Source organism: Prinia subflava, chromosome 5, assembly GCF_021018805.1.
Source record: "Prinia subflava isolate CZ2003 ecotype Zambia chromosome 5, Cam_Psub_1.2, whole genome shotgun sequence".
Classification (NCBI taxonomy): domain Eukaryota; kingdom Metazoa; phylum Chordata; class Aves; order Passeriformes; family Cisticolidae; genus Prinia; species Prinia subflava.
Window position 1 is genome coordinate 40,195,909 of NC_086251.1, and position 140,214 is coordinate 40,336,122.

At 49.7% G+C, this 140,214-nt stretch overlaps 5 protein-coding genes across 12 annotated transcripts; 3 read left to right on the plus strand and 2 right to left on the minus strand.

The window, feature by feature from the left end:
• The first annotated feature begins 14,338 nt into the window (after positions 1-14,338).
• Positions 14,339-37,263, plus strand: VSX2 (visual system homeobox 2). The gene is made up of 5 exons (XM_063397343.1): positions 14,339-14,994; positions 16,156-16,240; positions 19,054-19,177; positions 34,432-34,612; positions 35,599-37,263. The coding sequence occupies exons 1-5, from the start codon at positions 14,556-14,558 to the stop codon at positions 35,928-35,930; spliced, it is 1,161 nt and encodes a 386-aa protein (XP_063253413.1). The 5' UTR covers positions 14,339-14,555; the 3' UTR covers positions 35,931-37,263.
• A 4,375-nt stretch (positions 37,264-41,638) lies between these two features.
• LOC134551393 (acetyl-coenzyme A synthetase 2-like, mitochondrial) lies at positions 41,639-67,377 on the plus strand. 4 transcript variants are annotated; one of them, XM_063398979.1, is made up of 14 exons: positions 41,639-42,155; positions 43,528-43,624; positions 44,807-45,006; positions 45,446-45,621; positions 46,228-46,380; positions 48,526-48,673; positions 49,108-49,245; positions 49,394-49,486; positions 49,883-49,995; positions 50,491-50,617; positions 51,278-51,405; positions 51,644-51,707; positions 52,060-52,181; positions 52,270-52,727. In XM_063398979.1, the coding sequence occupies exons 1-14, from the start codon at positions 41,843-41,845 to the stop codon at positions 52,444-52,446; spliced, it is 2,049 nt and encodes a 682-aa protein (XP_063255049.1). In that variant the 5' UTR covers positions 41,639-41,842; the 3' UTR covers positions 52,447-52,727. The 4 variants fall into 4 exon arrangements, with proteins under 4 accessions (XP_063255049.1, XP_063255051.1, XP_063255050.1 ...); XM_063398982.1 differs by having other exon boundaries at positions 42,016-42,155; positions 43,528-43,607; XM_063398981.1 differs by lacking the exons at positions 52,060-52,181; positions 52,270-52,727 and adding an exon at positions 66,842-67,377.
• Positions 52,871-68,433, minus strand: ABCD4 (ATP binding cassette subfamily D member 4). Of its 5 annotated transcripts, none has more exons than XM_063398985.1 (19): positions 68,302-68,433; positions 67,966-68,090; positions 67,732-67,859; positions 67,397-67,536; positions 64,208-64,324; positions 63,794-63,919; positions 62,894-62,944; positions 60,223-60,317; positions 59,182-59,303; positions 58,268-58,359; positions 57,995-58,084; positions 57,516-57,724; positions 57,131-57,222; positions 56,894-56,930; positions 55,759-55,808; positions 55,422-55,474; positions 54,997-55,073; positions 53,734-53,849; positions 52,871-53,576 (listed from the first exon to the last, which is right to left on the minus strand). In XM_063398985.1, the coding sequence occupies exons 1-19, from the start codon at positions 68,316-68,318 to the stop codon at positions 53,481-53,483; spliced, it is 1,833 nt and encodes a 610-aa protein (XP_063255055.1). In that variant the 5' UTR covers positions 68,319-68,433; the 3' UTR covers positions 52,871-53,480. The 5 variants fall into 5 exon arrangements, with proteins under 5 accessions (XP_063255055.1, XP_063255054.1, XP_063255053.1 ...); XM_063398984.1 differs by having other exon boundaries at positions 57,516-57,721; positions 68,185-68,323; XM_063398983.1 differs by having other exon boundaries at positions 68,185-68,323.
• Positions 68,434-76,505: 8,072 nt separating this feature from the next.
• On the plus strand, positions 76,506-83,019 carry VRTN (vertebrae development associated). Its single transcript, XM_063397344.1, has 2 exons — positions 76,506-76,663; positions 80,106-83,019. Exon 2 carries the CDS (start codon positions 80,107-80,109, stop codon positions 82,129-82,131), a length of 2,025 nt encoding a protein of 674 aa, XP_063253414.1. The 5' UTR covers positions 76,506-76,663; position 80,106; the 3' UTR covers positions 82,132-83,019.
• A 6,711-nt stretch (positions 83,020-89,730) lies between these two features.
• SYNDIG1L (synapse differentiation inducing 1 like) lies at positions 89,731-108,277 on the minus strand. The gene is made up of 4 exons (XM_063397345.1): positions 108,021-108,277; positions 96,225-96,683; positions 94,852-94,989; positions 89,731-93,225 (listed from the first exon to the last, which is right to left on the minus strand). Exons 2-4 carry the CDS (start codon positions 96,651-96,653, stop codon positions 93,067-93,069), a joined length of 726 nt encoding a protein of 241 aa, XP_063253415.1. The 5' UTR covers positions 96,654-96,683; positions 108,021-108,277; the 3' UTR covers positions 89,731-93,066.
• Between the last annotated feature and the right edge of the window lie 31,937 nt (positions 108,278-140,214).

Below are 140,214 nucleotides of genomic sequence, written 5' to 3' on the forward strand. Positions count from 1 at the left end.
ACCTATATCAAGGTAAGATAAACCATGTCCTAGGCTCTGCTGAGCCTGTTCATCACAGTCCTCTGGCTACAATGGGAATATGCCCAAAGTAGACTCCTTACCCTGTAGGTATTCATGCTGGACCTGATGTATCCCACTGCCACACTGTGTTCTCTCTCTGGACAGTATGTGACTCAATTTCTGCATTTGCTCATTCTGACAGTTCCCATATAGATGACAATAAGCCAGAATCTTGGGGCTGTTCTTTCATACTGCTGCTACCACAATGCTTTAGTCCAGTTCCTCTCTGGTATTTGGTTACTGCCTTTGATCATGAAACCCCTCTCTAAAGTCTACCTACATAAGTTTTTTCTGATTCCAAAATTCAGAGTTCGGGACAAACAATGAAAGATTAGACCATGTCTATCCAAGAGTAGGGAGGCATTTTTGAGGAGTAATAAATAGCTTCCAGGGCTCCAGTCAGGCCTGCACAAGATACTAGGCTTGGCAGCTAGCTGGTGTTCCGAGTTGGAGTAGCACCTTCACTGCTGCCTCCACCCTGTGGTCAGGTCAGTGCAGCTCTGGGGTATCACACTGTAAATTATGAAGAGATCTGGGTTAGAAACAACCTCTCCCTGGGAAGCAAAGGGCACCTCCAGGTGCTGATTTGGCCACTGTTTTCAGCCTTCAGAGAAATGATGTTCAATACAGGTTGGTCCCTCAAGTAAAGTGAGACAGGTCCGGCTTGATGGCCTCTTGCATGTGTGTTAATATCCAACACCCAATACTCAAATATTCCTAGCATCCTCCCTCACACCTGAGTCCTCCCAGGGAGCAAGGGCAGCTTTTGGAGAGTCCTCATTAGGTCACCGGCCTCGGGAGCTGAAATCTCCCCTCCCCCACCTTTGTACACAACTGTTCCTCATTTACATAAATTATCTCTATTCAATTATCTGTCCAGATGTCCAAATTGTGCCACCAATGATCTGTGAATGAATTAAAAATGGAATATAATTTAATAATAACTGATTAGAAGGAGATTAGTTGTTATATAAAAAGCAAAAACCAAGAGATAGCTAGTTGCCCTTAATCCGAGCCAATCCACAGTAATTATAGAAATACAGTCTCGCTTGCTCTCCTTCCCATTTCTCTTCTTCTCCCCCCACAATTTCTCTCTTTCTCCTTTTCCCTTTTCCCTCTGTCCTTTCTTTCCTCTCTCTCTCCCCCTCTCTCCTCGCTCTTTCTTTTCTGTCTCTTGGTCTCCATCCCTCCTGTGCCTTCTCTCCACTTTCTCCTCCTGATTATAACTACCTACGTCAACAGAGTCAAAGCCCCTCCGGCTGCTGACACACCCGTGTAGCTGGGGATGTCCTGGCAGATCCAACCAGCAATAGCTTTCAGCTGCATTAATGTCCTGTCTTTCAAGCCATGTTAATGATGGTGTCTTTATACTCTCACTTTTCTGTTAAACATTTCTGGAATCACTGCTTTTTCCCTGGGTTCATAAGGCAGGCTCTTTAAAGGTTTCCCTCTTCTTGTCTTTTGGAGTCATGCAGAGTAATTTCTACCCTATCCTGGATGTTTTAAAATCATAAGTAGCACAGAGGCTTTGCTCCTCCTCTTGCATCAGGAAGAACCAGAAGCAAGTCCCCGATCCCCTGTGGTGTCTCTTCTGAAAAAGAGCACCCAAACTTTTGCAGGAAACTTGCCATGGGTTTTCTCAGTGATATTTTCTCCTCTCCCAAGCATACAGCCAAAATACCCCAGAGCCAGGCTGAGATAGTGCCACATTTAGTATTGGAGGCAGAAAAAATTGGAGAGAAAAATACATCACCTTGTAATCTGAATGCTCCACAGGGATTCCCCACCCTAACAGAGCTCCCTCCCTCCCTCCTAGCTGCCACCCTCCTGTCAGCTAGGACTTCTGGTGCAAACCTCCACCACTCACTGTGATTTGCAATGGCATGAAGCTGAATAGCTAAAAACTATTATTAGGTTATTCCTCTTGTAAATTAGAACAAGAAAAAAATCATTTGCTGATGTTAGTGGACAATTTATTTGAGGTAATTTCATAACATCATTTGGAAACTAACAGCCAGTAACAGCTTAAGTCAAATTTCCCCACTAGTTCAACACGGGGCTTGTCAGACATAGACAGTGATGATTAGGGATACTGCTTACAGATCCACTCTTACAAGAAAAATGAAGCTGAAAACAGGTATATCCACTGTCATAGACTCACCTCCCTGTACTCAGATACCAGATGTTTAATACCTCCAGTGTCTTGGTTTGCTGTGTGAAGGCAGTCTTTCTGAATTGAAAGCTCTGCTCTCCCTTTGTACATCACCCTTAAGAGCAATGCTCACAGCAGCACTTTTTGCCTCTTATAAGCACTAAGCCATCTGCACTTGGTTGGCTCTGCCAAGGTGGAGCAGAAATTAGAGAGACTGAAGGTCTAAGGCCCAGAGAGCAAACCTGCATGATGTAATATTACACAGACCATTTTGATGAGCTCACTGATGACACTGTGATAGTAGTTGGTAGTTATTTTACCCTTTAATGCAAATACCCTTTATTTCTTTAAAATAGAAGGGTATTTGTAGATATAAAGGATGTAGGTAAAGCTACAGCTTCACCAAAAACCAGCAAATGTTTTCCAAAATACATTTTGAGAATGTTAGCATCAAAAAACCCCAACCATTTCAAAAGCAGTAGAAATTAATTACTACAAAATGTAAAGTTTTGAATAGCAATCATTCAACCCCTTTCATTAGCACAAATGAAAACGTGAAGATTTACTTTATCATCCCAGTAATATGCAGTTTCGGTAAATTCTCTTGGTTTTTTCTGTGGAAACACCACCCATATTCAAAAATATTTACGAAGGTTTATTCTGATAAGCTACTTTGTGTAAGTGTGCTAGTTTGTGTAAGTGCTGGAAGCACACAGTATTTATTCCTTGTTTAGTTGGTAACTGCAGAATAGACTGCCAGTTCCAAAGGATGATCAAGAGCTGTTTAGGTAACATGTCTCATTTACAGGTCACTGCAACTAAAATTCTTCATTAACTGTAATTTATGTGTTGTTGCTAAATGTTACAATCCTGTCTTGCATCTCACTATATTTGTGCTTTTCACAAAGACCTCTAACAATTAAGAGAGTACAAGAAAATTTCAGCTTTTATTAAACAGCACTGCTGATGCAAAAGGTTTGACAACACCAACTGGAGCTATTTTAATGCAGAAAAAACTAAAGAAAAGTTTAATACATTATTTAAAGCCTTCTACAATTTTCAACCTAATATATTTCTTTTTTATGGACTTAATTTAAAAAGTTTGGACTCTTGGGCTTTTGCAGTGAGTATTTTTATATTTTGATAATTAAAATGTTATCGCTCTGTGGCTAGAAGATGTGTTCAGTAGACTTTGAAGGATATTATTTACATATGATTTGGCTTTGATTGTCTTATTTTTTTGAGTAACATTTTACTCAAAAGTAGTTCAATTGGCTTCTATGAATATTATTCAATATAATAGCGTGAGGAGAGGTAGAAAATCTATCCTCTATGTTAATGCAAGGTAAGCCACAGTCACTGAAGGTAGAATAATGATTTCCGGTTTGAAAAAAGTGTTTTGTTCTGTTTTACACATCCATCTCTAAAGCCCACAGGAAAACATTTTGCATTTTGATATTTCTGTTGCAGAGACTCAGAGTTAAAGGGATTACTGAAATGTCTCTTTATTGTTAATTTTTCCAAGTTTAGATTTATGTTAGAGGATGTGTCAACTGGAAGCATGATCAAACCCTTAACACGTGTTACCTTTTTATTCTCCCTCTTTTTGCATTGTTTCCATCAGGATTTTTGCATTGATTTTCTAGTGTTTGTTATCCTCTAGAGCAGCCTTAGTTTGAAGTTGGTTTTCTTGATGATTGTTATGGAGATCTTCAGGAGAAGGATGTGCATTTACAACAAATCTAAGAACAAATTGCAATGTTTAGTTTCATTTTTTTAGTCCATATTCTGTTAGGAGTCTGAAAACAAAGGGCAGTGCCATGGCATGAGCAGAGGGACCAGGAGCACTGCATTCCAGTCCTCCCATAACTTCATCAGATGACAGTGGGTTTTGGCACACCAAAGCCAAGTGACTCCTGCAGAGCACCCCATGTGCAGGATCTTCTCCAGGTGATGCTCCTGCACGTCACCCATGAGGAGCAGTGGCACCACCCTGTGCCATTGGCTTTGCCCAAACTCATCCCTGGGCAGCAAACACTGCTTTCTTTCCAGGGCCTGTAAATGCCTTAGTTCAATTCCGAGTGCTTCTTCATCTCCTTAACCTGTTCCCATCTAACAAACTTGCATGGCTCATTTCCCTGGGCTCCACCTCTGCTAAGCAAACCAAACCCCTGGCAAGTGGCTGAGAGCCAGCTTTGCCTGTGCTATACCACACAAAAGCAGCAGCAATGATAGAGGTTTCTCTCTGCCTGGCTCCCTGACTGTCAAAATGCTCTTAAAGGCATCCAAGTTCAACTGTGAAGTGTCTGTGGAGTGAGACTGTGGCATTTTCAGGAATCCATGCAGAAGGTGGGCTGCTCAGCTCCACACAAGGATGGGGGCAGAGATGTGTTGTTAAACAGAGGCTATTTTGCAACAGAACAGGACAAGTATTTCAACAAAATGGGATGCACATCGGAAGATACACAAGGATGCAAGATGAGAAAGAGGCCCAGGAGTGTTCATAAACAATAGACCTATCTGAGCAACCCGATGTTGGGATACACATGAGATACCCCAGCTGCTAATATAGAGTCCAGGGAAACAAAGGGCACCCTGGGCCTCCTCTGTCCTTTGGTTCACCAAGGGGGAAGCAAAGGGATGATGGGACTCCAGTGGTTCAAATCAAGGTGGTGTAAGTGATACCTGCTGGCAGGTGCCTGGGCAGCCAGAGCACAGCCCTGCTCCTTGCTGTGGAGCAAGGGTGGCATGGGGTCACTGAGGGTCACACTGAGCCTCCACACAGCCCCAGCTTCACAGTCACAGAATACCCTGAGCTGGAAGGGACCGACAAGGATCACCATGGTCCAGCTCCTGGCTTGGGAATGTCACCTGTTTAGATCCAACTAGAGTTGTCCAGATAGGGGAACCTTTTGAGTCCATCCCTTCACCCTGATTCTCCTATACTGCACTCAGTGGTGGCTCCATGGGTTTTGTTTTAGACATTTCATGGCTCTATCTGCTCTGCAGGTTATTAATTCATTAGGACACACTGGGAGGCACTAAAAACATTCAGTGCTGAAGACTTGGTGCATCCACTGTAGATGTTTGGGGTGATTTCTTTGGCTTAGCTCTTCTCTGGAGTGAGGATCCACTAGCAGCTGGAGGGTGTTGGAAGTGGGGGCTCAGACCACATCATCTTCCAACCCTGTTTCATCTGCAAGGACACCAGGCTGAGCCTCCTGAGACCCCTGTGCAACACAGAGAGCAGCAACTGAGGAGACTGAAACATTTGCTCCTGGAGAGCAACCTGGGTCCAAAAGCCACACTGAATGTGGACAGACTCATTAGTCACCAAGCCTGACCTGAGCTGAGACTGCAAGGTTTGTCTGTGCTGGAGCATATATTTTAGAAGGTCTAAGTGGGAAAGACCATTCCTCAGGTAAAGAGTTTTAATGCTGGAATATTAGACATGGCTGTAAATCAGGTTCTCTCACACTGTGGAAAATTCTAGCATTTGAAAGTATTTCTCTACATGGAGAATTAATGTTGTAATTTTAAAGTGCTGTTTTTGCAACTGATTCCTTTTTTTTAGCTAGACTTACAGGTCATCAGCAACAACTGACAGCAAACAATGCCTGCAGTATACAGACACTGTGATTGACAATGGAGATAGTGATTCCTGTTTTATATTTTAAAATCATTAAGGTCATTCAAATCTTCATGGCACATGAAATATTTCAGTTTTGGCAGCATGAAGATTCTCTGCTCTGTTATAACAAAAGGATTTCCCATTAATTTAGTATTTACCCAGTACTAGGTAGCAAATATACTTAACAGTTTGAAAATTAAAATGAAAATAGATTTGAATGATTTTTCATTCTGTAATGTGATAGTAGTAGAATAATATAAAATGAAAATGCATAAATTAACATCAGAAAAATACAATTCAAAACAATTTTGTAAAACAAACTGTTTCAAAATTATATTGCTCTAGAGATTTCTGTAAGCAACTACATATTTTTCTGTCAAAAGCCCAAACGCTTTCATCCAAAGAAGTTCTTTTTCAAAAAGAAGCTGTTTCAAAAATGTTTTGCCTACTCTACTAATTGTCCTCACTGTGAAAAATTCAGGCCTTATATTAATCCTTATATTTAATTAAATTAATTATGAATTGGTTAGCTTGACCTTCTAGTGCTAAATCCTGTTATGCCTCTGCTAATAAATTAAAGAACCTTCCCTCCTCTGAAAGTGTCTCTCCTAACTCATGAGTTGTTCATGAAGTTCTTATCTGAATAATTTCCAGTTCTATCTTGTTTTTTATTGAAAATGTAGACAGCAGAAGTGGACACAGTATGACTCTGTTGTGGTCTTGAGATGCCAAGACCACCCTCATCCTGCTAGGTAACATTTTCTTGCTAATAGATCCAGAAAGGGCATAGCTCTGATACAGCAGATTACACCAAAAATCCATGCTTAGTTTTTATTATCTGCCACATCTCCTCCATCCTCCTCAGAGCCACTGCTTCCCATGACAGCAGCCTGTGACCTTCATTTTCTGTTCTGAGATATATAGTCTTGCATTTGGCTATATTAAAATCACATATTGTTCAAATGAGCAGAGCCTGCCAAGTGATCCAGATTGCTCAGTATAACTGACCTACTCCCATCATTATTTATCATTCCACCAATTTTTATGTCAAGTAGAAATCATTACGGGCATTGATTTTGTATTTTCTTCTGAGTCACCACAAAGATATTGCACAGTATGGACCAGGATCCGATCCCTAGACAACACACCTTCAGAATTTCTGTGGCAGTGGATGATTCCCCAGTGAATTTGTCAGAACCGCTAATTAGTCAGCTTTTAATTCATTTAACACGTGTAATTCCAATTCCACCTCAAGCTAATTTTTTACCAAGAAAGTGACGGGGTGTCAAGTGAAGTGCTGGCCCAGCACCCAGACGCCCTGTGACAGCGGCTGCCTCCACACCACTCTATCTTTCCCTCTCCCGCAAACCGAGTCACCCTCCCAATGAGGTTCCCCATGGAGCACCCACCCTCCGGGATTACTGGGGGTGGATTTGGACGCTCCATACCCCGCCGCGCGAGCCTGTCCCCGGGGCTGGTGCGGTCCCCGGGGCTGGTGCGGTCCCCGGGGCTGGTGCGGTCCCCGGGGCTGGTGCTGTCCCCGGGGCTGGTGCTGTCCCCGGGGCTGGTGCGGTCCCCGGGGCTGGTGCGGTCCCCGGGGCTGGTGCGGTCCCCGGGGCTGGTGCTGTCCCCGGGGCTGGTGCGGTCCCCGGGGCTGGTGCGGTCCCCGGGGCTGGTGCGATCCCCGGGGCTGGCGCGGTCCCCGGGGCTGGTGCGGTCCCCGGGGCTGGTGCGATCCCCGGGGCTGGCGCGGTCCCCGGGGCTGGCGCTGCCCGGAGCGGCGGGACCCGGCTGCGCGGGCGGCCCGGGGCACCGGGGGTCCCCGCGCCCGGGAGCGCTCGGCGGTGGCGGCGGAGCTGCCGCCTGTAATTAGCGGCATTAGCGGAAGGAAAGTTGCCTGCTCTGATCTCCTGTCCCGAGGCCACAAGGTCCTCGGGCGTCTCCATCCCTCCTCAGCCCTTCCCTTTCCTTTCCTCACTGCTCTATTGCAGGCCAGGGCGGCCAGCCCCTTCTCCCCTTCCCTCCCCGCCAGCCGGGGGAGGCTCCCGCTTGTATTTACCAGCAAATGATTAATTGTTGCTCGGCGCTGGCTGCTAATGCTGCTAATCCGGGCGGCTGCGTGTTCGGCCGCTCGCCCGGTGCCAGGCCCCGCGGGCGGAGGGCGCAGCGCCGCGGCGGGCGGGGGCCGGGCTGCGCCCCCGCCTGTAATTACTCCCCAGACAAATCTCTGCCAACAGAGGAGCGGGGAAATCTCTGCCCATATTGCAAGGGGCTCCGGCCCCCACCCGCGGAATAATTTTGAGACTCAAATCCCAGCAAAGACCTGCTACAAATTGCTGCAAATTAAGCTGATTTTGCCCCGAATGAGGGATTTTCTGCTGCAGATCAGCCCTTCCCGGAGCTGATGAGGTGGGGATTAGAGAAGGGACTGAAATCAAAGGGACAGGATGGTGCGGGAGGGGGGAGCCTGAGAGGGGAGCCCAGCAGTGAAAGTCCTGGAGCATTAACACTTATTGATTTCTACTTTGCTGACATTTTATTCTATTACCAAGTTTACGATTAGCCTAAACTAGGATCCGTGACAGCCAGGGCAGGTTGTGCAGCCCCGAGGGGTGAGGGGCACTCACCTCTTGTGTTTGCACCCCACCAGCCCCGCAAGCATCTGCGGAGCAAATGCCACCTTCCAGGGGCTGCCTGGCTCCTGGCACCGGAAGGGTCGTGAGGTGAACAGAGTTTGTGACCCTGGGCAGGCTGCACACTCTTTTTGCTCACCAAGAGGATGCCGGTGATTTTGAGGAGAGGGAGCTTTCTCCAAATCCTTATCAACCCCCAAATCTTTCGTATTACATGTGATGAGGAGAGTCAGCTCACCCCCTTTTCAACATCCGTCTGTCCATCTCTCCATCCCTTCTTCTCTCCCTCTCCCTTCCCTCTGGATCCTCATTTCCATCTGTTTAAACAGCAACAGCAATGTGTGTTGCAGGTATTTCAAATTGCACCATTAAAGATTTTATGTTGTGGATGTTAAAATTAAAAAGATATATGTGCAAATAGTCACTATGAATTTAATCAACTTGATTTAATACTAATAGGAAACAGCAAATGGAATTTATGACTCAAAAAGAAGTGAATTTTTTAAATAAATACAAGTACTTTGTGAAAAACAGAAAAAAAAATCCCAATCTGAAGAGTTTATTAGAGTCTAATCCCCCAACAACAACCGAAACCGGGGCTGCCCACCCAATAATCCTGGCTGCCATTAAAATATTAAAGATAAATCTAATCGTCTCTTTATCCAAAATAAGCGACTTTTATGTGGAGAGAAAATGTCTAACCCTTTGGGAAGAGAATTACTCCTAATGCATCAAATGGAATTCAGTCAGGATGGCAAAACTAGGTTTAAAAGCAAATGAGATGGTAATAGAGATAAAGGCCAGTATAACAAATTAAAAATACTCATTTACACGAATTAAAATCACTCCTAAAAGGTTTCTGAGTAAGGAGGCCACTGGATGGTCTTGGCCCTTCTTGGTACGCGTGGGTTTATGCAGCCTCTCAGGACACGGGGGAAGGCAGAATGTGGTGCTGAGTATTTGTGGGGAAGAAGTTCTGCTCCTGACCCCATCTCTCTGAGGTAGTTTTTACCCATATCCTGCAATGGCCCCAAACCCATGCATAGCAGAAGTTACACCAGTCCACAGCCTCCAAACAATCGCTTCTGGCAGCATTCCTTCTCCAGCTGATGCCATGTGCCCAGGATGTCTCTGTGGATTCCCCTGTGCTCCAGGGTTTGTAACACGTTGTGGCAGCTCCCAGTGGCACCAAGTTCATGCTGGGCAGGACAGGGTGCCCAGCCTGGGGCCTGGGTGATGTCTGACCGTGGGAACACTCTGTTGAGGATGAGAGTCCCCAGGGGGCTCACCCAGCTGGGGCAAAATCACCCCTGGGACCTGGAAAATGAGAGTGCCAGGAGGAGCTGCACTCGAGTGGTGTTTGAGCACAGAACCCCTCAAACACCAGAGGTCTGAGAGCTGTGAGCTTCCTCTCCTTTCCTGCTACCTGAGAAGCTTAAAAGGAGTGGGGCAAGGCAGAGAGGAAACCTGTCAGCCCTGCTGCTTTCCCAAGCCCTGTGCCTGGACAGACCCAGCATCCCAGCCACAGTGCCCCTTTCCTTGCCGCAGCTTCACACTCTGCACATGGGAAACAGCTTCCAGGCACAGCCTGTGTTCTGGACCTGCAGGAGGGTCAGGCCCCCATGGCAAGGGCGTGGATGTGGGCAAGGGCAGCACCACAGCAGCTGATGGGTGCTGGGGTGGGGGCTGCTGCAGGATCCCACCTCCTCACACGTCCCCATGGGCGCTAATGCGGTGAAGAAGCTGGTTCCACTACCTTGTTCAATCACTTTGAGATTGTCTGTGTGCCCCACTTTTGGAAACCCAAACCAGTCTGTGGGTGCGTTGGAGGAAAAATCCCACTGGAATGCTTCTTCCAAAATACAGCGCAGGGCACACTCAAAGGCAAGGTGCCATTTGCAATGGGTTATAGGCAAGCATGTTTGCCTAACTGGGAAGACTCTGAGGTCCCTCACAACCAACTTCATGAAAGACATCTGGTAAATCAATAGAACACACCTTTACCTGCTCAGACTTCTCCTTCCGTGCATGAAATGCAAACATGGTTCCAAAGAGAGAAAGTGAAACAATGAAATTGGAAATGTCCTCACTAGAATATGTGGCATGAGTGAGAGCGGTTCTTTACAGTGTCAGAGGTTCAGGCTGCTTAGGTTCCCTAGCACCATTGTAGGTTCACTTCACAGTTTTAAGATTATTGATGCAAATTTATAAGCAAAATAATTTTTTTCTTTAGTTAGTGATTAGGATCTGGAAAGCAAGCTTGCTTCCTTTGGGGAAAAAGCCACTTGTCTTCCCAAATTTGACTGTTAGACTTCTCCTTTAGTAGAAGACTTCTGTCTTCTGAATGGCAGTGGAACCAGTGATGTTCTTGGCATCTTGGCCTCTTATTTGTACAGACAGCAATTTCAGCTCACAAGGACCTTGGCAGGCCCTCTAGGCCTTTCCCCAGCTGTAGGTAGGATCCACCATACACAAACCAATCATGGGAATGTAACCTGTCCTTAGACCTACCCAGCGAAGTTTCTCCAACATAGGCATCCTATCCTAATGTCCGCCCTGAAGAGGATCAGCATCCTGTCCTAACACTTTCCTAACTGTTAAAGAGTTCCTCCTACTGCTTTGTTACAGACATACAGACATACAGACATACAGACATACAGACATACAGACATACAGACATTTGCCATAATGCTTCCGGTCTATCCGTTATGCTCAGTAGACGTGGACAATTTTGGAAGACCAGCACTACATTTTTTTAAGTGTACTGGAAGACTTGTTGACATCTCACTTCAGTCATCTTCTCTGTAGACCAAAGGAATGTATGCTTTCTAGATATCTCATTATTTTTCTGCTGTCCCTCATCAATCAGCCCAGATCCATCTGGAAGCTCAGGATGCAGAACAGGCAGAGCAGAGTGCAACAGTCCATGCCACGGACTGGCTAGACAGCTGCTTAGATACTTTATCTTGTATATATCCCCAGGACAGGTACTCACCTATGGGCAGAAGCTGAATCTAGTAATATTTTCCTATATACTTATTTTCCTTAAAGACTCCATACCTTGTAATAAAACTAGATCTGCCTGGGATTTCCTCCCTAACACAAACACATACTTTTCTTTAAACAAGGCAGTGTATTTTATTATCTGATGATGGAAAGGACATCAGATTGATTCACAATCCTTTTTCTCACAAACTAAGAAAAGGGAACATCTAATATAGTTAAACGAAAATGCACCAAATAAACCCCTTTGATACAATGTGTCATTTACCTGAAGTGCTTATGTGCCAAAGCATTATTTAAAAGTGAGCAGGACATCCTCAGCCAAAAATGATATTATAATTAAATATTACCATTAAAATACTAACAAGGTGGCCAACATTTATGGTGAATCAAGCAAATCTTTATCTACATTTACGGTAGCTTCATTTAGGATGTCAAAGTCAAATATCATTACTTTCCTATGCCACATTTTAGCTGACTTTAAAATTACATCTGCTGAACAGACTTTAGTCCTCATGGTAAAGCCCACATCTTGCTGCTCTGTTACTTTCTAATGAATCAACACTGGAACTCTTGAAACTGGTTGAACAAAAATAAGTTCAGTTGCTCCAGGAGAGTTAAAAGCATATCTAGATATGGGTCTAGCTTTCTATAAAAATGATTTAAAGGAAGCTTCTTTAAAAAGGAGATATAAATATTTATCCATTGAATAATATGCTCTTCTGTTTTAGGAGCTGGAAAAGAGGGGCAATAAACCCCTAGTGTTGCTCCATCCAGCATTGCTCAGAGAGGGGAAGTGAACAGATATGATGGGACACTCACATGCAGCACCCAATCCAGACTGGCCCAAAGGGCTAAATTTTTCTCCTCTGATTTACAGGCAACTGGAAGTTACAGATATATTCAGCTAACAGAAAGCTTTAATATCCAGCCCTTAACTGCTCAGCAGCCCCATGCTGAAAATGTTTTGTTTAACCCCTTGTCCTAAGCAGAGCAGAGCAGCCCAACGCCTCAAGCTGAAAGGTGCCAGAGGAAAGGTGTCCTGAGTTATTCTGGCCTTGCCACAGGAAACTGCAGGACAGAGGAACTGCCTATGGTGCAGCATGGTTGAGTCCTAGCAGCTGGATGTTCCACGTGGCATGAACGGAGGTGCTCAGCCAGAGAGAAAATATGAGAAATATGGATGCATCTGTGTCAGGAGAGAAAGAGAGGTGTAATGGAAAAAAGGAAAAATGTCAGATGTGCTAAGCGAAGTGAAATCCTAGCTCTGTTAAATGTCAGTGACCAAGGTCCTGCTGTATTTAGTAGGATGAAGATTTTACCCAGGGGTTAAGAGGTTCAGCTCAAAACTACGAGGATGATTCAGAGCAGGCAGAAACAGAGAGGTCTGCTCAGGGCTGCAGTAACTCAGCCAGCAGCTGCCAACTGGGAGCATTTGGCCATGGGTATGACAGGTGCCATAATCTCTTGTCATCGTGTACTTTGTATCTTTGATTATTCAGGGATCAATAGACTGACATGTAAAGAAAAATATATGTTCAATAGGACACTTGACATCAGAAGCTTCTTATATGGGAAAGCTTTTATATAGACAGAACATCCCTGTCAGACACTGTGAGCTCCATGGAGTTCAAGATTTTAGGGCCTGAAGAGAATATTATAAGCTTCTAGCCTGAACTTTGAAATAAAATAGGCCACAAAACCAAATAATTTCTGCATCAGGCCAATATCTTCTGGATGAGTTATAGATAATCTCTTAAAAACTTTCAGGCTTGACGACTTTATATGATAGACAGAATCTACAACATCTGCAGGAAGGTAGCTCTGGTCAGTTTTCATGTCTCAGAAGTTTTGATTAATAGAACAAGTGTCTCTTCTTGTCATTAGCATTATCATGTCTTATATCCATCTACAGTGCAACATATGGTGGAAGAAAAATGTAAAAATGTCCAGTGACTGTGACTTCAGTGGATCACCAGTGCTCCCCAAAGTTTAAGAGCACAGCTAAAATAAAAGCATTCTAAGAGAGACTTTTACTCAAAGTATTTTCCATATATAAGTTTTGAAAGGAGACAGGCAGGAGCTGCATGTACTTCCACTGCAGAGGAGACCAAGATAACTGATGCATGGGAAGAACCCAAAAGCCATTGTAGAGGAGATGGAAAAGCACAGCAAGATCATGTCTGACCTGTTTGAATCATCAGAGAATCGTAGAATGTTTTGGGTTGAAAGGGACCTTAAAGATCATTTAGTTCCAATCCCCCTGCCATGACCAGGTGGAACTCTTGCCTCAGGCTGAGTGAATCAGGGGAAGTTTTAGGCTTTCTTTTAGTTTAATGTCTTTGGTTGGGATAATGCTGGCAGGGATGAGTTGTGTGGTATCTTGCCCACAGATTAGAAAAGGCAAGTTATCTAGGAACTGTGTGGTTAGCAGAAACCCTGCTCACAAGCATGGGTGTCTAGAGAGTCCAAGCAACTGTTCCACCCCCTCTGATGGCATGAAGCTGAATGCTTCTCCAATGTGCAAAGCTTCCACCTCTGTATTTGTAAGGAACACTGCTCAGTTTTAATTCTAAGCTTACCTCCGAGGCCCCTAGTTTCTCTTCTGACCTCTTATTTACCTCAGAATATGGGATGAGCAAGAAAGCCAGAGAGCCGGTGGTTTCCCTACACGTAAGCCTTGCGCATCTCTCCTCCAGGGCCGGTGCCCCACGCCGTGCGTGTTTATGAAAGCAGGGATGCCTCCATCCATCCCTCCCTCCCTCCCTTCCTAACCCCACCTCCCCAGCACGGCTGGAGGCGAAGCGGGGCCGGGGCCTGCGGGGCCGGGCCGGCTTCCTTTGCGCAGGGGCGGGCGGCAGCCCCAGCCCGCTGGCGGGCACCGGCCCCAGCCCGCCGAGCAGCGGCCCCGCCGCCGCCGGTGCCGGCTTTTTGGCATCCCTAATCGCGGCTGGCCCCTGTGATTGGCTGCGCGGCTCTGACCCCGCTCGGGCTCCCGGCTGGGCGGATAAAAGGGGCCTGAGCCGGGGGCTCCCAGGCATTCCCGGAGCGGGCACCAGGGACCGCTGGCCGCAGCATGACGGGCAAAGCGGGCGCGGCGCTGGCCCCCAGCCTGCCCGGCAAGCCCAAGCCCGACGGCGCGGCCGCCGCCCCTGCCGCCCCGCCACTGCCTCCGCCGCCCTCCGCGGCTGGGGTCAAGTCCAACTCTGGGCCCACCCCTCCCCGCTGCACCGGCTTCGGCATCCAGGAGATCCTGGGCTTGAACAAGGAGCCGCCGTCGCACCCTCGGGCCGCCCTGGACTCTCTGCCCGCCGGGCACCTGCTGGCGGCCCGCTCCGTACTCAGTCCCGCCGGGGTGGGCGGCGTGGGCATGGGGCTGCTGGGGGCCAGCGGCATCCCCGGCTTTTACACCCAGCCCACCTTCCTAGAGGTGCTCTCCGACCCCCAGAGCGTCCACCTGCAGCCGCTGGCCCGGGCCCCCGGGCAGCTGGACAGCAGCCAGACGGCCAGCTCAGGTAGGCACCGGCCCCGAGGGCCGCCGCGCCCCGCCAGCGCCGCCGCCCGCACCCAGCAGCCGCCCGCGCCCGGCGTTCCGGCGGCAGGCCGCTCGCTCGGCGGCGGAAGGGAGATTTCGTTTCCATCCCGAGAATGAGGAGAAGAGCGGGCGGGACCGTATTTTCCCCCGTCCGGGGCTGCGGCCGCGCTCTGATGGCGTGGCCCCGGGCGCCCGGCCTAGGGATGCGCAGAGCCCCGTCGGAGCGGCCGCCGCGACCCCGGGTCGTTGCCGGAGAATTAGGGCTCTTTCGGCTCCTTTTCCTAGACGGCAGCAGTCTCTCACAACTCTGCCTGCAGGCCCCGTTCCGCGGCCGCTCCGGGTCCCCCCGGAGCGGCAGGCAGCAGCGCCGGACCCTGGCTCCGGGGGCAATCCCCGGCCTCCCTCCGGCAGCGGCGCCCGTCCCGGGCCGTGCCTGTGGCCCCCGCTCAGCACGGCCCGCCGAGCAGCACGGCGCCGGGGCCGGGGCCGGGCCGGTGGCGCGGCACCACGGACAGGAGTGGGACCGGAGCGCGCATCGAAATACGGGGCCCTGATCCGTCCCCCGGTTGCTCCTTCGGGGCAAAGGCGGCGGCGTCCTGCCCTTAACACGCCCGGGCCGTGGCATCCCTGGGGAGCCGGGGGCCGCGGATAGGCACCAGCTCCTCCCGGGGCTTGTTTTTGCTGGTAGCTCTATAAACCTCAATTTCTGCCTCCCCGCTCTGGGGTTTCTGCGGCGCAGTCCGGGATCCCGGGCTGGGGCAGGCGGTCGCGGTTGCCCGGTCGTGGACAGGGGGCCGCAGCTTTCCCGTTTTCCTGCGGTTTGGTTGAACGCCGGGCTCTGCGTTTTAGCTGCGAGGCAACAGCAGCCTCAGCAAACGACTCTGGTGGAGAGAGGCGAGAGCTAGAGCCCGGTCCCGGCCCGGAGCCTTCCCAGGCTGGGGCGTATCGCCCCGAGCTGCCCGTACCGGATCGGGAGCGGCGCTGGGGCCGCGCTGGAGGGAGCGGCCGGCGTCGGGCCCCGTCCGCGGCGCGATCGCAACGAAATCTTCGGCCAGAGCAGGCGGAGGGAGCGGAGCCCTACCCGGGAAGACTCCGGCGGGGAGCGAGCCCCAGCCCACAGCCGCTGCCTGTCTTTCCGCAGATTCCGAGGATGTCTCCTCCAGCGACCGAAAAATGTCCAAATCCTCCCTAAATCAGAGCAAGAAACGAAAGAAGAGGCGGCACAGGTAAGACAGAGGCGGCCACCCCGCCCGCTCCCGTCGCCGCAGTCCCCAGGGAACCGGCCACCGGTGAGCCCTGCCGCCCCGGCGGGGACCACCCGCTCCGGCCCGGAGCAGAATATTCCTCCCGAGCGCCCCGGCGCCCCTGCGGCTTCTCGAACGGGTCCTTCCCTTTATTCTTTCTCCCAGTCCAAAATAAATCGGATATGGGGACGTGCCTATAGGGAGTGGGAGTTTCGATCACAGGTGTCATTTTATTTAATTTTTTGTGGCTGCGGATCCAGGTATCCCGAGTCGCAATCCCGAGCAGCCCACGAGCTGCAGTGGAATGCGGATCATCGGTGTTTGGAAGGGAAAATCATCAACCTGTCAGAAATAATAAAAGCCATTTCCAGCTCCACGTACAGCAATCTTAATTCTGGCTGTCAGCAGGACAGAATTCCTATCAATAATTTAAATATTTTGTTACGTAAAAATAAATATTTTGCCAATAGATTAAATAGTTTGGAATCAGAGACAGCCTGCAAAAAAGCTGAAGAAGGCTGGGAAACTGTTTAAGGAAACGAAGATCCACTTTGGATTTTGTTTCCTACAAGCACGGTCGGGATAATAGACTTTGCCTGACTTCTCCCACAGTTAAAATGGAGTTGATTTGTTTGCGCTTTTAAACAGAAACGAAAAATCCCGTGCTGGGGTCTGGCATTGCTGTGGCCGGAACGCCGGGACAAAGGAAGGCCAAACACCATCCACTGAGGGTGATTTAGGAATAATTAAATCAATCCTGCCACGATGCAGGAAAGGTGGATTAAAAGACGCTCCAGTGAAAGCTTAGCAGGACGCGGGGTGGAAGGAGATCGACTGTCCCGGGAGACATCCTGCTATGTGAGCTACAGGAGGCTCGGTCTTGAGGGCGCCTTCCCAAATCCGGGCCCCTTCCCAGGCAAACGTTCCCGGTTTGGGTGCTCTGGAGTAACAGTTCATTTTCTTTATGCTCAAGACAGGGCTGGGTGATAACGCAGCTGGGACTGGTGTACAGGTCCCGATCTGGGTGAGAGATAGGAAACGAAATTCAGATTTGTTTTGTTTTCAGTTCTAGACAGAAACAGACCTGCAAACATTTGGCTGTAGTTGTGTATTCTGCACTAAACAGTTAAGACCTCTAATTGTACCAAAGAAGGGCTGGAAGATGACTGGCCAATAGCCTGCAAATAGTTGCAGAATAGAAACACCAAACGGGGCAGTGGATTGTGAATTGTAAAAGGGACAAGGACTATTCGGGCATGAGCTAAAAAGGGAAAACTTCAGCTGAATGTTAGCAAAACCCTCCCGCCGGTGAGCCTGGACAGGCTTCTGTGCTGTTATCGGGGGAAGGTGGAGGGGGAATGGTTGAAATTTAAACTGGATCAAAATTGGAATAATTTTTTCTGTGGTCCCAGAGAGAGAAAATACATGATTCAGTGTACCTCTGCTGTCCCTAGAGTTCAAATATTTGTCAGAGTTGAAGAAAAACTGTTTGAAAAGAGAATGGATTTAAAAGTGAATTTAAAGAGGGGTCTGATTGCAGGCAGGTCCCTTGGATTTGCGTGCTGCTTTTGTTAGTAATATTATCGATCTGGTGGAATCCTTTCCATTCTGCATAGCAGAGGATATTTCTGATATTTTGTTTCTGCTCTCTGGAACTGAAAGGCTTTTCTGAAATCTGGGTGTATTTTAGAAAAATACTCTGTTCCCTCTTTCCTTCTGGGAGATACATGTTTCTTAGATTGATGGTAAATTTATATATTTACTTTACACAAGGGCTGCAATTCGTTGTTGGGTTGAGGGTTGTTTTATTTTGGTTTTTTTTTTGTTGAGGTTTTTTGTTTGTTTTGGCTTTTTTGTTGCTTTTTTGTTTTGTTTTTGTTTTGGTTTTTGTTCGGTTGGGATTTTTTGTTTGTTTGTTGTTTGGGGTACTTTTTTGCCATTGCAGTATTGTTAGCTTTTATCAAAAAATTGTGCTTTTTGTACTGGAGGAGTTGAAGGGTGGGAGTTTTAACCCTCAGGGAGTGGAAGTGGTCCAAGACTTCTCACCCATCTGCTGGAGAAGGGCTTTCATCTGTCTCGGCTTTCCAGCTGCTGATTTTTCAATTTGGTTGTCCCAAACCGAGAACTGGCTGGGTGGAGGCGGGCTGGGCTGCTGCCTGCCCAGGGCGGCCCGGAGGATTTCTAAAGGATAATAGGGTAGTGCAAACTGGCAGGGAGCAGTAAACGGGATATTGGAGTGGAAGCAGCCACGGTAAAGGCAGAGGAAGGGAGCTGGTCCTGACTCTTGTGGGGAAGAACTGGTGAAAAGTGGTGGGCTAGGGTGGAGAAAACATTTGGAGATTTGTCCAAAGACTGAGACTCAAGGTGAGGGATTATTTGCCCGTGGAGTTTGAAGAGGCTAAGGACCAGCAGCTGGGAAAGGGCTCAGCACCTTTCCAGACAGGGTGCTGAGGAGTTGCTGCTTCATCTCAGTGTGATGATCCTCACAAGAGGCAGCAGAGCCCAAGATCAGCTGCCATCGCTGCGGGTGCTTGCTGCTGGGGAGACACTGTCTCCAGAGGCAAGTCCCTGAAAGGGAAGGTGATTTGTAACTGTTAAAAATGCTGTCTTCCGGCATTTTCTCGTTCTCCTTTCACCCTGGCACTTGACCTTTTGTGCACAGAAACACAGGAGGTGGGGAAAAGCTATGTATTAGTTGGTTACCCAGGTTTCACTGTCTTCAGTGTCCATTTCTCTGACTCTTCATAATCTTTGCTCCTTCTTGTATTTTGATCAAAGAGTTTTACTCCCCTCAGGACAATCTTCACATCCTATCAACTGGAGGAGCTGGAAAAGGCCTTCAATGAGGCCCACTATCCTGACGTATATGCTAGAGAGATGTTGGCCATGAAAACAGAGTTGCCAGAAGACAGGATACAGGTAATCATATCTCTTGGACCCCCTTATTGTGCTGCTCTCAGCCATGTTCAATCCCCCGTGAAGGAAAGGTAGTGGCATGGGAAGGCTGACATTTTTCTGAATAAACTTCCCCAGGCTGTCCACTCTCCTGCTTTTGATGGGTAGGCAGGCAGATCAGATATTCTCGGTGGATTTGTATTTCGGGTTTGTATGTTGATATGTGCTGTGCATGGTGTGTTGTACCAGTGATTTAGAGTGTGTGTAACACGGGGAATCCTAAATCAGAGAAGGACAACAGGCACGCAGAAAAAGATGACAGCGTTTCAAGGTCCTGGTAAAAGCAAGAAGAGAACCCCTCAGAGACCATGGCATTGCTGGGTGGGCATGGCTGCAGGGGAAGAGCTCATCTCTGCTCCCTTGGCTGCAGGGATGGCGTGGGCACCTAGTACAGCAGTGGGTAGGATGCAGTGTGGAAATGATGGGTGAGTCCCAGTGAGGAGTTTCTACCATGTCTGCACTTTGTATTTGCCTCCTCAAGTGACATTTTCCTGAAAGTTTCTGGGGATAATTTTTTGTGGGTTTTTGGTTGGTTGGTTGGGGTTTTTTTTTGTTGTTGTTAATATGTTAAATTTTATTAAGTTAACAGCTTCTAATATTAAGGTTTTTGCTGCATATCAGTCCTGTGATGCTGCTGTGAGGAGGTAGAACAAGGTGGTGTGGAATACCACTGCTGTGTGGTGAATCCTCCAGCAGGAAGGAGCAGCCTGATCTTCAGGGTTGGGCCAGGACCAGCCTTTGGCATGCATTACAGCCAGATAGCTGGAGAGGACTTAAGAGCTGCTGTCCACAGTGTGCGAGGCACACTGGACAGAGTTAATGTGGTGTGCACAAGGGTGGGCTCCTGCAGGTTCCATTGCCTCACCCCATGGCTTGCCCCCATCAGGTTTCTACACAAGGCACAGGATTGTAATGGCCAAGCCTCGAGCAGGTGGAGTTGTGGTCTGGCTGGGGGTTAACCTGTCCTGGCTCTCCACACAGTGGCAGTGGCTGGCCTCTGTGACTGCTGCACAGTGGTTTCCACAAGAGATGTTGTCCCATGTGCCGTGCAGTGTTGGGAGGGTCCTGGTTTCCCTGGTTTCTCCTTCTGTTCATCCCTCATGCATGCCCAGCACCCCCCAAGCTGTGTCTTGAGCTTCTACTCTTTCTTTGCTGAAGAGATGGCCCAGGAGGCTGCACCCTTGTGGCTTTGGAATGTAGTTCAGAGGGCACTTAGCAGGATAATACTGATGCTGGAAGCTGCTGTGGTATGACCCTGTGCAGGGACAGGAAGATCCTCCAAAACAAAAGTGTAGCCTTTTTTCCCTCTGTCCTGAGCTCCTCGCACCACCCTTATTCTTGTGCTCAATCAAAAAAGACATTTTTATAAAAACAACTTGTGCTTCTTATCCCATTGACCTGTCAGGACTCCTGCTGATCCAACAGCTTGTAGATAACCTGGATGCTAACAAGATTTCCACCAGTCTTCAGAAATAATGGCTACCAAATCCTACCTGATGCATTAGGATTTTGCTCTGAGAAACAAGCCCTGATGCATTCCCTTTAGAAAGAGTGAAATGGATGGATGGTCACTTCTCCACTGCGATCCTACAGGACATCAGGTCAAGAAAGGAGAGGCTGTTGGGGGTTTATTGTCGCCTACAGCCACCATTTGGTGCTGGGCTGGAAGGAAGATCCTTTGATTTCCCATAAAATACCTTTTCAAGGAAGAGGTTCATCTAGCGGCACAGTGTAGGTTGAGTTCCAGAGGCCCCATTTCTCTGGCCAGAGCTGAGAGCATTCACTCTGTGTGAGGAGAGTGAGATGTTGTGGCAGACAGCGTAGAGCTGCCACAGCTTGGACGGCTTCAGCACCTGGAGCAGCGTTCTAGCTCTGAGTGTTTTAACTTGGACTTGGAAATTAAATAGCAGTAAAGTATCTTAGCTGTCACTTACTTGTCTGCCCTGTCATTCTGCAGCTGGCTAATGGACAACTGCCTACTCTTCCTGTATTGCAGCTTTTAAACCTAGGAGGGCACCTTACTGTGACCCCCCTGCTCCTGAGATGAGATTAGGCTTGGACAGCAGAGGCAGCCCAATTTATAGCTGCTCTGAACAGCAGCTGTAACTAATGGTATGTGTATTCCAGAAAGAAGTGATTGTGAATAACAGTTCTGCTGATCATGAAAGGGGAGATAATGAGAAACAACACAATTTCTGTAGCATTTTTTGAGCACCTTGCCAGGGTGAGCATCAGGCTCACACAGGAGTTCTGAGCATCACTGTTCTTTCCAACAGGTCTGCAACTGATTGTCCCTTACCACACATTCTATAAAAGTTCCTTGTCTCTATTTTTTGTGTGTGACAAGCCATGGCAAGGTGATTCCCAGCTTTGATCATACTTCTTGATATTTTACCTCATATTCCTTTTCAACATTGGACCTTTTTGTTACGAGCCTAATTCTTTCCCCCTGGTTATAAAGTTCACACTCTTTAAATAAATCTAAGGTACTTCTTCTCCTGGCTGTCACTTTTGGTTTTCATCATTGTTTAAGCAAGTTGCAAAGATCTTTTCTTACATCATCTTTCATAAATCACATGCTCATCTCCTAATCATACGGTTGTTCTCACAGGAAGCCTATCCTGTCTGTCAGCCTTCCTGGAGATAAGGACCACATGTCTACAGCTGCAGGCTGGGTGTGTTCTCACCAGTTCAGCTGGACTTGTGGTCCCTTGCAGAAATAGCTTAGATTAGCACTGGTCTGCTTGCTTCCTTACTTATTTCTATTTATCTAATTCAGTCACTTCAAACTTCTTTTAGACAGATTTTATTTTATGCTCAGGATTTTCCCTTCAGTGTTCTGGGTTTCACATGGAATTTTGTAAACTGTGGCTAACAAGCTTAATAATAGCCCTACCAGCTCTGACAGTGCAAGAGGTGGATGCTACACAGGGCAGCTATCTAGTGATACTGAGTATTTTGTCAGTCTCCTGGGATTTTGAATACATGTAAATATCTTAATATCCCATGGCAAGAAGTTCTGCAGCAGAACTGCCTGAGTGCAGTAAATCTTGCTTTGAATCTCTTAGCATAATTTAATGCCCCTTGGAAGAGACAGCTTACAATGAATCTTTACTTCCATCTTCATAATATTTATAATTTCACATCATTGCTTTTTTTTTTCCTTGCATGATTTTCCAGCTGCCTGAGGGAGCTCTGTAGTTTTGCATTTTCATTGTAGCTTGCAGTTCTTCTCATCTTTCAGCAATGTGCTCTCCCTCTTGTAGGTCATTAATGAAAGTGTTTTCTAATATTGGTGTGAGCATCGCATGTTGTGGACTTCTACAGCCTTTCATGTAGTTTCCCATTGGATCCTCACCTAAGACTGATATCTACCCCTTATTTTCATTCATGGAATTATTTCTCAGGAGGGATTAGTCAAAGAGAAAGTAAATCACCTATGAAATTTCATGTGAAAGTGAAATTCAAAGAGGGCAATTGAAAGGATGATATATAGGAACAGTTTGCAGGTAAAGCCTTCAGCAGAACAAGACAAATAGCCATCAGAGGCCAAAAAAGTTACTGGTTTAAGAGAACATTGAATCCAGGAAAAAATATTCGAACCCTCCATTTAAAGAGAAGATAGAAGTGTATTTTTTTTCCAAGGCAGACACACACTATGTGTGTCTTACTCCCACAGTGAGCTGGCTGCTCCTGGAAGGAAAATGAGCATCCCCCATTGGGCAGCACAGAAAAATAAATTTTTTTCATAGTGAGATTCTATGCACAAGTCAGATCAGATGTCATTGTGGCCACTTTGCAAGATACTTGAAAAAGTCCACATTAATCAGTGTATTTGAAAGAATATTCATAGGAGTTGAAGTGCCAGTATTGGAATAAACCCAGACTTTTCTGTAAAATCCAAGAGAGGTAAGTAGATTCCTGTGGGGAAGTATATCCATAATAAACATTATGAAGTATTAAAAATATCCTGAGGCTGACAAATACTGCGACATCTGACTTAAATCGCTGTTTCTCAAACCTCTTTAGTGTAATGTGTAGGTTTTAGATAAGTTATCCCTATTGAATTTATTAATACATAACAGTTCCAAACTTTAAACTGAGTAGTCACAATATTAAAGTTCAGTAACAGTTTGATTTGGGGATTATTGAAATGACTGTGTATGTTTGTCCTTAAAGTATGTCTCCTGCTGATCAAACAAATTGATTAATCAGTATTTCAAAAAGTAAGATCCTGACTGCTATTGTAGGAACATTATAGTCACCTCTTAAGGGAAGTAATCAGTTAAAAAAGGTAATAAAACTGCTAAAATTGTCAGTTCTTGTTGTTAAAAGATTGTATGGTAATTATTAGAAGACAAATTTTGGGACAAATGAAATTGCTCACATAAGCAAAAGGAATCCCAAGAAGTGGCTGGTCTGTGTGGGGAGTGGGGATTGTCTGTGCATCCAGCAAGCTTTGTCAGGCAGCTAAAAGGCCAATTTTGGCTAAAAACAAAACAAGGTCAAGTAAATCTCTAACTGAAAAAGTATTGGTTTAGCTATCAGATTAACACATTTCAGTATCATTGTGAAGCCCTTTAGGAGTTGAACAGGGATAGAGGAATCAGGAGGAGTAACCATTTGGAGGGAAGAAATACCAAGAGTATTTTGCAAGGACAGAGGCTTACCTTCCTTCAGTTTTGCAAAATGGTTCTCTGTTTAGAGATGAACATAATTTGACAAGGCCTAAGGAACCTGAACTGCACTGAGTGTAAGCTCAGGAGTGAACCTATGGAATCCCCTCAAGAAACATGACAGAAAGCATGAAGGAAAAATTAGTTTTATGCAGCTTTAGCAGCCCTGGTTTCTTCCTCTCCTGCCAGCTTTTGCTGCTTGCTGCAGAGTGCTGAGGTGTAGTCTGAATCCCGTGGTGTAAGTATGGAATGCTCTGATTACTCCATGCAGTGGTGACCTTTCCTGAATGTGTGCCTGGAATGGCCTCCAAAGCTTTACTCAATGCTGAGAAAGTGGTGATGTTGGTTTTTCTAAGCTTATCACTACTGGTCTAAGAAGTGAGGACCTCTCTCCTCTTGTTGAAATTTTGGGTGACTCTCACACATAGAACAGAGGAAGGCCAGCATAAGGCACACTCCCAGTGGGTTCCACCCGGTATCTCTATACAGCACATTCATGGGGACCACGTGGCTGGAAGGAAATTACCAGGGTGGTTAGGGTTGTTGCAGGTAGATTACCAAGGTGAAGGACAAGCTGAAAGTGTTGCTGTTGTGTGAGCCAACCATTTCAAAAGATATGTGTTTAAACAGTCCTGCAAGCAGTTAATAATGAAATAGGGTTGAGCAGCCAGTGCTGGCTACCTTTGCCAATAATTCATGAGCACTGGGGCAAGCCATGACTGTGTGATACCAGATAAATGCCATAAACTTCCCCTATGCTTCTAGAAATGTAGGAAGTATACAAGTGAGAGTAATAAAACTAATCAAACTTAGTGACTTACTGAGAATATTATTATGAGTTTTTCTCATGGCATATGGTGCATCTCTGCCTCCATGTCTTTAATTGGTATGTTAGGAGTTCATCCACTTTTCTGCCTCTTCAATAACATGCTTATTTAGTTGATCTAAATTCATATTCATTTCCATTTTTCAATTAAGAGTTGTTTAATTTGGCCCTTTCTCTAATGGATTGTTTTCATTACCCTTTATCTATGGCCTGTTTTCAGCCCATGTGCTAGAACTTAGTTTACAAGTTAATTACCAGAGCTGCAAACAGAGGGGCTGGGTGATGGGCAAGAGCAGGGACCCAGGCAAGCCTTTCCAAAGGGATTCCTGTCTGAAAAGTCTTACATTACATGCTTTTGGACAGAGAAAGAAAGTGTGGCAGGAGAAAAGAAGGAAAATGGAGGGCTGGGAATGACACTTCAGTTTACTGAGGTGAGAACTCTCCTGCTGGTTGCTAAACCATGCAGATTGCCTCCTTACCTTGTGGGATTTTTACCCTGCTACAGCTAGGGCTGTTAGGTGCAGTTTTAAAAGGTCTTTTTATAGCAGAGGTATAGAGTTATGAATATTTTCTTTACCCAGGTACTGCTTTATCCCTCTGTGTTCAGTCCCTGAGTTGCTTTAGCCACTGGCCGATTTTCTAAACCCAAACTTGCCTGTTCTTGCCTTCTGCTCTGTTCTTGCAAGATGTTGATGGCTGTCCCAGGATAATGGACTGTGAGTTTGATGTGCTCCTCCACAGTACTGGCAGGGAAACAGGGCTCTTTACAGTAACTCTGTTTGTTCTCCCCATGGTTTGGGGACACCATCAGCAAGGATCTGACACCTTCAAGCATTGGGTCACACGAGTTCCCTGTGAGAGGAAAGACAGGTGGGAAACAAAATATGCTGAAGCCCATTTCTGTGGAGTGTCTTGGCAAAGGCTTCCCCCATCATGTCCAAGAGAATCAGGAATGGCTCTGCAGGCATGATGCCAGCCTGTGACAACTCTTTCCTGCATTCATCCCCTCATTTTCTTGACAACAGTAGTTTAAGGCTAACAATTCTCTGAGTTAGCTTAGGTATTGCAATTCCTCGATTACTTTACCTCTTCTGGAAATACTGTCTCAAATCCCTGTGCTGGGAACACTTGTATTCACTTCTTCACTTAAGGATGAACTTTCTTTTCTCTCTTCTGATACCACTGTAGTTTTTCACAACTGATTTTTACAAAATAATTGATCATCCCAGCAGTTTCAGTAGTTAATACCTCTCCAGCCTTATGACGCCTGGCAGGGGGAACAGCTGATGTTTACATTCATGTTTTCCTTTAATGACCCTTTATTACAAAGTTTTCCTCCTTTCCTGACTTTGAATAGAGATTTTTCTAACAGTTCAATAACAGGCACTTTAGACACTCAGTTAATTTACTCTCTCCTTTATTTCTTAATGGATCTATTTCTCTCTGTAGTGTTTTTCTTTTACCCTGATAGATCTCAACAAGTTCTTCTGATTCTTCTCTGGAAGCAAAAACCTGCTCTCCTTTTCATTGCCCTGCTCTGTGGGTGTTTTGTGAGCAAGGTTTTGCCCAGGCACTGCAGAGCACTCAGCAGACATACCAAGAACCTCAATCTCCATGTGCATGAGGCCAACAGGTCCTTCTGTGGAGCAGAAAAGAGGAACTGAGCTGGCCAACAAACAGTTTTTACAGTATCTTACAACCAAGATTCCTTCCAGAGGGCTCTTCATCGAAGATTGTGAAAAAGCATTAGGTGCTCTTCTCCCTACCCTGAGCGTTACTGTCCTGGGAGCAGCAGTGAGTGAGAGGTGTTCAGTTTAGGACCTGCCTGTGTGAGAAGCACACTTTGCTCCCCGCATTCTCTCTCAGCAGGTATCTGGTAGGCTCCCAAATGTCTGAGCAAAGGCAGAGCTGAAACTACGGCTGCCACATTGTTATTAGAGCTTTCAGCTGCAGCTTTCTCTTCAGAATTGTAGCAGGGGAATGCAAGCCAAGCACAATGCTTGTATCTGGTTGCCTTTCTGTGGGTTATATAAATGCTCAGGCCGTGCATGTTGCACATTCATAAACACAGGGGTTATGTCCCTCCCATGGCCTAGAAGTGACCTAGTGACTGCCCTGTGCCAGGTTGCTGTAGCTGCCCTGCTGCACTGAGGATGAGCAGCAGCACCTCGCCAGGCCGGGTTAGCTCGTAGCTGTGCTGTTCAGGCAGGCCAGCACACACAGGCTGCCCACCCACGCCTCTGGGGAGCTCTGGTTCACCTGCAGCTTTGGGTAAAATACCTTCTCACCGTGCTGCCCTTTCCTTTCTAAAGACACTGCTTGGCTCACCCTCAGGGAGGGCTGAACTGTGAGTGTTGAGAAAAAACTTCTTGGAAGGATCTAGCCATCCCATCCATGTGACTATGCATGATAAATACCTGTGCCAGACACTGATCATAGCCAGATCTGCTGGTGATGTCCATTCCAAGAGAACTTGCTTTATGTCCCTCCCATCTTTCTGATATCCCTGGGTCCCTTCACTGCCAGCCTTCCAACTCAGAGTGCCCCATGGCTGTCACTACAATAACTGCCATTTGTTATTTGTTTGTTATTTGACTGGATCAACTTCTTCTGCTTATATGATGACCATGAATGAGACTAAGGCTCAGTGTCTAGCTGACAGCTAAGGGAGGGTCCTGGCCAAGGGTACCTGGAGCTGTCCTGGTGAAGCAGCACTCCCAGGCAGCCTGCATGTGGCCAGTTCTGCAGGTCACACCATCAGCTGTGCTGTGCCTGAGCTGGTGGTGCTGGTGCAGGCATCAGCGGCACAGCAGCAGCCAGCGCCTGGAACATCACTGTTCTGGAGCTGAAGATGTCGTGAACACCCCTGGAGTTGTGAATGACCCAAAGAAGGTTAAGGGTACGCAGAGCTGAAGAGCAAGTAGAGCCAGGAGCAGACACATGGTAGGAGTAGAGTGCTGAAGGCTCACCCAAGCTGGTGCATGGAAACTGATTACATCCTACAGCATTTTATAAAATTTCATATTTGTATAGGTATCTTCCAGCTAATGCTTCAATGCTTCAAGGGTGCAGTGCACTGGTAAGCATGTGCTGTACCCCCTGGGGACTTTGCAGACTGTCCCCATGCATGTAGGGGTGGGCTTGAGCATTATCTCAGGGAACAGTGGGCACCAGTAGTACTACAGACACCATCTCTTGCTGATGCACAGCCTCTGGTACCTGTATTTTTTTTTCTGGAGAAGGTCAGAGAGTATCTTTGTCCTTTCCTCAGTGTCTACTGATGAAGGGTAGGGCACCATGGAGCTGATGCTGGCATGCAGGGGGCAGTCCCAGAGCACAGGCAGTGCTCCACAGCCTCAGAGGAATGCTCAGGTCTGATTTCAGGGCCCAGTAAAAGGCATCATGAAGGGGATGTGACATTTCTCCTCTGACTGTCCTGACTCACTTTCTCTAGCATGAAAGAGATAATGTGGTGTGTCCCTGCATGATTACAGAGTGCATTACATACAGATGTTTATGAAGATCTATGCTAAGGTTTCCTCTGTGCTAGAGGATCTACAGAGCAGTGTTAGTGGGGGAAAAGAAGGCAAAATTAAATAATTCAGGCAGGTAAGCAGCCTGGTTAATGGAGTCAGGTACTGTGATTGCCTAAAGGATGGATGTGCACTATCACTGTTTTTGACAATGACAGATGTCTCCCTGGGTTTGAGTGGATTAGGATGATGACTGCACTCTCGTGAGCTTTCTTGTGACGATCATGTTTCTATGACCCTGACGTTTTTCTTGTTTTTCACTCAGCATGTTAGGAAAAGAGGAATTTGGGTGCTGATCTGCCAGGTCCCAGCATATGGGAGTCTATACTGTAGTGCCAGCTAAGCTACTGGTCAGTTGGAATTGCAGTGTGGCTGTGGTGAAGTCAATGTCTCAGAGATGCATCTGCTGTGCAGATGTGATGCACAGACTGTGCTGAACCACTGATCTCACAGTACTGACCCTGCACATCATGTGCACACTTGTTTTTCTTTGGGGAAGATGGGATCCCTGCAGCAAATGAAGCTCTTTGCTTTTGGAAGGTTACAAGAAGTGCAAAAACATTACCACATGAGGCCAGGTGAAAACCTCAGATTTACCAAGGGAATGCAGTTTAAGACATATTTCCAGGTCAAGTGGGATTTTATAGCTTTAGTTGCGTAAGTCAGATAAATTGCAACAAACAGTTATTCTTGGCCCATGTAGTGCTTTTAAGAGCAGGGTTCAGAGACAGGCCTAGCCTGCAGGACTATGTACATTTTTGCTAGGTGCCGATTAAACCTGTATTCAGTGAATGCCCTGTTACTCTTTTAGCTTAGAGGAGACCCAAACCTGGATGTACCATCATGTCTTCTCTCAAGAGGGATGAGTGCTGTTTCACAGCTCATCTTGGATTTCTGGTTGGACCTGTTATCCAGCTGGGTTGGACACAACTCCAGCTATTACCAGGAAGGGCTCTTGCTATGTTGTGTACATGAACTGCTCTTTCAAAAGTGAGTTCAGCAAGCTCTTTCCCACTGTTTAGCAAGAAGAGGGATGATGAGTCCTGCAATCAGCCATGCAGCCCATGTGCAACCTTTACTGCTCTCATTTAACTTCATAACCACTTTACACCAGCCATAGAAAGTGATGTCACCATAAACAGTACCAATAACTTTGATGTTACATTTGAAAAGACAGCAATAAACTGTTCCCAGGCTTACACCAGTGGTGCAGTCTCCACCAGCAGCCAGGAAGTTTTTCTGTAGTGATTGCTAAAAGGGAGGGATACAGTCAGACCTCACGCTCTCATGGCAGTCCTTTATACAGCCCCAGTACTGATGGGTATGGGTGGGGACATGCTCCAAAGGCCATTCTTTACAGTGTTCATATCTTCAGATTGAAACCAGCCAGGGTCACAGGTCCTGTCTGATATGAAGATGAGGACATCACTGTTTTTTCAGAGGAGGTTTTTGTTTTGACCACTGTCACTGTTAAGTCTTGAGTTGGAGAGGGAGGAGGTAGAAAAGGGAGAGGTGTAGTTGTCAGGAGAAACTGGGTACTGACATGGCAACAGGGCCCCAGACGTGGAGGGCAGCTGGGGGTATTGGGCAGCTGGGTCTGCAGCTCGACCCCCTGAAGTGCTTCAAGTGAGGAAGTGACAGACCAAGAACATATCCCTGCCTGTCTGTGTGCCAGGGAGGTGGTCTCAGCCTCACTCTAGGGGCATTGGCATTTTGCCCTTGGCTTTAGGTGCTGTTTTGCCAACAGCTGTGTGCAGCTGCTCCCTGCAGCCTGGCAAACGCATGCGCTGGAGTGTCCATGTGTCCGTGTGTCGGTGTGTCCGTGTCCATGTGTCCGTGTGTCCATGTCCGTGTGGCCGCAGGTGGGACGTGCATGTGCCCGTGGCCATCTAGTGGACACAGCTCGTGCTGCTCTGGGCTGGGAGCGGCTTGTGCTCCATAAACCTCGCTCCTTGAAATGCCCCTGTTGGAATGCTACATCAAAAGCAGAATGAGGGATTTGTTGAAGGAAAATATCACCATTAAAAAGCCTAGAATTTTCCTTTAATAGCTGAGGAATGCTTGGGCAGGGTTTGTTTTTTTTTTTTTTTTTTTAATATTAATAAGAAAAAAAAAATCCAATATCAATTCTCCTGTGTTTGTACCCTAGTTTGGAAAGTAGCTGCCAAGAAAATGAGTGTTACCAGTGGAAAATTTTAGGTTGAAATAAAACAGAAACAATACACAGGAACACCACAGATGTTTTAAAATATCCCCTTGCTAATTCAGATTTCTGAATTATGGCCAACCTCAGGGAGCTTTCCCTCTTTAGCAGACAATGTTTCAGGCACTGATTAGGTAAACAAACGAATATGATGAATGTGGATAACAAGGATTTGTCAAGTCTAACATCTCCTTGCAAAATGAGAGATTTCTCCTCCTACAATTTGCTCTTCTGCATCATCAATAATCTGAAGAAGTATCAGTTGTCATTTGTGATTCAGATGAGGAAACTGTCGAGATTACCCTTGCCAGTCTCGACTCCAAAACTCTTGCAACCCTGTAGTCAGATACAGAGTGCCTGAACTTTCATTGCTTTGGGCAGTGGGCACTAGAGGTGAGAATTAGGTGATGATTAAAGTTAGAAACATTCCCATTTATAAGGCTTTGCAATACTGCAGGGCAAACCTGTCCACTTTTTTCCGTTGTCCGTTTAGGACAGGCTTCCTGGAACAAGCTTCCCATGTCTCACAAAGGGTGTTTTTGTGAAAATAAAGAGGTGTGAAACTTCTTGGGGTGTAACACATTGGTCCAAAAGACACCACTGCACATCACATCGTGACAGCTTTGCACAAACCTGTGACATGCTTCGGTCTAAAATGAATCAGAAGGTTTCACCACTGCCCATGAGATGTGGAAGCAGAAACACTGTCTTTTCACTATACCCTGGGCTGTGCAACAGAGAAACAGACAAAAACAAGTGAGAAGGAAGGTGCATGGTACAGAGCAACGTCAGTAAAGCATTTCACAAAGCTGAGTCAATCCACGGGGTGGGAAGGGGCAAGAGGAAATGTGGACAAACCTAGACATTGTTTGAAGCAGACCAAATCCTACAGAGTCAGAGAAAGCTGTAGAGTAAATATCTCCAAGCAAGGACAATAAGCAGCCAAAGAATGCCAAACCCCAAGAGATGTGTAAGGTGAGTAAAGTGTGAGGGTGAAATCCTCTTCTGGAAAAGTGACATGCCAATAATAAATAACTGCATCATTGGATGTTGTGACTGATGTACCAACACAGCTGAAAATACCTCTGAATTACTAAAACCACCATGTAATTCAGCTCAGAATTAAGACGTGAAAATTTTGGTAACACGTAGATAAATTTGAAGAAATCACTGAGATCTTGTAAATGAAAGCCCCTTGGATGGAGCCATCTGAATGAGGACAAAGTCATGGAAACAAAGACATAGGGGACAATCCTGCTGATCCAAAATGGCATAAGGGCTGCCAGTGCCATGCTGGAGCTTGTCACTCAATGTTCCTCAGAACAAGCTTGTGACAGCAGTGCTTGACTGGGATCTGATCCCAGCAATACTCAGTACTGAGCACCATTCGTTTCACTTAATTTCATGCCTCAGATGAAGATATGGTTCCTGGTATCAAAGTAAGATGGACACTCTTCACGATTTCTATTCTGCTAAACATTCTGGGATTTCAAACTTTCATTTTTCCTAATAAAAACCAAGAGGAAATTCCCATCAAATGACAAAAATTGGTTTTGGAAATCTCAGAATGATTGTACTGAGATGTTGATGCAATTTTGATTTTCTCATTTGGCTTTAAAGCATAGATTTTGCATGTCTTAGGCAGCTGAGATTAAAATACAGCATTCAGAAGAAAGCTATAGATAATTTTGATTACACTTCCACTGGCTGGACACAGTTTTTCCTGTGTGATTGAATCAGCATTTTTTGATTGAAGATTTTCTACCAGCTCTAGTCAAAATTGGGCTGCCAGCTGGCAAAGCTTCTGCTGCCTCCAGTATTTGCATAACGCTGCCATGGAAAAGGAGATGCTCCAGGGTGGCAGGTTCAGTAGCAGTGGGCAGTGCTGGGGCAGGCTGAGGTCTGGACAGGGAAAAGGAAGAGGAGCATGAGGCATGTGGGAATGTGACAGAGGCATCAAGGCAAGAGGGAACAGAAAGGGCAAGGGGTAAAAGCCCTTGGTAAAGAGGCACCTGCAGCTCTGCACCCTGTGCTCTGGGAACGGGGGGATTGCATGACCTGGAGTGAGACCCTCTGCCAGCATCCTGCTGACTGCACAGCCACACAAACCATGTTTAACACAGGCATGGAGGGGAGGGTGAAGAGAGGAAGCTCTGCATTCCTGAGGGTCTTTGCTTTGGCCCTGGAGGATTTGCAACCACCCACAGTCTAGAGGTTACAGATTGGCAGTATGAAAGTGTAAATCAGACTGTTTATCATGCAGAGGAGGTGACATGTGGTGAAGCAGTCTCTTTCCTTTGGCTGGTAAAATCCTCTCTGACATGCACAGAGTGTCTTCTGCTGGGAGAAGCTGGGATCACAGCCAGTGGGACCACCACCCCACCCATTCCACAGAACAGTCTGGAGGAGCAGGCTGGCTGGGCTCCTGGGAATGGCACACGGTGGCTGTCATCAGTGCTAGCAAGCCACCCACCTGCCTACCCTGCAGCTCTGTTCCTACCACAGGGTTTTGGTGCTGGGCAGTTCTCTGCACAGGTAGAAGAGGTGACATTGCCTTGCCACCTGAGACCAGGACATCACTCTGTGGCATCACTCTTATTGTCCCCATGGCAGAGCTGGGGGACTGGCACAGACCCCCGGTGCTCCCCACTGCAGCTTGAGCTCCCCCACAGCTACGAGTAGTGGGGACAAGAGAGGGTTAAGCTGTCAGCTCTGTAATGTTAAACAGGTGTCAAAGGCACCTCCATATATCTGCAGATTGAAATCAAATTCTTTGCAGTATAAAAAGATAAATTACCCAGGCGATTCCCGCCTCATCCCACTCATCAGGCCAGCGCCAGACGGCAAGCAATTTTTTTTTTTAATGTGCTAACGACCTAATCAAGCAATCAAGTCGGAGAAGATTGCAGAGTGACCCCGAGCATCCATCTGCCAGCGAGACCCCGACATTCATTTCCATTCTGCCGTGTACTTTCCGGGAAAGGGAGGGGAAAAAAATAGAAAAGAAAAAAAAATCCTAAACAAATTAACACCCAATTTTCTGTGAGTCTAATTAGTTAAATGAGGAGGTGTTTGGGGTGTCCACGGGGAGGGAGGGACTGCCTCTCGGAGAGGGGCCTGGTAACTCCACGGCATTAATTAGCGCAGGTCAATGGCGTGGTTCCCTGGGGACCAGCTGCTTTAATTTCCCGTGATATTTCAGTGCCTGAGGCCTATCGATTCAAACTGAAATTAACTTATTTTTCAATCAGGCCTGGGCTGCCCCTGGGGCTGACTCTTCCTTTGCCTCCTTCTGAATAGACCTCAAGCAATTTTTCATCTAAAGCTGATGCCTCTGCTTGGGGGGGAAAGGGAGGGGAGCTGGGGAGGGAGGAGGGTGAGGGAGACAAGAGGAATGGAAATCAGAGAGAGAGCACTAATAGATTTCTGCGAGTATCACCCCCTCCCTGCCATTGCTGCCCGCCTCTCTGCTCACTGCCCCCCAGGTCACAGCTCAGAGATTATTCTGCCAATTTTCTGAGAAGATGAGGGGTTTTTCAAACTGGGAATTCAGGGCAAAGCGCACAGAGCAGCTTCCCCCTTCTTTCAAGCTTCCACCCCCATCCCAGCCCTCCCTGCAGGCACTGCTGCCTGCAGCCCTGTACTGCTGCTCAGACACACAGCAAATAATAAAAGAAAATCCCAGGCATGAGAGCCAAAAGCCACTAGAAAAAAGATGTTGCAATGGTAAATTAATTACATCCTGTGGAGAGGGATGGGACCTGCTTTCACACTTGGCCCTCGCCACTCCTTAAAAGGAGGGAGGGAGAGATACTCAGTGTCTGTTGCATGGGGGAAGAGGTTGCATTGTCTTTGGGATAAACATCCACCCATCTGCTTTCATCGTGCTGCAGAAGTACATGCATGTTTCCATATGGGAAGGGGCCTGGCTTGCCTTCTCCATGCACAAAACCCACGTTCCTCCTTGTCTCCTGCTCCAGGTTTGGTTCCAGAACCGCCGGGCCAAATGGCGGAAGAGGGAGAAGTGCTGGGGCAGGAGCAGTGTGATGGCTGAGTACGGGCTCTACGGTGCCATGGTGCGTCACTCCATCCCGCTACCTGAATCCATCCTCAAGTCTGCCAAGGATGGCATCATGGAGTCCTGTGCCCCTTGGCTCCTGGGTAAGAGAGCAGCCACCTCTATGGGGAATGGCAAATGGGTAGAGACAGGGGCATGCAAGGAAGAAATCAGTCATGTTGAAAATAGGTGAAGGGCAATAGGGCAAGGTCCCCCCATCCTGCCACCCTTGATGCCTCCATCTGTCAACCCATATCAATAGGGTTTTACCACTCATCCCAAATTCCTGCTGGACCTTGGATCATGACCTGCAGAATCTGTCTGGGACACAGATTTGCCCACATGCTCAGGCTGGTGCTAACCTTCACTTCCCATGGCTTGAGCATCCTTCATGCCCAGCTCTGGAGCAGGGGCTCCAATCCTTGCCCAAGGCAGGCGGTCATCCCAGTCTCACTCCTCCAGCTCTGGGATGCTGGATAGAGTGCTAGGACTCCCAAATGTCTTTGCCCAAGTTTCACTTGGTTCTCTGTGCAGACATGGAGGTAGCAGCTACCCTGTCACACTCCTGCTCTTTGCTTCCCTCTTTCTGATCTTCCAGGCTGGTTCTGCCCCAAAATTAGTGTCTGGCATCTTGACGATGGGCTGTCCCATCCCTCTATCTGTGTGAAACAGTGAGAGGCAGAAGGGTGGTTGCGGTTTGATACAGACATAGAAATATCCCTCCCAATGAGGGAACTCCCTCCCCAGCCTCAGTGGAGCTCAGGCAACTATGCTGCTGTCTGAGACCCTCATCTCCATGCAGGAACAAGTTAGCTTCAGGTTTGCAGAGAGAAATGAAGGGGAGAGTACTTATAGACCTTTGGGACCAGCCACAGTCCACAGATGCTGGGCTGCCCCAGCAGGCAGCTGCCTTGCCTGGCTGCCCTCGCGTGCGGGCCAGAGTGAGTGGCTCGCCGTGACTGCTGTGTGAAGCGAGGGTTTCTGCTTTTCCTTAATTCTGGCCTCTCTTTATCTTTGCTGTTTTCAGTTCAAGATGGCTTTCCCATGCCCAGGCGCTTTTCTAAACCCGAATACCAACAATTCTTTTTAGGGATGCACAAAAAGTCTCTGGAGGCAGCGGCTGAGGCGGGGAGGAAGACAGAGGTGGAGCGCCAGGCCCTGCCCAAGCTTGACAAAGGTGACAAAGAAGAAAGGGGTCCTGATCCCAAAACCACCATTTCCCAGGAGGAACTGAGAGAAAACAGCATTGCTGCCCTCAGGGCCAAAGCTCAGGAGCACAGCACCAAAGTCCTGGGGACCATTGCTGGGGACACTCCAGCCCCGGGCAGGAAGCCGGAGACAGGGGAGGAGGCAGCAGTGGCAGAGGATGAGAGACAGACGGAGAAGTTGAACTCATCGCAGAAGGAGGAGAAGTTGATCTAGGGGGAAGAGAGGTGGCAGAAGCCAGCCCCAACAGACACTGTGTCCTCTGGGGGCCACGTTGCCCCTTGGACTGCCAGGTGTCCCTGGCCACCCCTGCCAGGGAGAGGAGCCTTGGTCTTTGTGTTTGGGGCTGCCTGGCAGGGGTGCCCACTGCCTGCTACCCTTGAGCATAGCCCTGCCCCTCGCTCCTCCACCCCACCAGGCCTTCCTCGCCCCCTCACCCCTTCCTTTTGGGGGACAGGGAAGTGTCACATCGTCACTGCCACCAATGACACTAAGGTTCTGGTCCCTGTAGCCTTTCTCCTTCTGCTGCAGCCCCAAACCCCATTTGCCATACTGAAGCAAGACTGTTCCCTGCTGCCATGCCTCTCCTTGCTGCACATCTCTGCCCAGGGTCCTTCCCCTTGCACCCTGTCCCACTGTGCCCCAGGCAGACATGCCACCTTCTGCTGGCCATCACCTCTGCCTTTGGCCCAGGCTGCAGCAGAACAAGCCCATGGCAGTGCTTGCATGAAATGACGACCATCCGTGTTGGGTGGTTTGCACCTTCCACCCATCTCTCCCTGGCCAGCACTGAGTTCTGCTGGGAAAGAACTGCAGCCTAAGAGAAGTTATGCTTTGCCTCTCTTTGGCAGGGACAGGCAGGTTTAGCCTAGAGGCATGACACCCTAGTCCCACCTGGCACCCTGAGCTGACCCCAGCCCATTTCACTGACTCTTGCAGGGCTGGGCAGTTGGGTCTGACTCTGCCCTAAACACCAAAACCCTACACCCCTGCAGAGGGGATGAATGGTGAATTTATTTACTGAATACATTATTCCAGGTGAGACAACAACGTCCATCTAATGTATTTATTGAATGAAATTTGTCCAGCTCACCCTCTGAGTGTTAAAGGGAATGACAGCCATGCACACCCACCCTGATACACCCTGTAACGTACATACATCCCACAGGAGCACATGCAGACCCACACAGCCAAACTCACTCCATGGTACCATCACCTTCCCATCCCAGTAAAGCACTATTCCCCCTCCAAAAGCCGTAGGACAGTGACTTCCAGGTGACCCTTTCTGTCCTGCTTTCAGCTGTGAGCACCCTTTTCCCAGACCTACTGTTTTTCTTCCATCAAAGGGTTAAGCCCAGTCATCCAACCCGTTTGTCTTTGTTCCCCGATCGTTTGACGTGTTAGATGATAGCCCATGGAGTGTAAATAATGTATATACAGTGAGAAAATAATTCCGTATTGAGGTGTTTGAGATATGGAGCTGTAACAACTTCTAGTCATCCAGCATCTGTGATTTATGTGCCATTTTCTGTAAAGATATGAAGAAGAATAAAACTAAACAGGAATACTGTGTACGAGTCCAGTCACCAATGTTCAGAAGGATGAGTTCAGCCAAAGCTGACAGGGAGTGGGATGTCATGCTGCAGCCAGAGAGAGGTAACAGATCCAAAGCAGCCCAGAGGTCTGTACTTTCCTCCCCACCAAGGCATGGAGGAGATGGGGCTTGGGTCTCTCTCTGCAGTGAAATACAAAACTGAAAGGAGTGTGCTTGTACTTGGAGAGGAAGTTACAGCACACAGCTGGTGAGAGAACAAGTCACTTCAGCATCCAGAGCAGCTTTGGTGCTTTGGCTCATACGATATTGCATGTGCCCTGGTGTTAGAGAGTCGGACAGACCTCCAGGCAGGCTCAGCCTCTGCCAGGAACAGGTTGTAGGGCCCTGCTGGCCTGAGGAGCTGAGGCAGCAGCCAGACATGGCAAGTGCAGGGGATCTGGTTGAGAGGAAAAGGCACCCCTTGGATTTCCAGCAAGGTGAGCTCCAATTCGAGAGCAACGGAAGCCTATTCTGGGTTACCAGGTGTAGAGTGGGTTTAGTGCTGGCCAAATGCCAATGCACCCACTAGAATTATTTACTCATTTCTTGCTGAGAGATATGGATCCAGAAGAGGCCAAAAGAGGCTCAAAACTCTAAAGGGTTTAAAGAAAACCTTATTAACAGAATTAAAAGTAATAAGAAAATCAGAATAAACCTTCAGAACACTTCTCCTCCCCCTACACCCTCTTCTCTTTCCCACTGACAACAAAGAAACAAATTCTGGGACTTTCAGTCAGTTTACCACCTCGAAAATAGTCTTTCTTCAGTTCTCTTAGGGAGAGGAGTCTCTCTTGCCATGCCATGGAGATGTCTCCACAAGAAACAGTTCTCTCATGGTTTTTAATTTCCATGAATAGCAGCCGCCTGGAAATCTGCAATTGTGAAGTCCCTCCCATCACTTGCAGCCTTCCCACAGCTGCGTTCATGGGCCATGCCAACTTATGGGGTACTATTTTAAAGATGAGCTGTTCTAGCATAAAAGCAAAAGTTCTTTTCATCCATCTCTGGGAACAGAGGCTTTCTTCTTTCTATTCCTGGGGCAAGGTTTCTCATCTCTCTCTGTTCAAGATTCTCATAGGATCACAGCTGAGCAACATCTGCCAACTTAACACTGGTGCCTCTGCTCATGGCTGTGGTTACAATGCTACATCCCCCCAATGCATTCCATGAGTTACAGGGAAAAAAAAAAGTCTGATATATCAAACATATCTTCAACATAGACTTACAAAAGAATTTCAGCCCAAGACTAAGGCATCTCCTCAATTCCCTCCCATCTAGATTTTGACTCCTTCATTGACCTCAGTGTCCCATGTTGTTTTCTCTGCATTCCACCACTCTTTCCTTTTCCTGATTTGGGAGAGAATTGGTGATTATAAGTTCATTTGTTTTCAAGCTTTATCAATTGGAACAGTTTTTATAGAGTTCTGCAGTGCTGAAAGGCTGATCCCATCAGGCTCTACATCAGTGAGATCACTCGCTGTGCCTCTCACTGCTGACACCATACAAGCCGTGCTGGACGCTGGCTCTACTGAGCACTTTTCTTCATGTGGAGTGCCAAAACCAAGAAAAGCTGCTGCTGCCATTTTTGTCCTTCTGTCAGCAGTATGGCTGGCTAGAAGTGACTAAACAAACACAGTTCATGAGGCAGCCACGACCGCACGTTGCTGTACCAGTTGTGCCGATTTCAGCCACACAGTCCCAGCCACGTGGCCACTCCTGGCTCTGGTCACTCCCGGCCTTGGGGCCACTCCTGGCACAGGTCCTGGCCACACTGCTGCTCCCAGCGCTGGGATGGCCCCGCAGCATGGGCCGACGGCACCACTGGCAAAAAGGGACCGTCAGGCTCTGCTGGGAAGGGGCCCCAGCCGCCCTGCTGGGACAAGGTCTGGCAGGCGTCCCGGGAAGGGGCCAGTGCTGCAGCAGAGCCTGGCAAGGCCTAGCCCTGCCAGCTACCTGTTCAAAGGCCAGAAGCCAAGAGGCCATTTCGCTTTTAAAGGAGCTTCGCCACAGAGGCGTGTTCGACTCTCTTTAAGTGGTTAAACAGGGTGTCAATCTGCAAAAGGAGCCAGCTGATTGGCTCTTCAAACGAGCCAGCTGATTGGCTCTTCAAACACGCCAGCTGATTGGCTGCACCAGGCCCCCACAGGGACCCAGCCCTGCAGCCAGTGGAGCCTCCCCCATCTGAAATCCAGACTTTGTTAAACTGCGGCACAGGTAAGGAGTTACCTGCCCTGCTAAGAGAATCTGGGAGTGTCTGCTGCAAAAACCTAATGTGTTCCAGGGACAGGAAAAATGCTGAGGCAGAGCAGGCGTGCATAGGAAATCAGAGACTTGTGGAACAGTGGGGCTGCTGGGGCTGCCTTTGTGCAGGGGCTGTAAGCCCAAAGGACTGTGTTTCCCCAGGGGGACAGCACCCTTGGAGGTCTCTCGGGGTTGATGTTCCCCGAGATTCTCCTCGGGGCGGCCATTCCCCGAGGAGGTGAAATCTTCCCCCAGGGTTGCTGTTCTCTGGGTATTTTCTTGGGGTTGCTGTTCCCCAAGATAATAAGGTTTTCTGTCTTCTCTTTGCACTGAGCGTTTCACACTAAAGGCAGAGACGACACTGTGAGTCTAGCAGCTCAAGTCATCAAGGTTGTTTATTTCATATTATCTAACAGTTCTTGTTCTGCTTTGCAAGGCGTCCCCAGCAAAGCAAGACACACCGTTGGACTGGCGCTGGGCTGCCGCTGGACTGGGGCGGATCAGAGAGCCCCGTACCTTATGTACCGCACTCCCGACCCAACTACAGTCCAAAACGTATTTATTGTTTACAGAACATTACCAATACTAACTTGCTACGCTAACATGTCAGTTCTATTCTAAACTAATCTCTAAAGTCCAAATCAGCAAAAGATGGGGGATGAGAACAAGAACAAAGAAACTAGGGGTCACTCCCCAATTCTTCTATCTTGTCCTCTCAGCCCCGTATACTATGAATCCTAATCTCTATATTTATACTCTATAACAAGCTACTATCTACTTCAAAATTCTTAGGATCTGTGATTCTTTCTTCATGTGAACATTCACTTCCATAGATAGAAGCCAGAATCAGAGTCCTTCTGGGCTCTGTAGGATGCTAGCTGACCCCCTTGTACAGATCTCAGACCCCCCTGTACAGCCCCCTTACTCTCCAGGGCTGTCAGAGGGATCTTCTAGACTCCAACAGAGGTCCCCACCACGCTTGGGATGGCTTTGACTCAAAATAGGTGTGTGGTCTGGGATGAGTGTACCTGATGGGAAATAGTGTCTGTCTCCCACACTGATGTCCAGCCTGTTCACCAAACATAGCAGTTCCATAGATTGTGAGTGGTGTTGCACTTTGAAGAGCAAAAGAGATCTACTAACCCTGTCATCTCTACTGTTGATTCCTTAGGTGTGCCTGGCTGAGAACAACCCTACTTGCAGGGAGAGCCTTTTTCTGCTCTTCTCTTGTGCCCCCTAGGAAGAGAAGGGAATTTGGTCAATGTCATTAAGGAATCCTCCAAATTCTACCTAAAGAAACTACCTATTTAGGGCCTGAAGGAAAGGAAGGCAGGAAAAAAATCCCTGTTTGAAGGCAGGGAGGCAGCTGAGCTCCCCTACAGTGGGTAGTGGGAGGTCTCTGCATGAGAAAATGGGCTGCAGTGCTTCATGCCAAACCACCCCCAGCTGCTCCACCACGGCCTCATTGAGTGCTCCCTGCCCAGGGGAAGGTACAGCCAGTCTGTAGTGCTTGGGAAGAGGCAGAGAGCCCAGCCCAACCTGCTAAAGGGGACAGCTCTGACAGCTACCCAACAGTAGGGTGGGATGGGATGCAATATTCCCCTCCTGCAGCTGACAGCCATGTGAGAAAAACCTTCCCTGGCCCACCACAGCCTAGTGCTCTGCCAGAAATGGGCATTAATTCTGGGAAGGGGATAGTCCTGTCTCTCATGACTAGCATGGGGATGGCCCTAAATTTACAGTGACCTTCCCCAAGGTGCCTTTGTGGCCAGCAGAAGACTGGAGGGTGCTGCAGCAGGGGAAGGAATGGTGAAAAGTAGAGGTGTGAGGAAGATGAGTGGGATAAAACAGAGAGGTCTGGGGATGCAGTGCAGCCCCAGGAGAGAAGGAGCAGGCTGTTGGAGCCTGGCCCAGGCACCTTGGCCCTAAGGAGAGCCCAGGCACACATTGAACCTGGCTCCTGTTCAAGAACTGCTGTCAGGACTCAGATTAGCACGAAGGTTATTTTCAGTCAAATATTTCTACAACCCACCCCTTTCCCCTCCCTTACAGTGATTGAATTTCTTTTTTCCCATAGTGCTCTGGAAGAGAGGAGGAGAGAAACAAGGCAGGGCAGAAAGGGTGCCTGGGCTCCCTGTGTGAGAGAGCTGCTTTGCATCCAGTCAGCCCCGGACAACGTAGCCCCACGCTCCACAGGAGCCTGAGTCTTGCCTGGGCAAGGTGTCCCAAGCAGCTGTGAGGGCTGCTTGGGACTGCATCCATTTCCTCAGTGAGAGGCAGGTACCCTGCAGTGATGGCCAGGCTGCTGGCCAGGACCTGCTTCTTCAAAGCTCTTTCTCAGCCTCCCAGATGCCCCTCTGGGCTGGTGGCTGCCAGACCCTGGAGCCACGGGCCGCTCACTGCCTACATGCCTGAAGCCATCGCCTTCCCCAGATCCAAGGACCACCAAGATTTGTACAGGGTGTCAGTGGAGCAGAGCGACATCTTCTGGGGAGCACTAGGAAGGAGCCGGCTCACCTGGATCACCCCCTTCCACTCTGTCCAGGACTGCGACTTGTGCCTGGGCAGAGTCTCCTGGTTCTTGGGTGGGCAGCTGAATGTGACAGGTAAGGAAGGAAATGGATGTGGGATTGTACCAAGTGCCTGCAGGTGCTTCCATGTGTGTGACTTCAGCTCTAGAAAGTACTGGAAGAGCACAGAGTTAAAGGTCTGGAGAGGGGGGGGATCCCCAAAAGGACCCATTGGTCCTGCAGTGGCTGTAGTGTAAGGTTGTGGGTGGCCTTAAGGAAGCAACTGGGTTTCATCAGAAGGTTGCAGCTGGATTGGCGTGTGCTGAGAGCTGGGTTGCTCTCCCTCAGCCCCCATGGATCCCACAGCATTGCAGTAGCTCTGTCCTGCAGGACCATAGGCAGGAACACCGAACCCTGTGCATTCAGCAGGCAGGGTTGCTCTCGGTCATTCCTGCTCAGTGAAGGCAAGATGTATCTGTAAAAAGCGAAATACAGAAGCAATGAGCCATATTGTCACCACTGTAGTGGAAGGCTCTTCTGTGACTGGGGCTATTGCCTTGGGGGGGCTGTCAGGGGAAGACACAGGGCTGGTGACGCTGTGTTCTGCTCACAGTGCTGTTGGCCCCCATGTTCAAAATACGAGTTAGACCTCTGAGAAAACCAGATCTTATGTAATCTATTTGGGAGAGAGAGCAAGAGTTATTTGCCTTTGGGATTTGACATCTTACTCTTTCTCCTTTTATATACATTTCTTTCTCTCCTGGAAAACTACAAATGGTCAGGAGAAGAAAGTTGGTATGCAAGCTGTGGCTGCATCATCCCATGACTTCAGCAGATTTAAGGAAAACAGAGAGTGAAACAAGGCTTCCAAGGAAACTGCAGCTGTCAGCAATGGGGGAAACTTTACATGGAAGAACTGCAGCCAAAGCCTCAGCTTATGATGTCCCTGGAAAGCCAGGGGCTGTGTACTCTGTATTTACCCTGGCTCTTTTCCATCTTGGACAAATGCACTCTGCAGCGTTCCAGTGCAGAGCTTCACTTTGTCCTACATTTGTTATTTAGGAGCACCGCCACTAAAAAACTACCCTAGTTCACCCCGGAGGCAGCTGCAAGGCAGTGCTGGGTGGAGTAACGACTTAGTTAATGTTTGCCAGAGCTCTGAGGATCCTGGGGATGTCACCTCCAAAGGGACTTTAGGCGTTCTCTGCTCTGGACTGCATGAGGTCGCAGTTAAGGAGGAAGCTGATAGTGGGGACTGGCAGGTGTTGGAGTGGTGAGGAGCATAACAGGCTTGGGATGGCGCCTGTGGTCTCCTGCCAGGTATCCACAAAGGTTGCCCAAGGCTAATGCTAAGAACTCACACACAGCCCTGACTTTGACCTGAGAATAGGACTGCTAGTCCTGGCTTTATGAGAGGTAGGAGACACTGAGGGTTGCTCTGTCAATGATACTGGGTTTTCCTTTCCAGTGAATTGTCTGGACCGTCATGTCCATGTAGCCCCAGACAAAGTGGCCTTAATCTGGGAGAAGGATGAACCTGGAGAGGAGGTACGGGTGACATACAGGTCAGTAATTACCTCTCAGCATATGAGAGGAATATTGTAGCACGCATGAACACTGCACAGGGCTGATCTGCTGATGTCTGTCGTGTGAGGGAATGCAGCATCCCTTCACACAGATCCAGAGTATGGTAGCTGTTGGCTTGCTTGTGGTGATCTGAAACTTCAGCCTACCCCTTGATTAAATCTTCTGGGTCCTGAGGAGTCCCTGCCTAGCTGGCAGACATCAGCCCCCTGGGACAGCCCTGCAGTGCTTGTAGGTAAGAGACACAGGGAAGTCATACATGTGCCTTCCCACGAAGGTTCCTGTTATCTAAACTTCTGGGTAGGTGTCTGCAAGAAAGGCAAATTCACAGCTCCGAATGTGTTGAGAAATCCAACACAAATCCTCTTGTCAGCAGTGCTGCTGGAGTTGGCTCTCTGGGGGGCTGACTGTCCAGCCCTGCTAGGTTGGTCTGGGCCCTCCCACCTTCCAGCTCAAATTGCCTGCTCTCTGAGTCACTGCCACAGAATTCACCTAAATCCCCCTGCACATCAAACAAGTCCCTCTGTCCTCTATGACTTCAGGCCTCACACGACAAATATGACCAGCCACCCCTGCCAATCCCCATGCATGGAGAGCCTTCCATAAAATGATTCACTGATGGCCAAGTTGTGGTTTCTGGGAGGCAGACTTCTTGGGAGAGGCATCTTGCTGCTCACTGCCTTCCTACAGCTGTTGTTCCTGCTTGACCTCAGCTTTAGCAAAGCACAGGACTCTGCTTTGGGGAAAGATACCTAACTTCTCCCATGTAGCCTCCAGCTGTGCAGGGTTGTGTGTCACACTGGTTGTACAGGTTGGTAAGAAATGTGCAGGCTGTCATTGAGAAAGTCAGCTGAGGTGTTGTGGGTTTGCTGAGCCAGAGGAATTGCCAGTGGCTGCTGTTGTACAGAAATCATTCTAATTTATGTCTTTTCCATAAATAGCAGTCTATGTTAGAGACTGTCTTCTTTCTTTCCCACTGATTTTTACAGCTCTCCCGTGGTCTTCCAGAGTGAGGAGGGTTAGGGTATGTAGAGATATAAGCTGTGTCCTTGTGACTCTGAGGTCCCCCATCTTTATGCACACAGAAGATGTGCATAAGAAACCCTTTAACCAGGTAAGATCTGTAAGAAAGTCTTTAACTGTGTCATTGCTTCTTTGGGCAGGGAACTGCTGGAGCTGACGTGCCGCCTGGGAAATACCTTGAGACGGCAAGGGGTGAAGCAGGGTGACAGGGTGACAATCTACATGCCCCCGTGCCCACTGGCGGTGGCCAGCATGCTGGCCTGTGCCCGCATTGGGGCTGTGCACGCTGTGGTGTTTGCTGGCTTCAGCGCAGAGTCTCTCGCTGACAGGATCCAGGATGGTAAGAGGCAGTGGGTAACAGTGACATATTTCCCTTGGGGGACAGTGCGGAGCTCAGGGTTGTGTGGATGGCAAAGGTTTTCTAAGTGAGACTCCCTGGGCTCTCTGAGGGTATCCTGACATAATGTACAGTCATGGAGCAGGTACTAGCAACCCAGTAAATGGGATGAGCTCACTAAATATCTTCCAGCCCATGGGATGAACAGGTTTTCTCTTTTGTCTATGGGAATGGAGGATTGGGGTACGACTCCTGTAAGGGGATGCAACACAGACAGAAATGAATGGGAAACCAAGATGCAAAGCTGCTGTCCTAAATGAAGGACATGAGTACTAAGGGTTGAGAGACAGAGAAAGAAATGAAAGGTTAAGGTAGAGCCAAACTGCTCTGTGACTGGTAGAGAGGGGCAGAGTTGCTTATGTGGCTCTTCTATCTTCTGCAGCCCAGTCGGAGACGGTGATTACAGTGAACCAGGGGCTAAGAGGTGGCAAGATTATTGAGCTAAAGAAGACAGTGGACCAGGCTCTGAAACATTGCCCTGGAGTGAAACGGGTTCTGGTTTCCATGAGGACCAACAGCAAGGTTCCCATGACAGCTCTAGATGTGCCCCTGGAGGAGGTGAGAGGCTGCCCAGTGATTTTGCCACTTCTCCTGGGCAAAGTGCTTGCTCCTGATGCAGAGACACTGGGTGGAGAGAGGATCTCACCTGGCCATGGCAGTTTTCCTGGCATTGACAGAATTTGGGGACATTGTCCCACAGCAGCAGTGGCAGTCAGAGCTGCACACAAGTTCAAGACAGTCCCAGTAGCCATTAGGATGGGAACTGGTGTGTCTTCCCACACTACCAGCCCTGTACTGTCAGGGGCAGGCAGTGCAAGCCAGAGCACATAGCAGGGTGGACAGGGGCCTAGAAACACAGGAGGCATGGGCTGTTACTTTGTGAATCCAGCCTTGGACTGTCACTGCACTGTCACACATGGGTCTGCTGGTGGACCTGGCATGTGCCTGTTACCCACAGCACACAGGGTGGCTAGGCTGCCAGCATGGAGCACAACTTCTGAAGAGGTGAGCTCCTGCTATGCATTTCTTCTGCAGGATGTTTGTGGGAAGCAGGGTGACACAGGTGCTCAGAGGGGAGACTAGGGAAAGAGGTGCACAAGCAGGTGTGGGGACAACCTGGCAGGCTGTGAGACCCTGGGAGAACTGCTGTGCTCTTTCCTGCAGGAGATGATGAAGGAGGATGCATACTGTGAGCCTGCTGTCATGGACAGTGAAGACATGTTGTTTCTTCTCTACACATCAGGCAGTACTGGCAAGCCCAAGGGCTTGGTTCATTCCCAAGCTGGTTACTTGCTGTTTGCTGCTCTCACACACAAGGTAATGAATCCCAGCCACAAACTGCTCATGAGCCAGCAGCTCATAGGCAGTGCAGGAAGACACATGCTCCTTCTTGCATTATGAGCTCATCTTTATCCAGTGCAAAGCCTCTGGGAAGCCCTCCAAGCCCCAGCAGACCACATGTGGCTACAGGTAGTGCTCCACAGCAGGGTCTCCCAAATACATACTGCTCTGAGCTACTTTCTTGGCTTTTATCTTTCATTGTCCTACACTACAGAACCATTGGATAGGATGCTCAGCCTTGCAAGAGTAATTTTATATTACTGGGTTAGGAGGAGAAAGCCAATTGGTTCCTCGAAGCTGTGGTTTTCCTAAATGTGTCCACCACAGCTCAGGTGAGAGATCCAAGGCAGTGCTTCTGGGAGGAGCATATCTGACAACACCTGTAAAATTGGTGAGTGACCTCATGACAAAGGATCTATATCTGAAGAGTGTGGGTCATCTTTGGCAAGAGGAGCCCTTTAACCACAACACATGCCCAAAGCAAACTTAGAACTGGGTAAAAGGGCAATTAGCAATTGCTGAGCCCAGCACAGAGATGCCTTTGGCTGGAGGAGTAGTTGGAAGGAGCATTCCTATGACATAATATGAGGTTCCATGCAAGAGGGAGTTCTTACCTGAACAGTCCCTTAGCTTTGGATCTGGGTCTTCCTGAGTGTCACTGCAGTTCCAGTAGTGCCTCAGACCACACATCCTGTGACAAAGCAAGCTCAGGGCTGGCTGGGTGTTCTCTGCTAGCTGTGAGTGCTGAAGGCCATACCTCCTGGGGCATGTGCTAGAGGTGTGGAAACCCTTGGCTTTCCTGTGAACTAAGCTGTGCCCAGTGTGATGGGTGACCCTTCCAAGACCATCAGAGTAGGTTTGCAAGAGCCAAGGCTGTCATTCCAGAATGGCAATGCAGGGGAGGAGCAGCATGTGGCTATCTTAGCTTCCAAGAGCACTGAAAACCTGGACACAGGGCTGACACACTCAGATCCCTCAGTTGGATAGGGCAGACTGCTGCTACCATAATTCACTGCTCCACTAAAAAGAGACAGAAGAACCAGAAGAAACTTCCATTATGGCACCTCAGAACACCTAAGGCCCTAGAGTCCCCAGATGAAAGTCAGCAGGGAGCTGCAGGAAGAAATGAGCAGGTCTGAAACCACAGAAATCAGAGGAGACAGGAAGAAGTGGTAGGCTAGTGAGAGAGTGGCCCCTAGGAAGCTTTCCTGGCACTGAGTAAATGAAATGAAGAAGAGTGCTTTAGGAAGCTGGTTGTGTTGCTGCCAATATGACAGCACTCAGCTCTGCACTGCACATCGTTCCTTCATGTTCCAGCCTTGCAGCCAAGGGTCTTATGAGGAGTAAATGGGGCAATGGGAAGAAGAACTTGTTTTGCTTTCTGCCTGCAGGCACAGCACTGCACTCACCCAGCTGAGATGGAGAGATTCCAACTCTTGTGGGCAGGCTGGGGTTGCTCTGGGCCAAGGCATCACATGGTCCCTCTGCTTGCTGCCTCACTGCTCCTGTGCTGGGCTCCTTGCTGAGCTCAGTGGGTTTTGAGTGTTTACTGTCCATCTGGAGTCCAGCAGTGCCTACAGGAGGCTCATGGAGTCCTCTACCACTTGGACCTTGCCTACAACTCCTCTCCTTCCACATGGTCACATAAGTACAGAGGCACCCTTCCTGCCCAGAAGGTTCTGTTTTCATGCTACAGGATCAAAATGTTGGATCAGCCTTGTCTAGATAGCAGCAAAAGGAAAGAAAGGTTGTACTTCTCTCTATTGGAAAAGAACAAATTTGGCTGTGGGGTTTGTTTGTTTGTTTGTTTTGGGGTTTTTTTAGTTTTGTTTTTTTTTTGTTTTTTGTTTTTTTTTTTTTTGTTTTTTGTTTTTTTTTTTTTAATGTGTCTGTCTCCTGCATCTTCACAGCTTTGAGGTTTTTTAACTTCAATTTTATTTAATTAATTTTTTTCTGATTTTTTTTAAACACTTTGCAGGAAGGTGTCCCTGCAGGGATGGTAGGAAGACAAAAGAACACAGTAACATTAGGGCTGACAGAGAGTACACTGTTCCCTGTTGTGGCCCTTGCCAGGAATGCAGGCCCAGGTGAAACTCTCACTGCCTCTCTTTTCCTGTTCAGTACGTGTTCAGCTACCAGGACAGAGACATCTTTGGCTGTGTGGCAGACATCGGCTGGATCACAGGACACACCTATGTGGTCTACGGCCCCCTCTGCAATGGTGGTACCACTGTCCTTTTTGAGAGCACTCCTGTCTATCCTAACCCTGGTGAGTGAGGTGGCTCATGGGAGCTGGGACATTCCACAGCACCCTGAGATCCACAGCAGGCAGGGAGCTGGTGGCTTGATGCCAGGACATGAGCAGCAAGGGCTCTGGCCTCAGCAGCAGCCCGTGGGCTGTGCACACTAGAGAGCTGCAAGGGAAAGAGTCTTTTCCTCTGCTTAGAAAGCCACTGCTGTTTCTCCAGGGGTGCAGCTGTTAATCCCCCTCCCTCCCTGCAGAAGGAGCGCTAGCAGGGATAGGTGATGTGAAGAAAAAGGGCTGCTGCTCCTGAACTGCTTCCATACATCCCACCATGCGATTAACTTGGCTGAGGGTCGTGGCACTGCTGGAGAGTCTTTGCTCTCACCTCTTCTTTCTCTGCCTTGATGTTGGGCTGGGAGGACTGGTGCAGATACTTACTGGCCCTGTTTCCATTCCAGGCCGCTACTGGGAAACAGTAGAGAGGTTAAGAATTAACCAGTTCTATGGGGCGCCCACTGCCATCCGCCTGCTCCTGAGATACGGCGATGAATGGGTGAAGAAGTATGACCGCTCTTCCCTTAAAGTGCTTGGCTCAGGTAGGTGCAGCAACATGGGCTGGGGCAGCCAATACTTGGACATCACATTGTGCCTCTTCCCACAAATGCCAAGAGTAGCAGCACATGAGACCCCAGAGTCAGCAGACTGCACTAATTCAGCTCTGCCCCCTTGTCTTTCCCCTTGCAGTGGGAGAACCCATCAACAAGGAGGCATGGGAATGGTACTTCTCCGTAGTTGGCGAGACACGATGCCCAGTAGTGGACACTTGGTGGCAAACAGGTGAGATGCATATGATTCCTTGTTCCAGCTTCTGCTCTCCCAGGCTCAAGGAGTGACCTGCTGCTTTGCTGGCCAAGTGATAGTGGTTGTTGCTGACAGTCATGTATGAGCAAGGCTGTAAGGGCCCATGAGCACCCAAACATAAAAGAGGAAAATGGCCTTTAAAGCTAACCAAGACAAACATGGCAATTTGAGGGCATAACTCAACAGATCCCTGTGGAACTAAGAAAGCACAATCATCCTCCTGCAAAAACCCCTTCCCCAGCTCTCTGGCAAAGCCAGCCCCAGCCTGTGCAGTGTGTAGTAAGGAACAGGGCAAAGGCTGTTGGCAAAGCAGTGCTACTTGGCATTCCTCGTCCCTGACTTTGATGAGCATTACAGCTTCTTTTCCTTCAGAAACAGGAGGCATCTGTATCTCACCCCGTCCTTCTAATCCTGGAGCTGAAATCCTTCCAGGCATGGCTATGAGACCCTTTTTTGGGATCAGTCCCTCCCTCTTGGATAACCAGGTACATTTAAGCCCTGCAGTCCAGGCTCTGGCTCAGCCCCATTTCCCCCAGGTACTTGCAGTGTGTACTTGCGGATGGAAGTGGAAATGTGTAAGCATGTCTTTTCTGCTCATCTCTGCTAGACAGCAGCTTTCCCTTTCTGGAGAGGGACAAACAGGAAAGCTGTTCTTCCAGCTAGTGCAGAAATTGAGTTGTTGTCTAGCTTGCACTGTCCTGACAAAAGATGCTGTGTTTGGGCTCCCTGGCACATCTTTCCAGGAAGACAGGGCTGGGCAGGGACAGCCAGTCTCCCTGGAGAGCCCTTGCATCCCACCATGGGAGGCAGTTGGATGCAGACTTATGCTGGGAGAGACTAAGCCTGTCCTGTTGAAGTGAGGCACACAGGACCCTCCTCACTGCCCTCCCTGACAATTCCTTCACAGGGTTTTAAGAAGGAAGTAGCTAAACATCCCAAGTACCTTCAGCCATGGACACTAAAAGGTAACTATTTTACAGGGAAATGTCCTTCTGGAAAATGATGTCTCTGGAGCTCTTTGCATCTCACAAGCCTGGCCTGGTATGGCACGAACCATTTACAATGACCACAAGAGATTTCTGGAAACTTACCTGACTCGTTATCCAGGTAAGGAGAAGATGTGGCAGGACACTTGCACACGTTTGGTTGGGTATGGTTGGGTCTGCTTGCTGGCCTTCTGTATGGAAGCAGGATTGAGGAGAGCTGGTACTGCTCCTTTGTTCTTCCAGAGGCCCTCCACAGTCCTGAGCCTTTCATCTCCCCAGGTCTATCACAGGACTGCCCCTCACCAACTTCCCCAGCTGAATTACACATTGTTTTAAGTGGATCTGTCCTTCTGCCCCTAGTACCCTTGAGCACAGACCTCTTGCTGCATCTCTTGGAAACCCTGTCAGCCTCTGTGACTCACCCAGAGGCACTGAGCAAGCCCAAGACTGTGTCTTGAGGTAATGCGAAGAGGAGAAGCAGCAAGACCACAGGCACCTACACTGGAGCAAAGCGCTCCCAGCACTTGGTGATGAGACAGGCACAGCATTAGCCAGTACACTGCAGAATGAGGGCAGGAGCCTGATGACAGAGCAGGTACCAACAGAGGCAGAAGACTAACAAGGAAGGTAGGCGCATTTACCCTTAGCAGTTGAGGAAGAAGCAGAATACATGGGCTCTGAAGCCAACAGAGAGGAGGAGGGGAAATGTGAGAGTATGGCTGCTGAGCAGCTCATGTGCTCCCTCCAACCAGTGACTTTGGTACGGTTCTGGCTACTGCAGGATTTTTCTTCACTGGAGACGGTGTGTATCGTACCAGTGAGGGCTACTACCAGCTAACAGGACGGCTGGATGACATCATTAACATCAGCGGACACCGGCTGGGCACTGCAGAGGTGGAGGATGTTGTGGTAAGAGACTGGGTGGGAGGTAAAACCATCCAAACTAAAGCAGTCACAGGCAGGAGGAAAAGACCAGTGCTTGCAGACCTACTGAGGCAGGAAGGAAAAAGGGCAGAGGCCATTTGAGACCCTTCCTTATGTCCCTGCATTACTGTGGGCTGCAGCAGCCAAGTCAAGTCAGCTCCAGGTGGCAGCCAGCCTGCCAAAAGTGAAAATTGAGTGAAACCCCTGCCCTGTTCTCTTCCAGAATCACCATGCAGCAGTGGCAGAGTCTGCTGTCATTGGCTACCCACATGAGATCAAGGGAGAAGGTAAGATGCTTTCTTCCCTGCCCTGAAACATCTCTTGGGGCTGTGGCACCGCAGTGGAAAGTGGCACTGGTAGCAATGCTGTGTCCACACCATACAGCATGTTAGTGCGGATCTCAGCACAGCCATCACAACCTGCACCTGTACCACAGACCAGCTAGGCTTTGCATAAGGTGGGAGCAGCATAAGGTGGCAACAGCAGTGCTTCTGTTCTGGCCAAAAGCATGCACAGTTCTGGCTACAGAGCACCCCCTGAGGCTACCAGCAGAGAAGGACTCTCCTGGCACTAGGTCCAGGCAGGATCTCAGGGGCATAGTATGCACTGAGCTCAGTAACCTGACGGTCCTCCTGCCAGGAGCCTACGTGTTTGTTGTGCTGAAGAAGGACAGTGGCTACACACAGGAGATTCTTGCTGCCGAGCTACAGGAGCTCATCTCAAAGAAGATTGCTAAGTATGCAGCTCCAGATTATGTTCAGGTAACACAAGCAAGTTGGTCCAACAGCCACACGGGCAGATTGGCTGAGCCCCTTCCCTCAGCCTTGACTCTGCTCCTGCCCATCACAGGTCACAAACCGGCTGCCCAAGACACGCTCGGGAAAGATTATGCGTCGGGTGCTACGGAAAATTGTGGAGGACAAGGCCAGTGAGCTTGGGGACCTAACCACCCTGGATGACCACGAGGCTGTGCAGCAGATCATAGACGGACACAAGCACCTTGTGGAGCAGCAGAAGGGCCACTAGCTTGGCTCTGCCAGCAGCCACCTCCTCTTCCTTCACTGCAAAACCAGGGAACCATCCAGAAAAGCCACTAAGCAAGTGGTGGCAGTAAGTTCTCAGATCATACCTCCACTGCAGTCTTGGAGTGACCTCTCCACAACACAAGAGACCCTCAAAACCTGTCTCCATACACCCGTGTAGACAAAGGCAGAAGAGTAAGGGGAGACAAGCTGTTTGGTTCCATGAAAGCAGAGGGCAGAAAGCCCTCCTTGAGGTTCCTTGTGCCTTGCAGTAACTGCAGAGGTAGCAGCAGGCAGGATGTCCAGCCCTGGATAGGGATACTACTCCTAGTTCTGCTCTGCTCTTTAGTAATAGTCTTTTCCAGGACCATTGCCAATATACAAACATCTTTCACAAAGCAAACCCCAGAAAGAAAACATGCAACAGTCCGGTTAACAAATATTGACTCTTCTCCATAAAAGCATTTTGAAAACTGACCCCAGGTTTTAATACAAAAATGTTCCTTTCACCTGTAGCTGTGTGTTATAAGGAGAGCAGAGACATGCCCCTTCTCTGTGCTAGCTTTCTCCTTCCCTTGTCTCCTGCTAGAAAACACAATTCTCAATAGAGCCACAAGGTACAGAAATCTTCTGCAGAGCTGTGTATCAAAGACAGAGCTCCTAGCAAGGCACAGACGGCAGAAAAGGAGGCTGCATTCTAGCCTCACACCAATGTATCCCAGACAAAGTGGAGGTTTCTCTGGCTGTTGTTTCTACAAGACCCATGAGGCAGCATCTTCTCTCAGGGAGGCCGAGCAGCTCAGCTTCTTTCTCCCATGAGAGCTAGGGAGGCAGAAGGAGGCTGGGAGAAGGATGGCATAGTTGTATCTGCTCTTACTCCACACCATGAGTTCAGACATACTCTGTGTCTGTCAGCAAAATCCAGAACTGGTCTTGCACTGTTCGACACAGCTGCTAGCTTGGCAGCTCCATGTCTGCTATTGAGAGCTCTTCCACAAGTGTGCAGGTTCTGTGGCTGGGCAGACGAGGGCATGTTTTTCAGTGTCCTTCCTCAGAGTGGAGTCGCTTCACCTTCTCACATCGAGTAAGCTCCCATCTTCCCTCCCCATGAAGTTTCAAAATCCAGCTGTGGAACTGCAATTCAATAGCACAACATTGAGGTGTGTCTCTGCAAGGGCATGGTCCACCCACAGTGAGGTCCTCCAGCCTTAGTCACTCCCCTCTGCCTGCCAGAGACTTGCTCTACCTCACCACCAGGAGGAAGGCGTGGAGCACTGCCTCCCCGTCTCACCTTTTCCAGGCTGGGTCTGTGTCCCACACTGATCAGTGTCATGCCCAGCTGAAGGCACATACGGTACAGTTCATGCTCCACCTCTTCTGTCAAGGCGCTGGTGGCTTCATCTAACACTGAAAGAGAAATCGTAAGCCCCACAAATTCCTTCCCAACCAGACATCTCCTGTAGGCAAGAGCAGCAATTCCCAAGAACATTTCACATATTAACTCACCAAGAGCGTCTGCAGAAGGCAAGTGAGGAGAAACCTAAGGACTCTGGTATTCCTCTGGCACAGCTGGTGTCAGGCAACGAGGAAAGGTGTCCTTCCCCTCAAGTACTTGAATTCATCCAAACCACAGCGTTCACCTCACTCCTCTTCCTCAACAGCTGCCAGCCACTGCCTCATCTCAATCATTGCAAAAGCTAAGACATGACCTTTTCCATGCAGACCATGTTCCAGAGTGCCAGGCTGAACAACAGTCAGTGTATTCTTCCAACAGACCCTACATGGAGCATGTAGGATGGCCTATGGCACCTTCCTGACTATTAAGCGTAAATACTAAAGACCTGGAGCAAATAAATTCAAATAATCTCTACAGCTTTTAGTCTGCAATCCACAGGTTCCTTCTGCCCAGACATCACTGAGCTGTGCCACATGCTTCAGGGGAAAGAGAGGTACTTACATGTAGCTACCTGCTACCAAAACTGGCTCTGTTCACCCACATCCAATCTGGCCCTCATGGCAAGTCCTCCAACGGCTCAAGCCCCCAGCAGAGCCTCAGGAATTGGCCCCATTAGCTAATCACAGATGCTTCTGTGGCCCCTCAGGACTGTTTCTCCCACTGCTCCTTGTCTTCTTTTGTTACATCAGAGCTAAACCTTCCATATTGCCCCACAACCATACATATGTTCATGAGCTTCAGATATGACAGCTGCTGCCACACTCCAACACATGCACTTCTTTACATGGCAACTGGTGAGCAGGCTGACAGAGTTCTTCTTCTGGTGCCACTGGACATGGACCATGAACATTAATCACCAGTTCCCCAAGAAGAAAACGTCTTATGTACAGCCTCTTGATTTACCACCCTCCACACAAATAATGAAATGTTTTCACATTTCACAAATGAATCCTCTGTGTGCTATGCTGCTAAAATAATGGCCAAGACAAAGCATGTTCCTGGCACAAAAGGGATTTCATGAGCTGTCTCTGTACCAGCTTCTTTATACACCCGAGGCCTTGTCTTTTTTTCTCCCCTCTTTTGTAGTAAGTCACTCACCTGCATATTTTGGCTGGAGGTAGAAGAGTCGTGCAAATGAGAGCCTCTGCATCTCCCCTGGGGACAGGATGTCATACCTGCAGCAGGGTTGAGATTGAACACTTTTCTCAAGAAACAGAGCTCGTTTGCTGAAAATTTTATGGCTTCTGATATTGGAGACCAGCAAACAACTGTCCCCGTGTGTCCCTTGTGCCCCCTCCATGCTGGGACTGGCTCTGCACCCCTGTACACAGTCAGCTGCCTGCAGAACACCACAGCTGGTGCCTGTTGGCATACACGCTTGGGGCATGAAGGCTTTGCTCCTGTACAGTGTCCACGTCTCACAGAACACGGACACAGATAAATCCAGCAGCAATGTGCATCTGCTTAGAAGTGTTCCCCACTCAGAAATCACCCAAATACACACAAACAGTGAGCTCCCTTACCAGTTCCAGTCCACCTGTTCATCCAGTCCTCCAGCCCTTGCCAGCAAATCAGTCTACAGAGAGCACAGCAGACTTGTGAACACAGTCCCCAACCCTGTCAGCCTATGGCCCTGAGCATAACCACCTGCTTCTTTCCAGTCTCCCTTTCCCCACTTGAGCTGAAGTTGTACCATATCTCTCCTCCTCTTTCTGTCCCATAGACAGTTGTGTCCCAGGTACAGACAATGCTCCCACATAAGTTCAGCACACAATCATGCTGTGATGCCACAAAAAATCATCCCTTCTTCCCGCACTGGTGGCACCAGAAAAGAAGGCAGCAAAGCTACCTGTGACTCACCAGCCCAGCCAGCTCCAGGAATCGCACAATCCTCTCATCATCTGCAGATCCTAGGGAAAAAGCCACACAGGATAAACAGAGGCAGTGTGTGGTGAGGCCACTGCTGAATGAAGGAGTTGGTGGGGCAGGAGGGAAGAACTGGAGTATCTCCTTAGGTTCAGTGTAGCTGACCTGACCACTTAGTTATACTAGATTCTGAGCTTAGGCAGAGATAGCCGCAAAGACTGACCTTCCTTAAAAATGTTAACCATGCCTGCGAGCAGCATACCAGGAGGTGGCTGGGCTCCACAGATACACCTGAGATTTGCCTCAGTCCATGGCCACAGCCAGAACACAAGAATCCAGGCTTCAACTGCCAAGGCCGTGCTCAAGAGTTGCTCTCTTAGAGCTGAGACTGCACACTACAAGTGGTGGAGTCATGGGAACGGGGTTCAGGTAAGAGCCAGCAAAAGGACCCCGTGTGGGGAGAGAAATACCCCAGGGTGGGTCAGCTGTGGAGCAGAACATTGAGCTGGTACAGTCAGTATCTATGGAAGTTGAGCAGAAGGGTTGTGCATCTGCCATAGACCTCTGTGAAGCTGCCAGGGAGTCACAACAGTAGCTGATGGCTGTAGTTACTCTCAGCAAGATTGTGACTCCCAAGTGTTTGAAAGCAGCAGGTAACACTGCTGGGCATCTCCCAGCTACAGCAGACCATATGTGGTCTGGCTTTGGAAGAGGGCAGGGGAATGAAAGGATCCATATATTCAGACCTGGGACATAATTTTGAAAAAGTGGAACAGTAAAAGATGGAGGTGGATGGAAAATGAGATGAAGGCAAACATGACTTGCTGAAAGTCACGCTATACCAAACAAATCAGATGTATCCCAACGGCAACATATGTCTAGCACAGCAGGAAGAGCATGGCCAGCTTGTCCTTATTGTACTATAACAGCAAGTTCTAATCAAGTGAGTGCTGCCTCACAAAAGGAGGGGGACACAGAATTGACCTTAACACACACTAATCTGCTAAGGAACACCAGAGCAACAAAAGCAAAATGGATGAGTGTTCCTGATGGGTTACAGCAGGGGAGAAACTGCACAGTGAGGCAATACCACAGCATTGGTAAATTGCTCTAATAGATTTCCACAAACCTGAGAGTGGATAGATCTCCTTCAGAGGATAGATCACCTGTTCAACAGAAGAAACCATGTCAGAGGGAGCTGGACACTGTCCATCAGAGATGCAACAGCATGAACTCAGGCATGAGGGAAGAAGCAGCCACAGGCATCCTGCCTCTTGCAGGCCTGTCTGCACCCCAAGGGTTTGGAGGGCATGACCACACTCTGGAGCAGAGCTGAGGCCAGAGCAAAGACAGACCCTGGGCTCACCTGCTCACGCAGGCTTCCATCAGTGAAGAAGGGCCGCTGCGGTAGGAACACCACTCCTCGGGGGCCAAAGCAGGTCAGCATCCTGATGCTCCCTACACAAAGACACTCATCACACCTGCAGGGCCAGGCAGAAACTCCCCACTGCTCCGTGTAGTCCTGTCCCATGAAGTAGCCAACAAGCCCCCACGAAAGTGTGTTTGCAATGCAGAACAAAGCAGTGAGAGCCAAAGACTGTGACAGAGATGGGTGGCTCAAATCAGTGTATCAGTGACACATTCACCATCACATGGTGGCACTGGCCTCACAGACTGCCACACTGTCGCCTTTCAGACTCAGGGTAGCTTTGGTTGAGAAAGAGAAGGCTGAGTCAAGTAGCACTCCTTACCCCGCGTGCTCTCCCAGAGTCCTCCGAGGACCCTCAGGAGAGACGTCTTCCCTGTACCAGTGTTTCCCACAATCATCACACTGTTTCCCTGTGAGATCCTGAGGCTCAAGTCCTTGATGAGCAGCTTGCCAGAGGATGGTACTGAGAGTGTCACTCGCTCCAGAAGGAAAGCTGTGTCCCTTGGCACTGGGTCCTCCTCAGAATGGCTTCTGGGCCACCGCCAAGACAAAGAACGAGAGATCCAGGGGTAAGTGACCATGCTGAGACTAGCAAAGATCAGACACCTTACACCTCCTGTGCATCTGTGACAGTAGCCCTGCCCACACACCCTGGGAATGACAACTGACAGTAAGCACTGCCTGCTCCAACCAAATGCATGCAACAGACTGTGACACCAAGGGCCACCTCTATCCCATGGCAACCCTTGGCAACGCTGGGACATAAGCTGCAAGCCAGCCAGTTGCTGAGAGGAGACTCACCCATCCAAATCCCAACTGGCTTTGGCTTCTGAGTAGTTACCATTCTTTTTTCTGCCAAGGCTCAGCAAGGTCTCCTGCAGTTCACCAATCCTACAAACACAGGAGGTTGCATGAATGCTAGAGACAATTCCAGCAGCCTCCTCACAATATCCAAACTTGCCCATGCTTGCACACAAGCAACTGTTTCTTTTCTTTTTTTTTTAGCACAGACCTGGGCAGAGTCTTGTCCTGCACTGCCCTTTCCTCCAGAGATGTGCCCACAGATAAGCTCACCTGTGTGTGTAGCCAGCTACATCAGTCACAGTGCTGGAGAGGTCTATGAGCTGGCTGAAGCAGCCAATGAGGTAGATGGAAACAAAGGCATTCTGGGGAGAAATCACATGCCAGAGTAAGGGTCAGCGCTGAGCTGGGGCCCTCATCCTTATTCCATGACTGCAAGGAGGCAGCCTAGGAGTCCACACATTTGGCCACATCAGCTGTCTCAGCAAGATGAATGAGGGGTAGTGAAGTCACCCAGGGTGATGGGAGTGAAGATGACCACATTTGAAAGAAGCAGGGTTTCCCTGCTCAGTACAGCAGGTAGACACATGTCCTGTCACCCAGGGATGGTGTCTGCAGAGTCCCTGATGGCCTGCCTAGGGCCCAGCATGCTTGCCCAAGTCACACAGACCCATGCCACCAACCCTGCCTCACCACCTTATATGGCTCGGAGCAGGGTGTCTCAGCCTGCAGTGCCCACTTAGCTATTTTTAGCTCTGCATTCTTTACCACAAGCCAGTTTTGAATATCTGGTAACGAGTCAGGTCAGGAAGGTGAATGCAAGCCAGCGCAGCCTCACTGGTGGCCAGGCTCACTACAGGCAGTAGCCCAAGGGCATAACCGTGACCCACAGCACTGCTGAAAACCAGAGACTTTCTGACCTCCTGGTTTTATTTAGACACAGAGGTCTGAGCTAGGAAACGCTTATGTAAATGTGTCCTTGACAGTTCTCACGCCCAAGTTAATCACATACCAGCTGACTACAAGCTCCCATTTCCATGATATCATGAGTAGGGACAGTTTAACCTGAAGATCAAGTGCTGCAGGTTATCTAGCCCCAGGGCCACCAACCCCATGTGAAACCTCTATCCTCAGTGCTTGCTCACCCTCCACAATGAGGTCACAGAGATTAATTACCCTTAGCTCACCTTGCTGACAAGAGCACTGAGCTCTGTTGGACTCAGGTCACCGTAGACCCCAGAAAAGATGGGAATGGCAATGACCACGTAGCTCAGGATGCTGCCCAGATAATCAAAGGTGTTGATCCCAACTGGGCACAAGCACATTGAAAGAAGACAGTGAGTTAAAGCAGAAACCTCTGTCCCAGCCAGGCCCAAGTGCCTGGCCCTGAGCCCAGTCAGAGGAAGAGCCATGTTCTTGCCTCAGGCCTTTATGATGAACCAGAGCAGAAAACCCCATTTTGCAGGATAGCACAAGTATCAGGGTGAAAATCCATTTGCTAAGCAAAGAGCACTTTGGGGCAGGCCCCTGAGCAGAGAATCATCGCCCAGACACACAGCTCAGGACTACTATGGGGCAAAAGCCACTTTGCCTGCTTGTTGCTGTGCTTCAGGAGCCTGACTAATTCACAATAAACAGGAGGGAAGGGCAAAAAGGAAGCTCTGGGGTGAGATGGTTTGCCATGAAGCATGTCTTGGGAGATAAGATCCCAAATTCCCACAGACACTTCTGTTCAGGGTTCTCCTTCAATTACACTGCTCAGAAGCCCACTGTGCTGCTGAGATCAGGAAGAGCTGTCTTTATAGGGGTCATTTAAAGAAAAAACTTGGGCTCAGTGAAAAAGGGAAAAGGAATATTTTCAGGGGACAACTATGCTTAAGGGTCAGGCTCTACAGGAAAGAAGTTTCCACAGCTCCCAACCACATATACAGTCCCCAAAGCTCAAGCCCTTCCCTCTTTTCTTGGCATGTGAACACCTGCCCCACAAAAAGCCAGATTCTTGGTCCTCTACAATTTCACCTCTTTATGAGGCTTTTACACAAAAGGATTCCCATTTAGCACTGCAGGAGGCATCCTCTGTTCACCCTCAGGGCTTTCACAGACCAGCAAGAGGCAGAAGAAGAAAACACAGCACCCACCCAACTGCTCTACCAGTAGAGTTTCCCAGCCTGTGGGCCACCACAATGGAGTTACCACACTTTTTTTTCAGCCCCAGTCTGCCCACTCACTGTATAGCCACAGCTCCTTGCCTATCAGCTCCCTCTGGGTCTTCAGCAGGCTCTGCAGCCTCCGGTCTGTGCGCATGTGCTCCACTCGCCCAGCCCTGTAAAAATAAGATTGCAACACGCCATGGACATCCTAGAACCACGGGCTTTAAAACTGAAGCTTCGAACAGGCCTGGCACCTTTGCTTCCAACTAAAAAGCTCTTTATTGACCAGGAACTGAATAGACAGGACTGCCTTCCTGAATGGTATCATCAAGAAACTGACTGAAGCAAGCAGTCCTACAAATCTCCCCCAGAGCCCATGGCTGCTGCTGTTGCAGCAGGAGAAGGTAAAGCCAGGCCAGACACTGTTAGCAAGGCTCTAGCCTGAAGCACTGCACACCCAAGGTCAAGCACAGTTCTCAACTACAGTCTGGCTGGAAAAGAGGGATGGCACTGCTACACAGCTGGACTCAGAAAGGAGAGAGCAGAGGAGAGTCCAGGGGGTGATAATCAGCCCACATGGCCTGCATGGCCAGCAGCCTCAGCCCACCTCTTCCCATTTCCCACTCCACAGGAATGGGACAAAGCCAAATCCTGAGCAGTGCAACCCCCAGTATGGTTACCCCATCTCCACATCTCCCCCCTCCCCGGGCTATGTCCATCAGGTCAGCCCCCACACAGGTTAGTGGTGATGCTCCAGGGGCCAGGCTGAGCCAGGAGCAAGGCAATATCTCCTAAACCACCACCTTCAAGCAAGCGTGACAGCTCCTTCTGCTGCTTTGCAAGGCCTGGGCTGCCCTCAGGTGGCAAATGCAGAGAGAGCGCCACATGTCACTTCAGACTCCCACCTGCCATGGCACCTATTGCCTCTGACATCAACAGAGGCTTCTGCCCACTACACAAACCATGCTCCCATCATGGTCTATGCAACAGGGGAGTCACTAGGGCCCAGGAAGATAAGGCCAGAAGCAGCACAAAAACACAAATAAGATTTTTGAGGTCTCATTTCTAAAGATTCTCAGTTCATAGAAAAATACATTTTCTCTCTCAAAAATGTGCGTAGTTAGAATTCAGTTTGGCTGTACTGCCTTAAAACACACCTTAGGTAACTACTGAGCTGCAATCTTTGCTTTCCATGTATTAGGAAAGGACAAAGGCTTGGACACAAGGAGTTAAAGGTGAGTAAGGAACCAGGGACATTTGTTCTAGAGCTATTATTCTGTTGCAGATGAGGAGAGATTGCTGTATTCATTTCCTCTTTTCCTCCCATTCACTTCACTTTTAAAGCAAGTTTGCCAAAGGCTTAGTAACAAAAGTAAAAAGGTGGCAGTGCTCTGCTTGTGTTTCTTCCTTTACTGAAACAATGTTTAGGCAGTCTTAAGAAGACAAGGTCACAAGCTAGAGAAGTTGAGCAATCCAAACCAGTCACTCACCACATGCTCCTCCTCTTGCAGGATTCTAGGAATACAGCCTATTAAAAAAATCCTTTTTTTTAAAATTATGATACATACCATGAAAATACCTGGTTGTGTGCAACTCAGCTAAATTCTAGTTTCACACAAAATGAAGCTTTTCTATTAAAACACTGTACTGAACCAAAACATTCTGTTTTCTGGTATAATAATGCACTTTCCATTTTCTACTTAGAAAAAAAAAATTCTAAATTGTGAGGGAAAATACTGCTTTCCCCAAAAGTACTTAAATAAGGCCATGTAATTACAGTATCTTTTCCATTCCAAAAAATTATCATTAGCCAGTAGGAATCAATTAGAGTACAAAGAAAAAACTTAGACTTGCCAGTGCAAACCAAGATTGATTTTGGTTACTTAAATCAGTTTCATGCCTATCAATATAAGTTGTTATGAAATCAGTGACTGTGAATCAAAGCTGTGGGGACAGCACCACAACACTTGAAATGCCTGCTCAATACAGCATGAAGGAGCCAAATACAGATCAGGGGCAGGGAAGACCGGACAGGACACGTGCTACAATTCCTGGAAGAAGTGCAATTTCGCAACATATAGGGCAAAGGCAGACTCGTGACAAGAGAGAAACAACAACCTCCTTCCGCCCCAACACAAGCTACACCAAATTCATACCTCTTTTCCTGGTGAACCAAGCAGCAGCTCAACAGGTTTCAGGGCATCACTAAATGGGGGAGGTGCTGCTGGGCTCCGACTGTGTGCTCAGCTCAGGGATAAGTGTCATTGAGCAAATTCAGAGCACCAGTACAGCATATGGAGAGTCAGGGCACAGACTGACCAAGAGGAGCAAAGCAGAGGTAAGGTGGCCAGGCAGCAGCTGGCACACCCACAGAAGACATGCAGGCAAGGGGCCAGAAGCAACATGCAACAAGTCCTCAGCGGAACCAGATGCAATAAGACTTTGAGCAATCTTCCAGGCAAGGACCTGACAAAACATCAGTAATGGTCTCTAAGCCAGCACCAAATCTGTCTGCCTCTGAGGATGTTAGAAGGGAGGCAAAGGAAAGACAGATGTCTCCAGTTGCCATGGATTATTTCTGCAAATGATGCACAGAATGCAAAGAACAGTGTCAGGGCTGTGTGATGCTGCAGTGGAAGGGATAGAAAACTGCAGCAACAGAACTTGGGCTCCTTTGGGATAGGTTAACACAACAAGGATGCTCTGAATTAGGACAATCCTTTTGAAGATACAAAGAAACACTACTAACCTGTAGAAAGCAGCTGGTTCTGCATTGACACGAATCTGCATGTGCTTGAACCTGTACAGCCAAAAAACATAATTGTGCACAAATGCTTAGTGAATTATGTAGCCAAAACCGTTCCTAGAGGAAACTTATCTTGCATGTTAGAGCAATGATCTGTGGCATCTCTTGACAGAAATACTCAACAGGCTCAGAAAGGCACCAGAGACCAAGGCTTAACATAAGCTGCCATCATTCAGGGCCATCTCAGTGGTGCATTTGTTTGATATCCTGCTCTCTGTGCGCATCTTCTTAGCTCTTGGGCTTACTGTTTGCTGCCAGTCCAGCATCTCCACCACACAAAATCACCGCAGCCAACTGCCCTGGGCTGGGCTCTACAACAGCTTATGGTGCTGTCCCTGGATGTCTTGAGCCTCAGGGAAAGCTAAAAGCCCGTGCTACACACCCAGCCAACCCTGCAAGCAAGGAGGAGGAGGTGAGTTACAGAGCATATGGAAAGACTGGGCTAGTTTAGGAACCCAATGAAGGCAGTGGTGAAGCAGAAACCTCATTTCTGTCAGTAGATGCAGTTCACTGAATGTGCATCTGCACCCAAGGAAGCTCCATGTGCAGTTTTCTGCAACACATCCCTAGCAGAAGCACCAGCAATGAACAGTCAAACTGCTTGAAGACTGAGCTGTGAGACTGAACCAAAGGCATTGTCTGCCATGGCACAAGACTGTGAATGGTTAGCAAGGGCTCCACACACTGACTTTGAGGTACCATTGCACAAGTAGCCTTCTCTGAGTGTGGGGACAGTCACAGACAAGAGATGTAGCTACATACACAGCCCTGAATAGGGACAAAAAAGAAGCTTTCACAGGAGATGCCAAGGGGCAGTGAAAACACAGCTCTGCTGGGACTCACCTGAAATCTCCCTCCAGTTTTTCCTGCTGCACAAGTTTAGACACAATTGGGCTCATCAACACTTTGTTAACCATCGTCCCAATGACAAAATACCCAAAGATGCTCACCGGGCCTAGCCAGCCTGTGCTACAGAGGAGAAAGAGAAGTCAGCTAATAATCCAAGCAAAAGGACACTCTTGCATCATTAGGCTCAAGCAGTCAGAGCCCTCTGCTGTCACCTCTCTTGGCTTTCACAGAAGTTTGGGGGCCAACACTGCACATCCCAGCATCCCCAAGGCAGAGTTCCCTTTGGAGTGTAGAGATCACTCACCCATGTGTACAAATATCCATCTGGGGAGTTGTAATATGGGTGGCAGGCTCCAAAAAAAGAACACATAAAAGAGGTGTGCAAGCAGGGCCAGGATACATCCTTACCTGTGAAAGCACTGGTATGTGTAGTAGGCCAGTGTGAAGGGTGAGATGACGAGCTTGCTGGCCATGGAGCTGAGCTGCCTGCAGAACCTCTCCACATCCTGACTGATGCGCTGGTCCCTGCTCAACACAAAGAGCCATTGACACCATTATAGCCCAGAAGCAAGAGCCACTACTAAAGCCCTAACAGGGCGCAAACCAGGCTGTTTCATTGCATGAACACAGAACAGTCTGCAGGTGAACAACCTTGCCTGGGAAGGACCTGCAGCTCCCCTACAGGAGGCCATTTTCATGGCCCAGCAAGACCCACCCAAGGGCCTTCATGGCACCCAGGAAGAACTCCTGCCATTGCTTTCACCCTGTTCTTGTATTTATCCCTTGTTCCACTTTTAACAATATTGTTCAACACTTGTGCTGAAGGTCTCTGCATCACTGTCCTTTACTCCTCTCCTGGAACAACTCCCACACTATGAAAAAATACTGACTGTCCTCCTAACCTTCAGTATGGGGCTGAGATGCCATCAGACCCGAGCCAATCCCCCGGCTCTGCATGGAGTGCCTCTGCATGGAGTCCCTTTGCTGCAAAGAAGTGCTTCCACCCCAGCTCCCAAGAGCAGGAAGCAGCACACACTTCTCACCTCACTTGCAGTAGGCACATGGGTGACAGACCCTCAAGTCCCATCTATCCCGCTGCTAAGCAGGAGTTGCACTTGGGATAACTAGGAAGAATTTCAATATATTTACTCCTAAGCACCTCATCTGCCCAGAGCACATGGATGAGGACTTCAGCCTCTGTGCTAAGCTCCAGTGGAAAGGCCACAACTTAATGCTGGAGTTCAGAATGAAGAGCAAGGATGGACTCCTGCTTAGTCTCAGTGCAGATACAACCAAAAGGACATTCATGTTTTAACACTTCTGCAGTTCTGGAACAGCAATGGATTTAATTCTGGGGCAGCTTTCACTCTGACTGACCTTATGGCCATAATTTTTCCTTTTCCTCAGACTGTAATATTCAAAAAAAAATGTAACCTATATTGTGCTATAGTCTCATAGAAGGATATTGTTTTTTCCAATCTATTAACTGACATGAAAACACATGAAACACATGAAAGCATCAACTCAAATGCCCTGCTAGGTGCTGCAAATGTTTGTATGCCCCTCAGAATCCATTCTTCATTCCTCTGAAATGGATGACTCCATGCATTTAACACTCAGTTTGGTTTGCATTGCATAATGGGAGGTCTGTGTTGCTCTAGTTTGTTCTCTAAGTACCTGGTGCAGGGAAGAAAAACTCTCATCAAGGAATTGCAAGATGAGGAGAATTTTTGCAGTGGTACCAAAACTGCACTACAGAGTAAGATTGAATGTTGGAGCAGAAGCAAGGTATAATGAGACATGCTCCACATTTGGTCTGCAAAGGTCAGGAGAGCTGTCTCTTTTGCTGCAGGGCAGACTGACCCAGTTGTCTTCTACATTTCACTGCACAATATGAACACTTTCCCCAGTTAAAAATAAACCTGAGCAGAATAATCATGTGATGAGGGGCCTCTGTCCTCTTCTCCCCCTCGCACCCCCAAAGACAGGCCTGCAGGAGCTTCTGGCTTCAGTGTGCTGCACTGCCTGGCAAGTGCTGCATGCCCTGGTGACAGACATGGTTTTTTAACCTCTCCTAGCAACTCCATGCCACTGCAAAACACTATCAGAAATGAACATTTAATGATAGTGGGAGTAAACCCAACAGTAACCTGGAAGTGCATCAGCTTGATAATGATGACCTACTGCCAAACGTGTAGAGTTGTTTGACCCAAGCTGAGACCTCTCCCCTTGCTTGCTGCTCCCCCTTAGATACCCAGCATGTTTTCTTGCAGCAGCCACACAAACCACCCTCCTCTGCAATAAAGGAGCAAGGACAGGCAGCCAGTAGCAACAGGCAGCAGAAGTGCAGAAGCTGCTTCAGTTTCTTGAAGTTTCCACTATTAGCAAGTTATGAGTCCCAGCAAGGCAGCATTTTTTCCCCAGGACCATGGGCATGGTCCCCTCTCGTCACCAACATGGGAAATGCCACCAACGCAGTGATTAGATCAGAGATGCCCACTTGAGCAGAGGAGAACTTGGAGTCTCAAAACAACAGCATAACAACACATTATTTGGAAAACATTCCCCCTTTATTTCTAGTTTTTCTTTAATAATTACTTTAAATTCTGGAAGGGGAAGAATTGGGGAGATTCTACACTGAGACTAGCTCAGCTGGTTAAAACATGGTGCTAATAATGCCATGGGTTCAGTCCCTGTGTGGGCTATTCACTTAAAGAGTTGGACTCAATGATCCATGTGGGTCCACTCCAACTAAGAATATTTTGTGATTCTGTGACCTCTCACATGATGTCTAACATAGGATTTTTTTAGCTCTTCACAGTGCACAACTATGACAGCAGTGCCCTGTGTGCGAGGACAGGCCGGAAGGCCAAGGTCCACACACAGCTGTGAGGAAGGGCATTCGACCTCTGCTGCACAGCCCAGGTAGATCAACAGCTCTGCAGTAAGCAGGACAGTGCACAAAGCAAACTGGAGCGGGACCTCTTGGGGGTGGCAGCTGGGATCCACAAGGAGAGACTGAATGCTCCTCTTGTATTTCAGGTCACCACTGACACTTCCTTGCAAGGGAACAGGAAAGGGAAATGCAACCCTCATACAGTGTGAAACAAAGCCCTTCCTGGATGTGGCTCCCAAGGGTTATTAAACCAATAAAATATAACTAAACTGTGCTCAGCTCAGCAGATTCTGGTGTTTGAAGTTCAACCAGAATGGGAACTTCCTAATGCACCAGCTGTGTGAAGAAGAGGAGAGGCACTGCTGTCTCCAGCCAGGCCCTTTGCAACATCACAGTGTCAAGAACTGAGTTTGCAGACAGCACATTTTATAGCAGCACTAGATCCCTGTTCCCATGGGATCCACTTTTCTTGCAGCTGAAACATCGTGTCCCTAAAACCATCACGACCAGCAGTCACAGGAGCTCCCAGCAATAGGTATCACCTCCCACCGAGGTAGAAGAGGGTGCCTAGATTTGTGCCTAGACAGTAAAAGCTTCTAGGGCTCAAGCCCCTGCCCAGAGACATAGAGAAGCCAGGAAAAGGCGTGCAGCAGCCCAGGAGAAGCCAAGCAAGATACTGAAAGAAGCTGCTGGCAGCCTACGGGTTATCGATGTCCTCACGCAGCACGTGCAGGTTGTAGTAGACCTGGCCTTGGAAGTAGCAGCTGTGGAGGTATTCAGTGAGGGATTTCCTCCAGTTCACATACATCATGTTGCAGATAAACTGGTCGAAACTTTTTAGCTGGAACAAGGGTAAAGAGATGGATGGGGAGAGATAAGTGAGAACAACCATTTTTTCAAAATGAATTAAAAACTAGCAGTTTGTACTAGTGATCCAGGGCATGGGCAGACTTGAATCCTCTGTCACCAGGATCATGCCAGGATCCATGAGTAGCTTTCCCTTCCTTTCCCAAGACACATAAGCCTCTGGTCTTACCGTGGAGTTCACAATGATCAGAGTCACGGCAACGGCAGTCAATGTTTTGAATCCGGAGAAGTCCTTGTTCCCTAGGACCTCATAGTACTGGCTGGGGATGACGCCAACCTGGTAAATAACCAGCTGCTCTGGAGGAGAAAGGCAAGCAGGGGAAGGAATTGATGGACTGCGGTGACAAGGCAAAGTGAGAGACCACTTTGGGTGCAGCCCCCCATCCCCACCACCCTGGCTCACCCAGCAAGGCGACACCGAGCAGAGTCAGGAACATGAGGGCGCTCGGGGAGGGCCACCCAGGAAAGAGCACGGCCAGGAGCCGTACGAACCGCCGCAGGAACAGCCCGTCCAGCCGAGAACCAGCCCTGCAGCGGAGGGAGACGGGGTCCGGCAGTGAGCTCGGGGGTCCCACTCCACCTCCCCTCCGCCCCGCCCCGGCCCAGCCCGGTCCGTCCTCACCGCCCGCCGGCCCCGGCGCGCCCCACGCTGCCGCTGCCCCCCGCCATGGGCGCCCGCCGGACCGAACCAGGCAGGCCAGACCGGGCTCCGTGGGCGCTTCACATGAATATTCATCACCTTTCCTCGCCCTGCATCGGGCCCGCCCGGGGGCGGCCGCCGCTGCCGCTGCCGCGCGTGGCGTCACCACAGCGACCCCGCCCGCCAGCCCCGCCCCTGCGGCGGGGGCGCCCCCTGGCGACACACCGCGCCGACCGCGGCCACAGCGCCCCCTGGCGGCGCCGTGCGCGTGTGCGCCGTCAGCGCCCGCCCCGCCCGCGCGGTCCCCACACGGCGGAGCCGGGCCGGCCTTCCCCGGCGGGCGGGCCTTCCCCGGCGGGCGGGCCGGCCTTCCCCGGCGGGCCGGCCTTCCCCGGCGGGCGGGCCATCCCCGGCGGGCGGGCCGGCCTTCCCCGGCGGGCGGACCGGCCATCCCGGCGGGCGGGCCATCCCCGGCGGGCGGGCCGGCCATCCCGGCGGGCGGGCGGGCCATCCCCGGCAGGCGGGCCTTCCCCGGCGGGCGGGCCGGCCATCCCGGCGGGAGGGCCATCCGGGCGTAGTGGATGTGCTCGACTCCCTCGCCTCCTCCCCGCTAGCTCACAGAGACGAACCGTGGTGCCGGGCAGGGTCCAGGGCCGAGCCACAGGCCGCAGGGCCGGAGAAGCCGGGCACTAACGCCTCTCTTGAGGAAGGAGCTGGACAGACACGAAGTGATCCCTCTGGAGCTCCCAGAGGCTAAGGGACAGTCGCCGTGGGCAGCGGGTACTGTCCCCCTCTTTCAGGGAAGACAAGAAGTATCAGTTCTAATTCTACACATTCGTCTTACTTTGGGGTCGGCAGTGAAGTTTCAGGTTGTTTCCAAAGGACACACAACTTGCAGAGCCATTGCAGGAGATTTCTCGGGCTGGGCCATTGGGATTAGGCAGCGATCCCCAGAGTGATGGTGAAGGGCAGTGTGTGCTCCTCACCCTGCTGCCGGAAAGGGAACGGAGCGGTGCGAAGCCGCAGACAGAGGGAGGGGATTCAAGAAAGCGGCAATGAGCTGTGTCAGTCAATGGATCCCCTCTGGCTTCTCAGTGACCCCAGTTTTAATACAGAAACCAACAATTTTTTTTTTCCAGGTTTGGGCTGGAATCTGGTTTCATAACCCGAAACTCTGAGTTATGAAATATTTCAGAACAAGTAAATTTCTGGACAAGCCTCGTGATTAGAGATGAGAGATCCTATGAGCTGTCATGCCTTCCTTACTCATGTGTCTCTCACCTACCATCCTGTTGATGCCATTTCTTCTGCAGAGCCCTTGGGCTTCTGCACGTACCCTGTGGGTCCCTCTTCTCATATGCCTAGTAGCTTTGTTCTTCCGCACATACCCTGCCTCCCAGCCCTCCTTCTCTTCCTTCATTCTCATCTCATTCATCTTTGCTCTGCTGCTACCTGTTCAGTGGTCCAGATAATTCATACTTCACACTTCACAAAATCAGTGTATATGCTCTCAGGGATGAAAAAAGACACATCAGTGTGTTTCCTCAGCAAATAGCCTTGTCTTTAAGCAGTGCCCCTTTCTCCTTACCCTCTTCTCTCATCTCTTTTGGAATTCACAATGCTATCAGTCATACCTAAAGGTTAAGCTCCAGAGGGCAGAGATCAGCCCTGTGAAAACCTGACCTCAGTGATGACTAACTTTTATGTTAAAAGAATCATCGGGGTTTTTTCTCAGCTGTTGCATCAGACCTGGGTGATGGTTGCTCCTAAGCAGCCACATCCTCTCGTGGGGCAGTACTGCAGTTGTGGCAATTGTGTGTTTCACCTTGTCAGTGGACACCAGGATTGAACTGACCCCTTTGCTCTGTTGTCCACTTTATGACGGGAGGATATTCCTTCCCTTCCCTCCTCGACCGATGAAATGGCTTTCCAGCACCAGGGGAATCAGAGGATCTAACACAGAGATGAGATGGCCACAACTGTCTATCCCAAGCCCGCCCTCCTACTTCTTCCTTCTCCCTGCCCTTTGTTCTGTCACTGGCACCCCACGACCTCCACCTGATAAAGCACACGCTTGTGAGCTCCCTTTGGCGTATCAGATTTTTCCTGGGAACCCTCCCAAGGCAGCCAAGATCAAGAACAAAAGAGAAGTGCTTTCTTGGTGCCTCTCCATCCCCCCTCCGAGGCTGTGCCCTAGACACTCAGCTGCTGTCAGCACAGAAACATTTACATCTTTTACAGCACTCCAGCTCTACTTCTCACGTTTCTCCCCCAGCAAACACCACGGCCATTTCAGTGTGTGCCTGGGGGCAGGGCTTGGGAAAGGATTGGAGAATCACAACTTGAGTAGAGTTTTATGGGTCTGTTTGCACTGAAGGGCCATATCGCAGCTCCCTGACTAGCTACAGACCCAAGAGAAACCCCCTCTGCATGGCTAACCTGTCACCAAAGTGTATGCCATGAACCCAGCGAAGCGAGAGCTGGCTCTGGCTTGCTAGGTCCTGGGCTCCTTGAGGCGGTGCAAGTGAATTCCTTGTGGTGTTTAACCGCGGCCGCATCTGCTTGCTAGGTGTGAAACCTCCCATCCCCCATCCTCCCCGGCCTGTTCTATGCATTTTTGCCCTGCCCTGGACCAGGGAAGGAAGCCAGATCCTCCTGTATCCCTGGCTTCCAGCCCCTGGCTCACATTGTTCCCCACTGCCCGTCTGTGTTTCCATTTCCCTGTGGTCCCTCTGTGCCTGCTGGCCTGTAGCTGAGATGCAGGGAGAAGCCTGACAAACCCATCTTTCACTGCCTTTGTGTGATAAGTGGTCCTGGGCATTCTCTGAAGTAAGAAGCAGCTTCTGTCATCATAGACATACAAAACTGCAGCCTTGAATCTGCAGCTTCCTTTCCCTCTTTCCCAGGTCTTTCTTAATGCTGCTGGCTTTGTGTGATGTTGCGTAATGAAGCAGTGTCAGAAGATTATCCCCTTCCTGGGCTTTCCAAAACTGAATCCACCATTTCCTGTCCATGTTTCCAATTTCTACTCTCCTCATAGGTACCTGTCCTCACCAGAGCTTGCATCTTCTTCAGTGTGAGATCACCTACAAGCTTTAGCTCTCTGCCACATCATATGTAAGGAAGGGGTAATGAAAACTCCCATCCTGAGTTTCAGCTCTGTCTTTTATTAGGGTGTGAACTAAACCAGCTAATTTTCAGTTGAATCAGCAAGCTGAACTGACAGAGTCTCTCACACTCCTGTGCCACCCAAAGCAGAGGGTGGGAATGGCAAACCTAGGGGGAGCAAACAGCATGGGCCAGGCTCAGCATGGCTTAAACCTCCATGGAGCCACACCGCGGGCTCCTGCTGTGATATCTTAATGATTCTGCCTTTTCCTTCTCCACACTCTGTGTCTTAATTAGCCTGTGCCCCTCCTGTGGGCCAAACTGCTCTGCTTTCTTTTCAATCCTCTTTCCTTGCGCTTTGCCTCTAACAGTGTCTTTCTACTGTACACTTCAAAGGCTTTGCTTGCTGCATGTCCCCCATGCTGGCATTGGCTGGTAACACCCCCAAAGCAGGCCAGATCTGCCATGAACTCATAGTCATCGAAACATCGAAGTTTTGGGCCCTTTGGATCTGGGTATGAAGCAGGCATGGGGGAGGAGAGGTCAAGGATTTGCAGCATTTTACCTATGAAAAAATTATTAGTAACATAGAACAAAAAAAAGGGGGAAAAGGGACCCCTCCTCCACCCACCCTCCCCAGAGGAGAGCCCGCTGAGGGCAAAGTGCTTTTATGTGCAAGTGGGAGGGAAGGAGAGTGTTAGGGCTTCAGAGGGAAATGCTTTGATCTTGACTTTGAATCTCCTTCAGTTCCCAGCTCTCCCCCACTCTCCCACCCATGGCCAGGACCACAGGATGTGGCCAGGACTCCTAGTCCTTGCTCAGTGCTACGGTACTTCACTTGCTATTTTCACGTTTAATTTCCTCCTGTGCACTTGGGAGCCTCACAGAGGCCTCACGGAGCAAGAGCACAGTGCCAACACCAAGTTCAAACTTTCCCTCCCATCTCATAGAATGGAAAGAAAAAGAGAGCCCAGTCAGACAGAAGCCAGAAGGGAAAAGAGCCCTGAGATGAGCAGAGGTGAATTAGAGATGGGACCTACTGTCAAGGCTCTGGTACCCCAGGGTGGTGGGTAGGCAGACCTGGCTCTCCTGAGCGTTCTGGTGCATTAGACTGGTCAGTGCTGAACATGACCCAGAAGATGAACTGGGAAGCAGTAACCATTAGGAGAGGGACAGGGAGTGGCTCTCAGGAGACAGCACTGATGTCCCCAGGTCCCACAAAGAGTTATTTTAAGTTGGAGAGAGGAGAACAGCAATGAGAGCCCTTGGTGTTTTCTGCAGGAGGGGAAGGAAGTAGCACTTATGGTGCTGGATGATGGGGAACGACCCTGAGTTCTAATTCACTTCAAAGGAAGAGGACTACAGGGTGTGGGAGAGACTTAGGGGTCTCCAGTCTCTTGTCCAAGGTGGGATTTAATGTGTAGGCAAGTTCCCCACTTCCCTTGGGAGATGAAACTCCTGACTGGGCCTTGCCCTTAAGCTGTCTTAAAGTTCAGGCCAAATACTTCTGCCATCTGTGTTGCCCCTTTTTTTTCCTCAACTGAAGTCAATCCTGTTAACTGCTGTCCCTTGCTGAGGTTCTTGCACTTCAGTATCCCTGCCTGCCACTTCTCACTTCAGCACCACTAAATAGATTTTATCCTCACATCATCTCTTATTTATAATTCAATCACTCCAGCTCTGCTACTCTTGGCTGAAAACTTCCTATTGTTTGTTACTTTCCCTTTCAGTATGATGTGAGCAGACCTGTCTGCCGGTGTCCAGCACTGTCCCGGGCATGCACAGACCACAGGGTGCCTCTCAGGACTTCTCTGCAGAGCCCAACCATTGCTCTCTCTGAGCATCGCTTTAAGGGCTTTAGCATAGACATGAGGCAGTGGGTTCAAAGCTAGTTTCAGGTCAAGGAATGAGAAGTACCAAATAATGTGAATGCCAAAAAAGGACTTCTGTCATTCACAGGAAACAAGTTACTACAAAAATTGTGGTGGACTCCATGTTTTCCAGGTCCTTCTTGGGCAATATCGCACCAGAACCCCTTGAACTTCCTTCTCCCTAAGACTGGTGGGCATATTTCAGCTGTGGCAACCTGATTTCTGTTGCCAGTTCAGGCTGCAAGCTCTGCTCATTGATCTTTCCTTATGGAGCAATGCCAGGCACAGGAAAGAAAGAAGCCAAGACAGTAGACACTTAGGACCCTGCTAGAAGCTCCCATGCTCTCATTTCCATCAGCCCCTCTACAGTTCCTGGCTCCCCTGACTTCCCAGAGAGATTCAAATTCTGTAGTGCTCTGGAGGGAAAAAGGTGGGGAAAACAGATGCTAGGGCACCAGCAATGGCTTTAAGAGGATGGACGTGTCAATGTAGCCCATGTATAGATCATAAATAGGCCATAAAGTAGTGTGGGTCAATCTTTTCCAGCTCCAGAAGTGGTTTTGGCAACTGGTCCACAGTCTGACCTGCCCCAAATGGCATTTGGCTGCCCAGGGGTTTCAGTTATATCCCATCCTATCTGAACAGTCTCATCTGGTCCACCCATGGACAGCCCTGCAGTAGATAGGGTGCTCTGACTCCCTCCACTCCTGGAGGTTCCCTAGGTGGGCCTGGGGAACTTCCCTGATGGGGTGGATAGCTGAGTGTTTAAATGTTGTCCCCATAAGTGACACTGTCAAGATTGTCACATTCCAGTGACAGAACCAGAGCAAGCCCTGCCTTATTATACATGAACTCGGCACCAAGTCCTTGAGACATCCTTCCTGATGAGATTCAAGCCAAGAAGAATTCTATCTGCTGAACAAAGAGGTTGCCCTTGACCTGGGAGAAAACTCCATGCCCAAACTTAGGCCAGTAAAACCTGCCTTACAGCACGGTTGGTAACATGGTGCCTGGAGACCCCCCACAGCTGGACATCTCTGCATCTTTTCTCTGAGCCTTGTCTTGGAGAGAATGGACTGCAAGCAGGCAGCTTAAAACACAACAGACAGAAAAGCTTCTGGTAGCCATAGCTAAATTGCAAAGGTCTCCATGGTTATAATGCTGAAGCATCCTGCACCAAAGCAGGAAGCACTCCAGTCCCCCACTGAACTCCTCCAAGGAACAGAAAAATGCTAACTACTTGTTTTTAAGCTGGAAGCGGGTGTGTGCAGTCATCTGCATAACAGAACTGCCCAAGCTGTCTCTTTGTGTGTTTTCCAGCTCCTATGTTAATCACTGACCCTGCTGACTCCGGCATTTACCAGAGTCTCACTGCCCTGTGAGCACTGCTTTGCATTTGCAACCGAAGAACTTAAAAGGACGAAGGATGAGAAGGGAAACTCAGCAGCTGTGGATATGAACACCAGCCTGGCAGAGGGGAAAAGAGCCAGGACTGGACAGGTTGATAGAGAGAGTGGAGCTGGCTTTGAAAGATTGACTGAAGAGGATAAAGCTCACAAGGGAATGGTTTAGGTCTCTCCTCCTTGCACTATAACTTCTCTGTGTCCAGTGAGAGTGACCTCTTTGAGTCCCAAAGGCCAGGATCCAGTGTCATCTGGAGTCATGACTCCTAACTGAGGCTGGGAAGACTCTCAAGCAGCCAGTCCACAGCTTACAGGGAGCCCTTTCCTTCTGTCAAACCCTCCTTGCCTGGCCTCCCCCTGCATTCCTGGGATCAAATGTGAGACAAGAGAAGTGGGGAAAAAGTGCTCTGGGATATGTGCTTCTGGGCAGTGAAGGTATGCCTTGATTTGTGCGGCTATGCTCGCCCCTGGACAACAGTGGAAGGGAAGGCAGCAGGAGAGGGAGCTGAGCACATTTACCCTTTGAAATATCTGTGTTCAGTTGCTTCCTGAATTGCACAGGAATCCTACACATGGTGTCTCTGTGAGCCCTCCTGCCCTCTCATTGCCAAATGCTGAAGCAGAAATGAGTGCCACAGTGAGGTTCCCCAAGGACAGAAGCATGTGGGGCAGGAAGCCCTTGCTGTCTCTGGCTAACTCTGGCTAACTCTGGAGTTACGTTGTGCCCCTCACTGGATTGGGGCAATTGTGGCAGGTTTCAGGCTGGTCTCCAGGGATAGGCTGGGGAGAGGGAGAGGAAACTAGATACTGCCTACAACCAGAGCTACACACACACAGGGGCATGAGGCACTGACACAGCAAAGATCCCACCTCTTCCCTCTTCACCAAACTATGACCCCTGTCATTAAAATGCACCCAGGCCTCACACCCAAGACCGGATGGGCTCCTTGGGCTCCTGTTTGGGGGTGGTATAGGTTGGGGTAAGACAGGTTCTGGAGGCAGCTCTAGAGTTCTGGACATGTGAAGAGGCCATAGGGTGGAGGTGGTGTTGACAACTGAGCAACGCTGGAGCGATGCTGGAGCGAGGTGCCTGATGTGCTGGCTGTTTGCACAGCCTCACGTGATGCCCAAGAGACGGGAGGAAGCCATTGTGAGAGCGGGAATTAAGGAGGGGGACCTCGGCCCCGAGATTAGGCTGAGGAGGCAGCAGGGCAGAGATAATGGGGAGAAAGGCAGCTCCACTGAGGGCCCCGGCACCAGCAGGCAGATGTAAGACTGTCCAGGAGGCTGCCCGGAGCTGAGGACAGGGAAAAGGTTTCTGTCGTTTGGGTGGCTCCCACAAACAAACAAGACGGTTTTGACGGGCAGCTTTGTCTACCTTAGGAGTCCAGGGGTCCCACCAGCCTGGCCTTGCTGGTGGAAGGGCACCACTTGGGAAGGAGAGAAGAAAGGAGATCCCCTAGCTAGGAGGATAGAAGGACCGTGGCCTCGTCAGGGGCGAGCCGGGAGAAGGGAGCAGCTGTGCCAGCCCTTGGGCTGCAGTGACACTCACCTGGGACCTGCCTGCTCCCCGTGGGACACGGTGGGTACCCCGCGCAGGCGCCCAGCTCCCACGCCGTGGCCCCAGTGGGCTCTGCCACTCGCCATGGGGCTGCAAGCCCGGGCGGGGTGTGGGGCAGGAGGATGCTTTGGGGCACAGTGTGCCTGGGCGCTCCGAGGCGCAGCGGGACAGGGCGGCCCGAGGCGGCGGGCCCTTTAAGTAGGCGGCGGCGGCACAATGGCCATTATCACTTTAGCTTTGGAAGTGACCCCCGGCCCGCTCCGCTTTCATCTGGGCCGGGGCCGCGGGGATGGCCCGCTTCCTGGCGGGGGAGGGGAGGGCGGGGGCCGGCGGGGAGGGGAGGGGCGGCCCGGCCCGGGTCGGCCCGGCCCGGCGCCGCACGCGGCCGCCCGCTCCCGGGGGTCACTGCGGGGCTGGCACCGGGGCGGCCGCGGCTCCGCGCCGCTTCCTGCCGCCGCCCTTAAAGGTGCGGGGCGGCCCAGGGTGCGGGCTGGGCGTGACTTGACCCGCGGAGTCAGGTGAGTGCGGAGCTGTGCTGGGCGCCGTCGGGGCTGCCGCTCCTCGCCATCCCTTCTAAAGCCGCGGGCTGTCCCGCTGTGGCGGCACCATCCCCGGGCGGGCGGCCAGTCCCGGTCTGCCCTCGGTCTCCGCTCGGCAGCTGTCCGGACACCGGCGGCGTCTCCCCCGGCCCGGGGCTGTGTGTCCCTTTGTCTCCTGGCGAAGGGAGCAGCCGCCTGTGCTCCCACCCGGGGTGCGGAGCCGGCCCCGTCGCGGGGCGCCGCTCAGAGCCGCCTCCGCCGCCTTCGGGAGAGGCGTGAGCAGCCGCGGGTGCCTGGGCCGGGGGTGTGTGTCAGGAGCCGCCCGCACCCCAGCGCTCCGTGCCCCCGCCCGGGGGGCGGACGAAGCCGGGCTTGGCTGTGGCGCTTCGGCCTAGGTTAACCTGGGTCTGAGGCTGTTCCCACTCCCGGTGAGCCCTATTTGTGAGTTTCGGTGGATGCGTAGACATTGGCAGATGGAGCAGGCATCCTGCTGCCTTTGCTGCTCACCCCTGGAGCTCCTCCGGTCTATTTCTAGCCTAGACAGCTCCTGGAGAATACCACTTCTGTTCTCATGCTGTACGGTCCCGGTAGTTGAAATATCCTTCTCTCAAATGAGAGCCTTTACCACTGGGGTGGCCTGAACCCGCAGCTGTGGCTGGGAAGTGAGCCACTTAACCCAGGTGGGCTGGGTTCATGGACACCCCTGCTCCTGTGAGGTACCAGGGTCCTGGGCAGTGGGGGCTGAAGTCTCCCGGATTCCTGCTGGTGGGAGCATTTTTAGGACTGGCTGGGGGAACTTGCACTACTGGATGCCACCAGCCCATCAGTTTAGGTGAGGGAACGTGACCTGCAGCTGTTTCCTTATCTGTTACAATGCAAAAGTGGCCAGGTTAGGTAAAACCTTTATCAGCAGCGAAAAGCTCCCTTGGTTACTTCTTGGTGCTGAGGTGGTTTAGTGAACATTTGTCTGTTGTGTTCAGCATGCTTCCCTGGGGATGTGCAGGGAGAAGTGCTCCCTTTGAATCAGGTCCTCTGTGCTGAGGGCTGCTGGGTTTGATTTGGCCATGAACCAAGCCCCCCCAGCTTGTCTGACTTCTGCTTCTGATTTACCCAAGCCCCTCTCCACCTGCCTCAGGAGCTTCTTGCTGCTGATTCAGCTGTGGGTTTTGCCTTATGATTGCTCTGGGCAGCAGGAGCTGACAGTGACATTGAAGCTGTGGATTTATTGAAGAAAAGGATTAATGACCATTAAGCTATGTCTCTAGCTCTCCCTCTCTCTATCTCCCCCAGTCTATAAGGAGGTGGGAAATGGCCACTAGGACAGAAATACCAGGGTTGTTGCTGATGTTCTCTTGCCTATGTCAGCTATGTCCTTACTCTCTCCAGGGAGAAAAAAGTTTGTCTTAACCTTTCTTGGCTCTTCTGGTGGGACAGTGCTCAGCAGACCTTGGCTGCTGCAAAGGGAGGTGTTGGGCCCCTAAAGCGTTTGACAGACCACAGAGAGGGAGGACTTGGGCTCTGTCAGCCCTATAAGTTGCTCTGCATTGTGCCTTTGTTTCAGCTCCTCAAGCACATGTCACTCAACATAAGCTTTGTTAAAATTTCTATTAACTGCTGTAAGTGTCTACAAACTTTTAGGAAAATAGCAATGCAGACCTGACCTGAAGTGACAATTCCATACCTTATCAGATCAGGATTTTAGGACTAGTTTATCTTCCCTGCTTCACAGCTGTGTGCATTCTCCTGTGTTTGTCTCTAGTAACTGATGCTCTACAGCTGGGGGAGCAGCTGTAAGAACTTTCTGGCTTCTGACATGCTGGAGATTGTGGAGGAGTTTGGAGCAGGGGAAGGGATGCAATTGGTGACTACCTGTGATCTGATTAAATGCAAGGGGCAGTGGAGGCAGCAGCAGCAGAATGGAGGCTCCTTATGATGAAGAGCTTGTATGTGTCTTGGCATGTATGTGTAATTCTGTGGCACCTCATGTGGTTTGGTCATGGCCAGGGGCCATAGATGTTACAGCACTAATAACCATATCTGCAGCAGGGCTGAAAATTGGCAGAGTTCAGGCAGGACATCTGCTTTACTGTAGAGCTGCTGCTTTTCCTGCCTCTGCTGTTCCTCATGTACCCACAGAGCTGTGAGTGCATAGTGATACCTGTGAAGTGTTGAGAGAAGGTGAGCTCTGGCTGGGCTGTGAACTGAGCAGGCTCAAAGTCATGCCGTGCATATTAGGCACGACATGAGAATGAAGCTTAAGAGAAAAGGGAGGAGGTTTGGCTTTGTGAGTGAGGTGTTGTGGTCCCTGGGAGAAAACTGGCCCAAGAGGGAGAGAGTAGGCTGGCTGGGGAGAGGCCTGAGCTGGCTGACAGTGAAAGGATGCTGAGGAGGGCTGCACTGATGAAGCTGGAGCGAAGAGCCATGCAGCCATCATGAAAGCCCCTGGAGTGGTGGGGACAGAACCACACAGGAATCCAAACACTGGGCAAAGAGGGCAGTGCAGGTTTGATCCTTTGTATTTCATAGGTGGGAATTGGCATGCAGAGGGGGTGGTAGGACAGGACTGGGACCAGCTCAGGCAGGGAGGAGCAGTCCATAAAGACTCTGAAATACCCTCTCAGTGCTTGCACTCTGTCTGTACTTCTGAGTTGCCTCCTGCCTGGTAGCTTGTCTAGAAGAAGTCCTCCTTTTGTGCCTTCTCCTTAGCTGGTGGTGTGTGTCGGCTGAGCAGCAAGTGACATCTAGTGTCGGCTCAGGCAGCAGTAGCCGTGGCTTGGGCTGGCTTTGTCACTTCATCCCAGGTTCTGAGACAGTTTTTGGTGCATGCAAAGGGTGCAGCTGCAGTGCACTGCTTGGAGGGAGAGGGCAAGCTCCTTGCCCCTTCCTCTGTTGTGCTTGAACAGCTTGAGCCGTGTGCGTCCATGGCCCCACCCAGGGTGGTTCTGTCACAGGTTCTTTCCTGCAGAGATGATGAATATTTTCCCTTTGAGGGAAACTCTTCTCTCTGGGTGCTGGTAGGGGAGTAGTAAAATGGAAATAATGGAACTATTAGTGTGAGAGGTGGGTGTAGGGGTGATGCCAGGCCAAAGCCTGGTATGCAGTGATGGGAGGTGACCTGGCTTCCCCACCCCATGCGTGCAGTCACTCCTTAGTTTCGCTTAGACAAGTGGAGGCTTGTGTGCCGTATGTGCTGCCCACAGGAGGTCACTGGTGAGCAAGCTGAGCCCATGTCCCACTCCCACGTCTGCCTGGTGAGGACCGAGGCTTCTTCCTTTGCCCTTGGAATGTGCATGGTGGCCTTTCCTCTGCATTTTTCCCCATCCTGTCCCTTGGGCAGGAGCTGGACCTGGAGGCCAGGCCATTGCCAGTCTGGAGTGTGCACTTCATATCCAATGACGTCTTTCTTTTTTCCATCCTTCAGGATGATCCAGAGGCATCAGCTGGTGCAGTCTGTGCTGCAGGAGCTACAGGAAGCCACCGAATGCTTTGGTCTGGAGGGCCTCACCAGTGCTGCGCTGGAGGCAGAGAGGACCTTGTCATCTTTTTCTCTACCTGGCTATTGTGGGAGTCAGTTCCAAGAGGAGCTGGAGGTTGACCGGGTAGCCAGGAGCCTCTATCCTGAGGATGCCCCAAGTAACATGCTGCCTCTCGTTTGCAAAGGTGAGGGAAACCGCCTCTTTGAGGCTGCCAGTGTGCTGCTCTGGGGCAACCCCAGCCTCAGCCTGGAGCTGCAGGTGCGTACTGTAGTGGAGATGCTGCTGCACAAACAATACTACTTGAATGGCATGATTGATTCCAAAGTGATGCTGCAGGCTGCCCGCTACTCCCTCTGCACTGAGGAGACCCCGGAGATGACCAGCCTCCCCATGGCTATCCTGGAAGCCATCTTTGATGCTGATATCAAAGCTACCTGTTTTCCTGGCACCTTTGCCAACATGTGGCACGTCTATGCTCTTGCATCAGTACTGCAGTGTAACATCTACTCCATCTATCCCATGAGCAACTTGAAGATCCGACCCTATTTTAACCGGCTCATCCGGCCCAGGAAGTGTGGCCCACGAACCTCCACGCTGCACATCATGTGGTCAGGGCAGCAGCTCTCCCAGCAGGTCTTCAAAGCGCAGTACTTTGTGGCCGTGGTTGGCCTGGAGGAGCTGGAACCCACAATTCCTTCTCCAGAGCCTCCTGTGCAGCCCATGAAGACCCTTGAGCTGCTGAACAGTGACCCTCAGTTGACCTACTCCAACCTGCGTGACCGCTACAGCATTACCAAGAGCACCTTCTACCGCTGGAAGCGCCAGTCTCGTGAGCACCGGCAGAAAGCGGCCGCCAGGTTTGCAGCCAAACACTTCCTTCAGTCCTGCTTCCAGGAGGGCAATATAATCCCCCTCCATCACTTTCGACAAATGTTTCCAGAAATCTCCCGATCCACATACTATGCCTGGAAGCATGAGATGCAGAGCATGGTCAATGGTGATGCCCCTGCTCTGTCTGAGGCCCACAGGTTGCAGGAACTTCACAGGGTTGTCCCAAGAAAGGCTGATGTGAATGAGCCAGAAAATCCACAGGGGAGCTTAAAATCTTCAAGTCCTTCCCTAGATCCCATTCAAGCAGGAATCTTTATGCAAGGAGCCAAATCCTACCTGGAGAAATGCATTTCCATGAACACTCTGGTGCCTTACAGGTGTTTCAAACGCAGCTTCCCTGGCATCTCCAGGTCCACTTACTATAACTGGCGAAGAAAAGCAATCAAAGACAACCCCAACTTCAAACACCCCCAGTCACCCTTGGATAACCAGAAAACTCTAGCTATAGGAAAGCCATTCCTCCAGCTGAAGCCAAGCAGTGTGCCTGCTAGGAAGAGACGGAATGGAGACCGGCCAGCATCCAGGAGTCTCCTGCAGCTCCAACCTTCTCTGTGCTGGCGCAAGCAGCTGCGAGATGTGGCCAGGAGGCAGGTCCAGCAATGGCAGCTGCCCTTCTGCAAGTACCGCCTGCGCTATCCATCTCTCTCCTCCACAGCCTACTGGTTTTGGAAGGGCAGTGGCCAAAGCATTTGGCGGCATCGCCTGCCCTGGAGCTGCTCCAGCCTGCCGTTGAACCAGGCTTCCCTGGCACCTCCAAGAGCAGAGCCAGGCCTCAAACCGCAGTGCCCTTTGGAGGTAGGCACCAAGCACATGGATAAGGCAGTGCCTGCCATGCCGTGCAACACCACCATTTCGGGCTATGCTGTGTCGGAGAGAGCCAACAGCCGCATGTTTGTGATGGATGTGATCGCCACCGCCCAGTTCAAGGCCCAGGCCAAGCTGTTCCTGCAGCAGCGCTTTGAGTCGAAGACCTTCCCAACCTACAAAGAGTTCAGTGCCCGCTTCCCACTCACGGCCCGTTCCACCTATTACATGTGGAAGCGTGCCCTGCACGATGGGTTGACACTGGTGGATGCCTGAGCACCAGTTGGCTTGGCCACAGCTGATGTGCCCTTTGGCTCTCTGGTGAGGTGCCCAGGTTGGGGCCTCACTAATTTTTGTTCTGGTTTGGTTTTGTTTTGTTTCTAGTCTCTGGCTTTCTTTTTTGTGTGGTTCAATCAGGTATGGAAGCATCCTCACAGTGCCTTTTCCCAGAGGTTGGAGGAGTGGAAGGAGAAGGCATTGGGTGTCCCAAGGGAGAGGGGCCAGGTAGTTTTCCTCTCTTTGTGCTCAGAGGATGAGCAAGGGAGGTAGTACTGTGAAGTGTCATGGGGTGCTGCTGGGCCTCATGAGATGGAGGATGTGAAAGTTGCTTGAACAAGTAATGTGGCTTTGCAGGATGAGCATGGAGGTGCCTCATCAGTGAGCAGAGTAGTAGTACTGGCTCAGCTGTAGGTGAGGAGAGGTTTGCAGAGTGCTCAGCTTTATGTAGGAAGCATCTTTGGTCTGGGCTTTTCCCACCTAAGGAGAATAAAAGCTTCACTTGGGGTGAGTGAAGCTCTGGCTTTTAATACCTGCCTCTGGCTGCCCTGATCCTTCCTAGATGGAGCAGAGGCTGGTAGATGAGGGACTTGCTTGTGTCCTCACTGTAATCCATATGCTGGGAATGCTAAACTAGGAGTCAGTGTCTTGCAGGCTCTGCAGAAGCTGTCCCTGACCTTTCAGGTCTAGTAGCAATAACCTTTCACACAAACTTTTCTTCTCTCAGCTGGCAGCTGCCTTGCATTTCTAGGGTCTCTCTTCCCTGATGTCTAGGAGAATGCAGAGACTGCAACTTGTGTGCCCAGTGTCCCTGCATCCCCTGTGCTGTGCTGCAAGCAACATGGATGCCTATATCTCACTTGTAAGAAACCAAAGCAATAAAGACTCTTCCACTCCTAGTCCTGTGTGGTTTCTCATTCTCACTGCATGATTTCTAGGCAAGGCTTTCCCCTCCCTCTCTGCTTTCTAAAGCTGTCTACTGTTTTAGAAAGTGCAGGGAAAGCTAGTGCACACCTTAATCCCTGCTCCTGAGAAAGTCCTCTTCTGCTTCCTGGTTCCTGGTGGAGAGTGTCCTGCTGCTTGATGTTGCCTCTCTGGAGGCCTGGCTGGAGCTGTGCTCTCCCTGGTAAGAGCCTAAGGCTTACTTTCCAGAACAGATGCGAGGCTGGAGATAACCCATGTGCACAGCCCTGTGTGACAGCAGGGTGCAGGGACAGTGTCTGAGGCGTTGGTGGTCCTGTCCTGAATTGGTGGTGATGTACTGGGAGGCAGAAACCAGCCGTTTGCACCCTTGCTGTGTGAGCAGCTTAAGGAGTAAGGCTGAGGAGGTCTCTGCCTGACTCCAAAAACCCTCATCCCATTAGTGTGTGAGTTCTCCTGTGGTGTCTGTCAGCAAGGCTGTGCAGGACTAAGCTGTAGGATGTCTAAGGCTTGCTAGTACCACTGAGGGTTGTGGTGACAACTGCAGTACCTGGTCGTGCTGCCCAGGAAGCTGTCAGAAGTCAGAGCAACCTACAGATGTGGGGGGAGAGCTTCCCAAGCTCTGTGTTCATGAGGTCAGCTCCTGAGGCTGGGTCAGCAGGACTGACAATGGTCTTACTCTCAGGCCTTTGAGAGGGCATTATGAGCTTTGGTGACCATGTTAAGAGGAGATGCCGTGACACATGTGGTGTGTCTGTCCCAAATCCATCCCCCTATTCTGCCCCACCCCCTCCTCCCAAACTTGTTCCCAAATAACTTGTTTTTTCCATAAGGTGTCTGGAACCTGTCACTGGCTGCTGCAGCCCAGTCCTGTTCCTGACATAGTCTGGCTTCACTCCTGGTGAGCCTCCTAGGCACAGGGGGGCCTATGCTAGAAAGTTCTGCTGAGCTTTCTTCTGCAGCAGCCTGCAGGAGGAGGGGGTGCTCAGGGTTGTCCTGGGGTGGGGCAGTCATGTTGAACCAGCATCTGGGGCATGTCTTAAGAAACCATTTAGCTCCTTGTCCTTGGTGTTGGTGGGATCTCACCACCACCCGTGCACTCCAGCATGTCCTCTGTGGTCCCAGAGGAGGGGTTCTGGGGCACTTGCTGCTTTGGGAAGGGAGGCACATAAGCAGCAGGGAGCTGCCAAGCAGAGCTGTGTGCTGCTGCAGAGAGCCCTGGGCTCTGTGTCAGGAAGTAATTGAAGTAATTAGCTGCCAGGGAGGACTCATCCATGAACTCCTCTAAGGGAGTGAGCTGGTAATTACTCCAGAAAGATTACCTATGTCTCCAAACTGCTGGAGGCTGGAGATAGCTGCTTTCAGCAGCAGTGGCGGTTGCGGCAGCAGCTGTGAAAATGGATGGAAGAGCCCCAGAGTGTTCCCAGCCTTGCCTGAGCAAGGGAAGCAGCAGGGAGGGTGGGTTTTCTGACAGTGGGTTCCAACATGGGCCCTGTTTTGGTGGCCATGAGGCTGGGGTAGACTGTGCCTGACAGCAGGGCTGGGACATCCATCAGCATGGCACAGCACAAGGGGTAATGGTCAGCTGCTGCTGGGGGCAGGTGGCCATTGGGGAAGCCTTTGTGGTGTGGCCCAGGGCTGTGCAGGATGAAGGAATGGCTTCTGCTTCACATCACCCTGAACGGGAAGTGCTGCATGCATCACACCTGGCCAGTTGCAGGATGAATCTCTTCTGGGTATTGGGCTCCACAACCCTTTGCAAGACAATTTTTAGAAGCCCTGGTGAAGAGATCTAGGTGTAATGTTTTTTCTGCCCTTAGCTGGATGCCTGGGTGGCACATGATGGGGAAAACAATACTCATCTCCCTCCCTGTGCCTTGGTGGCACCAGGCCACGTTGGATCACTGCCAGTTGGCACCACCTACATGGTGGATGCTTGTTCGTTATTGATGTCGTTTTTGGCTGAGCAAAGCTTAAATGGGGGGGAAATTGTAGCATTTGATTTGTAAATGTCATGCTGCTCTCACACTGAGCTGGTGCTGGGAGATGAATTTGAGGCAGGCTCTGCTGCTCTGTATCACACTGCCAGGCAGTGAATCTCTCCCTTTGCACCTGGGCAGTGGGGTTTAGCTCAGGTGTCACCTAAACTCCTTCACAGACAGGTGCTTATAAATACTGACTCCAGAAAAGATGAAAATTAAAAGGTGACTGAAAAGCAGAGGCTGGGGAGTTGCAAAACACATGGGAACCAGCCTTTTGCTTACCTGTAGTTTTGGGCTCTCCTCTGCCCTGCCACTAAGGCATCTCATTTGCATCCATGGGAGGAGTGTGGAAGGTGGGCAGTGCAGTGCAGTGCAGCAGAGCCTGCCCAAGTGCTGTGGGAATAGTTGATTGTGCCCAACAAAACTTTAGGGCACTTAGCTGGTACATGTTAGCTCAAGCATGGCTTTGGGTCCAGATTTTGCACAGGCAGCTTGTTTGTTGGTGCAAAGAGCAATGGTATTGGTCTTAAAAGCACATCAAGGTGGCAAAAGGGTTGCATTTCACAGGATAGCTCCTGTGCTTTCTGGGATCATCAGAGTGGAGAAGTAGGAGCAGCCGGAAGATAGAGAAGCCAGAGCCACCATTCAAAACTGCTCATGAGCTGACAAGCATAGCAGCAATTCATTATCAAGAATATCTGTGTGGGGATGGAAAAAAAGTTGAGAAGAAGGAAAAAGGATAATTTTTATCAGTGCCCTGCATAATTCCCTCCAGAGATTCAAACTACAGGCAACTAGTGCTGCCGAGCCAATTCAGTTGTTCAAACAGAATCTTCCTCCTCCTGTGCCCCAGTGGTATTTGTGGAGAACCATCTGCCTCTGTCCCAGCAGGTTACGCCAGCCACTGCCAGGTCCTGTTCCCTGTTCTTCCACCACCTGCTCTGCCTTCTTTCCATTAAAATTCATCTCATGTGCTGTGGCTGAGAATGTCTTCTGGAGTCCAGCTGTGGCCCATCACTGCCCTGCCGTTATGCCTCATGAATATTTTTTTGCTGAACCAATTACCCAAGCATCAGATCTGCCTGTTTCATGTTGGAGCAATGGCTCAGGCCTTTCCCTGGTTACTGCCAGCTGAGGACCTCCCTGCCTGCTGCAGCAATTCCTGCTGGCAACACCTCATCACATTTGCCTGCATTTCATCCCATCTTCACTGCTCCTGCCTTCAAGGTAGCCCAGTTTCTCTACTCTTCTTCTGTATATCAAACCCCTCTTAATTTGTCTCATTGGCAAATGACACTAAGGTACGCCTCTTTCCTCTGCCAGCTTGCTAGTGAAAATATGGAAGATCAATTTTTATGTAAGTCCTCAAGGGTCTTGCCCTCCAGCCCAACTGATCTTCTAAAATATCAACAGCCCATTAATACGTGTCTTAGCTTTCTTGCACCAGCCTCCACGTGAGAGCTCTTGGTGTGGTTCCATCCCAGCAGTTTGGCCAACTTCCAGATGCAGTGTTCCCAGCCTTTCCTAGTCTAGAAAACAAGTAAGCTGATGCGTAAGGCTATTTTAGCACAGTCAACATCTGTTGATGTTGATGCAGTTTTGGAGAAAGTACTCAGGTATGAAAACACTTTAGGAAGAAAACTTCCCTTTTTCTAGCCTAATACTGTCAAGAGTTTGGTGCCTATGCCTAGATTTTGATATACTATTTTGAGGATGGCATTTCAGCAGATATTGCAATTATATTTGCATTTCATTTCTCCTCCCCTGTCATCTTTCTTTACTGATCTCCTCATCCCTTTTCCATCACTTCATTAACTGTAGTGCTGGGAAAGGTAGGAGAGCTGTGGCAGGATGGACACATACTGCCAAACTCAGGTGCTTGATAATACAGTTATATCTTCATGGCATTTCTGTAACTGCGTGAGTCTGGGCAGGGAGCCTGCCTGGTGGCAGGAAGGACCCCTTGCCCATTGGGCTGTCCCTCAGCTCTCCGTGCCAGGAGAAAGCAGCACTCTGTCTGCACTCTGACTTCTGTGAGAAACTGGGATTGATCCTGCCTGACATTTTGATTAGGCAACAAGATTTACTTTCAGCAAATACTGAAAGGATTAAAAACTGATTAAGCATTGTGTCTCCAAAAGTAGAGGGAGCAATTGCAGACTTGGGGCATTTCTGTTGGGAATTCTTCAGAGGATGGGAACAAGTTGAGCACAGCCCTGCAGCCAGAAAAGCTCCAAGCTCCTGAGCAGAAATGAGCAGGAGTGGAGCAGGGTGTGGGGAGAGGCTCTTCCACCGCTGTTCCCATCCCACCCCACTCTCTGGCATAGCTGGAGGGGCAGCACCAGTTTCTCTGCTCGGGGGAGCTTGGCCTGAGGGGATATCCTGCTGATTTTGGGTGGGGAGGCACCGGCCCTGTCTGGCCTAGAACTCCTAAGCTGGGTGCTTCTGACACCTGTTAGTCTTGGGTCTCCAAAGTTTCTGAAGTACCATCAGTGAGAATATTTAAATTGCATCTTCAAATACACCTACTAAAGGGCATTTGTGGTCCATCTGCAAAGGTTTTCCTTGTTTCTGAGATCCAGCCCAGACATCAAGTAGAACAAAACCAGGGTCAACTCAGAGGAGCAGCACACCTGCAGATGTGGTCCCCAAATGTCACTGTGCCTGGACACCACCAGGACATGGAGTGGAACAGTGGAGAGGGGGCTGTGCTGGGTACAGACCCTTGGCACCACAGGGGATAGATGAGCGGTGGAGGGTGGTGCCAACACCCTCCTGTGTCATCCTCACTAACTAAGCCCTCCAGAGGCATCACAGCAAGCCCTGTCACTCACCAGTGACCATGGAGACAGCATATGCCTTTGTCCCCAGCAAGGTGTCCCCACCTAGTGCTCTGTCGCCTCTTGACACCACTTGTCCACTTGCCCCGTGGGGACAGCTTGACCCCAGCAGTGTGTTCTGGCACGTGTGGCTGCCAGAGTCTGTGGAAGAAGGAGCTGGTGTCTGCATGTGTGGTGAGAGGAGAGGTAATGAAGCTCCTGATTTCCCAGCAGCTGATGCCTGCCTGAGTGATAGCTCTTAATTGGCTTCTCTCTGCAAAACTCCTCTCCTGCCAGCCCCAGGAGAGATGGCATTGCCACAGGCTGTGCCTCCCCGTGCTCTCCCTGCTGCAGGCTGTTTCTGGGGAGCAAAGAGGAAAAGATAAACTAGGTGAAGAGATGCACTGCTACATGATTTTTAAAGGGTGGGGATTTTTGACAGAAATGAAAATTTGCCCTGTCTCAGTTAATTAGCTATTTCCTTACTGGATTACTGTGCAGGGAAAACATTCACCATGCTATTAAGTGAGCCAAAGGACTCACTCTGCTTTTATTTCCCTGTGTCTCTTTTCTCACTATCCTCCAGGTGAGAGATGGGGGCAAAATAAAGGCATTTCTGCTCCACCAGCGTGGCTGCAATCCCACCCCACTGATGGGTGCTGGTATGAAGAGCAGATGGTGGCTTTGCCTCTGCAAAGGGCTTTGTCCTCCCAAGGAGTGAGGGTGCTGGGAGTGCAGCAGGAAGGACACCCCATGTCCTGCTCTGGTAGTTTCCACATCACCCACCTTGGGGCTGATCCCAAGGAAGGGTGGGTTGTGGGAGGACCAGTGTCCAAGTGGATCTCATTGGCTGGGGACAGTGTCCCACAGGGGTTCTGAGTCCCCCCCACACCACACCAGTTTCTTTCCCCTTTGCCATCCTCTCACCTCATCCCTGTGGGAAGAGGAGTGAGATCCAGCACGACCCCATCCCAGCTTCCCCCATCACCACTTCCCAGCTCCTGTTTGTAGGCAGTGAGGCTGTTTTGGCACTCCACAGCACTTGCTGAGGGGTGAGCAGCAGCAGCAGAGCAGGCGACAGCTCAGATGTATTGGTCGCTCAGATCTGTGCTGAGGTGCTCGTGCTTTTTTCCTCTGCAGCTTTCTTCCTGGCTGCTTCCCAGGAGGATGTAGGATTCAAAGGCCATCCCTGCCCTTGGCACAGGCTCCATCCACCCTGTCCTGAGCTGCTTCTGAAGAGAAAGGCCTGAAGGAAGTGCTCACCTTGATGCACTTTTGTGGAGGTTACAAAAGGAGCGCAAGCTGGAAGACAACGTGTTTTCCACTGCTGTGAAAAGAAACCAAATCCCACTACACTTCAGACAGTGCTGCTCTGAGGTCCTGGCTGAGCAAGGAGCATCTCCAAGGCAGGGGAGGGATGGAGGGGATGTTCAACCAGTCCAGGGAGTGGGGCTGGCTTGGTCCCCAAGTCCTTGTCCTCACAGCAAGACGGGCATCTGGGGCACCTGGTCATGGCACTTCTGGCAACCCAAAGGCCACAGAGTGTGAAACGAGAGAGGGGTGTTTGTGCACAGATCTGGGGAAAGGGGCAGGGAACGGGCTTTCTGGTGACTGTGTGGGTCTGCCTCTCGGTGTCACTGGCTTAGGATGAAGGCTGGTAGTACTGGGGGGCAACTGAGCCAGGGCATGGGCATCGGGGGAGCAGGGGAGGAGGGCGATGGTACAGGGTTGCTGAGGCCAGGGTGAGGTGCCTGAGCTGAGGGTGCCAGACAGGACCTGCATTCAGGGACAGACACCTGCAGGCATCTGGTGAGGAACTTGGTTACAAACAGATGTCCTAATCATGAATGGAGAAGAGGGAGTTGTTCTGCCATGTCATGGAACTCTTCAGTTATTTATTAACCAGTTGCAGTTATTTTTTAGAAAACTCTGGCATGCAGAGAAGGACAGCAGGTTATGATTATAGGACATCACTGTTTTATCAAGCCTCCTCCACCCCCATCTCACAGAACCCCAAATTCTCCCTTATCAGCCACCAGAGATCTCACTTTGTCTCTGCCCCTCTACACAGACAAAGATCATTGCACTTTCTGCCCTTTGCATCACCTCCCACAGCAGTGACCTGCCAGGCTCCCTCCATTCCTTCTCCTTTCTGGGCTAGACATGTTGCCAGGCCAGAACCTGAGGGTATTCCTCCTGTCTCACAAATTTCTGATCCTGGGGGATCTGGACCATTACAGAGCTCTGCTGCTGAGCTGAGGGTCCCGGTTGGGAGAGGGACCCCTTCTGTGGGGGGACAGGAGGAAGGGGGTGAAGAGTCACTTCTTCCACACCCACTGGTAGAGTTTAGTTAACTTTTTTTTTAAGCTAAATCAAATTTCTGGAGCTTGAACCTTCCCTGACTGCTGTGTCTTGTTGTCTTTTTGCTTCCTTCCCTTCTGCTTAGGCAGCTACAGCAGACGCTGTGAGTCTTTAATCAGTTATTTAGCAGTGATCATGCTCTTCCTGGGATTTCAATTTCCACATGTTTCCCTTCAGGCTGTTTCCAACTAATTTCTCCATTTGCATAATGCCACCCTTAGGGATGCTCTGGCACACCCCCTTCTCCCCTGCTCTGACAAGTTCATCAGAGATTCAGGCTATTAGTGGAAAAGACTCTAATTCTGTTGGCCCTTTTGACTGCTCCTTCCCCATGCATCTCCAATTAAAAAAAGACAAAGAAGCAGTTTGGGGTTCAGAGGGATGGAATGCCCTTGGGAAGTGGGCTGAAGACTGTTGGACCCCCCACCCTTGGAAGCCCCTGGAGGGAACCAGCTGGAAGAATTACAAATTCAGAAGCAAAAGCTGCATCTTATTGTAGATTCTAGTCTGGCAGCCCAAATAATTTTGTCTGGACCAGAATCAGCAGGGACCCCCCCAACCTTGATGATTCTGGGGTACTTGAAGGGGAGAGATGAGGAGGGCTTTAGCTGGGACAACACTGAGCTGGAGGGTGGTAGGTCTGGTCACCCCTGCTGCAGATGCACCCACAGACATCCCCTCTCCTGAAATAATGTTCTTGCTTGGTTATTTGGAGGGATGGACATCCAGGAAGGCTGAATATATGCAGAGAGGGGAATGAAAACCATCACATGGGTGCCAGGTGATTCTGCCCTTTATTGCTCTTCTCTAAGGCCACCTCATCTCTTTTGGACATGCCAGCCCTTCCCCGCAAATTCTTTCTCTCTGTCAACCATCAGAAGCAAGATTTGCTTATTTCCTCCTGATGTTTGTATTCTTCTGCCCCTCTTCAAGCAGATTTTATGCTTCTACTACACAGAGATGCTCTGGTCTCTCTCCCTAATTCTTGTCCAACTATACACGGAAAAAAAGGCCTACACCACCATCCTGCTCTCAGTGGTATTTGCCCACTGTGATCTATGCTGAAATACATCTCCCTCCAAGATACCTGGACACCAGCTAGATTATAACTTCCTTCAGGGACAGCATAAACACCTCCAGGTTTAAGTGAGTGCGGCACCCTTGTCAGGCTCACCTCTTTGATAGCCAGCTCTATGTTATTATAAACAGAGTCTTTTCTCCTCCTTTTTTTTATTAGTTCTTCCATGTTAAAAAACGTAATGGGAACCTTCAGACCAGCTTCTGTACAGATCTCTGATGCGCTTCTCTCTGTTATGGCTCAAGTACAATGGCAATCTCAGACATTAACATGCTTCTTTAGGATGGAATGTACATTTGAATGGCACCCAGCTGGAGGAACATGCTGCATCTCGTGCAAAGCTGGCTGCAGCTTGCCCAGAAACTCTGGGAAAGGGGTGAGGGATGCCCAGAGTCTGTCTGCAGTCTCCTGCACATGGGAAAAGAGGCAACAGGGGAGCCAGAGAGAGGAAGGATGGTCAAAGGTGGATGCTGGAGAGTGGGGGGTGAGGCATAACTTCTTAACACCAGCCCTTTGGGCAACCACTGCCTTCATACCCACCTCTGAAGCATTTAATGTGTTGCTGACAATATACAAATAGGCAAAAGTAAGATGTATGGGGAGGATGGTTGGTATTTCCTTGTTACTAGAGGCTTTTGGATGGATGGATGGATGGATGGATGGATGGATGGATGGATGGATGGATGGATGGATGGATGGATGGATGGATGGATGGAGATACCTCTCTCCAAGGCATGGGAAGGAGTGTGTTGAGGTCTCAGGCTCCTTCCACGTCTCTTCCTTCTCTGGATCTCATGCCCTCACAAACAGCACTCCCACCCCAGATTCTGCAGGTTTTGCCAGCCTTTTCTTTCCATCCCCTTTGTGTGCAGGGCCCTGCCCTAGTACAAGGAGTGGAATCCTTCAGGCCAGCACCCTTCCCGGGACACTTCTTAGGTAGAGATTTCCATTACAAATCTTTTGAGGGCCCAGCACTCTGGGATGGCAACCTTATGAGGCCTCTGACTTGGGATCATCATGGCAGTCACTATTAACACAGAGAAAACCTTGCTGTCTTTACCAGCTTGTGCCAACAAAGGGAGAGATGGTGGAACCACCAGCCTGCCTTCGTCCTTGTTTCTGATTTGGGATAAACCAGCAACTGGGATATTCTCCTGTGGATCAGGGGTCTGCCTGCAGAGGGATGCAGAGAGCATGCCTCTTGGTCTTGTCCATGGTCTGTCCTCCTACTTCACTGCAGCTGAGGGGTCAGGCCACCCCACGGCACTAAAGTGAGAATGTTGTCCCCATCACAGGAGTCTGGAGACCCCACCAGGACTCTGGCCTCCCAGAAGATGCAGCAGTCATTCCCTGGCACCATATTCCCTCTTCTCCCTGTGTGTACCCTTCATGGGCCAAGCCTGGGCAAGTGACAGATCTCCCAGCTGCGGGGCTGAGAAGGGAAGCTGTAGCCCCAGATCGAGGTGGCTGCACCAGCCCAGCAGCAGCATGCGGTTTCTCTCCTGCACATCTTCCACCAGGCAAATGTGCTCCTCCTTGTCCCAGCAGCCAGGCTGGTGCTCAGTTCCCTGTTGCTAGATGGTCGCACACCACAGCCTCAGGGAGAACGGGGTTCTACTGTTTGTCTGAAAGAGGAAGAAACTTGCACAGGACATCCATGCTGGGGCCCTGCTGTGCAAGCAGCCCTTGCAGGCACTGGTGCTCCGTGCTCCACAGGAAAGCTCAGTCCCAGAAGGGTCAGCAGCCAGGGATGGCAGTGACATGCAGGTGGCAGCTACACGTGGCCCCCTTTGGAGAGATAAGCAATCAGTGCTACCACCACCCCGATGTACACTCCTGTGCCAATGGTTATGGAGAGCGCGGCAAGGAAGAGGGCTCGGCGGGAAGCTGAACTGGCCAGATGAAAATCTCCTTTGGAGACAGCCTTGCTGGTCTGGAAGGAGAAGAAATGCTTGTTGCTCACAGCTGTACCAACCTGGCCTTTCACTAGCATGCAGTTGTTTCATTACTGAGTCAGTGCTTTTTGTCTGGCCACTGCACCCCGTGGAGGCTGGGAACAGACAACAAGGTACCTGTCTGTCAGTCTGGGAGGGCTCAGAACAGCAGTGCCACCTGCACACATTTCCCTGTGGATTTTGCCTCCAAGGGAAGCAAGGGCTTCAGCTTGTTGTCTGAAAGTACCCATCAAAGCACACAGCCAGAGCTGTGAGTGGGTGGCTGGACCCTTGTAAAACCTCAGTGCATGGGGTGATGGCTGTGTGGCACTGACCACCCTATACAGAAATGTAACAAGAACTGCCTGGGCTCAGGGAGCTGACTCTTGATGGCATGGTCTCTTGGTCCAGCTGTGCTGCCACCTGATTTTTGCTGCATGGGGTTTTCAGCTGAAGCCTATTTGCTGTTGAAGAGCTGATGAAACGAGCAGTGGAGACAGATCCTCTTCCCTCTGGAAAAGGATGGCAACTTCCAGCTTCTTTGAGTGCTCAGGACATATTCCAAGCTGCTCTAGTTATTACCTGCTACTTGAGTTCAAGTTGCCAGGTGAGCATCAATGCATTCAATGTGCAAAGACATCAAACAAAGGTATGGTCCTTGCCTCAGTGAATGATTAAAGGGGGTAGTTATAGAGCGTGGAGCTAGATATAAAGTACCCCACCTACATCATCACGTGGAGAGTGCACTGTCCTGTCTTGTACTTGTAATATGTGCAAAATGTGAGATCAACTGCTCCTTGGAGTCCTAATCAATTAATGCTTCCCCTGCATCTCTCCAGCTCTGTGCCAGGCACTCATGTAATATATTTTTCCACTTGTGTTCCTATCCTCTTGATTTAACTTCTTAATGCCTACCCCCCATCTATTCTTGGTACAGCAGCATCTGTGCAAATGTGGAGTAAATCCCCTGGCTCTGCATGAATTATTCTGGGTCAACAGCGAGGTAAGTGAGCCCAGGCTCCGGGCTAAGCCCTCAAGGACACAGCAGCTCCTCTGAGCTGCTGCAGCCTGAGGGCCATTTCCTCTCCAGCCTCTGCCAGCCTGGCACTGGCTCCCACAGGTTAGGCAATGTGCATCAGAAACAACTGCAAGGGAGGAGCAGTGGTGTGACATGGACACCCAGCTCCCCTTTGTGTCCAGCCTCCAGGGCAGCCTGGCTCCTGTGGGATGAGTGTCATGGTGTAGAACTTCACATTACTGGAGAATGGGAGGACGGGTGGGAAAATGCCATTTTCCTGGACCTGGATGGAGAGTGAGAAGTTGGGCAAGGGGCCAAGAGAAGCCCCAATTCCCTAAATAGCAGCCAGAAAACCCAAAGGAAAGGGAAAGATAAGGATGCAGTCCTGACCTCCAGTAACCCACACCAGAACTGGAAGGGTTCCCACCCCACAGCAATTGTGGAGACATCCAGGAGCACCCTTTGTCTCAACCTTCAGAGTTATGGCCATGGCACAGAGATGAGTCTTAGATTCAGAAAGGTGTTGGTCACCTCCATGGGTTGCTGTGGTTTTCAGGGCCCTTGCTTTAGCACTTGGCACATGCAGGCAAGCAAAGTGATTCCTTACCCCTTGGGAGAAGTAGAAGGCAGCAATCCCCAGGGGCCAGAAGCAGCACAGCATGGAGAAAAGGGCCAAGCCCAAGTGGTCCCGAGGGGGAAGCATCAGGAAATGATCCTCGCTTTCGCTGTCGCTGGAGGAGTCGCTCTGCAAAGCCAGATGGATTCAGCACATGCCCACCTCCCCGTGCCACTCCGCAGGCTGCATCTCAGCACCTCGCCTCCCAGCTCCCACTCTCTCCTGATCCTGTCACATATTCTCATACAATTCCGACTGGCAAATTCAAGGAGTAAATTTCAAAAATATTTTAGACTCTTCGGCATGGTTTGATGAGGAAGAACGTAGCTCAACAAATTCAAGAGTGTAATGGATTCTCGGCTCCCTGCCAGAGCAAATGCTGGGGGTCTGGGATTTCCCTGCATTAGAGAGAGTCCTAAACTGAAATATCTTCAGCTTTGGCAGAACTGACTGTTTGTCAGCTTAAACAAACTTAAACAAAGTGACTTATCCCCATTAGAGACTGAGAGATCAATATCCTGCTAGACTAATTTAGGAAGTGAGGGAAAGCATTTGAAGTGGAGCCTACACTGGAAGGGCAGCCTGCCCTGTCCCCTTAGTGAGCCACTGCTGAGTGGCTGTGGTGAGCCCTCTTGCCTTTGGGCACCGCTGGGCCAGCCTCAGACCACCCTGCAAATGATGTGTCTTGGTGAGGAGGGGATGCAGAGGTGGGGACATCCCTGCTGCCATCTGAACAGGCTGCATCACCAACACCAGAACAAGCAGAGCTATGCTGGGTCATCAGGCATCAGCTCCAGTGAGCTCTGGGACCCTCTCCCACCTGTCAAGATCCGGGATGATTTTTCCCAGCTTTAGCACCACTGTGCAAGCCAGAGTGGGGCACAGCACAGCAACGAGGCTCTTTGTCAGCTCCCATTCTTCCTGTGCAGGATTCATCCTGTCTTTATATATATAAAGCTTTCCCTGAGCTGCTGCCATCACGCATGTGAATTTTGATGTTATGCAAGAATTGCAGTTTCTCTTTAGCTCGAGTGCCACAGCAGCGGCAGGCTGCCCTTGTCAAAGCATTCCCATTTCCCAAGGGTCCCGCAGAGACCCACCTCCCTTTTGCTCCCAGCAGCAGGCAGCCAGGCTGCTCTTAGGGAAGCTGACCTCTTTTTGAGGTCAGCAGTGAGGAAAAAGGAGGAGAAATTATAAGGAGACAGAAGAACCTGGGTGCATAGGGAGGCTGGTGAGGCAGGAGATGGAAGGATTTGGAGGGGAGTTCTGGCTAAAGAAGGGAGAATTAATTATCAAGAATTTGAGCCAATGTCCAGAAAGAATGGCCACAGGAGTTTAGTGCTATCCCACCTGTCCAAGCTCACCTCATACTCCTGGAGCTCCTCTTCTTCCACCTCATAGGAAACAGTTTGGATGCGGATGTCACTCTCTACCAGGCAGGACCCTTGTGCCTCATGCCCTTCAGGACCTTCAGATGGAGACTCTTTGCTTTCTGTAAAAGTGGTCTCACAGCTTTCCATCTTGCTGTCCTTGGCCTTGAGAGCAGTCTCATCCTTCACAAGGATGAAACTGGGGCCATACAAAGCTTCAACAGCCAGCTGCAGGGAACTGGCATCCAGCAGCTGGTGAGTCCTGGCACCGCCAGTGTTTTGGAATATGTAGGAATACAGTTTTCCTTGGCAGCGATGGCTGGGGTAGTCCTGGCTGTGATGCTGGTGGTAAGAATAGCTGCTGCGAAGGTGGCCATTGGATTTGGCCAGGAGTGGGTTTTGGAGCTCACGCACGCTTTCCATGCTGCCGGCAGTGGCGGTGGTGGGGAGATCCTGCAGGAGCAGAGGGGGTGGGAGGGAGCAGGCTGTTATTTCAGCAAGGAGAGGGCGCAGAAAAGCCTCTCACCCGTGCACAACCAATGTCGAGAGGCTAGCAGGAACAGAAAAATTAGACAATACTGGAGAAAACACGACCCCTCCCCACCTCTGCACAGCTCGAATGCTATCTGCCCAGGTGGTAGCAAGATAAGGGTGCAGCCCTGCAGTGAGGTTATCTGATTCAGGCTGGATTAACGTGAGGACTTGCTGTATCTATAATGCATCTTAAGTTGGCCATGTGCAGCCTGACAGGAAAGGACCTGCTGCATCTTTTCTGCCGGTTCATAATGTGTGCTGTGGCAAAGACTGACAGCACAGAAGTAGATAAGAGACTGACAATTACTCGAGGAGCCTCCCTGAATTCCCATGGCGAATTGTATTTCTCTGGACATTACACATACACCTAACTGGCTTTCAGGTGCATGGGAAGTTCTCTAGGACTCATCCAAGGCTGAGCTGGGGCTGGGGCAAATGCAGTGAGCCACCAAGGGAAGCCAGGGGGCTGCTTGTGAGGACATGGAGGTGGTGTTTAGGCTGGGTGGGAGTGTTGGGTGCTCATCCAGCTGTGAGGAGAAACAGAAAGAGGTGGAGATTAAAGGGGAGACTCCATGAGGTTTGGTCCACTTTGAAATGATGACATTTTAAGTAAATGATTCATCACATCAAAGTGCTGTTTAAACCAGCTCCATCCCTGGGTACAGTGGCAGCCAGACAGCCTTGGCTCTGGGCCACCAGCTTCAGAAACTGCTGAGTCCAAATGAGATCCTCAGCTACAAATGTCAACATGGGTTTCTTCCTTAGGGAAATTCACCTCCCTCTCCCTTCCTCCATTTCAGAGTGCTGAAACCTTGTACTGCTCTCATTTTTTTTTTCCCAGGAAAATTTTTCAGATGAAATATTTCCATCCCTTTCCTTCAAAGAAGCATTTGGCTTCTTGGAACAAGGAGAAGTACAGTGAAATATCAGCATTCTCAGGAGAGACAAACAATTACTTTGCCCTCTTCACTGCCTGAGCCCCAGGTTTTACAGTCTCTTTAGCATTTCCCCAGGTCCCAGACCATGCCACCTTATTGCCTTGCAACCTCAAATGTTCCTGTCCTCCTCAGAGACCTTGGACTCCTCTGCAGGATGCTGTGTAGCAGGGTCACACTTCCTCCTGCTGTAGGAATCCCTGAGGTGCACTTGGTTTTCTGATAGACAGCATATCACCTTGGCTTCAAATCTCAAGAAGGAAATATAAATAGAGAAACTGAAGACTTTAGAGAGTGAAAAACCCAAGTGGTCCCGTTTCCTTGGCCAAATGCTAACACATCATGCAGGTTTGGGACCCGTGCATGGCTTTAAATGGACCTCTCAATTGGCTTTGTTTGGGCAGTAGTCATCAAATTTTGGAAATCTGCTCAGGAAAATGGAACTGTTCAAAAGCCCTCTCATGCTGCTAAAACACTGTGCATTTTGGTGAATGCCCTTCACTTCTCCCTTCCCAAAACCATTCCCTGCCTTCTGCAGTCTCCCACCTTACTTATAAAGCCAGTAATGGCTCGTGCAGCAGATGGCCATTAAGTATTTTCAAAATATTTAAGGGAGATGCATATTTGTAGCAAAGATGGTTTTATTTTCTGCACGGACACAGAGAAGCTCAAAGCTACATCCCAGTTTTCAGGCAAGGAAACCATGATCCTCTTCTTTGCTTACCTTAACATGCAAATTAGATTGCTAATAAAATAACTTAATTTTTAACAAAACACTAAGGAGAGACAGTCACCAAGTGTCATTTGATAGCAGCAGCCAAAGCAGGAACCCAGTGCTAGAGAGAGAAAATGGACAGTTTTAGTACAGCATCCACGCCTTATCTCAAGAAATGATTCTGGCAGCAAGCTAGGGTAGGAAGGAATGGGATCTTGCTGAGGACTGCTGAAGGGAGTCACTTCCAAATGTGTTGAGAAACACCAGCAGACAGACTGCGGGCAGGCTGCTGGCCACTGGGGGCAGGTGCTGCCTGTGTGGGAGTTGCTGTGCTTCTCACTTTGGGTCCTCAGCCACAGGCTGGAGAAGGAGCAGAGCTGCTCAGAAAAGCCATACGTTCACAGCAGCAAGTGCTGGGAAACACAGCGTGGGAGGGGGAAGGAAGGGAAAGGAGCTGGGAGGAATTGGAAACCTAAAAGGCAGTTTGGGAGGTGCCAGGGAGCCAGTGTGGGAGGAGTGCCTCTATGCAGCTGGGCTGCTGCTGGACATGGACTCGGTTGAGTCCCAAAGGATGCTAGGAGGGCTGGTGGGAGATGTCTCACTGACCTGGGCTGTGGGGAAGAGGCAGCGAGGGCTTGCAGGCAGCAAACTTCCTAGGGTGGACATACCTTGGAAGAGTAACAGTGTGAGTAGCAAAAGAAATCACTGGGAAAAACTCCAGAAGTATGGAGAAGTCTGTGAATGTGGGCTGGGCAGGGCTGAGGCTTCATCCCAGGGAACTGAGGTGAGCTCAAACGTCTCTGGTCCCTCAAACTGTGCTGGAGCTGTCCTTAGAGCAGAGCCAGGATCTTGGAGCTCCTGCACAAAGCATGAATAGGGCAGAGCTATAGCTAGAAGGATTTAGCCTGGGCTAGTACTATACCCTCTGGAATTATAAAAGATTTACCTGTACTAAAGTCTCTTTTCCTCGCTGCCTTCCACTCTTGGGAGCTGGGGCTGATGCTTTCCCTTGGAGACTGCAGGGACAAGGGCAAAAGTGCAGAAGAAAATCTCACTATGCTTCAGATAAATAAGCACAGGAGCCACCAACTGCAGCCTTCATGCCCATTCCTGGCATTTGTCAGCAGTGGGGAGGGGACAATGAGGGCCAGTGTCACAACATGCTTACAGCACGGAAAAGCAGCCAGGCTGAAACCTTCCTCTCCAATAATGGTGAAGATGTGAAAGAGTCCCAGTACCAGAGGGATTAGAAATGCTCCCCATGCCTCAGTCGCCAAGATCAGCACATCAGCACATCACATAGAGACCACGTACTGCATGGTCTGGGCTTGCAGATGGAGACATAGGCCACCACCAAGCCTCTGGAGATGACATTAGAGAGGGAATTGCAGAGAGAGTGAGGACCAGTCCTGCATGCACTTGCACAGGGAAGGAGAGACTCACACCATCCCTGCAATTGTCCCCAAACCCCATTTGGGTTGTCTGAATCCTACAGGGAATTTAGCCACGCAGGGACTTAAAAAAGGAAGGCTGGTAATAAAATAGGCCTGGTGATAAAGAAAGTCTGTTAATAACCAAGGCTGGGGAAAGAGGAATGAAGTCAGAAGATGAAAGAAAGAAAGCAGGAAAAGCCAAATTTGTCAAAGAGTGGCCATTCTCTGTCCCGATTACCAGCAAGACTGGGTAGCACACATATCCATCAGCCCCATGTGGCTGGTCTGGGCAGTAGTGGCAGCAGGTAACGCATGGGGAGGATGCACACACACAGACGTGCTGCTAGGTGCACAGGGAGGATGTGCACATACAAGCACAACTTGGGCACACCTGGGAGGAGCAGACTGCGGTGCCTTGGTTGATCTGCACCATTGCTGCAGCTCTACTGCTGCCTGACAGCTGCTGGCTCCCTACCGAGCTGCCTCCCCTGTGCACGGCTGCTCCTGTAACCAGCTGGCTGAGCAGGGCCCCCACACTCCCCAGCCCTGTTGCAGCAGTCCCCAGCAGAGTGAGAAATGCACAGCTGTGTTGTGTACTCTCAGCTTCTTAAGGCAAGTACTGAGTAAAAGTAGCCAAAATAAGGCATAAAAATAAAGAGGTAGCAAATTCAGCTTTGTGTTTCACAGATCTCACCTCCACACCACATCCCCTGAGGCAGTTCTCAGAGGGACCCTTGGCACAGATGCCGGCTATGATAAGCCAGTTAATGATGAATTAAGCAGCTGTTCCAGGAATCGATCATCATTTAATTGCTCTGTCAAGCAAACGCTCTGCCTTGCTTCCCGGGCTCATTAGCAGGTTGTGGCTGTGATGCATGTCCCCAGACTCCAGCGTGAGAAGGTTAGCCCACCCTGGCTCTCCCCTTCAGGACAGCACCAGGGGAGGTCGGTGCCCTCAGGTACTGGTGTCTGCTGCACTGCCATGCCCTGGCTGGTCTGAGAGCAGGGGACAGTGTGAATGCCTGTTCCTGATCCAGATGATGTTAAGCAGCACCATGGCCAGGCACTGTTGCCATAGGCCCAGGACAGAGGTGGACCCACTCCTGATGGAAGACGAAAGCATAGGAGATTTGCTGAGCACTTGTCCCTGAGCCCAGACCTTCCTAGAAGCCCTCAGGAGGTGCTTTGGATCTTCTAAGCAGAGGCCCAGGTCCAGTCAGGACACAGTACCTCTGCCTCTGGGCATCCAAGCTTGTGATTCTGCCCAAGAGAAAACCATCTCACAAAGGCTGATGAGAAGCAAAGGCACAGGATTGCCTGGGCAGTTGTCATTTTGGAGAGGGGGGTGAAGGAAGGGCTGTGAAAGCTCATGGACAGTGTGTCTGGCAGGAGTGGACCAAGCCCTCTCTCAGCCATAGGAGCCCGTGCAGCAGCATGGATACCTGCTATGTCTCAGCCCCGAGCCCCGCAGAGTGAACCACAGCTCAAGGGGAGAAGGAATTCCTTTCATCAGCCCCACAGACACGACTGCAGAAAGAAGTTTTCCTCCAGCCAACACTGGAGCCCTCCCATGGGTGCTTGTCTGACACCACTTCTTCTGTCTTGGGCACAGCACCAGCATGCAGATTGTGTGGCTGTTCATCCCTGGGGTGTAACAAAGCCTTCACCAGTCCTGGGAAAGGTTGCTGTGGCATGAGCATCAGGTGAGGTGGCTTGGGGGCTGGAAAGGACAGAGAGGTGATGTAGGGGAGGCAGGTCTCAGTGTGGGGCAGGAGGGAAGGGTGGTGAGACATGATGGCATCAATGGGGCTGGCAGAGAGGGTACCCAGAGAAACAAAAGAGTGCAGCGGGGACAGCAGTGGGAAGGGAAATGGTGGGCAAGAAGCATGGGGCAGGGGAAGCAAAGTGACATCTGAGCCACACAGAGAGCTGGACCCTGGCCACTGACATGGAGAAGAAAAGGACTGTGAAGCTGCTGAAGAGGAAAGAGTTGGTGAAGACCAAGAAGGAGGGAAGAAGGTGACACAAAGCCTGTGGACTTGGATTAGAGGGAGGATAGCTGAGGCATTTGTGATGTAGAGAATCTGATTCACACCTTTGATGCAGTTGGTTTGATAGAGCTGGAAAGGAGTGAATAAAATGCTTGTTCTGATCTCCTGACAGGTGGAAAGCCAGTACCAAAGGGCTGCTGGCTCCAACAGAGACTAAATTGCTCTGAGAATTGGGATGCGATGGGCTGCTTTTCAAGGATCACAAGTCAAATTGGACAATTTCCAGGTGGAAATCGGGTCTTTATTGTCTCTGATAAAAATGATTCTCTGCGGCGGTGTTCTGACCCAGCTATGCTCAGAACAAAGGTGCTGCTCCTAATGGTAGGAAGCAGCAAATCCATCCCTGGGGCTGGCTGGGAAGACCCGGGCTGGTTTTGGAGAAGTCGTTCCAGGGGCTCTACAGGGCTGGGGCTCCTGCCCCTCCCTGTCCCCAGATCCGGTCCCAGTAATCTGCACACGCTGCCCGTGCGCATCACATCAACAGGGGAGCAGTGAAAACTCCATCGCCTCCATGCAGGCATCCCCATAACACCCAGCCTCACACCGGGAGCGCCCGCACACAGGCTGTGGGTGTTGGTGGCTGCCCTGTCCCCCGCCTTGGCCGCGTCCGGCGCTCGCCAGGCGGCCGCCAGGTGTCCCCGGCGCTCCGCACAGCGCCCGCCGCGCCGCCCGCACAGCCCGCACAGCCCCGCACGGCCCCGCACGGCCCCGCACAGTCCCGCACAGTCCCGCACGGCCCCGCACGGCCCGCACAGCCCCGCACCGCCCGCACAGCCCCACACAGCCCCGCATGGCCCGAACAGCCCCGCATGGCCCCGCACAGCCCGAACAGCCCCGCATGGCCCCGCACGGCCCCGCACCGCCCGCACAGCCCCGCATGGCCCCGCACAGCCCGCACAGCCCGCACAGCCCGAACAGCCCCGCACAGCCCCCCACAGCCCGCCCCGCCCCGGCCGCGGGGCCCGGCCGCTCCCGACCCTCGGCGTCGCGGTGCCGGGACGGCGCCTGCGGGCAAAGCCTCCGCCCGGTGCCCGTGTGTCAATCGCTGGGGGCGGCTACGGCGCCCCAACACCCCGTGGCTGGTGTTGGCTTGTCTGGTGTGAGCACGGGGTCGGGCCGGGGTCGGAGCTCACCGAGCTTGCCGGGATGCACCTCGCCGTGCCCCTCAGGCACGCGGGATACGGGAAGAATCGAGCTGGCCATGCGGGAAGAATAAAGCATGGATGGTGATGGAAATAAAGCACATGGCGGTGTGGGTGGCTAGGTGTATAATTAGCAGGTTTGGACTCTCTCGGCATCCTTTTTTTGAAGCAGGAGACGCAAACAAGTAAATAAGGTGGCTGTCGGAAGTTTCTGCAGGCTGTCCCTCTGTACTGGGATCAGGCAGGAGAGCAGGCAGTGCAGGGGGGCTGCTCCTGCGGTTGGCCCGGAGCTGGAGGGCAGCAGAGTGGCCATGGGGTGCCCATCTGAGGCAGAGGGGGTGACCTGGGCCAGGGAAAGGGACCAGGACAGGATCAGGGATGGGCAAGTTCTGAAGGTCCAACAACCACACTGGGACAGTCCTCTCAGCCTCAGAGCACTCCTGATGGGTTTGCACCCTAACAACCAGCAGCCTTCAGCACCCTCAACAACAAGCCCCTGTGAGGGGCTTTAAAGGGGCACAAAATACCAAACAAAGTAGATGGATTGCTCTCACCAGAGGCTTCTTCACTTTCCTGCACGTGGACCCAGCAGGGTTGCTGGGAGGCAGTGGAGGTCAGGGCAATGGCTCCCAGGTGTGCTCGCTGCTGGGACTGTCAGCATCTCCAGATCTTTGAGGCACCAGCCAGTGAGGACAGCTTTGGAGGCTGTTGGGTTCTCACTTCTCATCTGAGCCAAAAAATACCAGTCCAGGGTCAGGGGAGACTAATTCCCCTGCCTGCTACAGCATCTAAATCACTGTCCTGGAGAAACATGAGCTCAGACTGGGTCTGGGCTTCAACCTTCTCTTCCTCAGCTCAGGACCACCCTAAGGAATTACCCTAAGACCGCTCTCTGGAGAGAAGGCCATTGGCATCCTGCCCTCAGTGTAGAAAACCTACTTAGAAACATCCATGTACACAGAGCCACTGAGAGCCAAACTCACTGACACCTGGGCTCCAATGCTTCCAGCACAGAGGCAGCCCAATCCCTCACCCAAGATCAGGCTCCTTGCTCAGAGAGCCCAAAGGGACAAGCATCCCACTGGACTGCTCACAGAAGTCCCTCAAGATGTGTTTACTATCAAGACATTCTGCTGCTGGAAGATGCACAGAAGCTCTTGCTGGCAGATTGTAATTTTGCTCATGGCTGATTTTCCTCTGCTAATGACTACAGTCCTCAGTTTCACATCAGGTTTTCTCCATTGCTATTTATACCCAGTATTGAACTGAACACAGTGGTTATCCTAAATGGCTCCATGATTTTCTCCAAGCAGGCACTTTTACCCATACCCTTTTCTGCAGTCCCATCATCTCTACTTCAAGGCTCTTCTGCTCATGAAGTCCCACAGGCCATTCATGGTTGCATGGGACCCTGCATCCCATCCTCCCCAGAGACCAGCCCGAGAGCATCAATACCCTGTGCTGGAGCAGACCTGTGCCCCATGCTCCCCTCCAGGACCAGCTGCGCTCCCCTTTGCCCTGCAGCCCAGTCTGGGACCATGTGCAGGTCTGCACATCCCAGGGATGATCTCCCTTCAATGTCCTGGCACCCAGGACAGAAGTGGTCAGGCAGATGGAACCGGGCTTTCTTCCAGGTGAGAGACTTGCACCATCCGAGACCAATATGGGGACAGGGACACAGCACTCAAGGTGGCAGCAGTTGTTGGGGGCACAGAAACATGTCCTCCCCTTCACAGCTGTGGCTTACTGATAGAGCAGCTGAGCCACAGCACCTAACTCCATCCTCACATCTCCCTGAAAATCCCCCTCTTATCAACTGAAGCTGGCAATGTAAAGCGTCTGTGAAGGACTGCTCATTTGTCTCTGCTTAGAACATACCGGTACTCAAATGATTCATTAGCACCCTGAGGGCTGGCGCATGCGGCACCCTCCTTTCCCCACTGCCCTGTTTGCTTTATCCATGTCTCCCTGCCTTCGGCTCAGGACTGTTTCCACCTTGCTTACTATGTCCTGATGCTCCTGAGGATTCACAAGACTCCTCTGTAGTTCACGTTTAATTCATCTGCCAATGATCTGCTCTCTCTTTAAAAATGAACTTAATTTGTAGAGATGACACCTTTCTAGCTTTCTTTTCCAAACCCTAAGTTTCCAAAATCAGTGCATTTATCAGCAGTAAGATGATTTCTTGGTCCAGCAAATGAGTGGATTGCTTGTTTTCCCATCTGGCAAACATCTGCAAACCCAGACAAACTTCAAGGTGTTAAAATTATTACTGGGGTAAAAAAGTGCAATCCAAACCAGATGTTGAGAGTCTCTTCCATATTGACAAAGAATTCTCAGTGGAGATGTGCCCTCTGAGGTTCAGGAGGGGCAGTTCACATGGGTTTATTCTATCATCAGGAACATAATGAGAGGAAAGGCAGCAGCTGCCCCCAGCCGTCCCACAACCCTTGTCCATCCCACAGTATCAGACTCCAGGATGATGCAGGGGACAGTGCTAACTTTTCTTCCATATAGTATGGAAACAGCTACTACTACTACTACTACTACTACTACAAAAAAAAAAAAAAAAATCACATTTTCTTTCCCATGACCTTGTCAAGTTGCCTTGCTGAGGCACCCTCTGGACTGCTCCTTCATTTGCTGTATGGATGCTTTCCATTTCTTCCTGGCCCATTTCTCCTCCCAGCCCATGACACCACCCCCTGGGACAGGACTCAGCTTGCTTCTTGCACCCATCCAGAGTCACAGGGTGTTGAAAGAGGCAGCTGTGCTCCAGGTGAGCTGCACTGTTGGTCTGAGTGAGGACATTCTGCTCATGGTGCTTCCCTCCCAGCATGTTCCTGCTGGGTACAAGCCTCAGCATCACCCTCTTGTCCTTCCCTGCCACCATGGAAGTCATGGAGAGCAGGAAGGATTTGCAGAGAAACCTCTGCCCAGCCCAGGAGCAGCACCAGTGTGGCTCTCACACATGGCATTGAATCTCTGATGGACCTTGGGCCAATTTTTCACACCAGCTGTTGAGCTTCCAGACATACAGCTTGGGGACAAATTCTGCAACCAGCTCTGGTTTTCAAAGTATACCCGAAGTGTTGTACTCCAAAAGGAAGCTGGTTGAAGTGATGCACCCAAGAAGCACTGGGGATCATTGTAGCCTTCCCTTCCAGGCTGAGTAAAGTGTTTGGTTTGCTGCCTTTTTCACTTGACAGAGAAACAGCAACAGAAGAACAATTTGGAGGAAACCTGTCATGGATTTTTTTTTCTCTCTAATGCTGTGCCTTGGCCCTTCACTCAGAAAAGTCAATCATTTGCCCATCTCCAACTCTACAAATAGAGAAATTCTGTCTGAAGGCTTTGCCTGAAATTACCAGCCTGAAAGCAGCAATGGAGTTGCAGTTCCTGCAAGTGGTACCTGCCAGTCTCAGGCTCAGGTCCAGAACTGAATAAACTAGGCAGAAAAAGGGGGGCAGAAAGGGCAGAGCTCTGGACTACCTAGTGAAGTCAAAGATGGTCCTGGAAAGATGTGAGTACATCCCAACACAAGAAGATGGGCTGTGAGGGGGGCAGACAAACCACAGTGGCCTGCAGTGCCCATGCCTATGCCAGGGGCTCACAGACTGCTCTGCCATGAGCCCTTGGGCTGGGCAGGATTGGCCCTTTTGGGGTTTGCTCCAGGGACCTTGTAGGTGGTAGAGGGAGATTTTAATGGCCAATTTTTTTCTGAGTATTTGGTCACTTCTCTGCAAGTGACGGTGATGTCTGCAGGCTGGGCTGAGGGCAGAAAGGAGCTGGGTACCATGCAAAAGCAGGGATCTGCTGTACAAATTCACCATTCTAGAGCTGCAGCAAATTACTCATTCTTTAATAATGGTGTTTATTACCTGCCTCTGACAGTGGCTCAGGGAGACAAAGTGATGTGGATTCAGCTCCCCAAAGCTTTAGCTCTGCCAGCTGTTTTTATGACAAAAGAAACTTTTGCCAGAGAAATGCAGTCACTGCATTTTGGCTTGGGTAATTTCTCCTCTTGACAATCTACAAAGTAACCAGCAACTCTCCCTCAGAGACCAAAGCTATTTTTTTCCTTGCGCGTGGCAGGCAGGCTCAAACCTCACTTCTCTGGTTTTCCCTGGTATTTATATAGTGCTACCTTCCTACTGGGAAAAAGGTTTTTACTGGTGGCAGATCCAAGCTAAATGAAAGGGGAATTTATCTTTTTCAGAAGCAAAGGAAGGAGACCAGTAAAATGGGTTTGGGAGAGCAGCATGGCTTTTATGAAACCCGCAGCAGCTTCGGAGAAGGAATTATTAACAAGCACAGGGTAGAGAAGGAAAGTGCTTCCCATTGAAACTCCTGAACGAATGGCTTTTTCCCCCAGACACAAAATGGGAGGTCATCCTCAGGGCTATACGGAGATGGTGCTGCTCAGGGGAGTCGTGTCGCTGGCACAAGTCACGGCACGGTCAGTAGCTGTATCTACCGCGGTCCCCGGGCTGCCCCCCTGCCCAGCTGCGTCCCGGGGATGACCGGCAGTGGCGTGGCTCCCGCCGGCTGCTGAGGCTTCTCAGAAGAAAGAAAACCACCCCCAAACTTCAGCCGGCGGCTGAGCTGCCAGCCGGGGAGGGAGTCCCGAAGGCAGGCTGGGTGCAGGGTGTCATTTCAATTGCTCCGACATATCTGGCCTCCAAAACTTTGGTTGAAATCCTTACATTTGGCCACCCCAGAGCCTCTGACGAGGTAATTTGTCCTGGTTTCTCCAGGTTGTAGCCTTTCATACTTACATCCCCCAACGTATTTGCTGACCCCCCCACTGCTCCGGCGCCAAGCGGAGCTCGGCGCGAGGCTGCCTTTCCCTGGGGACGTGCTGCCATCCCACTGGAGCAGCCTGGGGACGCCGGGGACGAGCTCCCGGACCCCTGGGAACGCCGAGCGCCCTGTGCCAGCGGGGGTGCCCCCACCCGAGAGCTGTACGCGGGTCCTTACCTGCGTGTCGAGGAAGGGCTCACCCGCCAAGTTGGAGCACCGGCGGCACGAGTAGCGAGGCGGCGGCCGGCATGACGGCGGCCGGCAGCGGCTGGGCGGCCCCGCCGCGGCCTGTGGCCGGGTGGGCTCCCGGCGGCCCTGCGGCGGGCCCGGCGGCGGCCGTGGGGAGCGGCGGGAGCGGCGGAGCCCCGGCCGGCGCCGGAGTGCGGCAGCGCAGAGCCCGGCGCGGAGCCGGCGGGGAGCGGCGCAGAGCTCCGGCTGCGGCCGGACCGCGCTTCACCTCCGCGCCCGCAGAGCCGCGCTGGCCCCGCTGCGATCAGCGGCTCGAGGGCTGGCTGAGGGGAGCCGCGCCGCTGCTCCCGACGTGACTGCCGCCGCCGCTGCTTCCGATAACACGGCACGAACTCTCTCCTTTCTCTTCGGATCGCTGCATTTCCCAGGGCACAGCCCTTCCCACTCCCCCAGCAAGGGAAAGACCCAGTGCCAGCCAGCAGAGTTTAAAGGAAAAGGATAAAAGCGATTTCTCGCTGCCCGAGCCCGTGCTGAGGGGACAGGCAGCCCGGCCTGGGGGACAGCTGTCCCCAAGGACAGCCAGCTCGTTTGCTGGCTCAGTCAGGTGTTTTTCTGCCCTGCTCCGTGAGGACCAGGGTGGCAGGGTGATTTGCCCCCCACACACCTCAGCATCACTCCGATGAGTGGAGATAAGCCAGGTCTGCCCCAGCACGGCACGAGTCAACACCACAGCCCCAAGAGCCCATTCCTCCTGAGCCCATTCCCCCACACACCCCCAAATGTCCCGGGGGGCTCGTGATGCTCCCTCACCCTCCGGCAGCTCCCTGAACCCTGCACCGATGCCCTGCTACTCCTAAACTCCCTAGATGTCCCCCTAATAGTTTTCCCCACCTCAGGAGCACCCAGCACCGAGACGGCTGTTGGCAGATACACACGCAGCTGGAGCCTGGTCTAGCCACAGCGACCTGCTTGAGCGGCAGAGAGCTGCCTGCCTTTCCCCATCCCCAGAGCTGCTTTGTCAGGAGCAGTCAGTGACAGGCAGACTCAGGTGGGACCCACAGCCACCCGTGTCCACCAGCAATAGCACCCAGCTGTCACCCTCTGCAGCCCACAGTGAGTCTCCCTTGGGACTGTGCTGTGTCTTCTCAGTACAACGTGACTTTCTGAAGGTCTGGGCTTGTCTCTAACACCTCCCAGCTTCTTCCAGGAGCTGAACTGACAGTGACAGGCTATGTACCAGGGCAGCTGCGTCTCGAGGTCCCATTGCCAGAGGGGCTTGGGCACTGGCTAGGGAAGGAGATGAGCAGGGCAGCCTCCCCTCTGCTCCAGCTCTCAGATAGCTGCACATCTTTCCAGTAGCAGCTGAGACACCCTTTTGCAAAGCTAAAAGGGCTGAATTACGTGGGCTACCAACAGGACTGAAGTGCATGTGTTCCCCAAAGGAGCAGTGACAGGTGGCCATCTTTCCCTCCCTGGGGGTAATATCTGTGTCCCATTGTTGGCAGCCCCCAGGAGGTCTGGGGAGGATTTGAGTCCAGAATCCAAGCCCCAGGCTGGGGACCTCAGCAGGGACGCTGAGGATGTCAGCTGGAGCACAAAGGCTGCTGCTATGAACAGAGTGATCTCCAGGGAAAACAGGTCCCTGTGACCAGACACAGCCAGCATAGCTTAAGGGGAATCTGAGAAGGAAATAGTTGTCCCCATGTCTCTAGGGAGTGGGACAGACAGGAAAGGGCTAGGGGTGCAGTAAAGGAAGTTTTGCATCTCTGCCTCTTAGGTCTGTCAATCCAGATTAGAAGAATACTTTAGAAGTGGCCTCAGGATGTGACTGGGACACAGGGACAGAGTGGATGATTTGTAGAGGTTCCTTCAGCCCCGATGACCCCAACTGCAGCAAAGTCACAGCAGGTGTGATGTAAAGCTTTGGCTGCACACACCTCAAGACACAGTGTGGCTGTGGGGTGAGCTGCAGCCCTGTGAGGAAGGAGGGGAGTCAGTAGGACTTGCTGTGGGTGGGGATAAAGAGGTTTGGTGACAATCACCTTCCCTGAGTCAAAGTCCCCATAAGGGTCCCGCTCACGTCCTTGGGAGCTCGTGGGGATGTGGTCACCACTGACTGCCTCCTTCCCAGTCCTGCTCTTTGCTTCAGTTATGAGCTCCCATGCGGCCCTGTCCAGCCAGCATGGGGCAATTAAAGACAAAGAGGCCTCACTCCTCAAGGACAGCTTCTTGGCAAAGATGGAGGGGCTGTGGAATTTTAGGGAAGCAAGACATGCTTAAAATGCCATTTCTCCCTGTCCTGGGAGAGTGTGAAAGAAAAATTCACTTGCTGGATGAAGGATCTTCATCCATGGCTTGCTGAGGCCCAGACAGCTTTGTTGGCTTTTCTGTATGCAGAAGGCTGGGAGCATGGAGGATCACTCACAGGGGCAACACTGCCACAATGGTGTGCACGGTCACCTTCACCACAGCTGTCCCTGCACAGTTCTAGCTAGCTCCTTCCATCAGCTGGGGGTGGCTGCTCCATCCTTCACCAGAGCCACACATATCCCTGGAGCAATGTGCAGGTGCAGCAGTTGCCTGGCCAGGCAGAGGATCAACTTTTACGGATATGCTGCTTAGCAGCAGAGCCGCAGGACTGTTCCTCCTGCTTTAACAATGAGAAGGTGACATTAGCATCCCAAATCAAAGCCTCTCTGACCTCGAGTGGCTCTGAGAGAAATGTATGCATACATAGATATGTACATGCTTGTGGAGCTATGGTGAAAATCAGAAACAACCTGTTATGTGATTTGGGGCTTTGGTTTTATAACCACAGCAAGATTAGAGAGGGGCAGTGTCCCTGAGAGGTGACATGAGGCAAAAGGCTGTGTGACCTGGAAGAGTCAGCCAGAGATAAAACACTTCTGGGGCACTGAGGATAAGCTGCCAATTGGAAACTTTCCTGCCCAGAAAAAGAGAAGGGACAGACTCTGAAGGGAATGTAGCAAAATTCACAGAGCCTCCCACTCCACTGAAACTTCTTGTTGTATTTATGCATCCACTGGGATGAACTAAATGAAAATGGATATCAAAATGGCCCTTTGCTCTCAGCTGCAAGGGAGACTCTGTTGAGAACTAATCCAGCAGAAGAAAATGAGATCTCAGTACATTAAATATCAGCTGGTGCACTGTCCCATTGGACTTGTTATACAATCCAAATGATGCACCTCTTCAAAAAACAATTAGAAAAAATGTTGCTGGAGACATAACATACAAGAGGGAAAGGCTATACTTGTGTTTCAGGCCTGCCTGGCATGGAAAGGTGGGGTTTTGTTTTTGGTTATGTTCTCTCAAACATGAAAATCTGCCTGCCAATACGTTCTGAGCCTCACATGCTTCATTTAACTACAGACATAGCAACAGATAAATATGCCATGACAAATTTGGTAACATTACTTTATTGACAGCCAAAAAATAAACCCCCAGATCACTCAAGACTAAAAGCCTGAACTCCTGCCAAACAATCACAAGTGAAGTGCTGAGATGAAAGATTTTGCCCCAGAAATGGGCAGACGTTACTAAAACGCCCAATAAGTGGAAGGTCTCCGCAAAGGTGAGGGCTCAGCTGTAGACCACCCTCAAAGAAACAGAAACAGAGAGTGAAAACACAATGAAAGGGAAACAAGCCACACTTGAGATGGCTGGTCATTGCTGCTCAGGTGACTGCATCAGCAGCACAAGGGAACATCAGGCAGGACTCACTTGTCAGAGGCACTCGGTGCACCTTGTGCCGGCGAGATATGTGGGGGGATTTGAAGTACCTATTTATGATAGCTGAGGGGAGCAGATTAAAGTTGTACTTGCAGCTATTAAAAATGATCAGATTAGTGAAATCTAGAGAGAGAGAAGCTTCAGAGGGATGAGCCAGAGCTAATTAATTGGGCAGCATGATGGGAGAAGAAATTAAGCGTGGACAGGGGGAAGGTAAAACATATTGGAAGGAACAACTTCAATGCTTCGTAATCACTAGTGATTTCTAAATTAACTGGAAGCATGAAGGCAAAAAAATTATGTGGGTGTATCTGTGGACAATAGAGGGAAAACCATCTGGTTAATGTACAGTGGTGAGGAAAAAAACCCTGAACATACTGTCAGATGGCTTCATAGAGGGATACAGAAAATAATAAAAATATTACAGTACTGTGTTGGTAATGACTCAGCTGTTATGGATATGTTGAGGTTTTTCAATTAGAAGACAGATTCAGATCATTTATTGTGAAAAATACAGTTAAAAACCCCCAAGTCTTCTGTAAAAATGAAGCATTAAGCCCCGGAGGGCAGAATGAAGTTTTAAAGTGTTTATGAGGAAATCTGGCCATTTAGGAGGCAGCAGTATACAATGCATAAGACGCAGTTCCCTTATGAAACATAGCAGATCTTGTCAGGACTCTGATATGATAGGTGAATAGCACCTGACAACACAGATAACTCCAAACTCACATGTAGTTAAAGCTCCTGAGAAGCCTGTGTTTACAATATATATGAATAGCATCCTTCTGGAATTAGTGTCATTTTCTTCTTTCTTAGCAAATGTCTTCTGAGGAGGGTGGAGATTAAAATGCTTCTGTGCAGTAAAATCCATAGGGAATCCCTTTCTATCCCTCCCTTGCTCCCCATCACCCATGGCCCTGAGTGTCTCATGTAACCATGTCAAAGGGGGGCCTCTCACCCCTTGTGAGTCGTGCTGAAGCAGTGTTCAGGTGTCAGGCACTGCTTTTTGGCACGTGATGGATGGAGGAAGGAGGTACTTTTGGAAAACACCTGAATTCTGCAGTAATTAAGCTCTCAGTTGACATGCTGTGAATAGATATTCAGTGTGATCTTTTCCTTGCTCCAACTATGAAATCTTGCTGGATGCCTAAGTATGTGGGAGAATCTCCAGCTCCTCAGAGCATAAGAAACTCCCATTCTCCTGGACAGTTTCTTTAGGAGGACAGGACGTGGAGGTCATCATGGAAAAGGGCAAGTCCTCATGAGGGCAAGAAACCTCCATGAATTCCAAGTGTCCCCATCAGAGCTGATGCTCCAGGACCAGAGCCAGCTGTGGTGTAGGCTGGGAGAGCTGGGGAGCAGTGTGGGATTTTCAAGAGTATGAAGGGGGCAAGGAGGGAGAAGGAGGCAGTGTGTATGGGTGCAGTCACGTCATGTAGGGGATATGTTCAGGGAAACAGCAGACATCTGGAGGACGAGTGGGATATGGAAGGGAACCCTGTGTGCTGTCTAGCTGCTTTGCATTGCTCTGGAAAAGCAAAGCAGCTCTAAACCCAGAATAGCTGCTCCATATGCTTTGGCTGTTTTCGCCTGCAGCCAGAGCTTTGTGGTAAATCTGGCTGTGAAAGATAACAGTCTCTTAAAAATGCTGAGCTGGTGGGACTACTTGTCCACCATGGATGACCTCAGAACAGTCCTTCCAGCCTGATTCACTGTGATTCTGCAAGTGCTGAAGGTAAAACTCCGAGTTATGAAGAAAATCAAGATGGAAAACCACACGACCTCAAATCTGTACTCTCATGTAGCCAGAAACAAAAAAAGCTCAGTGAGCTTCAGCTGTAAAAATGTAGATGTGCTTGGGACAGGACAGAGTGTTTGAGGCCTGCCTGTGCACTTCTGCATCCCATTATGTTGAATTTAAGTCACAACTGAAGACTTCACTTTGACATAATTCTTCCCAAGAATAGAATCTGTGACATGTGGTTGCCTGGCAAATCTTGCCCATCTCTGATTGTGAGAGAAGTGAGGTCAATGGCTGACAGATGTGATCCAGCCTTCCTGCTACCAGAGCTGGTTCTGCTGCTGGTACAGGCTGCAGCCACTAGTCCCTAGGGCCTTGGAAGGCACGGAGCAAATAGCAGGATTCAGCCATATTTTCAGAGGAGATGACAAAGAGAAAACTCCTCATGTCCCACAGCCAGCTTTGAGGCAACAGGATTCAATCCTGTTCTCTCATAAAGACCTGGACTGTGGTGCTTCACTTCACTAAAGATTATTCTACTTACTGCTTTTTTCTGTTCCCTCTCATTTTTCAGAGTTGTCCTGCTCTGCCCAAAAAAACCCATGTTGAGCGAGGATGTGTCCCAGCCTATGCATGTGGGGACATGGACAGCCACCGCAGCTGGAGGTTCTCAGGCTGTCCACATGCTGTGATGTAGTGGCAGAGGGTTTAAGCACAACCCCAGGAAATACAGCTACAACCTGAGGTGACCATCACTTGCATGCTAGCAGGTCTCCCACTGACTAATCACTGAATAAACCCTCTTTAGAGGCTGGCAGAGTGATCCCTGGGGACCTCCTTATGCAGCTATTAGCAGGAGGCAATGACTCTGGAAAGGAAGCTTTACCAGGCTGCTGAAGCCCCAGACAAAAGGCAGGCAGCAGGGTTAGGATGAAAATATCAGTGAGCAGCTGTGTGAGCACCACAGGGACCTTCCCCATTTGTGCTCAGTCCCTTGCTGGCTCAGAGGGGCAGTGGTGGGCTGCATCCCTGTCTTTGGGATCCTATAGTCTCCTGCAGACCCTTTAGCATCCCTCTGCCCTCCCCTGGGGGCTTGTGCTCTACTCATGAGCAGTTGAGGGCACCCTCCACTTCACGGCTATGGGGAGTGGACCTTGCACCAGGGCAGCCTCCTGATGCAACCCTCTGCACACACACCTGCAAATCTCTTGATTTCTCCTTGTTTCCTCATTTCTGGTATCAAATCTCCAAGAAACTGACTGTGAACATATTAAGAAAATCCAACTTGTCAAACAGGAACAGAAGGACTTTGCCCCCCAAACCCTTAAAAAGGATTGAAATTCACTCGAATAAGCAAAAAAATGACTGAGCTGTCACACATGAGGCACATGAATCATCTTCAGGGAGGAAAGCAATTCTGGCGATGTCTGGGCTTGAAGTTAACTGTAGTTAACATTATAATGACTCATACCCCATATGCGTCATATCGTTTTTCATTAAGAGCAGCATTCTGATGTCCTGTGACTAACTGGAAGCTGGAATTGTGCTCCCAAAGCCTTGGGATGGGAACTTGTCTTGCTTACAAGTTCTGCCTTAGTGTTAAAGGCATTATCAGCCTTCAAATATTAAAATAGTAATGATGATAGCAACAACAGTAATTCTCAGATCAAATACTTCTTTCAAGTGACAAATTGAGATGGGCTTTGGGGCTGTCATCCCTAGGAGTGCCATGATTTTAGCAGGGAGAAAATGGATAAATTGAGGGCAGGCACCTCCAGAGAGGCTATTCTTCTGCTCTCAGCTCATTAGTGTCAAACTAGGCTCTTCAGCCTATTTCTGATCTTCAGACAAGGTCAAAATTTCCATTTTTGTCTCTCCACAGAAAGACCTTGGATTCCTTTTGTACAAGCCTATGACCTCCCCCACCATCCTCCCAAATTTTTTGATGTGCGAATCAATGCTAGTCAGCCATGGAGATCAGCTCTGGCAGCCCAAGCCACTCAGCCAACATCACCCAGACCAGCCCGTGTGTCACCAAGCCTCTGTTTGTACCTGCCAGGGACCAGAGCTAGCACTGACCCTTCACCCTGCAAAACAAGATTCTGGAGGCTGGCAGAGCTTGGGGTGTCAGAAGTGAAGGGGTAATGTTGCACAAGAGTTGCAATACAAAGATGGATGAGTTGGGGGCAACAAATGCAGGGGATTAAGGGAATGAACTAGAGGCATCTCATTAATGACAACCTCAATTTTTTGAGTGCTGCAGTTTTTGTGGGGTCAGTCCACTACACTTGGCTGGGGGAAGTGTCATGGCTGTGGGATGATGACAGCTCCTCTGGTCAGACCAGCCCTCTCCAGCATTTCAGCCTTGCTGTTGCCCCATGAAGTCAGCCAGGCTGTTTTGGGCACTGCTTGCAGTCTGTTGGGGTGGGTCTGGAGAACAGTGAGCACACCCAAGGCAATGCCAATGGGATCACTGTCTCTGTTCCAATGCCAAAATACTCAAATTATATCAAAATTTGGTGACTGGTGGGAGAAAATTATCAGGAAATGGGAGGTAAATGTGAGGAGGTCCTCAGGAACAACTTGTCACAGGGAAAAATGGTAAAGATGTAGCTCTGGGATATGAACCAAGGATGCAGTGAGCTGCCAGGGGAACAGTTTTGGGTGCCTACGCCACAGCTATATTTTGATGGTAGCATAACTACTTCCCAGAGAGCTGCCATGGCCTCTGAAGCACAACTGATGTCACTTGTTGGTCACGGTTGCCTTTTTTTTGTGCTGGTAGAGCTATGACACCCATTCAGGGATGGAGTCCTCTGTGGGAGATTACAATGAGCAATCCTAAAGTGACTGCTGGAGCCTGCAGAAGGTCACAGGCTGGATACCATAAGATGTTGTTCAGAAACCTCTGTGTAGCTTGGAAGCACCCTTCCTGCCCTGGGATAAGGCTTTGAAGAACTGGGGGAGAAACCCTGGTGCAGAGCAGTGGCAGATGTGCTATAGCAAGATGGACTTCCTCTGGCTGTCTTTGGGGTCTCGTGTTCTCAGGGCAATGGTTCCTCCAGGCTCTGGGCCTGACTAAATCTTGTGCTATCAGCTTAAAACCACTTTTCATAACCAAATTGTCCTCCAGCATCATGACAACATCAAATCTGGGTGTGAGCAGTGTAGCTGAGGACTATGCTGGAGTTACTGTATCAAACTGCAGGAAGAGAAAAAACACAATCTGGGAGATACCTGTGGTGCTAAACACACGCTACCCTGCTATCTGAAGAAACAGATCAGCTAAAAAAATTATTATCAAACTTTACAAAATATACCACCCTATGAGCTGAAGGAAACAAGAGAAACTACATCTCAAAGGGAAATATTTATAGAAAAAGTGATGAACTACAAAAACAAGTTGCTTACATTTGAGCTCCCTCTCAATCATTACCGCAGGACAAGGACAGCACTCTCTCTGCTGAAGAGCAAGCGCTGTCATGGGTGGTATTGATGCACCATCTGAAATCCATAGCAGGCCAATAATCATTCACATCAGCTGCTGAAATACCTTGTAAAGGCTAGATTGGCAGGAGAAAGAGTCTTTCAAACCTTAGGAGGTGAGATTGCTTGGAGACAGAGACAAAAATACAATAGCAGTGGGGTCCAGAGGGAAACAGCAGTCATGTAAATTGCCCATTCAGCTTTGCCTCTCTAACCCCAGGACATCCATCCCCCAAGCTGGACCTGTGACAAGGCTGCAGCATCTGCAGCCATTTCGGTATCACACTGAGTCAGAGCAGCTCCAAAGTATATTCACAAGCAGACAGGCTGTGGTGGGAAGCTTGAAGCTAAGGAGAAGTGGCCAATATATTTGTTTTCTTGTGGATGCTTGGTTGTAAAAGGAAACTGTGCAAGAAGTCCGTACAGCTACTTATTTTTTGTTTGGGTCCCTTTCCAGGGTTATAGATTTATCTGTATCATTAACTGCCTCAGCCTCAAACTAGAGATCATTTATAAACAAAAAAGTATTTCAAATGTTGAATGTGCCAGGCTATTACATAAAAGGGTATAGTTCGGAGGGTCTGTGCTATAATTAATTGACTCAGGATACTGTTATCTGTGAGAGACAGATACAATCTCATAAAAACACTTCTAAAAGGTGAGAATACAAAATAAAAATATTTTACAAGCCTCTCTCTCATCGATGCATTTCTAATACAACATTTCTAATACAGCATGTCAAACCCATCAGCACAAATGGCATCACTGCAGCCCCAAAGGCCTGCTCACCCTTTTCCTTCACCTCCCTGCACCAGCTGGTGAGACCCCCATGTGCAGCCCTATGGGCCTGAGCAGGTACAGCCTGAGCACCAAAATGACTATGTAGCTTCTGGATTCAGGTGTCCAACCAGGGCCATCTCATCGCAGCATGTCCAGGACACGTGGCTGGACATCATTCCCTATTGCAGCATCTCTCAGTGCTCCAAAGGTCCTATGTTTTTAAAAACAAGCTTCTGCTACAGACTGATGTGCCAGCTTTGCAAAGTTGCTCTGATTCACAACCGAGTAACATTGCCCTGCACTGCAGCCAATACCAGTGTGCTGTCAAAGCATCAGGGTCCTGCAGCATCTCTGCTGGCTCTGGAAACAGGGAAGGTGGGGGACCAAAGTGCATTCTTTGTTTTCAGCCAGTAGTGCAATTTACTGCACCCCCTGATGACCATGCAAGAGCAGTAAACACCTACATGGCCATTTGGCTCAATTATTGTAATTCCCTCTCCACAGGGCTTCTCCACTGTGCCTTGCGGGTTGTTCTGGAAGCAGCAGCACTCTGCCTTACTGGCTGGAGCTTCATCATCATAGCATCACTTCTGCCACCTGTAAAGCAGTGGATTGATTGACTTGGTCTCACTAGTCCCTAAAGCCTTCATCAATGTTTATTGTGGATGTCTTAAAATCCCAATCTCCATCCACACAGGAACTACCTGTCAAATCTTGTCAAACCTCTGTCCTCACCTTGTCCCTCTGCTCTTTCAGCAGTGCTGCTACAGAGCAGGAAGGGCGGGGCCCTGAAGACACTCCACCAGTGGCATTATTCTTGTTTCTCACCCAGCTGCAGTGTAATTTGTAATGGTAATTACTGAAGTAATTACCATTTTCTAACACCCAGAGATGTCAGTGACAGGCGTGACAGGCAGTATGCTGGCAGCAGGTATTGCATGGACATGAAAAAGGGAAATATAGAGGGCATATCTGGGATGAGGCACATAATAGCACAAAGCCAGAAGTGCACTCAGAATAGCACTCAGCAGAAGTGCCTTTGAGAGAGCTCGGAGCTAGAGTGGTCAGGAGACCAGGAAGAATGATCAGAAGCTAAACAGAAAAGAGAGGAAGGATAGAGTTAGGGAGCTGAGGATGAGAAGTTCAAACCTGATTCAAGAAGAAGCCAACAGAGAGAAAGTAATTGATATCATATCCTAGAGAAGCAAGTGCCATTTGCCATGGGCTGAAGAAGGCAGAGCATGGTTGCGAGCTGCAAAGCAGAGAATGTCAAAGCATGATTTTTACCAGCACCTGATTAGAGCTAGAGTTGTCCATGCACTGGAGCAAGCCAGACTCTAGAAAGGCCAGGCAAAACTGATTGCCACAACTTAGACATGAGTTGGGTGTGCAAGGAGAGGGATGGAGGATGGATGAAGATGCTCACTCCATCTTCAACCTTTGGTTGCAGTGTGAGGAGCATCACCAGGAGAATGTCACCCTGCTGGTGTAGTAGCTTTTCAGGATCGTCCACACCATCCTATTTCCCCCTCTTGTTCTGTACCAACTTCTTTTAATTTGGTCATCAAAGGGAGCTGGGTTATTACAACAAATTGTGGCATTTTCTCTTTAAACCTATGGAATAGCCAGAGCCCTGAAATTGCCCTGAACTCTAATGGGTACAATTCTGGATCAAATAAATTATTGGCAAGCTTCTCACTGACTCTTGCAGAGCCAAGATTTCACCTCAGATGGACCCTATCTTTCAATTAAAGGTATTACTCTTAATATTCATTAAAAGTCAGTCTAATCCTAGCTTTACAAGGAGCAAACACTGAAATTCATTAGGAGTTGTATAAAAAGCAGACAGGACCAGCCAGGAAAAGTGCCTTATTTGAAAGGCTAAGGAATGCCACCTAAATTGATCTTGAATTGGCCAGGTCTGAGAAGTGGGACAACTTGGAGCTGGAGCCCACTGGGAACATTACCTTCCTGGGTGTGAGTGACTATGGAGCTGGTGGGAACTCCTGCAGTTCCACATGGTTTTGCTTTTGTAGCTCCTTGCCTTTTCCAAGGGTCCCAGTGCTGAGGCAGAAGAGGGCAGGTGAAGGAGGCAGCATGGAGCTACAGATGCTAGGAAATACCCAGCTAATGCCTTTGCTTCACTCTCTCTTCTTCCTTCAACCTCCTTCAGGTATCCATCCACACAGACACGATCTTGCTCGTGGGCGCTTCCCCCAGCTGCCATCCCCAGCAGCTCAGCCCACAGCCATACTGTGGTCACAGGGCAGGTCTCTATGATCTTGCAGGCCTCACCTTTCCTATCTTGCATCATATCCATCTGCCTTTCTCTAAAACCTCTCCCAGAAAAAACCATGAAAGAGTGCAGCCACGGGTGGAGACAACTGCTGCTGTCTGTTCTGCTTCTCTTCTTGGGGAGAAGCCAACTGCTCATCCGGGGGCCTGGTGGTGATCATCCACCCTTCACCAGTCTTTGAAGCTAGAGATGCAAAAGGCACTCTATGCTCATGAGGGAGATAGCCCAGCTCCTTACCACATGGTGGGGCTGTCACAGCTGACCCTTCCAAGGACCTCAGCGGCATTCCTGACTCTGGGATAGCACAGCACACCTAGGGAGCTGTGCTGGTTCTCAGCTTCCCAAGACTTCTCCAGGCTGGAAGCATGTCAGACACTGGCTCCAGCTCACAGACTGCCAGCAGACTTCAGTGCCTATGTGCAAGAAGGATAAGGGTGACAAGCAAACATGAGAACCATCTTGGCTGGCTGCTGCCCACCCTCCTCCAGCATGCTGCCTGCCGTTGGCTAAGCAGCCTTGTGCAACTCCTTCCTCTTCATGACACTTTGGCCTCTGCTTGCAGATCAGGTCACTCAAGAAGCACCAAGAAATCCAGAGGCCACCATATTCCTGAAGAAAACCAGCCCTGGTTTGCACTCCACTCAATGAGACCCTTCATCCCCACCACAGCCTGCACATCATTGCACACCTGTGCAAAGCCCTACAGGCTGCTTGCGACCTACTGCTGGCATCTGATGGTGCTCCAGCCTTCAAATCTAACACTCACCAAGCCATTGAGAGAACACCCTAAGAAGCTGCCCCAGGATTTGCTGTTACCTGCCTGGAGAGGCAGCCCCTTCTGACAGCAAGCAGGGAGAGCCAGCGCATGCAGCCCTGACATTAGCTCTGGGATAAAAAACTACTGAAAGGAAAAAATAACCTGGAGGCTGGAAGGAGGAGAAATTAAATGGAAGAGGCTGGTCAGGTGAACTCTGCAAGGGTGTTTCTCCAGACCAAAGGCTGGGATCAAGTCACTAGAGACATTTGGCCAAAAAGCTAATGAGTTGCCTCAGTCAGGAGCTGAATTCCAAACACCATTTTATTTTCTGGCCCTCAGATGTGAACCAAAGTGCCTTGGGTCTGTCCTTTGGTCACTTTATTTCAGTGTATGCATCCTAAATTCTCTGCTTGTGCTTGCAGGTTCTGTAATTTCATATGCATTTTCATGAGGTTCAAATAAATAAAAAATATTTCTTCATCAAAAAAGTGTCAGTGTATTATTCACAGGCTGCAGTTGTAGGTGGTTGCTTGATCTCTGTGAGGAGCCCTGGTTTGCTACGTTAGACAAACAATTTTTCACTGTTTCTTGTGTTTCTCTGCATCTGTTAATTTCTTTATTTTTATTTCTAAAGCTGTCCCATCAGGCTGAATGACTCCTAAATCCCTGTTCTCTCTCTGCATTCTGAAATCCAGATTTAACCCTAGGAGTGCTATTGTCTGTTGAAGGAAAGCTGCCGACAGTCTCCACTTCCTCTTCTCTCAAATATCACCTGCTTTTCCCAGCTATGAAATATGCTGGATGAAACATATTAGGTTCCCTTGGTTAATAATCCATCAGTACTCCTGAACACTAGGGAAGCAGCCATCTTCTGCTTCTTTCAGATAATTCTCTGAAAACTGTTCTCCTATCTTCCCTGTTACCCTGCCAGGTTCTGTTTCTCTCTATCCCTCCCTTGTCCCTCTCTTGCTACCAAAGTCTGGCACTGTTCTCCTTGTGCTCCTTTCCTTAAACTGTGTCTACAATTCTCTTATTTCTTGCTCTCTACCTCTTCTTGCTTTCTTCTTTCTAGCCTCTCCACTTTCCTTTCTCCTTACTCCTATCTCTCAATAAATTGTATATTGTCATTTACAACTATAACGATGATGAAAGACCCGAGATGTGAAAATAGCTGGCATTGGTTTCCTACCTGTCCCTTCCCTCCTTCCCTCACACCCCAGGCATATTTTGTTTTTCCAGGTCTCCTGCAGCCAGAGCAGCAGAGATCCAGCCTGTCTGGGGAGCATTCACATTGTGCCAGCAGATGCAGAAGTGTTGAAGAATGTCACAAAGGGCCAGCTCCCCTGGCTAAGCTCCTTTGGGAAGCTGTGATATTACAGCTGGAGCAAGGTGAGGGCTGGCTTCGGAGTGCTTTCCACCCAGCCATCGCCAAGTGCTCTGCAGTGATAGGCAAATTGCTTTATCTCTGTGGCACAGATGGAGAAGTTGAAACAAATCATTGGGTTCTGTAATGAGGGAGAGGGACACAGGCAGAGTGCTTTCCCTTTGTGCTGTGATGGAAAATATCACTCAAGGGGCCTGGCTCCAGGGACCAACCATAGCTGAGCTTGACTCTCCCAGTGGAAGCAGTAGCAAACTTTTCACTGCAAATCTGGAATCTGCAATGTAAAATTCAGCCTAAACTCTGACACTCTTCTGCCTCCAGCTTGCTGCTGAGGTGGCAGAGGGCTTACATACTGGGCACCCATGCCAAGTGCCAGTACATTGCCTGCTGGAGAAAGCTGAGGGGAGCAGCCCTTTAGCAGGGAATCTGACAGAGCAAAGGAACACAGCAATGGATATGTCCCTGGCATAGCAAATGCCATGAGAGACAGACATAGCTCACATAGCCTCACAGAAAGTCTCACCTTCTCACTACCCAGACCCCAGAGAACAGATAGATTTATTGGAAGTGTATCCAAGCAGTCCCCGGACAAACCCAGCCCATTATCTCACCTTGGCCATAGCTACAGGCCAGGCCCACAGAGCTACCAGCTCTGCTCCTGTTCATCTCATTTTCCTTGCTTTGAAGGAGGTGATTTTAGTTACCTCTCTTCTGTAAGTGCTTTTTGGCTGTCCTTCCTCTTGAAATACCTGCACTTGTTCTTACATTGCTTGTGCCATTCTTGATCATCTCAGTAATCAAGCAGGTAACCAACTGTTGGCTGAATATAGCCGTGCTGGAGATGCTTTTCCAGCGGCATAAGCTATTTCAATAAGATAATGAGAAATTAGTCAAGCATTCATGAACAGATGCTCTTCCTTCTGAAGAACACAGGGCTCACTTCATTGTCTGAACAAATCTTTCTGCTAAACCACTGCTAGCTGCTAAGGTGCTGATTTGATGTGATGTATACCATTTGTCTTCATAACAGTTTCCAAGGTGAGTGCTACAAACCGAAGCGTGCCGACACCCACGGCCTGTTTTGGCTGAGTCGGACACCCTTCGCAGCAAGTGGCTTCTGTAGATGGAAAGAAAACTTTGTGACCAGGTCCAGGAGGCCACCACATTGGAAGTGGTGAGTGGTAGAAGTTCTGAGGAGCACACAGACCAGTACCCTGTTTTCTTTCCTCTGAGGAAAGCATGCACAGCTCTCCACAAGGGCACAGTGGGACATGAGGATGGATGGTTATCTTCACAGAGGGTCATCTTCATGGCAGTGGTCCAAGGGTGTGGATACCCAGTCAGGGATAGACAACTAGATCCAACATTTCTGTCCATTTATAATAATGAGTGAGAAATTTAATGTCTTCTCAAGAGGGCAAAGTTTAAAAAGCAAGTCAGTGCTGGTTCAACCACGTGATATAAAGTCATGCTAGCTTTACCTGATATTTGTAGGGAGAAATTAAAAAGTGGAAAATAGATCTTCTTTTTTGTACCAGGAACCCCTGTGAAAAAAAAGGAGTGTATCCAAACAACTTGCATTTCTGGAGTAAAAGCAAACACTGGAGTTTGGAGGCTCAGTGGCTTCATTCAATAAATCAAATTCTCTATAAAAAGTTGATAAATTGATACTTCTGCTTGTGAATCCAAAAGCTACAGCTCTTCACATGGGGTCTGGATGAACCCAGGCTCTCAGGACCCTTATTTAGTATCTGTCAGGCTCTAGCCATTTATTCTTGCCCAGCTCCTCAAAGTTTTAAATATCAAGCACAGACCCATGCTGCTCACTCCCTGGGGTCTTGTTTCTAGGCTTAGCATGGCTTTGTGCTGCTGAAATTCTGGCCACTTGTACCAATACATAAAAAAGAGGTAATTCTCCTGAATATATGGGTCTCTCCATTGTTCTTACAGCTCTGAAGATATCTTGTATTGCAGTTCTTTTATTTGGTACAAGCATGTAGAATGTATGAAGCTATAACCCAGCCCATTCTTTTCCTTCAAGATGGCACACCCGAAGCTCTAGTTTCTCAGCCCCACTTCTCTCCCTGGGATGCTACATTTATTCCTTGTTGTCTGATGTGAACTCAGTCATGGACACCATGGGGCACAGGAAACAATTATAAGGAGCAGAAATAGCCTCCACACACAGTGGGAACAGCTCTCTAATTCAGAGCCCTTATTATAGATCAGAGCCCATAAAATTCAAAGTCTGTATAGACCATAAGAAACTGTGTGTTCTTTGGGTTTCCTCTGAAGCATGCTATGGCAAGTAGAAAAAGACATATCTGTCATGTAAAGAAAAAAAAAATTAACCCTTGCCAGCTTGCAGTGGACCAGTTTAGTAGAAAGATGGGTGTCTGAAGGTGGGGCCAGGTTAAAGCAGGACACACTAGCCCAGATACTTTTACATCTGGATTCTGCAGCACCAACAGATTACTTGATTAGGATTGGTGTTGGATCTCCAGGGCTGGTTGAACTAATTGTCTCTCCTGCCCTGAAAATGCGCTCTCATCTCTTATAAAATTATTTTCTGTGTCCATGGACATCTTCTCATTCACTGATTTACCTTGTACTCTAGTGGAAGTCCTAACAGGTGAAGGTTCATCAGGTAGTACACAACTTACTCTGAGAGATGTACCTGATAAAAGCCATTGCCACTCCAAAGCAGAATAATCCTGAATCATTGGGAAGTCCCCAGTGTTGTGAAAATGTACAGGACCAGGTTTCATTTTATGGCACTGTTTCCCCTGTGGCTCTGTGGTGCAGGTGGCAGAGCAGGGATTTCTTCACCTGCTTTCCTGCTTCTACCTCTGCCTCCAGTGCCAGACCCATCCCTTCCTGACACTGCTCCCTGGGGGTGTGCAGAGCCATTACCTGGATCTGCTTTCCAAAGTGGTTTGCACCAGACTCAGGGGTTCCTGATCATCCACCATGGCAGCTGAAGAAGGAGCCTCTCCTCTGTGCTCCCAACAGAGGACACTGATATTTTTTGTTTCCTCTCTGCTTTCTGCTGTCACACCTCACTGCCCCAGCCCAAGAGCTCCTCAGTGCCATGGTATGTTTGCAAGGCCTGTCAAGGCTGGGGATTAGGGCCTTCACAAGACACCAGCTTTTGGCTGAATGTGCCCCCAACTCCACTGACAACTCTGCAGCCGCAATGACCCAATTTCATCTCTCTCCACCACTCAACCTTAGACAAGAGCATGGGATTTACTACTCTGGGACTTGTGTTTCTAAGCAGGAGGGTGTTGCTATTATCAGCAGTCAACAGGCCATCAAGAAAACATTGCTGTCAAAGTGACAAGCCAGTGGTTAGCATTTCCCAAAATGCTCATTTGTTGGCAAACAGCAGGAGGAGTACAGCTCTTGCCCATGGACACAGGTTCCTGGAGACCTGGGGGGATCAGGATGGGATGTGGGTCCCAGCTCTCTTGCATCACTGCTGGAGGATGAAGCATTTCTGAGCTGCCTGCTGTGCCCTGCTGCTGGCAGGAGGAAGCCCTGGCTGCCTTGCCAAAGACTTTTTGGTTGGTAAGAGATAATGACAGCGTGCTGGGGCTGTCCACCATGTCAGCATCCTATTTTTTGGAAGAATGTATGTTAGGCTTGAATAGCCTCTAAGCACAGCAGGAGAGGTCTCAGCACGGACCATTAGGCCCACAGACTTCCTAATCTGAGAATTACTTAGGAATGGCTACTAGCCAGAGGTCACATAATTTTCTAATTTTTTTTTTTTTTTTTTTTTTTTTTTTTTTTTTTTTTTTTTTTTTTTTTTTTTAATTAAAAAAATCTTTCTTGTTAAGTCTCCTGTTCAAAATTTAGGACTACAGCTCTCGGCGTGCCATTTTCCCTGATGATGAAGGCACTCTTACACTGTGTCCTCAATTCATTCAGAGGAGGATGCCCTGCCAGAAGCATCAAGGGGCCATCACACACACAGCACTGCCAGGCTGGCAAAGAGGTCACCTGCACACATGCATTATTTAAAGCAAAGCCCACACCGACTCCTCCCTTGAGTGCTCTTGAGCCAGGCTGCTCTAAAATGCAATTGTTTGAAATGTCATGTCAGAAGGACCTTTACCAGCAACTGCTGAAAAAGAGACATTTTGGAAGGATGCATGTGTTTTAGATCTTCTTAGGCGTTGGTGTCTCAGGAGAATGGGCTGTTTCCATCAATTTGTGTCTGTTTTCTCTGGGTCAAGGCAGTTCATAGCTGTTTGATTATGTTTCATAACGAATATGGGGTTTCTGTCTGAAATAAAGCCAGTGCACAGGATATAAACACTCTTCCACAAGGGACACCAGCCTCAGGTTTCAAGGTATTGAATTGCTCCCTTGTGTACATGGGTGTTTTTGCTTTAAAAATGTGTCACAAAGTAACAGGGAAAAAAAAGAAAAGAAAGAGAGGGAAAATAAGTGATGAAGTCTATTTGTGACTCAAACAGCCACGTCCAGATATTAAAGACAGATTTTAGCACTTGTATCCTCCTTCCAGAAAATCCTTCATCCCTGGGAGGTGCTTTAGTGAAGTGCCCAGAGGTATTAAAAGATTGGGGATGAGGCACGACCCTGGCTCCGATGAGCACCCTTGGCTGAAGTTCCATCACAGAAAATCAGGAGCCACCTATTTCCTAAAATTAGATTTTCTGCAGCCTGTGTTTTTCATCCAGGCAGTGCCTGCAACATTAGGTGGGACACAGAGTAAAAGCTCAGCTCTGCTGTTGATGCATAAGGAGTGAGCAGGAGCTGTACTTTTTAATGCGAAAGGAAACCAAATTAATCCTGTTCAGACTCAAAGCCTACCATCAGAGAAGGCTGAGGGGTCAGTGGAGAACTGCTCTACATAGCCACATTTTTGTTCTGTTAATTTCCCTGCTGCTCAGTCAGAGGATTCAAGAGCAAATCCACTTTGCAACTAATATGTAAATAGGGAAAACATTTTAGAAAATGGTGGGAACCAGTATCACCATGGTGAAAGTCTGCATCATCCAGCTTTGCTTTTCTCAGGAACAAGGCTGCTTTTCCAGATGCTTTTTCTCCTGGTCCTTGAGAGCAACAGATATTAAATAGGGGGTTTGCTGATGGGGCTGACTCACACTCAGTGTTGAGCATTACCCTGGAGCTACTCGTAGGGGGCAGAGTTCCTACCCTCTTGCCTTATTTCAGAGAGCAAAGATGGCAGGTTTTTCTCCAAAACCCTCCTCACAATCTCAGTTGGAAAGAAAAGACTCCTTGTTTCACTCAAAGTCAGAAATTCAGAAGATTAGAGAAAAAATGGTCAGCTTCTATTTCTATCAGTTAGATAGAGATCAACTTTCTTCTCTGGCTTGAATGAGCTTCTCTTTCTTCTCTTGCTAATGCAGAAGCTTGCAAAACAGTTTCCCAATTAACTCAGGATGGTATGGATGTTAACTGCTGAACTGCATTAAATTATTCTGCACTTTATATTGTCATTATTGGAAAGTTGGGGTAAATTTTAGCTGTCATCTCATGAAGCTGAGGCTTGACTTCTACTTCCCCAGTTTTTTGGCTGCTCATCTTCTCAGGCAACTGCATGGACCTGGTGAAGCAGCAGTCTGATGGCTTGGGAAAGGCAGCATTTCTATTTGGAGCCATTTCCCCGATCCCATTTGAACACCCTCTCTCTGCTGCTGGAGCAGAGATCTGTCTGGAAAGGTGCTTGCCATAGGAGCTACTGTTGCAGGGGATTTCCAGGGTTTCTAGCCCCGTGCAGCCTCCATCATCACTCTGTAAGGCAATACAGAGCTCACCAGCAAAAGCTGAGGCTGGTGCTTGCTTCCCCCTCCCCAAAAGGGGGGCTTTGGTTACTGTGTGTATTATTTGGGTCCAGCAAGACTCTGTGAGAGATCCATAAGACTGCAGAGAGGACTGGCATCTTGATCCCATGAGGGCTAGAGGAGCTGGGGACCAGAGCCCAGGACTGGCTTTGGCACAGCCACTGGGATATGGAGAAATGGGCACAGCAATGCAGAACACTTAGGGGAACAGGGATGTGCCAGGCAAATGTAACAATGAGGTGCAAGATGAAGGGAAGCAAAACTTGACTGGGGCTGCTCTGAGCACCTAAGGACCATCAAGGAGCATCCAAGTCCAGGCAGTGGCTGACAGTGCTGTCCCTGACCCTGTCTTTAGCCTCACTGCTGTAGAGCCCAGGTGCTGGGTACCCCTCCTGTGGAGCTTGCTTAGCCTGCAGAAGAGTGCCAAAGAAAGGAGGCCTTACTCCCACCTGGCTAGTGCCTTGAGATGCAGGGACAGCTACAGGGGAAATGGCAGGAGGCTGCAGTTATTGCTGCATTGAATAAAGTGGTGTTAGACCTGCCCCTCAGTGTGACTGCAAGCAGGACAGTCCAGGGAGGACTCTTCTGTGATAATTCCATTTCTCTCATTTTTATCTCTCTTTTGCTACCTTTCCCTGTCTTCTCCTACAAGACCTCTTTCTCTGGCTCATCCCCCTTTTCTTCTTACTGCAGGACTCCTGTGTCGCTTCTCCCACCCTCTGGTTGGTCATTTTTTTCCCTCCTTTTCTGACACTTCCCTTTTCTCTGTGCCCCCTGTCCCTGTCTGGAGTTTCCAGATGCCCACACATCAATGTTACATGTGACAAGGTCAGCTTTCCTGATCCTCCTTCACATCTAACCACACTATTGCTGACTTCCAAGAGCCAAGAAAGAAAAGGTGGATAGTTGCTCACCTGAGAATGGAGAAATGCTTGAGCTGGGTGACCCAGGCATTGGATGTTGTTGGAAAGGGCTCCGTTCTGATCCAGAATAGGAAAGCTGCTTCACTGCCATTGACTTTTGCTGTCTCTGTTGGGTTGGCCTCCATGGTCTCAGCTGAGTGCTCACTAGAGATGAGCCTCAGGCTCTGGGGCTGAGCACAGGCATCCCCTTGGAGGTGGATGGGTCTCCTCTGGGCAGGTCTTCAATGACAGTTTTGCTGGCCTTGAAGACAGACTGATGTTTGACAGAGAACCCATTATCTCTGCTTTACAAGTGCCAAGCAGAGTGCCCACAGCCTGCAGAGCCCACACTCCAGGCCAAAGGGAGAGACATCACGCTGTGGCCACATGGTGGGGAGGATTCCTGGAAATCACCTTGGTGGGCAACAAGCTTCAAAGGACCTGCCTGCCAGCCTGCCCGCACAGCACCCCACCCCAGGCCCCCTCCTGGGTCACACAACCCAGGAGAACATGTGTTTTGGGATGTTTTTAGCTGACTCTGTGCAGGCTGCTGTGGATTGAAGTGCTGGCCAGGGCAGGCCCCTTCAGTGCCAGCACACTGCTGACAGTACAAGTTCCCACAGCCAGCCCTGCCAGCCCCCTCACTCACCCTTATTGGAAAAAATAATTGGATGGATTGAAGTGCAGCACCGTTTTACTTAACAGATAAGAAATTTCATATCTGCCCTGATTAAGGGCCAGGAGATACGAGCTCGCTCCAGAGCCAGCAGCAGAGGCAATTTCATTTCACTTCTGCTGACAGAGAAAAGAAGTTTGAGGGGATGAGCACTGCTGCAGTTTGCTGCATTAATGTCACCACAGGAGGGACCTGCTCCTCCCAGTGGGCATGGGGACACCGAAGAGCTCAGAGATGCTGAGCACTCAGCCAGGAAGGTGTCATGCCAGCTAGCTGTCATCTGGCAGTGAAGACCACATGAGGGCTTGGGAGACTGTGAGATGCTCATCCTCCTGCTCAGCACCTGGAGGGCTGGGGGTTCCCAAGCCCTCACTGCCTGTGCTGGCACCTCACTGCCTCTGCTCTTTCATCATAAGTGCAAAACATCCAGACTGGTAAAGAAAATCAAAGTCCGGCTGAAGCCATCATAGTACATGGGTGTGTTTAAGCTTGGTGTCACCCTGTGTCAGATGTGTAGGGCTTTTGTGATGTCTTTCACACCTCAGCATGACAAAATGTCTTTACTAGAGGTATTGCCTAATTCTCTTGGAACTTAAAATCCCTCCTGCTTTCTGGCTGTCTTGCTGCCACACACCATGTGAAATGGGCTGTGTCACAGCACAGTGAGCTCTGCAGATGGGCCAGAATACAAATGCACATCATGGCACACATGCTTGAGCATCTCTGTCCTCAGCAGAGGTCCAAGGTATGCAGCAAGTCTGTGTACTCACCAAGGTAGGCTGGATGTCCTTCATGACCCAGTGAGGCCAGCTGGCCAGGGACAAATTGGTCTCAGTAGTCCTGACATGTAACAGGGCAAAGCTCAAATGGAGAAAATTTGGGCAGTTTTCCAACCCTGCAATCAAAGCTGGAGTAGGTGAGTGTGCAGATATGAACAGGAGGCATAAAGAGAAGGACTTTGCCTATACTTAGAGTGAAACTAGTGAATTGCCATCAGCATGATGAGCCAGAGCAGGATGCTACACTGAGCTGGGGGAAATAGCATCTGAGGTTGAGGCAGCAAAGTCAGATGGAGATATAAATAACAGCAAGTGTGAAGTTGCTCCTTAAACACAGGGTCCTCTGAGTGCAAAAAGTCAAGGGACAGAGGAGGAGAAGGAGACATGTGGAGCACTGAGGACCAGGTCACTTGTTCCCTGCTGGCACAAACACTTGTCATGCAGAACAGTGCTCTCAGTTTTCATGACATCATTCCTAAGATCATGGAGTTTGACATCCTCCCTTAGAGGCCAGTGTCTACAGGCATATTTCTGTGAGCTGCAAATAAAATTTTTCACAGATTTTATTTTTTAATATATTTTCAAAATAAAAATAATTTCTAGCCTGCCACAGTGTAACTGGACTATGCAACAAGGAAACATTGGCAGTATTGCATCCTGCATTATGGGCAATCCTTGTGAAGGAAATAGGAGTGGTTTGGCTAAGGTGGCACGTCCTTGGGATCCAGGAGCATCCAAAATGCTCCCAACCCCAGGCAGCAAAGAGCAGCAGGTTCACATGATGCTGGTTTTAGACCTCAAAATACACCAGTCCCTAGCTTCCTGTGATCCACAAAATGGAAGAGATCAAGCACCCTTCAGATACTGAGAGGTTTTTGGGGAGTTAAGTGTTGCATCACACAACCCTGCACAGTGCATAGGGCAGAGATGAAAGAGGACAGAGAGCAGTGTGGTAGATGTACTCCTGCTGCCAGCTAGGGCCAGGCACTGGTGCTCACAGGTGGAAACCGGGAAGGTTTCAACTCTCTTACAAAACTGATGTTGAGTTTTTAAATCAATAGCCTCACCTTCTAAAATGTTCCAGAAGAACCTGTAACAATTTTTAATCTATTCTAAATGTCAGAACAACCAGAGTTCTCTTCCGAAAAGCTTGCAGGCAGTGGTGCTGGGAGCCAGGCGGGCAGGGAGTGCAGCTCCATCTGTCTGCTTGGGACTACACAGCTGCCACAGGGTCCGTCTTGTACCTATGCATGGTCCTTGGCTACTGCAAGGAGCCTTGGCCCTGGCTGCAGGCAGGAAACAGCTTTATTTCTTGAGCTATGTTGTATTAAAGCAGGAATACATACAGAGAAGACCTGTGCCCCAAGACAAAATTTTATCACAATCTGTTGCTGCTATGTATGGCGTAACTTGGAGGAACCAGGCCCTGGGGAATGTTTTCAGCCCACTAGAGGGGAAGGATATTAACCCTGAAACCTGCTTTCACTTAAGGAAAATGTCTTTGGCAGCTGTCAGGCCTGAGAGGTCCTCAGGGCTCTGGTCTGGGGTACTGGTGTCAAGGCTGCTGCAGTGACACAAGACATTCTCAGGAGCGAGCTGCTTCAGTGGAGATGTTTTCAACAGTCCTCCAGTCCCTCTAGGGATTTGCAGGCAGCTCAAGTCACAACTGCTGCTTGCTTTTTCCTCTCTTACCTTTGCAGATGTATTTTCCTCACACTTCCTCCGGCAAGCCTCTCTTTCCCTCCTCCAGGCTGCAGGAGAAGAAGCAGTGAAGACAGCAAAATACTGAATTCATGGAAATAGGTCAGAGACTCTCAGGTCTCACAGCGTGCCAGAACAGGTTATTATGACAGGCAGGCTTTAAGCTTTGTAAGCTATGAAATGAAGCGGAGGGTACTGCCTGGCACCAGCTTTGGTCACCCTCCCATCTCAAGGACACATCTCGTAAAGGTATGTGTTACTGAGCTCAAAACAAGCCCCAGACTGTCCAGTCTTGTCTGGCATGGGCAATTGTGAAACCCCCTCGCAGACTTGTGGCCTTAGCCTCTCTAACCTGCTGAGGCCTGGGCTGGGAATTGGTGAGAGGTGTGTAGGCGGTTGAAGCTGTACCGCAGCCAGTGCCCAGCCCAGAGGTGCTGTGTGAGACCAGAGGTCTCAGCATGCAGTGGTACACTGTGTTGTAAATGGTAATCTCCTCTTGACATCTAATCTTGCTGCTGAAAAGCACATAAATCTCTCAATAGGCTACACAGGACACAGCATTCGGTATCTGTATCTGCTATCCTTTCTCCAATCTATAAATCTTGCATTCAAGCTCTCCAAGGGTCCCCTGGATTATGAACATGATTATGCCAGAAACCTCTGTGTTTCCTTCCCCATGCTGCATGAACAATTGAAGGATGGTTCTAGCTTATTTGTAGTTCCTTTCCCCACTATCATATGCTAAATATAATCAGGACCCCAGATTTCACCCTACAGCAGAGCTGAGGCTTGAGCCAAAAGCAGGAACGGGTACATCCTCCTGTGGGTACCTGTGCCATGCTTCCTACTGCAGGCAGAGAAGTGCTGGTGGGAGTTGGGTCAGGGGAAACTGTAAGGCAGCAACATGGAGCTGCCCTGGGCACAAATGAGACCTGCCCAAATTGAGTCAAGCAGCTATGCTCCCTGTGCAGCTCTCCGGGGTTTGCCCAGCACTGCTGTGCTTCAGATGCCTGGGTTGTGCCCAGAAACATGTAAAACATGCTTGGCACGTGCAAAGCTTGCCTCAAAATGCAGTTTTCAGGATGCCAAACTTTTCAGACATATTTGTAGCAAGATTTATCTGAAAATGTATGGAACAATTTTTTTCCTGAAAATGTCAAAACATTATGTTTGGACATTTTACAAATGAAGTAGCTTGGCTTTCTTTCAATATGAGAGTTCCATTTCAAAACTACCCTATCTTTTTTATTTTTAAAAAAGTTTAAATAATATGAAATATTTGGGGCTCAAATGAACATTTTCATTTTGTTTTTTGCAAGTACCCCCTCAAGTTTCCCATTTGGTTTGAAGGGGCAGGTCTCCCTCTTCCTCCTATCTGTGTATGGAGGAATAGGGATGGGTTAGCAGATGATGAAATTTAGTCTCCCCATGGAGCCAAGAGTACAGGGAACTTACCAAGGATGCTCCTTCTGTTTGTGGTGGAGCACTATCTTGAATATCTGTATTCCCCTCCCTCTTCTCCCTCCCTGAGGTTTTACTCCACTGCCCTGTTGCATCTTGGAAATAAAAATGCTGCTGTCAAGGCTGCTTGTGCCTCTCCACTCTACACCCTCCCTGCCTTCCTCCAAAGTGTTTTCCGTTAAAGCTAAAGATTAATTCCTGACCTCACTGACTGACAATGTGCCAAGGGGGAAAAAATGGTGCAGGCTGAGGAGTGAAAGACATGGAGGCTATGGAAGAAGACAAAAAATCGGGGTAGCATCAGTTCTGTATCCGTAGCTTTCTGGCAGGGCAGGGTGTGTGGGGGGCTGTCTCTGGGGTGCATGCAGTCCCCGAAAACCTGCCCTGCAGAGCCCTGGGACCTGCGCATTCCCATCAGGTTCTTGTCCCTGGCCTGGCTGGAGTGAACTGGGGCAGCCTGAGTGTTGCTGCCTTCATCAGAAGCATCAGGATGGTCCTGTTCTCCTGGCCTTCAGCTGGCCCAGGATAGGAAGAAACCCTCATTTCCCTCCATTGACTTCCCCACACAGCTGCCACCACCGATTGCTATGGAAACCCGGGAGGATACAAAGCAGGGAAAGCTGCCTGGCTGGGAGGCTCCCGCAGTGGGAAGGAGTCCCACAGGAAGAGGTACGATGTGCCGAGGCTGGGTGCTTCTGCCTGGGTGAGCCCAGGGCCAAACCCCTTCAGGAAGGCAGAGGATGAGTGCTGGCTCGGCCTCCCCATCCCACTGATACCCAGGGGGTGTTGAGGTGCCAGTTATTGCCTACAGAGGATTCTGCGTTTTCCCTCTCTCTGTCTCTGCATCAGTCATGACAGGAGCTTGCAGCAGAAAAGCACCTCCCTCACCAGCTGGGAACTGTTGCCAGATTTTAGCTTCACCAGCCTTTCGTCCCCTACCAATATACAGAGGTTTTCTTATGTGCAGCCCAAAGGCTCTTCTGTTTCACTTTCTTGTGAGGACTATCAAAGTGCTCACAGAATTTTTTTCTTTCTTGTTTTTTAATGTTTAGCAGCTTTTAAGAGGGGTCTCAACACAGCGAGAGGCTCTCATCAGGCACACGTTCTGCCTTCCCCTTTGAGCAGCAGAAAGACAGCAGAGAGAATACCAGTGAGCCAGTGCCTCCTTTAATTAGTGAGCCAGTGCCTCCCTTTCTCTCTGCGTCCAAGCCCCAGCAAAAGGCTTTGAACATCCATCTGGGGCACCAAAATCAGCTTCTGATGACAGTGCTCTTGGTTAGGTACACTTGTGTCCTGGCAGCCCTGTGAAACTCTGAGGAAAACATGTAACAATTTTCTTCGTCAAAGACACCAAACCCGCTTTATCTACCCTAGGTATGTTCCCAGTTCTTTCCTTTTAGTATCTCTTAGCTGTTAATGCAGACAGACTCCTGCTGATACTCTTATCTCAGTATTACAGATCATGAGGTTACATGAGCAAAGGTCATGTTGGCCAAGTTAAGAGAAGCTATCTGTTTAGGCAGTCTCTGAATAGCATGGCCTGTACTGGGATCATCAGCCAAAAACATATCAGAGAGGCACATGCACAGGAAGTATTAGGCTTCTAAGGATGTCCAGGTTATGTCTCCTCCCTCTCTCCCCCTGGGGTAAATTCATACAGAGAAAATCCTTTCCATTGCTGCTGGCTCTGCCAGCAATGCAGATGTGAAGAGGTTTGGGACTCAGATACCCAGCTCTACAGTGACTCCGCTAATCAAATGTACTCTAGGGAAACCTGCTGTCCCAAGGAACAGGACTGCCTGCACAGAATTGAGCTGGGGAGAGAAAGCAGGTGTTTAGATCAGACCTGAGAGACTTTAGTAAGGTAGCAGCTGAATTACCATGCTGCCTGAGGCAAGGAAGAAGCGTGAGCAAGCCCAAGGGACAGACAAATGCTGCCTGCAGCCCTTGCTGAAAAGTGGTGCAGTGCCCCTCACACCAGTTTGTGAGAAGAGGGAGCCAGAAAGAGAGCTGCTCCCCGGCACTTAGCATTCCTTTTTTATGTAAAAAGGTGGGTGTTGTTTTCAGTCGTTCCTGAATCCTGACTTTGATGTGACAACTTGTTCAGGAAGGTACAAAAGAAAGCAGGGAGATCTAGAAAATGCTTCTTGCCTGAGCCGAGGTTTAGTTAGACTCCTATAATTAACGACTGCGGCTCTCCTAAGAAAGATCCCAGCTGCTTTCCTCTGCAGCTTGCTCTATAAATTTTTCTCTCACGCAACTGACATGCACCAAAACTCATTCCTGTGAGGAAGGGAACGAGCATATATAAATCAAATGTATCTGAAAATCATGAACAAGAGGAGAGGGGGCAAAAGGAGCACAGACTCAAAAAGAAGTTACATAAATAAGCTTCCCTGGGAGGATGTGATCAGGTCCCTCTGGGCAAGAGGTAGCTTGCAGGGTCATGTGTAGCAAGCCCTTCACATCTGATCATTAAGCGAGGAGCTCAGGCAGTAAGTGAGACCTCTCTGCACCCAGCATTGAACATGCTGTGCAAAATGTGCCCTCCTTCTGTCTTGGGATAAAAAACTCTCTCAATAAGCTGTTCTGCTGAACTACTTGGTGTTTGGAGCAGCTCCAGGAGAGCTAGGACCTCCCAATCCATCCCCAAGGCTCTGTCTTCAGGAAGTCTCCTAAATGGAGTAGCCCTGTAAAATTACTTCATCCAGCACAGAAAAGGACATCAACCTGCAAAGCCCAGGATAGGAAGTATCCTATCTGTAGAAGTAGACATTCTCAAGCAGCAGAAGTCTGTTCCTCAAATCCTTACAACAGGAGCCTTTACTGCTTTGGAGAACTTGCCCTTGCTCCGAAGCATGTAAAAAAATCACCAGGCTCTGTGCACCTTTGGTTTTCAGATCTGCTGCCTTTTCACCAGGCCAGTGGGGCCCAGTTCTTGAAAAGCAAGTACTAATCCAGTCCCTTGGCAGGTTTTCACCTCTGAGACTCTGGCAGTTTCAGTTTGCTGATGGTCCTTCTGCACAGACTGTTACCATTCGAAGTTCAGGCAATGCAGACAAAAGCAAGTAAGTGACTTCATGGATCTGGCACTCCCAACAGTTGTGTCTTGGGGTGACAGTGTCCAGCAGGCACAGGCACACGCTCTCCTCAGGCCTTTCATTCCCTTGGTCTATCTGCCTACTCTTTTTTCCTTCATCCCCTTCATTTTTTCCTACATATACACCAGCCTTTCACCAGTTCTTGTCTTCTCTGGGTCTCCCACGTCTTACCAGGTTCTTTTGCCTCTCAGAATACCTGGTCAGCTCTAAGTGCCCTCCCACTTTTGCGAGCTTCATCCCCCCATCAAACTGTGCTTCCATAGCAGAGCTGGGGGAGGCTCAGCATATACCTCCTGTTGCCTTCGACCCCTAAGCATCTCTCTGGGCTATTCCCCCTTCTCTCAAACCATCCTGTTCTGCCTTTGCTCTCGCACAATGCTTTGAGCTCTTGAATTGCAGACACAATTTTTTTTCATGTAATTCAGCTCTGTCCTGTGAATTGGCTCTTCACTGATACATTTTTGCTTAGCTTGAAGAGGATTAAGTAAATTCTTTCACCATGGCAGTCCTATTTCTGGCCTGTGCCTGTTATCAGGGAACATAGGACAGTGGCAGCAGGGGGAAGCATTTTATTAAGAGGCCAAGGTATCTGCCACACAGTCCTACTGCTTTCCTCGCTCCCCACTAAGCTTTTGCAGACATTGGTAGATAAAGTTCTGCTAACAATAGCATTGCCCCATTACTTCTGCCTTTGTCACCAAAGGCAGCTACTGAATTTTATTTTCCAAATGCTACTAGCTCTTCCCTCTAAAGTTTCTATCTTTAATACAAATCTTCCATGTCTGAAGTTTGTGGCAATCATGCATGGACAGGCAGGGAGGTGAAGAGAAGCCAGTCACACAGCCTGCCCCACATGCTCACCTGGACACAGGATGCCAAGGAGAAGCTGAACAGGGGGCCCTGCCACTCCCTCAGTCAGTGGCTGCTCAGCTGCTATAAAGAGGAGGGGAAGCACCTAAAGCCATCCTGGCTGTGTGGCTCTGAGACACAGGTGCAGGGCTAGGACTGAGCCAGCACAGAAACCTCCTGTAGGTCCTAGCCCACAGCACAAACTCACCATCCTACAGCAGCCCTCAGCAGGAAGAGGCTGTTTCTGCTCTCAGACTGCTGTACAGCAGGTTAGCTCCATACAGCAGAGAGAGGGCAGCCACTGCTTTGCAAACAGAGCATGTACAGCAAACCTTTCTCTGTGCCCTCTACCTTGGCACTTCGTGGGGCCAAGCCAGCCTGGTCCAGCACCAGCAGCATATCCTCCAGCAAGCTTCTGTCCATGCAAACCCACAGTTTTTCCCAGTGCTCAGCACCTAAGGAAGTCCCCACATCTCAGAGGACATGAGAACATTCTCAGTGTCTCTCAAGCAACAGCTCCCAACCAAACCCTGGCAATGTGTCCAGGCAGTAATCTTTTCAGGGTGAAATCCTGCAAGTTCAGCAATGTAGAGGACTCCCTGGTCTTTGTTCTTTGATGAAACAGCACAAACCCAGGCTGACAGCTCTTTGTCCTGTATGATCCACTACAGCAAGGAAAACTGCTGTGCTTGAGCAGCATCTGCCTTACCTGGCTGATCTACTGTGAAGACCACCTCTGTCTCCATGCTGATTTCTGAATGGACAGAGCTTTATCATCCTCTGCTTCAGCATGTGGTAAAGACTAGTGGGGCAGATGTAGGAGAGCTCTACCACATCCTCTCCCTAGATAACTATTGCATCAGGCTAGAACTGTGCAAGACACAAGCTTTTTCCCTCAGTAACCAAGATTAGACCACGAATAAAAGGAATTAGTTAAAGGTCAAGCCAGCTAGAACAAGAATAATGAAAACAGGCTTAAGGAACAGCTGTGTGCAATTGCTCAAAGTACAGCAGATTTTGTCCTTTTCCTGACTCAGTGGCTGGGGGAGGCAGAAATTTTAGCAGTGGCCAAAAGCACTTCTGGCTGATGGACTGCTAGATGTATCATAAGCATACACCTGCTTTCTGTGCCCTGAGTCACACACAAAACAGATAAACATTGTCTTTTATCCCTGACTCTCTGATGAGTGCTGTCTCCTGCAACAGTCAAAGCTGCACCCCCCCCCGCCCCTTGCAAGAACATCCCTCACTACTGAGGTTAATGTGATGTGCTCTGGTGCCTCCAGTCACAGCAGACAAAGGCTTTTTCTCCTTGGAGTCTTAGACCCTGTAATTAACCCTTGGCCCTTTGGACCAAAAGAAGCTGGGACACTGACCTTTAGAACCTGTTGGAAAGTTCAGTTAACTGCAAGGGCCTTTGCTAGGAACATTAGTTGAGGAAACAAAGAATTCAGAGAAGTCCTGGAACACGGTCATCAAATTGTTCTGAATGTATCTATTTTTAGAGGGTGAAGAAGAGAAGGAGCAGAAGAGAATACATTGGAGCCTCAGTGCATGGCATGGTGGCAGTAGTTATGGGCCTCTCTCAGCCCCAAGCCTGAGCCAGAGGAGGATAGGAGGTAGTGATGATGGTGTTGGTAGCATCTTTATTTTTTTATTTTTTAAAAGATGAAGTTCCATTTTCACCACCCCACCCCCATGGTCAGAAAATGAGACCCACAGATAGAGCTGAAGATAATGGCAGGTTGCCATGGAAATGTGCATTTAGTCTCACTGTTTCCATGGCAACTGAAAGACATACCATTCTGCTCCTCTGAAGGATGCCAAAGGTAAATGAGCACTGATTAAAACAGGGGCACAAACTTGGGTTCTAATCAACAACAAAGACTAGGACCATAAACTCTTATTGCTCAAGCAGGAGATATTAAGAGCCATACAAGTTCTGGGAAGGCCAGTGGCAGGAAGCACTGCACACAAACTGCTCCCCACGGGCTGCGGAATCACAGCCTTGGTGTAATGGCCCATTTCACTGTCATGAACAGCTTCAGCTGACTCACACAATATTTCTGTCCACAGCTGGATACTAAACCAACCCAAAGTTCATGATCTACTGAGCTGTTTCTTGGGCAGGTATCTGCACAGATCAAAGCCAGTTGCAGCCTAATCCTGGAAACCATGCAGAGCAAACATATTCCTTAGAACCCAGCAAGATCTGAACTGCACCATTAAAATACTCTACCTAGCCCCTAATGGTGCTTGGTTTGAGGATTCATCCTTTAAAAAAAAAAAGGAAAAAAATTGAAGGGAAAAAAAAAAAAAAAGAAGAAAAAGAAAAGAGAAAAAGAAGGGGGGAAAAGAGAATAAAAGAAGCTTCCCAAATAGAAGTTTGATACAATACAGGTGGCTGCAGTTTATTCTTGCCAATGCTCCATGTCCTTGAACTGTGATTCTTTATCCAGGCTGGCTGACAGTTGTATCAAACACACCATTACACAAGGCTGTCCCTTCCTCTACTGCCAGTCTCTCTGGCAGCTATGGTCCATTCCAGAGAAGTATGATGAGGACTTTGGCTGGTGTGCATGAAAACAGGCAAATAAAAGGGAGCATCAAAACATTGCACATGCTGTCACCCTCTCTGCTAATGAATTTGATGGTGTGTTTGCTAGTGGAGACAATATT

Bases quoted from the DNA above. Each gene is read 5' to 3' on its own strand.
- VSX2 (XM_063397343.1), top strand. From the start codon at position 14,556: ATGACGGGCAAAGCGGGCGCGGCGCTGGCCCCCAGCCTGCCCGGCAAG. The intron at 14,995-16,155 runs GTAGGCACCGGC...GTCTTTCCGCAG, and splicing joins CAGCCAGACGGCCAGCTCAG to ATTCCGAGGATGTCTCCTCC. The intron at 19,178-34,431 runs GTAATCATATCT...CTCCTGCTCCAG, and splicing joins TGCCAGAAGACAGGATACAG to GTTTGGTTCCAGAACCGCCG.
- LOC134551393 (XM_063398979.1), top strand. From the start codon at position 41,843: ATGGCCAGGCTGCTGGCCAGGACCTGCTTCTTCAAAGCTCTTTCTCAG. The intron at 45,622-46,227 runs GTGAGAGGCTGC...TCTTTCCTGCAG, and splicing joins TAGATGTGCCCCTGGAGGAG to GAGATGATGAAGGAGGATGC. The intron at 49,487-49,882 runs GTGAGATGCATA...CTTTTCCTTCAG, and splicing joins GGACACTTGGTGGCAAACAG to AAACAGGAGGCATCTGTATC.
- ABCD4 (XM_063398983.1), bottom strand. From the start codon at position 68,231: ATGGCGGGGGGCAGCGGCAGCGTGGGGCGCGCCGGGGCCGGCGGGCG. The intron at 64,325-67,396 runs GTAGGCTGCCAG...TGTGTTGAGCAG, and splicing joins CGTGAGGACATCGATAACCC to GGACCAGCGCATCAGTCAGG. The intron at 59,304-60,222 runs GTGAGTGGGCAG...GCTTGTGCCCAG, and splicing joins CAAGGAGCTGTGGCTATACA to TTGGGATCAACACCTTTGAT.
- VRTN (XM_063397344.1), top strand. From the start codon at position 80,107: ATGATCCAGAGGCATCAGCTGGTGCAGTCTGTGCTGCAGGAGCTACAG.
- SYNDIG1L (XM_063397345.1), bottom strand. From the start codon at position 96,653: ATGGAAAGCGTGCGTGAGCTCCAAAACCCACTCCTGGCCAAATCCAAT. The intron at 94,990-96,224 runs GTGAGCTTGGAC...CTGGCTTTGCAG, and splicing joins AGGAGCTCCAGGAGTATGAG to AGCGACTCCTCCAGCGACAG. The intron at 93,226-94,851 runs GTAAGGAATCAC...TTCTCCTTCCAG, and splicing joins CCTTCTACTTCTCCCAAGGG to ACCAGCAAGGCTGTCTCCAA.